The 144,179-nt window shown below is 40.3% G+C and overlaps 2 protein-coding genes across 8 annotated transcripts; one reads left to right on the top strand and one right to left on the bottom strand.

Annotated features, from left to right (window-relative positions):
- The first annotated feature begins 55,581 nt into the window (after window positions 1-55,581).
- Window positions 55,582-92,147, top strand: VRK2 (VRK serine/threonine kinase 2). Of its 6 annotated transcripts, none has more exons than XM_041474056.1 (15): window positions 55,582-55,789; window positions 55,929-56,069; window positions 64,841-64,896; window positions 65,393-65,462; window positions 65,803-65,890; window positions 66,027-66,135; window positions 67,333-67,425; window positions 73,978-74,110; window positions 83,355-83,475; window positions 85,274-85,332; window positions 86,507-86,694; window positions 89,622-89,795; window positions 90,088-90,294; window positions 91,003-91,094; window positions 91,646-91,774. In XM_041474056.1, the coding sequence occupies exons 2-14, from the start codon at window positions 55,934-55,936 to the stop codon at window positions 91,072-91,074; spliced, it is 1,506 nt and encodes a 501-aa protein (XP_041329990.1). In that variant the 5' UTR covers window positions 55,582-55,789; window positions 55,929-55,933; the 3' UTR covers window positions 91,075-91,094; window positions 91,646-91,774. The 6 variants fall into 6 exon arrangements, with proteins under 6 accessions (XP_041329990.1, XP_041329989.1, XP_041329988.1 ...); XM_041474055.1 differs by having other exon boundaries at window positions 91,000-91,094; XM_041474054.1 differs by lacking the exon at window positions 91,003-91,094 and having other exon boundaries at window positions 86,507-86,685; window positions 91,646-92,147.
- Window positions 91,946-112,880, bottom strand: FANCL (FA complementation group L). 2 transcript variants are annotated; one of them, XM_041474061.1, is made up of 15 exons: window positions 112,781-112,880; window positions 111,029-111,087; window positions 109,972-110,032; window positions 109,143-109,199; window positions 107,450-107,547; window positions 103,831-103,927; window positions 101,139-101,213; window positions 98,414-98,422; window positions 95,571-95,721; window positions 93,869-93,952; window positions 93,706-93,751; window positions 93,536-93,617; window positions 92,652-92,768; window positions 92,300-92,371; window positions 91,946-91,981 (listed from the first exon to the last, which is right to left on the bottom strand). In XM_041474061.1, exons 1-15 carry the CDS (start codon window positions 112,871-112,873, stop codon window positions 91,946-91,948), a joined length of 1,137 nt encoding a protein of 378 aa, XP_041329995.1. In that variant the 5' UTR covers window positions 112,874-112,880. The 2 variants fall into 2 exon arrangements, with proteins under 2 accessions (XP_041329995.1, XP_041329994.1); XM_041474060.1 differs by lacking the exon at window positions 98,414-98,422 and having other exon boundaries at window positions 101,145-101,213.
- Between the last annotated feature and the right edge of the window lie 31,299 nt (window positions 112,881-144,179).

Below are 144,179 nucleotides of genomic sequence, written 5' to 3'. Positions count from 1 at the left end.
ATCTGAGAGGCCAAAAAACATCTATTTGACTAAAGAGCTATAAGGCAGTCATAAAAATTATGGATCACAGAAATAAGCAATTAGTGTTATCTTCAATTGCTTTATTGGCAGTATTCACTCGTTAGAATAGAGGCAGCAGTAAAACAGATTGCAACATACTGTATAACAGCATATGGGATTTTACATTATAATGCTATTCTCTGCCAAGAAGTCATATTTTCATTTGAATGCATGGAACAGATTATCACAGGGTTTCCAGCATTAGAAGTGGATGACCCTCTCTCTCTGCCTCTCCTCCTCCCTTCCCCCCAGCCTCTTGGCTATTAGGCAGTTTTTTAGGTTACGACTACATCAAAATAAGGATAGCACCAGAGCAGTGATAAGGGAGCTCTGCCTTCTGAATATTGACTCGTGCTCTGAGCCCTGGCTCACGCAGGCTGGGCATGTCACAGAGCTATGGAGATAATAAACTCTGCCGTGGAGGCACTGGGTAGACGAGGAGTTGAGGCTTTGCCAGTCTTTTCCCCCAGCTGGCTTCAGCTCTAGAGGAAGCTGCCTGCCCGCCCATCTAATCACAGCTGAAGTGCCACAAAGGCAGCCACTAGCAAGAGGGCTGGAAGTAAAACAATAGGAATAATAAGAGGGGGAAAAACAGATTCTTTATACTGTATTTAACATTAGGGGTATTTTCTGCAGTTGTTTGTCTGTGTCCGGGGCTGCTCTTTGCAGAGCAGCACCAGCATTTCGGGGCAGGGAATCGATTCCCCCCGGGACTGACAGGCAAGGCCTGAGGTTCACCTGCACATCAGCAACCAGTGTGCAAATATTAATGCCTGGCCTGTTATGGAAATGCTGGGAGTATTCCATATCATGCTACAACTGTTCTGTTCAAATGAAAAGACACCTTCCTTTTACCAGAGTGCTACAGGAAGTGAAGGATGCCAAAAGTATAGAAACCCCAAAAAAGACAATTTGTTCTGGAGTTGTACTCCAAGCGGATTAAAAAAAATACTTGTTTCCAGATGTACTTCTTTTGAAATGTCTGTGTATTGTTGAGGGGAGGGAAAATGGGGAATAGAGGGGTTAAATCCTTAAACAAAATGCTCCGAAGGGAAAAAGCACTTGCCGCTCTAGGAACACAGGAACTAGAAAAGCTACAGACGTAGGTAGTAATTTACCAGAACAAAGAAATTGGATAGAATTAGGTTTCATGTGTTACTATTTATTCAGCTCTAATGAAAGCCAAATAATTTGATAAAGCCTCAGTTCCCATCTGTATCTCTGAATTTCTGCACATATCCAAGACAGTTTCTATGGAGTGCATTTCAGATTTCAGAATTTTCAGCTCAGTTTTGCAATTCAGAAGTTCAGCTTCATTACCAGAACAGCACTGTTAAACGATGATAAACACAATAATATGTTGAAATCCATACAACTCTTCAATATGCATAGGCACTTTCTGAGTACAGCTTCCTTAAAGGGCAAGAGCACAATTATAATGTCTTATATTACTCCTTAAAATATAATAAAAAGCCCCTGTCTCAGCTGGGATTAAAGGTGCATAAAAACAGTCTGTCATCATCTCAATGCCTGTGTTAGAGACTACAGTCAGAATCTTGATGTTATTTGCCACAAATACCAGCTTCAAATTTTTTTCCTCCAAAAGATCTGCAGAAATATTAGCAATTAAAAACTGGACTTTTAAGGATCCTGAAGTTTTCTGGTTAACTTGCTGGGAAAATGTGTGTCAATGCATGTTTGAAGCAAAAAATTTGGGGAAGATGAGGGGGTTTTCTAACCTGTTGAGAGAGGAGACTCCTCTCTCTGTGTTCTGGTTCAGCACCCCCACCTGTGTGCAATTGTATTCAAAGACTGAAATACCTGAAGAAAGCAAATTTTCATGGGGGACTCAAGTCACAAGTGGGACAAGACTGGCAAGAAACAGCCAGTGATCAGGTATTGCTACAGTGACCCTCCTTGACTTCCCAGCTGTCCCCATCTCTGGCAGGAAATTTTTTGTTATCCTCAGCTCCCTGCACTTGTCCCAAAAGCTGCCTGCTCTATCCAGGTGCTAACGTGTCAGCACTTCCACAAACCTTGTCCCACAAAGGATAGGATTTTCTAACACAGAAGGTTGGCTGGTTTTCCTCCCTTCTTTGGCAAGCTGAAGGCTTCCTGCAAAAAGCTGTCCCATACCTGCTCAGTGAGCCCAGCAGGATCTGATGGCTCTAAGCATCAACAGGTTTGAGTGGTTCACAGATTTAAGGAAAAAGGAGAGCAAATAATCTGGTGGCTGCTCCTCACTATGCAAATTAGTGAAGGTAGCACAAGCAAAAAGCACAGGATGCCCTGGAATGCCAAGTGTGTTCATTTGTAAAATCCATGAAAACATCTGCTTTTTGTACAACTGAACTCCGTATAATAGCAACCTTTCCCCCCCTTTCTCTGGATTTAGCAGCTGTTGCAGCCCAGCTCTTGAAAAAGAGGAGTACACATCACAAAGCAGTGTTGGAATCAAGCTGAGCTTTCTTGTCAGGGTTAGCTTCCAGGCTCAAGGGACTGTGTGTTTTGAAAATGTCACTGTGCTACTTTTCCACTGAAGGTGGACTTATCAAGTCAGGTGATAAAAGCTACAAAATGCAATCAGGGAAAAAAAATTCTTCTATCCTAGTTGTCGTGTCATAACCATTAGTGCTATTTAATTAAGCATTCTTGGAGGTAATGCAAGGGTGACTACAGTTTCCTAAGAGAAAAACAACAGATAGGCACTGCCACCCTCCTAAGCAAAGGAGAGGTGAAAGAACTGCCACAAAATAGCAGTCCCACCCCTGACTTTGGCAGGCTGTAATGGTTACAGTGTAAGGAGAAGTTGGAGCAATTTTGTACAGGATTCAGGGATTGAAATGTTCCTTCAGGACTGCACAGGAGCCTGCTCCAGGGATGGGGACTGATCTCACATTAACACACACATTAAGGGCATTGCAGCGAGCAAGGCTCATTTTTCCCATCCCTCTTTTGCCTCCCATCTGCTCCTTTCCAAAAAAAGTCCAAGGATCTCAGCTAACCAGAGGCTGCAGCACTACGGGTAGGGGAAGGGGGGGAAGGAGAGAAAAAGTTATTTTGTTTTGGCTCAGTTCTGTAATGAATTGCAGAAATTGATCTGTCATAGTGCAACAGATTGTAGCTTGATCTGCCAACAAATTGCAAGCAACAGTAGGTAATGACTAATTGCAAGTGGGGGTGGGGGGGCTGTTCAATGCTTTTTTGTTTGGGGGTTTTTGGTTTTGGGGTCTTTTTTATAAGGAAAGGTAGTATTTTCTGAAGGAATATAGGGACCCACAGACAGACAGGCAGTGTCCACACAAGGAACTTTACCTGGTTTGTAATCAAGATGCCTTTGCAGTTAAATCTGCCAAGCACTACATGGACCAAGAGATATTTACTTCTCTGAATGTGGCCAGGGTCTGTGTGCTCCAATTTAGGGCAACAAAATAAAAAAACCCCAATGTCTTCTGACACCAGTTTCCTCTGAGGTGTAACAGAGAAAGAGGAAGGAAAGCAGCTTTTTCTCTTATTTCTGACATTTTTGTTGTTGCCGTTTCTGATTTAGTTAGTAATTCAGAATTATTCTCAAAAACTGGATTTTAGAAAGTTCACCCATAATGTAGTCTGGGAGAAGACCATGAACATGAATGAATATTGGACCAAAACAGAAAATAAGCTAGAAGCAGGTAGGCAAGTAACACCAGGGGCAATGCATCAAAAATAAAGCGCTTCTAGCACATAGGAAAAAAAAGCCCAAACAGATCTGAAATGAAACTGATGGAAGTGAAAGAGTGCACTGCATTTTATTCATTGGCATCTTTTCCTCTGTCACTCACAGCTTCAACTCCTCTGCAGCTCCTTGGTCTTGTAGCCTGTGGCAGGGTCACAGAAGACCCTCAGAGTTGCAGGGTGTGCAGACAGGAGGAGACAGAAGCAGAGTCATCCCTGGAAAGGGCACACAGATGAGCAGTACGGTGTCACCTAAATGCCACACTTGTGTTCTTGAAAGGCAGCACATTTCAGAGGGGAAAACATACATCCACATCTTGATAGCTACAAGCTTGCTTAAACTGCTTACATTTATTGTAAAACTGTCTCAGCTTTTCAACTTGTGTGCCGCAGACAACTTAAAATCCAGATTTTCAGCACAAATCTGCAGCTTCCCATCGTCACCTATATCTTTTACATTTAAACACTACATGACAGCAGAGCCATTTGACAACAGTAATGCAGTGCAGCTCACACATCCAGAGCACGGTGTTGACAGGGGTATTGTGATGAGTGAACATTGGTCTAGACAAGAGCCAAACACCAGCTCTGCGAACAATGGAGCATCCCTGGCAAGGCACGGGCAGCAAGGAGGCAGCTTGCAGGAAAAGGAGAAATCTCACTTTGGGCTGGGTTGTGTAGGTCATGTAGGGTGAAACACATACAGCACAAAGCTGCTGTATAATATGGGGTAGGGCCAGCAGGGGTGATGGGTGATGCCTGAACACTGCTACCCCTTCAGCACAGGGAGGAATTTCCTTCCCTGTGAATATTTAGAAATACAAGCATAAAATCCTGTATTTGTGAGGATCTGTGTTAATGTGATTTGACCTCTCATTGTTCAGGTAAAGCAAACATGACAAGGTCAGGGTGTATTTCAGTTGCAGTTCTATTTCCATATGGGAAATATTTGTGAGGATTTTTTCCCATACTCGGCTCAGTCCTCTTCAGCACTAAATTCACATAGGAGGAAAGTGCTTACATTTCATTTCAGTAGAAACTAAGTTTGTGTATCTGTGTACTCAAATGTCTTTAAAGGCAATTGTATTCTACAAATCAGAGATACATTACTAACAACAAAGACATCCTGCCTTTTCTCTGGAAAAAAAAAAAAAAGCCAGAGAGCTGACAAGTAACTATTGACTAACCAAATACGAGGCTAAGAAAGACTCTCAGTAGTCATTTTCACAATATTCTGATTATTCATCTAGGAGGGAATTTAAGAGAAAAGCAAGCACTGAGCCCAACCAAAAGTGTTTCTTTGCAGCAAGGCAGCCTGGTAAATTTTTGCATTATTTACAAATGAAAAGTAAGTGGAGAACAGGAACCCAATTGACTAAACATGATATTTAAGTGCAATAGAGTGTGTCTGTTTTCTAGAGTGCCCTGGATATCTTAACTAATGTTTTGCTGATACTTACCTGTATTTTTATTTATTCAGCAGAATTGTTCCTAATTTACTTCAAGTGCATTTGCCAGACACACAGGAAAAGATACTTAATAAAGTGCATTAATAAAGTGAGGATCATTTAATGACCATGCTTGCCTTATAATGATCAGGTTGTTAAAAGCCCATGTAGGACATTGATCCTTTCTCTACAATCACCAGGAGACTGAAGGCAGCTGAGGAAGGGAAATGCTGGAAGCAGCAACAATCCCAGCCAAGTTACCAAACTCTGACAGGGCCAAAGACAGAAAGCAAAGCACACAAACTGCAAGAAGCATCCAGACCCCAAAGAGAAGTGGAGCTTCTTTGCACAGAAAAGAAGTAGCTGATAAATTGTCACTGGACAGTAACTTCAGAATTGTCATTGAATAATTCTTGTACTTACAGCTCCTGTCTCTGACAGTGATTGATAGTGACTGCAGCAAGGAAAGGGGTCCAGCCTCTCCTGACCCATTCTGTATCTAAACTGGGCAATGCAGAACCTCAGGGAAAAAAGTATCCCACCATTCCAGCTAGTAAATCCCTTATGTGCATGAAGAGCAACAGTAGCTCTTGCTTAAATCCTGGTTCAAGGACTGTAACCTACAATCAGAATATTAAAGGGAAATTTGTTTTGGGCTTTCCTGATGTAAATAATCTGGGCTTTATTTCATCCTGCAGCTCTGAGTTCCACATGTTAAAGGCATGCACCGTGTGCTGCACTTTGTCACTCACTAATGAATCACTCTTTGGCCTGTTGTTGTTCTATTTTGAGTTCCCTCTTTTCCTTTTGTTACAGACAAATGTAATGAGACGCAGCCAACTGGCCTGATCTGTGCCCTTCATTATTTTATTTTATATGCCTCTGCCACATTTCCTCCTGCTCTTCTTCTTTCCAAACTAAATAACAATCCTGCCCTTTTAAATGTAGCTTTATATGAAAGGCTCTCAGAGGGTGCTACTCATTTTCTTTGCCCTTCTCTGGACCATTTCTGTTTCTGTTATGTCTTTGAGATAAGGTGACCAAAAGTGAAAATTAATTTAAGATAAGGACATGCCATTGATTCATACATATATGGCATTAAAATATTTTCTTCTTTGTGATTTATCCTCTTTGACCACCCTCACATTGTTTCTTTTGGCATAACAACAGCCCCATCCTAAAGAGCCTCTTAATTGAGCTGACTTCGTTGACTTTTATGTGAGCACTGACTCAAAATGGAAAAGCACACCCAAGAACCCAAATTTCAGTGTGGGCCACTTCATTATATTTGCCAAGTACACAGTTGGGTTAGCTCTGGAATTCCTCACAATATTATGGAACACTGATTAGCCAAAGTAATTTAGCATCATGTAAGCTCCCACAGAAAGTAATTAGTGGGGTCTTGTATGGGAGGAGAGAAAGGCAAAGGATTCAAGGAAGGCCAGTTTAGGCCAGTTTATTCTTGTGTTTGGGTTCCTCCTTTTCAACAGGTGTTAAACTCGGAGCAGGATCCACCCTGAAGTGATTCTGATTATTTATGAGGTCTTTACACAGTACCCTGTAAAGGACCTTGAAAGACTAAACATGCTGAATGCACTAACAACTTTTTGTGCCCTGCTTTGCAAGCCCTCTAAAACAAACCTGAGCTGCCTGTTGCACTAATCCCAGTTCCTTCTGATCCTGGAAATACTGTTATGTTCTACATGGCCAAAACTGGGCTTATTCCCAGCCCTGACACATGAACACAGGCCAGCCCAGTGCTCAGCTTGAAGCCAATTGAACACACAAGTTTATCTTAAAATCTCTCCTAGGTTAAGACTATGATTCAGGGAAGCACTTAAATGTTTGCACTGTAAGTGCCTTTACTTAACATGTGTGTGACTTCACAGGCTTAACCATCCAAAAGGACTAAGTGAAGACTGTCTCCAGCAAAGACAATAAATTTACAGTGAGATACAAAAGGAGAGGTTTAAAATTCTGTTTTTAATGAAATTTTTCCAATCAGTCCTTAAGTATCAGCATTTAGATTAGCAATTCTGCATGTTCAGCTCATCAAAAACATCAAGACATCACTGTCTTGCTTTTTATTCCTTGTTGTTCCTCACGAGTAGCAACTGCACAATGAACTAAGGATAGAGGTTAACTTTTCTGTATTTTTTTCCTCTTTTAAAAATCTGTTGATAAATGCATCACTGAAAGACACTGAATCAGAGCCCAGAAACTGTGAAATTTAAGGATATGTGAAGCATGCACAGAAAGAACATATGCTTCCTCAATGTCCTCAAATCTGCTTCAGTCCTAATCCTGGATAGACCATCTCTGAGGGTGAGAGAGTAAAGGAAACCTCAATCCTTCTGTCAAACACAGGAGCACAAGTGCCCAGAGCAGCAGGGGTCTTGCTGCTCCCAAAGTTGGGCAGGAACCAAGAACATCAACACATTTCCCAGAAGCCACTGGGAAAGTCATTAGTCTTTTACTCACTGAATTACAACCAGGGGTAGGCAAATTCACTTAAAGAAAATAAAGCCCAAACCATCCAAAACTTTGTCAGATACAAACCAGACCTTTTTGAAGCTTTGAAAGTGGTCGTATACTTTTGTTATCATTTTTTCTGGTTTGTATATTCTTGAGCTTCCTGGCTCTAGATAAAAGCACCTGAAATGTCAAGATACCAACTGCTCTTGCAGTACTTTCAATCTGTTTTATAGATCCAAGTGCCTTAGATATTTAAAGTGCAGTTGAGTTTGCCTAATGCATAAAACCAGTATATAACTTTAAAAAAAGAAACAGTTAAAAAGTTGTAATTTATGTCTTTGCAGTGCACCAGCCAGGGGGATAACCACAAAGAAAGCTAAATTAATACAGAACAAACAACAGACAGAGTGGAAAATTTAGGATCTTTCACACTAGTCAGTAAACTAAACTTGCACAGAAGATGGAAAGAAACATTCAACATAGGGGCACTATGGCAATACCACTGACAATAGAGTTTTTTCATTTGTTCTGTTAAATTTAATGCTAATCAGTGTACCGAAAATGTGATACATTATTTCCTTGACCTGTCAAGAATTAAGAGGGAAAAAATGATGATTCTTAATTGTAGGGTAGAAAGAAGAAACCAAACAAAAAAAGCCAAAAAGTGGAAGTATCATTTGAGTGAAATGGGGATCCACTTCAGGCTTCAGTGGAGTCCAGAGATCCTGACCAGGAGGGGCTGTTTCAAGGCAGCTGTCTTTATTAAGCCAAGACTGACACATGTGCCCAGGCTGAAGAGCTCTGTGACAGGTAACACACCTGCCAAGGCTGTGATGACACAAAGCTGGGACATGTGCAGCTCTCAGTAAATGGGATTGAACACAGATCTTTAGAGATGAATGGCTGGAGCAAAGATGGCTTTGCTTGCCAGCTTCACCTCCGTGTCACCTAACCTGCAACAATTCCTTACAGGAAACACACTGTGGAGCACAATGGCTAGAGTGAAAAGAGCTATATGTACTAAAACTTCCTCACACTCTCTGGTTCCTGTCTTATTCAGACACTGACCTAGGCTGCCAGGCACCAAGGACTGAACTGCTCCTGTCTATTTTATTTGGGCAAAATCTTTTTAAATAACCAGTGAAAGATTACAAAATAATTACATCAGAGTTATCAGCATGTGCAGTAGCTACACACAAAAGGTGAGGTTCTTCCTTTTCATTTTAGTTTGAAATGTCAAGGAAGTTATTATTTGCATCTGGAAGAAATTATTTACTTTCTTTTTTTTTTCCCCCAGCTCACTTGCACAGCCTTGGGTTTTTTCTGAAGAGGAGACAGATGAACAGGATTGTCCTGGCACAAGTCCTAGTGGCGGTGTGTGACTACTACCAAGGTTCTAAGAAACAACAGGCTGAGTCCATCCTATCTCCCCTGAGGGTTTGTCATCCAAACAGGTCACCCCTGATGCTTTTCTCTGTGAGCTGCTGCCAAGCAGCAAAAGAGGTATAAATGCCAGCAGGGAAATACAGAGCTCTAACAGGTCCAGCCAGGGGAGCTGGACTCCACACCAAGGGACTGACCCACAGCTGGGAGATGTGCAACAGATCCTTCCACTGCATTTCATGCTTAGTATCTGCTTAAATGCCAGTTCAAAGGGAGGCTTCCTGTAAGGTGGCTCAGAAATGATTTAACACAACTGCTTGAACATTAGGATTAGAACAAACCTGCAGAAACGCAGCAGCAATTAGCGCAGCCCAAACCAATTAGCCATGTTATTTCTTTGTGGAGCTGCTGATGGCTCCTCAGCCAAAGAACGGTCTGTTCCCATCCCTCCCCTTCAAACATCACCTTGCAACGTGGCCAGCCCACCAGCTCATCAAAACCACTGCGACCTGATATGCTGCAGGTAAAGGCTTGGCTTTCTGCTGATTTATTAAAAGAAAAATCTTATATTGTACTGCTCACATGTAGTCTCTAGAGCGTGGTCACATGACCAGGATAATGACAATCTGTCTCTCTGCTAACATTTCTCTACTTTGGTTATTTGTTTGATAAAGTGAGGAGCTTCCCTTTTGTTGCCCTTCATCAGAGCTTAATGTCTTTACTTTGGGATCAATATACTTTATGAATAATTTTATTTCCTTCTATTTTTACGGTCTTTTCTCCTCATTATCATACTGAGTTTATTAGCTGGTGCTGTCAGTATCTTTACCCTGTCATATGTTCCTGAGGTACAGTAAATATCACTTGTGTTGTAATTAATATGCACACCCTCTGCAGTAATTAAAGCACAGACCCCTTCAACCAGCTGAGCTTCCTACACTAATTCCACCTTATCTTCATAATGAACTTATTGTAATCTGAAACTACCACTGAATATTGTTCAGTATGGATAGAAGAATGAAATCTAACGAGATGCAATAATATTTGTGAACATGTTAATATGAAAAAAAATGAATTTAATTAGCATTAAATCTAATTAAATTTCCCGCACAATCAAAATCCCCCCATTTATTCCACAAAAATGCTGGTGGTGCAACACTAGTGCCCCTTCAGAGATTTACACCAAGATGGAGACCAGAGACCTCATCCTCTCCCTATGAAATTCTCACAGCTATCCTGAGGGCTCCCTGCCCATGGACAATTTCAGAAAGGACTTAGAATTTGTATTCAGGAATGTGATTTGCAAGCAAGATGGGAAGGTAACGATGGAGAGACAATTCAAGCCCTCCAAAAAGGGACCCAGCCATGAAACAGTTTGGCAAATGTTTCCAACAAGGGAAAGGAAAGGAATGTTGAATATATCAGCATATATTCAGAGAGTGTAACAGGGAATGATTAAAGGGAGACTGGCTACAAGAAATTTAGTTCCTATTTTCTGAAAACATTTCCATATGGGAGACTAGCGCCTAAGGTGCAGGCTCACACAATAGGAAGGAAACTGGCAGCCTACACCGACTGAAAATTGGCTGAAGGGCAAGAAACAAACAGTGGAAGTAAATGGGATTATTTCAAGGTGGAAAGAGGTTACCAGTAGGGTACAGCCCAGCTTTCTAATTATTCACAGTAATGACTTGGATGATAGTATGGAAAGGATCATTTCCAAGATTCTAGTAACTGGGAAGCACAGCGGTAATAAATACCAATGTAATCCAATAGCCATTTCATTAATAGTTAATTTGAGAAGCAGAGAAGTTGCTTAGGGAAGTGTTTGCATGTATCATGAGGCAGGATTGGGACACACAACAGCACAAAAACTGCATGACCTTCCCCTGGAAATGGTCATTCTAGAAGAGGCTTAAGCACCAGCTGTTGAGCAGCTCCTTGTGCTCTATTGATTGATGTCAATCTGTCCAGTTCCAGAGCGTTAACTTCACTTCAAAATGTGCCCTTTTCTGTCATTCTTTTCCTGTAACCCCCTAAACATGCCTCATTTCCTACACCAAAAAAATTACGTGGTCAGATATTGATTTGTGACTCCCTGGCTGACATCTGAATAGTGAGAAAATGAATTGACTTAAAGACATGAGTGGGTAAATAAGTAAAGCAAGTAAAGGAAAGTAAAGGAAATAAGTAAAGAAAGCAAAAAACCCCACCCTGAAATTTCTGCTAAGCTGCACTGACACAAGCTAGTGACTAGGAGACCTTTATGATAATTTTCTTCCTTCAAACTATGGAAAGCTGTTCTAAAATAACACTGTCCCCAGATTCCCCAAAAGAGGAGGAAGGGTCATATTCCATAAGCCACTGTGGACAAGCCCTTGGTCCTGACAAAAAATGACATCATCATTATGATTTTTTCTGACTGATGAAAGAATTCATGTCTTGGTGATTTCACTCACCTCCCAGATCCTGTGAGGTACACACAGCCAGTCAAAGGAAGGGGAAAACCCCATAACTACAGTGCTTCCTCTGTTCAGAATTCACTGGGGATCCCTCACAACCAACCACACACACAAAATGACCTTGTTTGCCAGCACTGGGATCACGACAAAAGCAATTCATGCCAAAGTACAGAAGTTCCAACCAAGTCTCCCTGCCCTAGAAATGGAGGGATGCAAATGGGCATTTAAAGCCCCCCTTCCTGCCTTCCTCCTGCACTTCTCTTCTGAGAAGTGCACCAAAGACTGACTCTGCATGTTTTGCTCAAGTTGGTGAACTAAGAAATAAGCAAATCTGAGTATTTTTAATTTTCTCTCAAGATGTACTTGGGAACTGGTGACCTGGCTTTAACCTCTCACTAAAATGAAATATTTCAGCTATTACCACTCAAAGCTACTCAAAGAATTTTAAACTTGGCAGTTCAAAAGAGTGCCAAGATTTTAAGCTACAGTGTATCACATCATGCCAGGGAGGGAGCAAGAGAAGAGAAGCATATAGAAGGGGCAAGAAAAAAGAGTGTGCAAAACTAGGAGTGATAAGAAGCAGAAATAAAGATACAAGGGCAGAAAATATGACAGTTTTTTCTCCTATATCCCTTTCATGAACCCTGCAGTCCTTATCTTATTTCTGCTTTCTACATTTTTACAGGCTTTTTTTTCCTCTGGCTGCTTCTTTCTTTCTAGGCATGATCACAGTACTCCTCAGTTTAGAAGAGTAGACTCTTATCCTCACACTGCCTACCTGAGGACACCTTCTAGAAGTCTGCATCCCATAGACTTGGCAGAGGCAGGTTCAATGCTTTTCATGCAACAGAAGCACCAGTCCCTCCTGCTCTCAGCGCTGCAGGCACAGGGTGTAGAGGGGCCACTGCTCTGTCTCAGGAAGGAATTTCTTAGGCACTTATTAGTGATTCCACAGCCCTGTCCCTGCAGCAGGTCACAGTCAAAGTGCTGTTAGCACAGGTAAGGGTTCCCAGCACCAAAGGATCTGAGTGCCAGGGAGAAGCATGGGTGGGCTGCTCCCCAAAGACACAGCCACCCAGCACCCAAAAAAGGTCCTGTGACAGTGACCAGCTCAGTGATTGAGACAACTCCTGGAGAAACGCTCAGATGCCTCCAGAAGGGAAGCCAGCCAGTCAGGGACCAGGGTCAGCCAAGCACAGGCTCACCTGCAAGGCCTGAGCTTAAAGCAGCTCCTGAGCCCAGAGCAGGCAGCCCCACAGCTCGTTTCACGTGGCTCCTTTCACATCAGTCATGTCCAAGGTTACTCAGCTGTGCCGTGGCACAGCCAGCAGTGCTCAGCACAGGCAGCTAAACTTTGACAAGGTTCCTGACACTAGGAGGGAAAATGTTAGCTTAATCAAAAGGATTGCTGCAAATCTCACTTTAATGTCATCCTTAAATAGTCAAACACAATTTTTTGTCCTCCATTCAAGTATCTCATATAATCCAAAGTCACAGGCCAGTTCTGGCAATAGCAAATGGCAGAATGCCTGGCTGTGTGGTCCTTCTGCCCTCAATTTTCTTCTGTGTAATTCAGAAGGTTCTTCTTTTTTTTTTTTTTTCTGAGTTACCTTTCAAATTGTGATCAGCTTTTTGGAAGAAAGAATACTATGCTCACATAAATGTATTTGATCATGTAAGTACAGAACGCTTATTTACTTTAAATAAATTTTTTTCCATAAATTTATGTTCTGCAAACAACATTTACAGAGTGTGAGAAGTGCATATCCCAAAGCATGAGAGCAGCTAAAAAAGCAAATTATGAGAAAAGATCTGTCTCAAACTTCTTGTGACACTAAATAGTGAGGAGGGAGCATGAATGGCCTCTTTTGTCACATGCAGCTTCTAGACTGTTCAAAAGAGGTATTTAGGCCAATGCTGTCCCTGTGAAGTGGCAGAGAAGCTGGGCAGATATCAGCTAATGGGTATCTCCTGCCCATTGTGGGGAGAACCCTCAGCATGAGCCACTCCAGACATCTCCTTTTCTCTGCAATCTGGGCTGTGCAGGCCGTGGAGCTTTCAGCCTCCCAGAGCTTTGAGTGTTTGAGTTTGCAGAGTGGCACTGCTTGGCCACTCCCAGAATAAAGTCACCAGCTCGGCTGTAGGATTCCATACACTCCCTGCAGACCTGCGGGGGGATCCAGATTTTACAGGCTCCCTGCTTGTTCTCTGTGTAAATACAGCTTTTCCCCATCTGACTGTATTCACCACTGCCTGTTTTGGCACAGCCTGGTCACACAGAGACCAAAATTTAATGTCTTGACCACACAGCTTAAAAAGGCTGAGACAAACACCTCAGCAGGACCAACCACCTACCTTCTGGGCCAGACTTCCCATTGTTTTAATTCAGACAAAATCTCTAAAAATTAAAGTTCTGTCAGTTGATCCCAATTTATCACTAATCAGTTACAGTCCTTTGAGTTAAAGCAGTCAGATTCTACTCCTATTAGCAAGAAAAAACCCAACCAAAATGAAACCAATGTGAAATGCTTGCTGAATTGCACCAGACAGAGCCCAAGCTGTTAAATCTGGAGACAGTTCAGAGCTGTAAATACATTTATCTGTACCACCCATCCACTCCCAGTTCCAGCAACACAACTGGCCATTCCCAGGGCCAGCAGAGCTCAGCTGCGCCCTGTGCCACACGAGCAGCGTCCTCACAGCTCCCTGCACTGGAGGGACAACAATTCATCTCAGGCCAGACTAAGGACATGACACATTTTACTAATGGCCAGAATGAATTAATTCTTCTGAAGTCCAGAGGTGGATCAGGCAACGACATCAGGCCTTTGTGTGAGACTGGTTTACCTAATGAGCAGGAGAAAAGTCCAGCAGATTTGCTCAGAATCTGTCCAAGGGTGATTTGATCTGACAAGTTGGTCTTTTCTGACACTGAGGTTTTTCATTGTTTTGCACCTCATTTAGTCATCAGTAACAGCAGAAAAGGTGTGGAAAATGACTGTCAGTTTTCCTTCACATTTTACATCCACTCTGTGGAAGTGTGAATGACTGTACAAGGTAGACAGGACTGGGGAAGCAGAATGCCAAAGTCCAGAATGTCGACTTTTGCAAAGCAGGCTGCTAAGGAGACCGGTTCCTACCTGTGGTCTTGCTTTACTTCCAGGGGGAATCTGACTGGGATCTCCTGCACTAGGGATAACAAAGCTTTTGTTACAGCTTCCGTGGCCAAATGCTGCATTCAGGCACTGAGCAAGTCCCCTCTTGAAATCAATGGGAGTTTTGTTTCTTTGCTGGCCTGCAGAGTTGGTTCCTAGGCAGATATTTTAAAGAAAATCCACTGGATTAAACACAGGTAAATAGCATCATCCTTCTGAGCTGGAGGAGAGGCAGCCAGTCCCATTCCCACCAGGAAAATGCCCTCACTGTTCTTCTGCTTATCCTGGGGGTTTGAGGGCACAGACAAAGTGAACCCACCAATAAATGAAAATGAGTGGAGGTAAATGAAATTCAACTCAGCTAAGGAATAAAATGTTTACTGTCAGCTCCCCACCTCAGATCTCACATTCCACAAAGCAATAGCTACACCAATATAGTCGGGAAAACACCAAATAGTAAAAAAAAAAAAAAAAAAGAGAGAGAATATGTTGAAGATAACTGCTCCATGATCAAACAAAAGGGGAGGAAGTGCCACTACCTCCTTTTCTCCTTTTTAATTTGAGTTTCTGTAAGTGCTGCCACATTAATTATTCACTAGCTGAGCTATCTTTTTTTCACCTAGTTAACAGCAAGTCGCGGCAGATAATGGAGGTAGTTCCCACTTACAGTGGGGTTTTACAAAACCCCACGGGAGCTGTGGAAGGGTTCCAGGTTACCGGGCTGTGGCTGGAGCTCAGGTCGGAGCGGTCCCAGACACTCTGCAAGGGCGCCCCGGTGACAATCTTTCCTCCTGCCGCTAGTCTATGCTGTTGTATAAAGTTCGAGCAGGCTGGGGAAACTCGCTCCGTATGCTGGGATGATCACTTTTGTCTCATAGTCGTCTGAATTCAATTGCAGAACGGTTGGCTCTATTGTTCTGTTCTGTAAAGTATATTTAGCTTGCTTAATTAACCTATATTTCAGACAAGTCATGCAGGCATTCACCTAACTCTGTATATGCCTTTGTGATTAAACTTTAATGAAAGGGAGTCTAAAGTAAATTCCTCCATGCTGTGGTTCTGAAACAGACACATAAAAAAATCAAAATATAATACTTCTGTCAGATGAATTATTATTATTATTATTATTGTTGTTGTTGTTATTAGTCTGAATTTTATCTGCAAAAGACAAAAGAATGTGGATCAAAATGAACACAAGGCTGAAAGGAAAAGGTGTTTCTGATTATGCTTAATAAAGGCTACTTCAGCTGAAGATAGGTAGAGAGATGTAAAACTGTTCGATGTGAAATCTGGATGGGGTGCAGAGCACAAGGGCTGCTACACAGCTGTCAGAAGAAAGTTTATATTTTTCTGTGATATGTGTGAAAACCCACATCATTCTATATATGTGCATTTTCTCCTAAACAAATACACAGTAGTACTGTTCCTAAATAAGAAAAAAATCAATGCCAGGCAGACGAGCGCTCATAAGCAGCCTTACAATGGCAAAGCAATATGTGTCCATGAAGGAAGAAAAAGGGAATAGATAAAAAAATAGATTTCACTTTCAAGCCTCTAGTGGATTCTTAAAAACAACTGAAGGAAAAGATCATTTTATCCACTGTTGGGAGAAAAATGCTTTGCCCGGTGTCCTTTAAACTTTCAATTAGAGCAGCTTGAGGGTCACAAAATAGACATTTGTATGCTCCTCTGTTTTATATTAAAAGATATTTTTAAAAGATATTTATTACTAGAATGTGATGAAGGTTGGTCTGATGAAACACTGGCATTATTATGATCTTAGTACATATTAATGAACTTTTAAAATGCAAATCATTGACCCACTAGGTGGTCTCATGGTCTCATAAATAGCAATCTTTTGCATTCCAGCATCCAAATACCTAGTTAGGAGCTTTCCAGAATGCACATTATAGGTGATACAGACCATAACAAGTACTTTGGCAAGGGAAAAAAAGCCATTCCAGCCTATTGTGTCAATTAAAATGAAGGGATTTTTATGTTATGAACCATATGTTCAAAGAACATTACATGTAAAATTACATACAATCCTTCAGACTCTGAAGCACACAATAATCCTGGGACATCAGTGGAATGCTTCTGGTGAAATTTGATGCTGGTGGTTTTTCCACTTAACTTGTGTCAAACAATCATTTGGATGGCAGCCATTCCTTCCCCTGTGCTGTGATATCACCAAAACTCCAGAGCAGGATTAGGGTAGGATTAGATGGGAGAGCAGAGCAGGGGTGAGATCCTTCTGGAAGGGATGGTGGTGAGGGTGTGACCACTCCCTTTTAGCCATGGATGAACAACTCCATTGGTGCTTCAGAGATGGGGTTTAATGACAGGAAAGAGACCCAGGTGGGCACACACAGCCTGAGCCTGACACTGAGCAGAGATGCTCAGCCCTGGGGTAGCTGCTGCAGTGGGAGCAGCCACAGTTTTAAGGAAACATTTCAACACAATTTGTGTTGAACTACAGAAAATGTTTACTAGTTTGTAAAATTATTAATTTGGTTTTTACTGATCTACTTAGCAAACTAAGCCAATATATCAAAACTAATGTCTTCCCTCTCTAATTGTTATTAATAAAGATTGCTTATTTCCCCTTAACAAGAATTCATTTTCTCTCTTCAAATTAATAACAGTCTGAGGTAACTCAAGTACCACCGGGCCCGATTCCACGCTTATTTTCAGTCAAGTTAACCTGGAGTAGCTCCAGAGCTTTCATATAGCAAGAATTACAACTCAGAGGGGAGCAGAATCTATCCCTTCACCTGTAGGCTCTTTCTTGAAAATTCTTCTGGTCTAAACTCCAAATCAAATTCTCAATACTGAGGAAATTAAAACTATCAGCAGCACTATCTTAGCTTGTGCTTCTGAAGCCCATGCAGCTACATATGCTGATTTTCACCATGTGAGCATCTGACTTGGACATAGTCATTAGAAAATTATTCCATGCACTTAAATAGATGAAGAATTATCAAGAAAGGGCAGAAACAAAACAAGGCTACCCTGGGAACCCTGTCTAGATTTCAGTGGATCTCAGGATGTTCCTCCTAGAAGTTTGTGTGAATGTCCAGGATCCAGCCACAGGGCTGGCCTGGGATCACTGCAGCCCTGGTGGGGACTGGCACAGCACAGCCCGTGAGAGCACAGCAAGGGCAATTCACAACTTCTGGGGAAGGGGAAGCTGCCGTCAGCACCTCTGCCTGAAACCACAGCTTTCTGCAATCCTGGTGGGGACTGGCACAGCACAGCCTGTGAGAGCACAGCGAGGGCAATTCACAGCCTCTGAGGAAGGGGAAGCTCCTGAAACCACAGGTTTTACAGGCACAGAGCAGAGGAGATTGAAGGCTCCCTGCCTGGATCCTGCCTTCACTCCTGTCACCAGCACAGGGTGCCTGGCAGACTGGGCACTGCTGGTGGGGGCCCAGAGGAGTCCTGACTCCCACCAGTCTTTTCACAACTTTTTGTCCCAGTTTGATACAATTCTTTGGCTTCTGTCCATGCCTTTGAGTGGAAAAGAGCCTAAGATGAACTGCAAAGAAACAGGTTCTTGCCATTTTGTTTGGTTGTTTTTCCCTTTCCAAAGCTCTGGCTGTTGCTTTATAAATGCCCTTCTGACACACACTTGTGCTCAAGGAGGTCAAGGAACTTTTGCCTCTCAGAAATGATGTCCTCAGTTTATCCACAACCTCTGTACAGTGAAAGCAGCTGCAATCAAATACCCTCCTGTTACCCAGCATTTAGCACAGCCCTGACCTGACAGTGCCATCCTCTCTAGGGAGGAGAGGTAATTTAGACTCCCCGACAGCTTTCTTCTGCCCAAGTCTGTAGTTCTGGATGTTGCCTAATTATACGTGGGCTGTGCTTTGCTTTGTGCTTTTTTCCAAATTAAACCTCCCCTCATCATTTTAGCACAGCTTTTGTACTCCTGCTTTGGCATCCCAAAGCTGCATCTGTACAGCATCTTCACCCGAGCATCATAAAAAATGCTAAATGACTTATGTAGGTCTTCTCACTTAAGGTCATTTCAATTATGGCAACATCAACAGATGTATATGTTCATTAATAAAAGTGTGATATGTGTTTGTGTCCCTCTGAAAGTTCAGTCAGAAAATTATAGATTATACTGAGACACTCCAGGAATTGCTGCTCTGTAAGTCAAATGCTCTATTATTAAAAATGTCATCCCATATGAATTTCATAAATAGCAAAGCCAAGAACAGAGTAACCATTTTAAAAAGTCTAGAGGGGATTCCATAACAACATTTAAATGCATTACTACTCAAACAATTTGATTGGATTATAAAATATTTAAAACTGCAGCTGTACTTGTGGTGTTTAATGTTGACTATTTTGATTTCTGGAATATCTTACCTAAGAAGTACAAGTTTACAAAAGCAGTTATATAATTAGGCTATAAATGTATAAGAAAATCTATAACCCATGAAAATACAGAGTTTCAAGACTACTGTATATAGCTGGATTTTTCTACATACACAAATAGAAGAAAACTGAAAAAAGGACATTAAGCATTAAAGTTCATTTAAGACATGCCCCTGGAATTCAGCAGGAGATTATTTTGCCAGAGGTATCCCAATGACTAAAAATAAATACCACAAGAGAGGTAGGACAGTGTGTGCTAAATAGATATTATTGGCCAGATTCTCAGGTGGTGTAAACTGGCACTGATCCACTGTAGTTAATGATTACACTGACAAGTTTTGGCTTTAATTTCTTCCTGTGTCCTCTAACATTTTTTCCCCAGGATCTCTCTTACATATGTATTAGCTATGTTTGGGTTTATAATTAAATCTTCATTGACATTTTAAGCAGAAAGGACAATTTAAAAACCTATTTTTCAGGAGAATAGCTATGTATTAATCCACAAATATATACTGATGCCCATATGTTATAGATATCCTTTCATATGCTAACTGTACCCCTTCTGCCAAACTATCTGTTATCTGCGCTGCTTTACCTGGACCAGTGTCAAGACATAATTCATCCACCAAAGTCATGTTATTGGTCACTGAACTTGCACAAAAAACAGCCTCATTTCAGGAGCACAGTGACTATCCTGAGTCCCTTTAGTAATGGCTGCTCTTTTGGCTGGGACTTCCTGGGCTAGGCTGGGGTTAAAAGCCCAAAGCTTTGCAGCTCCAGCTCTGTGACCCATTCTGTAGGCAAGTGTTAAAACACACCCACATTCTTTGTGCCTGTACAGGACATAGTGTGGGCTACCTTGGTTTTGCCACAGCTGTCCAAGGAATGCTCTCATGTGGAAGCTGCCACAGGGACCTTGTTGCTGGTGTCCACTTGTCTCCTGCAGGACAGCCCAGCTCAGGAGCTCTGGCAGTGTCCAGCCCTGTCTGTCCTGGCAGCAGGGGACAGCAGACGGGGCCTTCTCCACGTGGCATTGCTGCAGAGGGATGGGCTGGAGATGCACACGTGCTCAGCGAGCATTTAAGCCTGTGCCACCCAAGGCTCATCCCAAAACACACTCCTCAGGTGTATGGCTTAAACAGCAGCACAGTTTTGGCCATAAGAGCACAGCTGTGACACAACACTTCAACTTGAAGAGGCGCAGGGACACCCTCCCACACTCTCATTCCTTTATGTGACTCTCATTTCTCAAGACATTTTGGTTTAGGTTATGTGGTCTGCATACACATACAAATTCCAAATGCCCTTCTGAAACTTCTCTAATTGTGCCCACCATTTAGGCTGGGCACAGAAACATTCACACGGCTCAGCAAGCCAAATGACCTTGCAGACCCTGTTTTCCTGAGGGAGAGTCACCTGTATTTATTTCTATTAAACAGAAATTAACTCGGACCTCCATATGTAACCTCATTTGGCATAGTTAATTCCAGATTCCAGAGTTACCATTAAAACAAAAAGCACTTCTTGCCCATTGAAATCAGCGGGAATTAGGCTTCAGTAAAGCACACAAGGCTATAACAAAGATAATCAAATGGCATAAGGACAATCCACTAATTGTTGAAATGAGGCGGAACATCTCCCTGGCTTCTCAACAGCTCGCCCTGGGCTGAGCCGTGTTTGGAGTTCAGGAAGTTTTTATCATTTTAAAGTATGTCAAGCCTGTGCACTTGAAGGCACAGCAGGGAGCAGAGGGAGGGCTTTGCCTGCCCTGAGGTTGGCAGTTCCACTCAAGGAAATGAAGATCACCCAGTTCCAGGCGAGCAAGGGAACGCTCCTCGTTCCAGATGAGGGCATGCAAATCCACCAGGCCTTCAAAACCAGGCCAGTGCCTAACTGGTGCACATTCTGCTTCCTCACATGGCCCCTGAAAAACCATCCAGTCTTTAAAAGGACCACAAACTTGAAGTTTCTGTAATTTCCTTGGTTTCTATGTGTTACAGAGGCCAAAGGCTGCTGAAGCAAATTAGGATCATGCTCTCGGTGTATCTTTAAAACTATTTTGTTCTCAGCCTGAAAGCAGAATTTGACATTCAGTAACCTCTGTAAGTCCAAAGAAATGCTATTGACTTCACAGCAACTACTATAAATTTACACTCAAGAGAAGTGACAGTGGAGCTGTGCCACAGTTTGGTCATTACTCTATGAATTCATATGGTCCAGAACAAGCCCAGAAATTATTTGTGGTGTTTGTATTTTAAATGCCTGGCTTCTTGGCACATGGTCATTTTCATGAGTGGTCCCTGCCCTTGATCATTTCAAATCATGTTTGAAGCATTTGGATCTTAAAGTTCTCACTGACTTCTAGGAATATGACCTTTCCTCTGTCTGATTCTGAAGTTAGAGCTGTGCCACTCAAGAGAGAAGTTCACAAAAAGGTGCACCGGAAATTTGTGCACGGAACTATGTACATAGGTGAAAACATCACAAAATTCAAGAAAATGTAATGCCAACAGAGCTCTTAACTTTTGGCTGCCTTTACTCCTCACCTATGTGTGGTCTTCTTGGAAAAATAACTAGTTATTTGAAAAATACATGAGCAAACATTTACTTTCAGGTGTAGCATGACAGAACCTGCAATACCTTTCTCCCTTACTACAACTTGTTAGGATGATCTGCCAGCCTGTGGTCACAGCATGGAATAAGGTCAGTGCCTTCCTGCATTTATTATAATATTTAGGATATAATGGACAGACATCTCTCAACATTATTTACTTAGAAGTCTACTATACTTTTGAAGATGATCCTGTAAATCTAAATTAGTCCAAAGACTATTTGAGAGACAAAAGGATCAGATGGAGAGAATCAGATATAAAAAGGGACCCAGCTTCACTCTTCACCACTAAAGAGGGGTTTAAGACTCAAATGTTAGAGTGGAGGGGCTCTATTTTACCTCAATGGAGTTATTCTTGATTTACACCAGCTTAGAATTAGTCCTCACAACTGGAATAATTTATTCTACCAGGCTGGTGATAGAGGCATTGATCCCAAACAAATAAAATGACCTTCTCCTTCAATTACTTTGGTCTTCACTAATTAAAATAATTTTGCTAATGAAAGCTGCAAAAATATTCACACAATCTCATGCAGCCAGTCTGACCTTCTGCTGATGCTTCTGATGATGGCAAATACTTTACTCACCAGAAAATGTAAAACATGTAGAGCCTCCTCTACAATGTAAGAAGACAGAAAATCTGAAAATAATTGTTCATTAAATACTTCAGTATTAGCAGCAGGTTCTGGGGACCTGTGCATGGTGACTTGAAGGCACCAACACATCCACAGACCTCACAGCTTCATTATTTCTTCTGACCTATGGATGCAGTCCATGGGTATGATTTGCAAAGCACACCTGCAGATCCTCTGCAAATAGAGGCTATTTTTGCTGACAAAGTGTTCCTAGGGATGAAACTACTGACTCAAACAGGCAGTCAGAATTTAGGCAGAATCTCTTTTGAAATCAGAATATTGAAATCAGAGTACTGAATGAAAACTGTTTTTTTGAGAGATGTATGGCTTAATCCTGGAAAATAATGCCAGTCACATGCTTGTTCACTTTATACTGATAAAATGTAGGAGTTTTCACATTCTTAAGAGTTACAAATGTTAAGATTTTTTTTTTTTAATCAGCACTAGCACAGATTGCAATGATGTTCTAAACAAAAGAAAGCATTTTGTTTGAGTGGACTTCACCATTCCATGCTGATGAGCAAGAGAAGCACAGAGATCATTACAGAATTCTCACACTGGTCATTTCAACATCTGTGTTCTACAGGTATCTCATTCCAAGTCCTAAGAAAATACTGTCATACTAAAGAAACTGTGTTAATCAAGCAGCTGCTTCCAATACATAGTTCCCATTATGACTTTTCAAATGTTCTGACTCACTGACATGCCACTTTTATTTGTGGCACAGCCTAAAGTCCACAGTTTTCCCTTAGGGTTCTTCTAAGACAAAGCCAACCACCTGCTGATTGAGCCATGCACATGGTAGTTCTTTCCAAAGTCAAAGGAAGGAACACACAAGGAAGGGGAATGGAGGTCAGGAAGTCTTTGCAACACAGAAAATGCCAATCCCCAAAACACTTTAGATGCTGGAAGCAACAATTAAAAGTCCTTCAAAAATAAAGTTGGAGTTAAAGAGAGGATCACGGAAGGGATCAGCACTGACTCCAAAATTATCAATTCCCCCCCTACAGTTTTGGTTATATTTCACATGAATCTGTACCTTCCAAAGATTTATCTGTATGTTTATCACTATCCAGAATGTAAAGTGTGTGCTAAATACCCTGTTCCACTTTAATAATTTCAACCTCTTATTTTGTGTGAATTCAGCAATCACAATATTGTATTTTAACAAACTTTTTCTCAGAACAGTTCAGATTGCCCTCAAACTTGGCACCACTTGCCTTGCAATCAGGAGCAAGGATCACAGCCTACAAAGTCCCAGGATTTATTACAGAATGCATAAAAATGCAGGCATAAAATTCTTGTGGTCAAGAGACATTGACACATGGTCTGGTTGGCAAGGTGGTGATCAGTGAAAGGTTGGACTTGGTGATCTCAGAAGTCTTTTCCAACCTAACTGATTCTATAATTTTTCTTTTCCGTTTACCAAAGTGAAGAAAAATGAAAAATATGTAAGACTGGGCAGATCAAGAGTACCAGTGTATTTAATATTTCCTAATTTTTTATTGACAAAGATTGTCACCATTTGATGCAGGCAGAGCAACAGTCAGAACCCTCCCAGGGGTGAGCATGCATATTTTCTCCCCAGCCCACACTAAGTAATGTCTGGCATATGCTTTGAAGCAGGATGGTTTATTTCCCTACAAAATTTTTTCCTCCTGTCTTTAAATATTTGCCATTAGAAATCTGGATAGTCTTGTTATATTTATATAAATGCCAGTCCTTAGACTTCACTGATATCTTCTGGCAATGAATTATTTATTCTACGAGTACACTGTATACTCGTTTTTAATGTACAACCCTTCAATTCCATTGCAAGTTCCTTTTGCTCATATTATAAACACTGCGTGGTTGAAAATCAGCAGGGAAGAATCCCAGAAACCCCAATCCTAATAGATGCAATATTAACTACACATCCCTGAACAAGTGTGTGGTTTCATACAGTGGTGTGTGTATTTTATCCCTATTTACTATTTGTACAGCTGCAGCTTGCAGAGAACCACACAACTGTGGATCAGGGTGACATTGTTCCAGGTACTCTGCAAAGAGATTGTCACCTTCCTAAGGGCCTTGGTGCAGTACAGGACAAGAGAAAGTACAGGAGGTTGGCCAGATGTGTTGTCATTTACAGTGCCCGTTCCAATGGCCTTATGCTGCCATTGCTGTGCAAATTTATGTTTTGAGTCTCACTTCTCTCCCTGCAGATGCTGAACTGCTTTAATTCAGTGAGGCAACAGGGCAGCTGTTATTTGGCTAAATTCCCTGTAAACTGGTGTGCAAGAAAGAGGAATGCAGTGAAGGCAGAGGAATGCAGGATGAGCTTCCAGCAAGGCTCCTCTGGTCCATCTCTCTTTCACAGGAGCCCACTGGGAGCACAAAGGCTGAGGGAGCACCCTCATTTTACAGGGGCAGGGCTCTCACCCACTCACAGTCAGGTGTTGGGGCTGAGAAGAAGAAAAGTGGTTTTGTTTGGGATACCCTTCCATGTTTTAAATAGCAAAGCACAGGAACTGCTACCTGCCTCCAACTGGCTCTGCATAACCCCACCATTTTCTGCCTTTCTGGCATTTACAAAGGATTGTGTGAGGCTACATCCTCCCTAAGCAAAGCCTTAATCAGTTTTCAGTCTGTCACTTTTTTCCTTCCTGGCAGCAGATATAAGGCCACACAGTCAAATAATGAACTTGTCTTTCATTTGGATATAGTTTATTAATGACAAAAACACTAATCCATTAATCAATTTAAAACAAGTTGGTAAATGAAAAAAATTCTCAGTCTCCTTTAGTAAGAGGATCACATGCATCTTAAAAGGGGGCCATTATCTCCATGGGTTTCTCAGCTGAAGTTAAAAATCTAAAAATGATTTTCATTCATTTCTCATTAATATGCAAAATTATTCAAATTAGATAGTAATTAACCATCTACTCAGTAGAAAACCTTTTCATGATAATTTATGATAAACTCAGTAGCAGCTTTGATTGAGATTGATTTTTGGTGTTGAGAAGCTATCGTGAATACAAAAAAGCACCTGAAAAAATATTTTTAAACACCTAACTTACAGCTCAGCTAATTATATGGGAACCATGTTCACAGATTATTTCAAAGGAAGGCCTATAGGCAAGATACTAATGCTGAATGAAACGGGCAAAACATCCTTTGGAGTTTGTCCTACATTTCATCTTAAAGCTCAGATTTCTTCACATCTCCCAGCCTAATTCATTTAGAATGTTAAATGTTTAGCGCTATTTAATTCAGCAAACGGCTACAGTGGAACCAGGGCTTTGCTTGATAAGGCTTACAGGATTGCTTTCAAGATAAAACTGGTTTGAAAATCAAAATGCATTCAAGACAAACTGTTGTTTTACAACACTGTGTTCCTGGGAATACCACAATGATTTGTAAACAGACTCCAGGTCTGGTTTTGCAGATGGTGACGGGAGGTCAGTGGGTTATGGAGAGAATATGGTTTTGTTCTCAGTAGCAAAGATGAGCTTCAGGACTGGGGACTTGGTAACTCTAAACACTGGGGACTGGTGTTCAGTAATGTGATTCTCCTGAGGTGGGAAAACCAGAGGGAAAGCAGCAGTGACCTTGTGCTGCTGAAGTGGTGTTCAGGGACAGAAAAAACCCCATTCAATACCTACTGCTCCTAGTGGGAATTGCTGCAAGCACCCATGCCAAAGAGGCAGGACTACAGAGGCAAGGAAAAACTGATATTCCTAAAGGCTTTTCCTCTGAACTTGAACACAGAACTAATGCAACCGACAACTGACAATCTCATAATTCACATTTGGGGGATTTTGTGTTATTCAAATAATTACCAACAGTAAGAGGAGAAATGGGAACCTTGATGCCAAACCTCTTGAACTCTGTCATCAGGGAGAAGGAGGAGGGGAAGGATCAGGTTTCAGTTATGAGCTCTGGGACTGTCCCTGAGGTTTAGCTCCAGCCCAGATCCAGAGCTGTCTGCTCTCCAGGGTGAAATCAAGGCCATGTGTAAGCTGCATCTCACCTCAGGAAAATCTTTCCAGTCCTTAAACCAAGACTCAGACTGAGTAAACAAGTAACTAGCAGCAATAATAAATATGTAACTAGCAGCAAAAGGAAAGCTTTGAGCAAATCTCCACTCCTTTAAGTACAATGGCATCAGCATCTACACACATTAGGTCTTGGCTGAGGTTTATTTACTGCCCCACCACAACGCCCAAAATCCTTTTCTCCGTCAGTGCACTCTATAAAGGTCCTGGTTCATCAATAATCCCCAAGTGGACTTCTCAGCCCTGCATTATTTTTCACACTGCACTGTATTTGCCGTCTCTTGACCTGGTACCTACACAAGCCAAAGCACACTGGATCTGACTGCATTGTTCCTCGTTATCCCTCCTGCCTGCAATTGCTTCCAGATGGTGCCGTGCTACAATGGCTCCATTCATTCCTCCCTGGAAGGTCCAGCGGGTGGCAATGGACAACCTTTCCCAAGAGCACTCCTTTCTGCAGGCATGGAAGGGACCACATTCATCCTGATCACATTCATCCACGGTCCTGACGGGAGAATGTTTTCAAAGGGTAATAAAAAACTCTGTCAAGAAGTTACTGATGACACCCAAGTTAGTATTTCCTCTTCCAGGGAAACGGTGAGAGTCAGCTCAGATATGGAACAATGGTTTTAGGATGGTGAAACCAAAATTCCTGCTAAAGTGACATGTCACAGATGGGCCTCAAAAAAAAAAAAAAAAAGCCATTCTGGGGAAGAAAATATCATCTCTCAGCTGACACATTTAACTACTGGATCAAAGTGAGGGGAGTAACACAGGGAAAGATGATAAATAAGAATTTCAGAGGGACTGATGCAGTTAACAGTGCTCTCTGAGACAGCAGAGAACAACAAATTTGTTCCAAATTTCCACATCCAATGCTTTTCAGTGATCTATTTTTTCTACATTTTGAGATTCGAATAAATTGAAGGTAGGCATATTTTTGACAAAAGAAGAAATAATAACAATTCTCTAAGCCCTTATAAATCTCTTATTTCTTTCCTTCCATTGTAGTATCTCAGTGGATTTCATAAGTATGAACTTCTCAAGTGCTGAAGTACCATTCAGCTTATTTTACTGGTGGAGAAATTGCAGCAAAGGACAGGTTTGGTTATGTGTCCAATAGGTCACACAGGAAGCCTTTGTCAGAAGTAGAAACAGTTACTTAACATTAACCTGGAGCCCTTGGCATTAGTCACTGAGTGTTTTTTGTGGTTAGGAGGGAAAAGATGCCAGCAGAGTTTAGCTGAGTGAGTCTGGAATTAAACAAGCCCTGATAAGCAGTGCTGATAGGCCATGGTGAACCACAGGAGCAGTAACACCACACTTCAATGGGATGTGCACTTTGTAATCTGACAGACAAAAGCTGAACGACATCCAGTGGATGGCAGTCAGCTCCTGAGGTCCAGCTGGAAACCAAGTGGGATCTCTCTGATCACTTTGCACCACTTGAACGAGACCAAAGCTACCCAAGCCAGCAAGGCAAAGCCATCAGGCCAAAAAGAATCCAGCTCAGAAAGGTTCTGCCTCCTCAGGAGTGCTGGAACAGCCCTTTTCCACAAAATGCTGCAGAGATCCTGGTGCTCAGTTTACCCAATCAAAGAGGACTCAAAATGAGCTGGGATTGTGCACGGCCCAGCTGTGAAATGGGGCAGCAGGGACACCCCAGTAGCTACACTGGGCAAAATCCCCTCAATGTCAGCCTATTTACTCCCTGTCAGTGAATGAAGCTGTAGCTTTGTCCTTGTGGGTTTCCAGTTTCACTTCTTTCTGCTGCTTGTGGAAATGTGAAACAGTTAACAACCTTGTTTCAATAATATGCAATTCTGAGGGAGGAAAAATTGGGACCTAAGGAACCTGGCTTTTTTTCCTACCCTTATTATAAAGTCATTTTTCAAATCACCTTTCTGACACATTTGTCCATATTGATTAGCTGCTTTTAGAATGACATTGTCTGACCTGTCTAAATCCATCAATTGCTCTCCTGCTGATGCTTCATTCCCAGGCTACTTTAGCTTCTAATGGTATGGTATGAATATTATTCATAAAGTCTTTTTGCTGAAAAGATCAATAATCACATACATCTTACGTTTGCATTCTGGGTGTTGTTCAAGAAGCCCTTTAACTGGCCACAGACTCCTCTATTTCCCTTTTATCACCACAGACTGTAAATGTTTCATTAGTAGCATTTAGAGAGTACATACTTGATACTATATCCCCAGGAGTTTCAAGTGAGTTATTAGGAACTTGTTCAGCATTAGGATTAATGCATATTCCCAGTAGTTTTCACTGCATTTCCATTCTGTGTGCCACAAACTCTGCAGTTAAGTATGTTTTGTCCACTTAGAAACTGTTTGGTAGGGAAGGCATGCCTTAATTGTTCCCAAGACATTGGGTAATGCTCTACTGATGGGCCTAAGGTTGAACTAATAGGCAAGTAAGATGCAGTTTAGCTTCAGCAGGTTTTAAAGTACTAATGAGGCACAATATAATGAAGTTAAGAACTTGTCAAGACAGGCAGTTCATATAAAAAGTAGAAATAACCTTTGCATTTTTTTTTCTTTAAAAAAATTCAAGATTACCCCAACACTGAGAGGATTTATTCCACTTAAATATTTTCTGGACTAATAGAATTTCTAGAAAAGGCTTTTTAAAACTAAATGCCCTGGTTGAGCAAGAAGCAAAATGTGTCTGCCTAAATATCAATAAGTCAAATATACTTGCAAAATACAGAGTTTTTTGTTTGAAGAGAGGGTGAGTTGGATATCTGTATTCCAAGCTGGTTTTTATGCAACTGCTTGCCTATATTTAGCAGCTTTGCCGGCTGGGAAATTTTAGAGCTTTAAAAGAACAAATACTGACTAGTCACCATTTTAACTTTATGACATTTTCCTGGAAGCCCTCTCAGAACAAAATCACAACATTCTAGGTATTTTAGTAACTACAGGATTGATTGGAACTTCATTGGATTTTAACTACTGCATGCCAGGCTGTTGTGCTCAGTGACATAAAATATTTCATTTTCATTTTCTGACATAAAAGTCTAAGTGTCCTGCTGCTGAGATGTATCAATCAAATCAGAGGTTCAAATAGAATATTATCTTTATGCTGGCATGAGAGGGAAAATGATGCTTTACTTCCCAGTCAATCGGTACCAAATGTCTTCACAGTCACTAACAGACTTCTGCACACACTTGTGCAGAGCCATTACTTCAGGGTTCATAAAGTGGAGCACAGCATTTCTGACAAAACTGTAGCTTTTCTTTTATTTTTAGAACATAAAAATCTTGCTTGCATCAAAAAGAAAAATCCAAACTCATTTTTCGAAGGTTCATTTTAAGACAGGCGTTGCAAACAATTAAAGCCCAAGTGTTTTGTGGGGAGAGATATTTCAGAGATGTTTGAAGAATGTTATAATCTGCCCAAGTCCATTTTTTTAAATGAAGACCAGTGGAGAGCTGCAACAATGGGTAGGCTACAGGATTTTTTATTTTGTTTAATGGCCATGAAGCACATGATTGTTGTGGAGAGGTGGAATGAAGTATTCCCTGCACTTGAAAAGCCCAAAGTATTTTAATGCAGAAGGATGAACAAAAATGTTTAATTAATAAGTATTTTGGCTTATATTACATTTACACCTTAAGTGTGATTTTTCCTTCTAGCTTAGCTCACTACTCAAGCTTAGGACAGGCTTTACAAATTTACTTTAAGACTGTACACCAAGTGTACATCCCCCAAACACCCCTTCTACTGGCTCACTGAACAGTGGCTCACAGACACTTTTCTTTCATGACACCTATCCAGCACCACGTTAAATTTCCTCAGTCAGCTGAAATATTAAAATGAAAGTTGCTGCTGCAATTAGAGAAAAAGAGGAGTTTGGGTTTGGTTGGGGCTTTTTCATGTCTTTCTGGTAGTAAAAGAATAAAAAGCTGACTTAAGTGCTTAAATGATAGAAAAAGAAAGTATGACCTGCAGGTAGAAACCAGATCTGGGAGAAAGAGAATGAAAAGAAAAGAACAACTCCAAAAGATGAAGTGCTCAGCCTCCAGGCTAGGCTGCTTGCTGCTTTCCCATGACGTGGTGTGGGAATGAGCACACACCAAAAGGCCTCTATCAGACAACCAACTCAGATTTGACTTTCTCACCTCTCAGTACCAGTATCCTTCAGTTCCTTGCTGCAGACAAGCAAATCCTCAATTTCGTAGGAATTCAGGATCTTCTTGAGTGACTCTCCCAATACAGGGGAGAAGGACCCAGGCTCAGCACTCTGCTCCTTAATAAAATCAGCCTGGTTTTATTTAACCAGTCCTGGAGCACAGTGGGGCACAGATAGCTTTTTGCACCTGGAAGCCACAGAGATCATTTCTGGCCATGCTTTTGATGCTTCTCCAGGCACAGCACCAGCCCTTCTCCATCCCTGCATACAGCCAGGCTGGGTAGCAAGCCTCAATTTTCACAAACCAGACATCTGAGACTGCTCTGCAGGAAGGCATCAGGGAGCAAAACCTACCCAGTGAAAATGTGCAAACTTTTGGTGGTATCAATTGCTTCTTATTGTTCCTCAATGAGTTGTCCTTTTCTAAGGCAGATGTGAATCAGAAACTTGAAGAGGCACAAATGAAGCTCCCCAGAACTGGACCCTCATTGTTGCTCTGAAGGATATTCCCCTCTGTACCACCAACACATGAAACTTTTCCCTCCCACACACAGAGATAATAATAACACTTCACTTTTGCTGACCCTTCACAAGATCATCTTCTTTGCAGCTTCTCCTACTCACAAGTCAGTTCAAAAGTGCTGCTGTCCTGTGCTTAACCCTGACCCAAAGGACAAAAATCACTGCACTGCAAGGAATGATGCAGCACTCGTGCTCACTTCCTCCTTATTCCTTACTTCTGCCCACCACATCATGGAGCTTATGAAATACCAAAGAAGAGAGGGAGAAATCCAAGTAAAGAAATTGTTCTCAAGCTTTGCTGCAATAGAATTTATGATGCCTCCTTAGCAAATAACTGAGTAAGGCTTCATTAAATGTTATTGTCGGGATTTTCACAGTAATATCCTTTTTCATCTGAGGTAGATAATATTGACAGTGTTGCCAAGTAATTACACCAACAGAGCAAATATATGGCATTGTGCCCTTACAATTCCTCTTCTGGCTGCCCAGCATGCAGCTCAGCAAGCAAGGCTACAGGCCACTGACAGAAGAAGAAATTGTTTTATTTCTTAATTGTGAAGCTCCTGGTTACAGAAATGCCACTCAGACTTGCTAAGCCTCCCAAATAAATAATTGATTATTTCATAGCTCAGTACAGTTACTGTACAAGCCCTAATGCAGAGAGGAACTGGCATTTGTTGGCACTTAGAGTGCGTTGGCAATCCAGGGGAAGCCAGACTAAATTTGTTCATGTGGTTCCCTCTTTCCCCAACCATTTGATCAGAGCACAGGCTCAGCGTAGTTGTGGGAACTGCCAGTTCAATCAAAACCCACCTGTAGAACACACCAGCACATCCTTTGTAAGATCATCTTGCTCTAGCACTGCCAGTAGATTCTTGGAAATCTCTGGAACTCGGTGAATGTCCCTTCAAATGGTGAACACCTTGTCTCACCTTGGAGGTCAACCAGTCACATATATAAATCCTAGTCCCCAGACTCTGTTCAATGTCACTTGGTCAAACCAATTTCCATTTTCAGATTGGAAGAACAAACAGTCTCCCTCAACATGAGACACATTTTTAAGATGCTCCATCTCAACCAACATGACAATTTACTCTGGTTAGAAAAGGTAGGGATTTTTTACTGTTTACTCTGGAAAAAAAAAAATTACAGTTATCTGCTCAGTGGATCAGCTACTTGGGTTATTTCTCCTACATGTGAAAACTGCCAAGTTGCCAGCATGGAAGTCTAAATCCCCTACAAGACACATTTGTATAGTAAAGGAACCAGCCAGTTATGTCTCCCCACTGTTGAACCACAGTGTTTCAAGCCTCCTTTGGAAGGACAAGCACAAAGAGCTAGGATATAAATCCCTGCAGTGCCATTCCATGCCTGGTCTGTGGCTCTCACTGCTAAGCAGACTGTCCATTAGTGTCAGCTGTAGCAGTGGATATTCACTAGAAACATTCTTAGCTGGGAATTGGATTGCAAACCCATCCTCTCATTTCACACTGCAAACCAAAACAGTCATCATGCAGTAATAACTTTTGGTCACTGCTAACCCAGACCCCATCAAAGCAGTGACCTTGAAATGAAAAGGTCTCATCTCACTCCCCTTCCTTCAATTTCTCCAGCAGAACAGCAACACCAAGAGTTCTTAGGACTGGAAGGAATCCAAATGTAATGAGTTTGTCATTGAACTTTGAGCTCTAAACTGGAAGCCAATGAGAATTATTCCTACCGTTCCTCTCAAGGAAGATAAAAAACAACCCAAAAAAATCAAACCCCCAAGGATTTAGTTTTCAGCAGCAGGTCAGGAGCTGAGCAATACCTATGAAACTCATCATCACTGACCTCAGGACATCTCTCACCACCAGCTGATAACATCCAACATTTCCTTATGGCAACCACCTTTGCTGCATTCTGATTTATACGTAGAACATTGAAGATTTTGGAATCAGTCCACTGTAACTGACCACCTAAATTACTGGGTCCTTATTTATTTGAATTATTAGTTCAAATTAATTGAAGAGGTTTGTTCCTGAGCCAATGCTGCTCTGTTAGCCCTGTACAACTTGAGTCAAGTGGTAAGGTTGTTTGGAATAGCAGAGATGAAATTTTGGTTTGGTGTTTTTTATGTCTTTAATTTTTACTTTAAAAAGTTATAAATATTGCATTAACTGGGTTATAATATAGATAGTGATCTCTTTAATTTCCACTCCTTATGGTCTGGTTTTTGGTTGGCTTTTTTGGTACAACACTTGCTGCCTTTTCACTTTCAGAAAATCAAGCCTGAGAATTTAAAGTGAGATCTGTATATAACTATATATACATATATGTATAGATGTGCTATAAAAATTACAGCACAAATATCTACATATGCTGTGGGTTTTAAACACATTAATCTAAGGCTCTGAAAATATCCAGTATGTGAGCATTCTACTTTTAGGTCCATGGTATTTAAAATGGCCAAGGCTGGTTTTTGCATTGCACATAAGGTTTTTTTCTGTTAAAAAATAATAACTATAAATCTGTTTTCTCATGCCCAAGTAGTCCTTGATGAGACATGTGAGGAAATGCACTGTGGATTGTCATGAACGGAGCAATAATCATAAAATTAGAAACAAAAGAATGAGACAGAACAAAGCTTTTTTTTTTTTTTTTTTTTTTAAAGATTCTAAATCACACACAAAACATTTGTTCTGCTCCAGCTCTTTGTGAACTAATTGGCTCTCCTGGAGGGACAGGTAATTGTACTTGACTACACAAGCTGTCCTGAAGCTCCCTTGGAAAGCTCCAGTAAGCTTCCAGTGTTAGCAGCCATCAAGGATTTCACAGGTCAGGCATCGGATCGATACAGCTAAAAGCAGCAGGGACTGTAATGTCGACAGCAGGTTTCAGAAAACGCTGCAAGTGCCAGTTTGTTCCCCTTCATGCAGAAGCTCAAGACAGCTTAATTAACCCTCGGAAAATACAATTTATCCAGAGGCTCTGCAGGTCTGTACTGGGCCTTATTGGTGAGCTGCTGGCAGAGATAGTGTAGCTGGCAGCTCTGAATTCCCATTTCCCCCTTCAATGCTGTTCAGTTAGGATGCAAACAAGCCATGATTTTGGGAGGAGGTGCTCGCCCTGTCCTGAGGAGCTGCTGCAGGAGGCCACGGGAGCGGTTGCTTTGTTAGAACTCGCTTGTGCTTGCAGCAGGAGCCCGGCCCAGCAGGAGCATTGATCACTCACGGCTTGGGCTGTGTGTGTGGCTGTGTGTGTGTGCAAGAAAAAGAGAGAGGGGGAAAGAGTCATCTCCCATAGGTCTAAATGCTTCTTTGCCCTCTTGTAAAGATGTTCCCTTGTTAGTTGTCTACTTTTACTGTCTTTTAATACCACATGGCCATGAAAAGTACAGACAAGGTAATTTTCCACATCCCAAAACACCTACATTTTAGAAGATAAAGAACTTGCCAGGGGTGACAGACCACTAAGAAGTTAGCCTGTCTGATGTGATATTCAGATTTGTGTCTCCAATGTCAAACCAACAGGCTGAAGGGTTTTCCTTCCACAGCTCTTTTCAAGTTAAGGAAGTCTTCTAAGACATGCACAGAACAACTATGAAAAAATACTCGAGTTTCTGAGGCTTGGCAGTTTTAACAAAGAAATCTGTCTGTGAATTCAGTTAAATTATTTATAATATAAACTACTTTAAAACATTAACTATACATCGATTTTTGTGGGTTTAAGGTCTATAATTTCAATTAAATAATGTAAATGTATCTTGTTCGGTTTATATTTACTTCCTTTAATGAATGTAAACCTGCTGCTTTTGTTCTGGAACGGTGAACTCTCACTGGAGAAAACAAGGTAGGAACCACTTTCTGTCTACTGGTTTGTTCCTGTTTCTGATGGTAAAATACTACCTGAATTGAGTAGGATGAGGGAGATAAAATCAAATTAGAAATTTGATTTTTTTACATGAGTGCACACAGATCATCACATAGACTCACTCAGAGACTTGTGGCATTAACTATGCAACTCTGAATCCATATTTTCATCTTCAATAACCATTAAAGACATCAGAATTTACAATAAAATACAAAAATGATGAACAACAAGCAACAAGGATTCTAAAAAAAGCCAAAGCAGCCCAGACTGTGTTCGTGATTGTTGTATTAACACCCTCACAAAAATGGCACACTAAAAGCACTTGATAGAATTATTTAATACATCTATGTCACAGTCCCCCTGTCCAAGAAACCAGATATTAATTTTTCAGGATATCTTGTGAGAAACACTCTGCCAGAGGTAGTGAAAGATGCTGCTTGAAGGTCTGCAAGCAAAGGGGAATGACAGATACTTGACACATTTCAACCTGGCATATTGCTACCTACTGGGGAGCCAGAAGGTTCTGAGGTGGGCCCACACTCATCCACATTCATAATAATGACAGGCAAGAAAAAATAAGCCAGTGCTGGAATGACAAAAGCAGGAGTGAGAAAGGGCTGGGCTGTGCCCAACAGAAGTGTACAAAAGCAGGAACCCATTGCAGAGGAAGAACTTGGGTTTATTCATTCAAAGGGTGGTTTCACATGAGCATCTTAAATACAGGCACATTGCACTCCCCTCAAGAAGAGGGGTTTGCAGAACAATTGGCAACAAAAAAAGACAGAAATGGGTGACAGAAAAGAAGTTTTATGGCTGCTTACACCAACTGTGAGTCTCTCTCCAGAACTGGAGAAAAAAAATCCATCCTGCTGTTTTCAAGTCCTTACTTGCAGTTTGGACTACAAGCAGCATGTGCTTGAAAAGACCACAGAATCCAGCTGGCTATCTCTGATTTGCGAGATCGAGCAGGATAAAAGAAGCATTGCTAAGCACCTTGCCCCAGTTCTCAGGAAGGCTTGAAACTGGACTGAAAAATGTGCAAGATTTTGGTAGATGGTACTAAGGGAAGGAAATAGGATTACTGCTAGAACACCAATTAAATAAGAGAATCTTTCTGACTTCAGAGCACTGCAGTCCATGGAAAGATGCTGAGGTACACAGATAAGAAAAAGAGAGCTGAATTCTTCTACCTCTGCCAGTATTCTCCTGCAGTTTCTGTTTTTCCTGTCACTGTATCTTTTTATTTTTATCTGCACTTAGACTTCTGTTTTCACTGGTTTAGGGTTGAGGTTCTTTTGCAATATTACCTCTGTAAGGGTCTGACCTGTACTGGAGCTCCTTGGTACCACCATAACACACAGCAGCATCTGACCAGCTTTGCAGTGTGGGAGAACAAAGCAATAAAAACAAACTGGTGGAAACATTTTCTTCAGGAAATGCAAATGATTTCTGGTAAAACACCATGAAGTGCATCTTAGCATTTTCTGACAGTTCCAGAATATAGGACTTAAAGATCCTTAAGGAGGGCTCTGCTCTGATATATTCTAAGCAGTGTTATTCATTAGGACCTGGAAGAGCAAAACCTAAATCTGACATAACTCAGGAATTCAATTTTAATAATATCAACAAAGAGCTTTTACATTCCCACAATACAATTTAAAACCAAAATCCTCCTGTTAATTATCAGGGAGTGCAGGCTCTCCAAGGTTGAGTACCTATTTCTGTTTAAAGGTCGGCACTTTAAGTGCTCTAAAATCCACATACTTGCTCAAATTGCCTTGAAATTTGGTGTGTCTCATGGGGAGCCAAGGGAAGGTTAGAGTCATATGCTGAGGGTCACATTTGCCTGGGTTTTTCAAGATATGCTTGAAAAAGCAGCTTTTTCTAAGTGATAAAATTTTGATAAACTGTTTGGGTTTTTTTTTTTTCTTTTGTATTCTTGCATATTCTTAGTGGATCAAACCACAGTTCTATACAACATTTAAATGTTTGTAACATTCAACATTTGTCACCCTGGACAGGGAAGTGTCCAACTTCCTGATCCTAAGAGTGTATAGAACATCAATATTCTGAAATCAATGGCTCCCACCTCACTGGCCAACTTCCAAGTGAGCTGGAGAGTACAAGAGGATGTCTGATACTAACCTACTCTGTGCCTGGTGGCAGTTTGCATTTGGTCCTCCAAAGGAGTTCTGAAACCAGCTGATCTGATATTATGAGTGATGGAAAAATTAAAGACATATTTTATCATGTGGGGTAAATACAATAAAAATTGGTTTTTTTAAAAGCAAGTTACACATATGAATTCTTGGCTTAATGAGACAGGAGAAAAGGCCTGGAAATAGTGACTGGGGAGACTGCAATGTTTTTAGGAAAGTTACAGAAAATAAGCTCACTCATTAGTTTTATATGACATATTTAAAATTCCTCTAGCCATCCCATAATAAAAAAAAGAGAAGCCCAAATGTTGGGCAATGTGGCATATTTGTGATTTCTCTGTTAGTAAGCAGGAATTTCTGATTACATAAAGCATCTGCTTGCTGATGGTGTTGTGAGGAAAATATGGTAGGAGCTGGTGACCATACGCTTTGTTATTCCCTGCAACAATTTGGTGAGGGGCTGTCTCAGCTCAGGGCATGAGGTGTCAGCCTTACCAGGAGACAGCAAATTTGAGCTTTAGTGATGCTTAAGCTCAGAAAGTCTTACATTATACATAAAAGGCAGGTTTTGTTCATGCTCCATGCACTGGCATCTGTTTGTTTTTACTGAGAGCTTTGGAATTGGCAGTTTGGAAGAGGCATTTACAGTCCAGTATCTTGGGCCTCTCCTTTTCCACTCTAACATGCCTTTTTGTGTGGGGGGGGGGGGGGGGGGGGGCAATGCTACCACAGAAAAAAGCAAAAAAAAACCTTTAAAGACCTTGTACAATCTATGTAGAATAGGATATCTATTTATGTTTTATTGTTATTAATCAGTAAAATGTTCTGAATAGTAATTGGCTCAATAATAAATGTGGTTTAAAAGATCTCAAACCTGTCAGTGTAGTCAGGGCAAATTAGAAGTTCAGGTGAAAAGAGTACTTGAAGAGAAAATTCTTATTGTGGTATTTTTGCTAGCACCAAAAATGGGTTGTTTGAGGTTGTGCTTGTACAAAATTTAGTCTAAGAAACTCCTGATAGGGGTATCATTTTATTGTATGATTTTTTCTGTCACTGTTTTAGAGAACAAACTTTGAAAATCATTCTATAACCTTTTGGATTTGAGCTAATTAGATTTTTTAGTACTTCACTCATTTATTTCCCTGATGTATCACATAAAAATCATGCAAAACACAAGCTTATCATGTCACAAATTTGTTCCTTTTACATTTTGCCTTTTTAAAGTTTAATGATTTAACTCCTCTCCCCCCTCATCACTATCACCCACGTGAGGTCAAATGATTTTGGAATGCCAAAAGGAAGATCACCAGAGCCATGAAAACTGACAGACATTGCTCTATCCCAGAATTAGGAGACACAGAGGAATGGCACAGAATTAGCACAAATTCAGGTCAGGAAAATTCACCCTACTGCTCCTTTTCCTCACAGAGAAAGAGAGTTTTGGTACTTTTGAAAGGAACAACTGCCCTTTGCAGCAGTTTAGGAGATCTGGCCTAAACATTCTGGGTGAACTAACTTGCTTTTCAAATTTCACCAAGGTACACCAAGATATTCTTGGGAAGTGGAATGGCACAACATAAAGTTGTCTTCAGGCTTCCCTTCACTGCAACAGGGTGGCTCAGACAGTCTCTGACAGATGGGTGAAGGAATAAAAAAATAATGATAACAGGATGATCAGCAGTTACCTGGAGAAGTCACCAACATATTTCTGTAGGGACAGAAGAGCTCACAAAACAAGAAGTCTCTGCTAACCACAGAAATGTGTTACTCTAGGTAACCACCCACAGGTGAAGTTAGTCCCAGTTTTCTTTTTAGAGGTGTTGTGGCTCCATTCTCTGACATTTTCAAGGCTGCCCCTGTGAAAGCCATCCTGGGAAACAAGCATATATAAGAGGGGTTTTTTGCCTTGCTAGAAAGAACATAAGCACCATATGGTTAGAAAGGGACAGGCTTCAGTTTCTTTGTCAGCATGAGGACTGTGCACACTCCAGAACAGAATAAAGCTTCTGAAAGCTGTGGGAGAAAATGGTTACTGTTAGCTATTAACTCTGTAATTTTCTACATGTGCTGGGCAAGGATCCTGTGAAATAGCAGGAGTCTCTCTGCGGTTACAGGGACTATAAAGCAACCCTCAACAACTGTTTAGAGAGGAACCTGTTTTAAATCTTGAAAGCCTGGAATCACTTTATTTAGTCAGCAGTGGGGCAAAAGATGATTTAGAAATAGCTTCCTGGTGTGTCTGGAAAAACATCTGTATTTCATCATATAATGGAACAAACATGGCGTAGTTCAAATACAGGAATGGGTTATATAGATGATGTGTTCATTATAGGTACAAATTAGGAAGCTCCTTTGGGAAGATCAGTCTGTTCTGAAGGTCACTGTCAGGTCAGATTTATTCTAAAGCAGCTTCTTTTTTACAGAACCTGGAACTAACACACTTCTTTAATAGACTCAGCTTTTGTTCAGCTGAGTTTTTATTTGTGTTTTGCTTTCTAAGTTCAGAAAAGCCCTAAATTTAGGCATATTGCTGCTGTCTTTACAATATGGAAAGCCTTCATGCTGCAGTGTTACACCTGGCGAGAGCCCACACGTGCCAGTGCTGTCACTCTGCTCCTGCTGCTGCTCTGAGGCTCCTAAGCCTGCACTGAATCCTGTATCCCTGCAGCTCTGCTCCAGCCACAGGGGACATTTGGGAGACAGGAGAAGCAGCACATCTGTCCCCAGCTGGATCTCACAGCACGACAAAGCAGCACCACAACTTACAGGAGAACTAATGCTCAGCATGAGATGGAACTGCAGAGCTTTCCTGCAATGAAGGGAGAGTGTGGAGTGGTCTAAAAAAGAATAACTAGGTGGGGTTCTTCCAAAAAGAAGGGAGTGCAATGAGAAGGGAAAAGCAAGGGAAGCAGAGGGTGAACATGCTGGCAGAAAGACACACATGGAAGGGAAGGTCCATACATTTCTGGCTGTCCATACACATCTGTTGGTCTTTGATACTGGTTTCCTGTGGGACCCTGGAAAAGCATGACTCCCTGTGCACATGGAAAGTGAAGACAGAGATACTTCTGCCCCACAAGGGACTGGCAGGAATTTCAGCTCCTTGGCAGGAAACACAGCTGCTTGTGTGGGCACAAACCCCAGTGTTTCTCTGCTAAAGGCAGGGAGTAAAAGTAATCCATGCAAAAGTTCAAACACTTGACTGTGGCAAGCCAGGCTGAAGAAAACTACACAAACTCCTATCTTTCCTTCTCTGAGCAGTTACCCAAAAGCTCAGGAGTCTTAAGAGTTTATTCTGTCTAGAAGGCAGAACTGGCAATGGAGCTGTGTTCCCCCTCAAAAAAATTCTGTTCATCTGCAAAGAGCCCAGGATGCTCCATGTCCATGAAAGTGGCAGGACTCAACAAGAAGCATTATTTTTTCTCAAATTCTCCAAGTCCACAAAATAGGCAGTAAGTTTTATGGCATGGTCACAGAAGGTCTTCAGACTAACAAATATAATAAGACATTTGAACATGGCAAGAAGCTGTGCATACCTCCAGCCCTCCCTTCTGACAGGATTAGAATTTACAAATTCTGATTTTCAAACCTGCTCTTGTGGGTGACTGCCTATTATGTGAATGTATAATAAAAAGGTCCTGTTGGCATAAATGCTTGGAAGTATCTTTGAAACCTTCCACAAGAATAAGTTGTGCAGGAAAGCTTCCTTTTGTTTAATAAACTAAGCTTTCATAATACTAGACTGAACAGACTCTTTAGATGTTACACAAACCTTAACAAAATTCAAATTATTCTAGCTATTCTGTTCTATATGTTACAATTTACTCAGTGGGTTTATTATAGAAAAATGACAAATCATTAATAATTGTAATCCTCACATAACAATTTAACAAGGGATAAAAAACAGAAAAGAAAGCAAAACAGTTGAAAGAATTTTCATTTGATTTTAACAAAATATTAAATTCTACATAAAAAGTTGGTTTTGTAGTGGGTTAGAATATTACATATCTGTCACAGAAAATACACTTCTATGAAATAAGATATAAAAATAGAATATGTAATTATATTTTAAACACTTTCATTGTTATCTAGAAATCATCTCATATGTCACTACTTTCTTGAGCTACCGACAACACTGATTATTTCAAAAACACAAAGCAAACACACTTTAAGACAGGCTTCTGGTTTGCTGCTTTTCTTGGAAATCAATGGTTTAATTTAAACAAAACAAAACAAAAACTCAACTACAACAACAAAGCCCCTCACATACAGATGTCCTGTGAAAAAACCCAAATTCTTACGAAAGGTTGTTATATACCTTGGATAGGCATCTGAGAAACAGATGCAAGATTCATGAAAAGCTAAATACTGATAAAGGTGAGTTTGTTTGGTTCCCTTTGCTACCTCACACTACCAAATATTCATTAATTATGTCATCAGAGTAATTGTCTCTGCCTCAATGAGGCAGAGACGAGCTGAGATGTGTTTGAATTACACTTAAACCCTGGGAGTAACTTCACTACTGTGATCACACCACAAAAAGCACATACTTGTACTCTCCTTTTAACTGCTTCCCCTTGCAAAAGTCCTTTACCAGGATTTTCCCCTCCTTTTTCTGATAATCCATAATCTTCAGCCTGCTGCAGACAAAAGACTTGCACCTCTGTAGTTTGATGCCTAAACTACAAAGCTTTTGCTTCTTTTGCAAAGCTGCAAAACCTTCAAATGACTTCATATATGAGCATCGTGTGTCACTTGGGACAGTCCATCCCATACCAGTCCATAGCACATTGTAACACAGGAGTTGTTTTTTAAAAATCAAAAACTCCAAACTTGAAAGCCTGTTGTGTGCTTTAACAGAAGAATAAAACTCTGAAGAGCAGCAGAAGAATAATGCACTTGGACTTTTCAATGCTTTGCCTACATTTCTGTTTCATCTGCTTGTGTTCCTTGACTCATTCAAATATCAGCAAGAAAATGACACTGATAAACACAGCCCTTTCTTTAAGCATTTATGGGTTTTACTGTGCATTTTGAAAAACGTTTTTGATATTTTCATTTTACAACCAATTAATGAAAGCCCACTCTGAGCTATAAAGAGGAAATAATGCCACATTCTGAAAGATATTTTGCATGCATTCTGCATTTATTACAGTGTTTCCACTTTAAAGCTGGAAAGAGTAACTGCAAATCAGATTTCATTTATCCATTGCACCTTAAAAACACATCTTGGGGAGCCCTCAGGAAAATAAATATCCTCCCAAGACACCAAAAACAAAGTTCCTTGAAGGTACAGAAGTCTTCAGCATTCCTGCCCAAAAGGATACAAGCAGGTAGGGTCTTTCCTGATTCTCTTTTACTTCTCTCTTTACAATGTCTTTAAACCTGTGATGTAAAATATCTGTTACCCTTTTTCCACTTACTATACTTGCATGTCCTTTGCCTTCTGCTCCCTGGATTTCACTGCAGGAATCAGGAGGTGGATGGCTGCCACCAGAACCTCCTCCAGAGGCTCAGCCTGTGTCTTTATCCCCGTGATTATTGCTTGCAATAGACTCATTAAGCTGTTTTGTCCCCAACTACAGAGTTCAGTTGAAAGGTGGCTTTTATGCTTTCTCTGTTTAGAAATAACCTCTTGTCTAATCCATAAAACTCCTCCTTCCTTTAAAAGTTCCTTTTTTAAAAAAGCTATTATTATGCCAGTAATTCTTCTTTTTCCATCAGGAAAAAGATCTCTCCTTGCTATCACAACAAAACTTTAAAAATCAAGTTACCCTTGAACTTTCCCAAATGGCCTTGTACAAAACATCCTGGGCTGGCTGATGAAAAGAACATAAATCTTTTAACACTCAGACACTTGAGTTCTGCCTTTCCCAACTGAAATGATAATGACTTTCCCACCACCCTGCCTCGGAGTGCTGCATTACAGCGCCACACAGCCGCTGTGTCACCGAGGGCAGCGTGGCTCCAGAAGGACACAGCTCAGCTGTGGCAGCCAATTCCTTGGAGAGCTGCAGTGCAGACCCTGGTGGAGCTCATCAGCAATCCCAGGCACAGCTCCATTAAGGCTCTCTGCACTGACAGCAGCTGCTTGCTAAAGGAGATGAGCAAAGCCATGGGAGCAGGAGGGTTTCCACAGGGCAAGGCAACTTCTCTGCTATGGGCTGACACCAAGTTTTTGCTCAGTGCTGCCAGGAGCCTCCAGAGAGGCTGCTCTCAAAAGAGATCAAAGGTGATCTGGGCAGTTACCAAGCACTCACTCTCATTTAATCAGGAAGCATGCACAGGAACACTGATAAAATTAAAGCCTTGCATTAGACAAATACAAAAGCATGACAGTATTGGGGTGTGCTCAGACAGTGTGTTTGGAACTGCCTTACTCTTCCTTTTGCCAAAAAATTAAGCCTGTAATAGTACAGAATAACTGGGGACAATAAATACCTCACAAGAACTAGAAATGAACTTCACTCCCTTGTGCATTTAGCTATTAAAAAAGAGATTTAAAAGCCACAGTGAAACTCCACTATAGAGTCAAGGAACAAAGCACATGAGAGCTAGAGAATGACAAGATCATTGATAGCTTGAGGGAAACCTTGAGAACTTAGAAAGAAAGTGAAAATTAAGCAATTCCAATTCATCCTATTGTAGGGAACAAGTACATTCTGCAGGGCAGCAATACAGACTGAACTGATTTCTTTTTGGATTACAAAATTATGTTAAATGACAGAGCACAACTGCTGTGAACCCAAAAACAATGCATATTTCTGATTAACAATACAGTGTGTACAGTTGAAAAGTCTAGAAATTCCAGAGAGATGTGAAGGTGGTGACAGCCAGTGTGATCATCCATTCTAATAATCACAAGCTATAAAACCCTCTAATGTCCACACCCAACCTCCTTAATGGGGCCAAATTTGTGGCCTGTCAAAACTTGGTAGGATGGAAGAGCTGACAGGAATTGACTTGAAACAAAGATTACTTTTATAGTTGGGAAGAAAGACATTCATTTCACAAGACCCCTGCAAATCTTCCATATTTCATATTTAACAGTCAGCACACAAAGCAAACCAAAATGGTTTCAAGACATTTTAAAGTCACCCCAGTTTTGGAATGCTGAGGTAAAGATTTGCTTCCTAGGACTTGAAATTCATCTGGAATGGCCTTTTTTTGGCTGTGGTGCTCCTTATCCATATGTTCCTAGCATACTGCCCAGTACACATAGCCCTTCTCTGATGTTAGTACTCTGCAGGTTCCTCTGCTGTGAGGGTAACATTTACCTTGGCTGCATTATTGCTCCTTTACTTGCCTTGGGAATGCATTTACAAAGAGCTTCTTTATAGATTTTCTGCCACCTATTAGAATAGGGAATGTAAGTCCATTTTCTTTATGCATATTGTCCCTCTCATTTGGATTCAGGTGCCCTTCACTCTGAAAGAGTAGGGTCAGCTCTTTAACACAGAGAAAGTGCAAGACTGTACTTTTCAATCCAGATTGGATGAGATCTAGGCTGCACCAGGGGAGGTGGATATTGGAGAAAATTTCATCACTGAAAGGATTTTCAAGCACTGCCCTGGTAGTGGTGGATTCACTAACCCTGGAGGGATTTGACAGACCCTGTAAATGTGGATGTCAGGGATGTGGTTTAGCAGTGAACTTGGCAGTGCCTTGGGAATGGTCAGACTTGATGATCTTAAGGGTCTTTTCCAACCTCAATGATTCTGTGTGAACAAGGGGATGGACTAGGATAGATTATTAGAGCTTAATGACCCCTTGATTAATTTCTTGTTGACATTTACTCAGAGGAAGCAGCAGAACAGAGAAGAGAGCCATAATCAAGGGGAAGGATGTCTCTGGAGACTGTCTGGGGTTTGGTGTGCATAAACAAAGTTAGTCCAAGCTTTCAATGGTTACGCTAAACAGCTGCTTCATTATTTATGTAAAAAGTAGTAGCATATGATGACTGGGATTCTTGGAAGGAAAACTTTTTTCTTTTCCTAAAGACATGCCTCTGGATTCCTGCAAGTGATATTTATATCCTTAAGGGATTTCCTCAAATGCCTTCCCATGGCAATCTACTTTCCATAAAGGCTCGATCTGATGAACCACTCAATTACAGTAGGTCATTGTAGTGATGTAATGACAATGTCAGGCACAGACACTTACACGAGGCAGTTTCATCTCAGACAAGTAGAAAAATTATAGTCATCTCAGCTGAATTTCTAGTTATTTCAGTCACTGTGCTTAATTTTGGAGTCTCTTTTATCCTCTTGGTGAAATTTTCTAGGTGGAGCTTGACACAGTAGCAAACAGTGTAGTCAGCACGAGGGTCTGTGCACCACTGGTAATGCTGCTGGAAAGTTCCCTGCACCACTGAAGAATTCCAAGACAGTCTAAACAACATCTGCTTCCCAAATTTGTCTGTTCCCAATGCCAGCAGCAAGCCTCTTCCTACACAATCCACTGTGGGTACCTCCCCCAGGCTACTCTGTGACCCTGGCTGCAAGGTGAACAACACAAAGCCTTGAACATCTGCTCTCTATCTCAACCCTGCCCAGGAGAGAGTTGTGTAATCCACACACTCGTGATGATACCTCTTGTGATTTACATTGTCTGTATAAACTACAATGAGCTCTCCTTTGCTCCTTTGCTGCCAACTCTCTCCATTCTCATCTAATCTCCTCATCTTTGGGAATGTTGCTGCCATTTGGACTCTCTTCTGAGTATCTGACTACTCAAGTCCCCTTTGACCTCACACATCAAACATTTCTGCTTCATTCCTGCACTTCAAAATGTATGGGAGACCTCAAAGAAATGTCCAGATCTGCCAGAATTATGGACAGAGAGCCACAGAATGGCCATCACAGCTCCGTACTGACCCTCAAACACGTGGCAGTGTCTAAGGAAACATTCAGCCCCACTTTCTCCTACTCAGCAATTCCATGACAAGGTGGCCTCAGTTAATAACAGCTTTGCTTTTCCATGGGAGCAAAATTTATAAGCACAAAAAAAAGACTGTCAGACAAACATCCCCTCAACACCTACTGCCTCTGGCACTAAATTTTGTATTCATTCATTAGCACGTGCAGATGAATCATGAATCCAGAATGTAGAGATTGTCTATAAGGTGATGCACAAAAAAAGTAACAGAAAGTTCGTTTCTACTACCATGAAACATCCCTGCCTAATGATCATAAACTACATTCTAAATAGCTGACACTTCCACCTCCATGTTTCTGCCATGTTTGCTCTAGGAAAGATCCAGCCCTAACAAAGACCTGTGGATGCCACCATAACATACATCTGTTATTAGTGCAGATGAAAGCAATCAGGAAAAATGTAAATTGTTATAAAACTGCCAGACATTCAATAACAAACTGTTGCAGCATTCAAATCACAGGAAAGCTCTGGCCTTGAGCAGTCTGATTGAGCTTTGAAGACTAATAAAGCTTCAGAACTGGTCCTGCTTTTTGTACTGGTGTTGGAACAGATGACCTCAAGAGATTTTTCTTGGCCTAACTTACACAGTTTTATGAAATTGTAGTTAACAAAGTGAAATATAAATAGTCTTGAACTTTTACACAGTATTAATTTACTCCTTTGAACTGTTACTTGTATATATGATACAATTAATTCCATGACCAATGTAAAAGCCTTCATTAGATGTGCTGTATCACAAAAATTTATGTATCATCTAAGGAATCAAATCCCCAGTAAAGAAACTAATATAGTACACAACACCCTAATGCACAGAGAAATCAGATATTTCATCCAAAATCTTTATAACCACAGTCTTTTTATCATCATGTGCAACTCACAGGCTCTCCTGTCTGGAGATGATGGTTTAATAGTAATCCTTGGATCTGGACCTGTTCTTGCTTCTCCTTGCTTCCTTCTGAACTAGGGATGCATCTCCACCAGTATTTGGGCTATACCTTCAAAACAAAGCTCCTGATTGTCTCCCCTTATCATGCTTTGGTTTGTGGTACAAACAAGTTGTGGAGCAGTAGAAGTAACTCCATTTGGAGTGAATGAAGCCACGTGAATTTTGGAGTGAATATATCTAGAAAGGCATTTCCTGGTGAGTTCTAGAACACTGATGCTGTACAACTGAGCTGTCTTTTTCAACTCTGCACATCAAACTGAAAAATAATCCTAATAATACCTAAAGGGTGAGTAAATCTGATCCATATATTACTGAGGATGGGAAGAGAAGCTGAATGTCATGTCCCACCCAGCTAACAGCAGAGCACTGGCACAGCAGCTGACAGAAAGCCCAACTCTCTTCTCCCCTCCCTCCTTAGGCATCAAGATGGAACTGGAATGTCAGTAAATGAGAACTATTGCAAGCTCCTGCTCAGGGGGCCACAAGTTCTCTGAGTGGCCCAGCATGGAAGGAACAGTTTATGGCTTTCTTACAACCTCTGACATCCTATTTGCAACTTTGAGAGATTACTGCTGTAACTTGTCCTAATGCCCACTCCCTGGCTTGCTCAGGAATTCACAGTTTCACTGCTAGGTCTATATAATACCTTAAATATTGGCAATCCAGTCTCCATCCAGCAGTTAAAGCAAGTCTGGAATGTACTGTAGTAAACCAAACAGCTGCACCCTACACAGAACAGTCCAGGCCTCCAAATGAAGCACTGAAATGAATCTCTCCAGTGCATCTTTATTGCACAGGGAGATGGCTCCAGGAAGACTCTATACACAGAAGCATTGTATTTTTGATGGAAGGATCGTACTCAGCTTTTAGAAAAGCAGTGCTAACTGGTTTTCCTGTGCTCCACCACTTGTAAGCACCATGGACCCAGCTGTCCCTCCCACACAGCTTTATGTATCATTCCATATATTATTTATTCTTGGAAGACATAGAGCCACACAGAAGTCAGAACTTGTTTGCATTTCAGTTATGGAATAAGCTATTGATTCTATTGCATCAAAGGTATTTCTGTTTGTTCAGCAGTCCTATGATCCACACACAATAAAAATAAAATTTAAAAAATAAAAAATGAAGTTCCAATTAAAATAGAGTTGAGATAGTTCCCCCCAAACATATCAGAGTTCTATATTGATTTCATGGCCTGTTATTTTTAAAGTGACTGCTTTTAAAACTTTTGCACACTGCTGCCTTAGCATTACAAAAGCACTGCCAAGTGTAGAAGTATGGAATTAGTGTACTTATGTTAAAGAAAATTAAGGCAGAACGCCCATATTCTTAACTTTGTTTCTTTAACAGACACTCATTCTTCATTTTTTCCTTTCAAATGTAAGAAAGCTTGAAAGACTTAAACCAGGTTTCATTTAATAAGAGAAAATAAGAAGTCTGCCACACAGAAAATTACTAAATTATGCTCAGTTTAGGGGTTCCACTCTTCTCTTTTGCCTCAGGCTTTTGGGACATTAAGGCCATGATATAAATCCTGGTCAGTGCTTTTTTCTAAGTAGCAGAAACGAGAGTTTATTAGCATCACAGTGGTTGCCTCAATAATGACAAAACAGTTGCTCATTACTGCTCATTAGATTCATATTAGATTCATTTGCAATAGCAATGCATCTTCTATTCATACTCGATTGCAAAACAACAGATATGATTTGACACCTGCTGTAGTACAGAATTCATTAGAAAGTAATAATACAAATAGGATTTCAATGGGTGGACTTAGTCTTATGTCTCTGATGGGTCTAAAATTTGTCATTTAATGTACAATTTATATAGGATAAATATCACAGCAGGCAGTCAGCTTCTCCAAATCATGTGCTCCAATAAAATACCACACACAGAAGCAGAGAAGCAAAGAGCAGACAGACACACAAACAAGCAAATTAACAGCACCATATGCAGGAACAGACATTAACTGTTTCTTTTGATATCCCCAATAGATAAGTGTAGTTACTAATTTCTAGAGTCACAGAGAAGTGCAGAAAGCTGCATTTTCATCAAAAGATTAAGTCAACAAGTAAACAAGTTCAATTTTCCCTTGAAAACTTCTGGGACAAACAGCCCAGGACAGACAGTCCTGAAACACTTGTTAAGTGCCATTGTCTTAATTTACTTGCATAGTGCAAAACCATTATTGTGTCTCTATGCTTTGGAAGCACCAAACTAATAACAGTGTTTCAATGAGATGAAATCTCTTCTTTTTCCTGGAAAATCCTAGGAGGAAAAGACAAAATTATCTCCGAACTCATCAGTTCTTGCCTCCTTTTTTTCCTGTGCAAGGGATGAAAGTATATGGAAGTAATAGGTCTTCATATCATAAAGCAGAGAGAGGTTGATTGCACAATGTAGCCCTGCATATCATGAAATAATTCACATTATAATAAATTCAGCCTCATTATTACCTTTCCTGGTATTTCTGAAGGCACAAAACAAATATCCTGTTTCTGTACTCTGCCCAGCTCTTAATTCAACTATCAAGTTAATTAATTCCCTACTATTTACAGCTTATGCAAAGTAGTGTGTTCCTATTCCTCAGTACACTTAACATCTGAAAAAAAACCATAATTTTGCTTACTCTGCCTCTGGCAAGAAACTTCTTCACAATTTCCTATCTGTTTCTTACCAGAACTCCTTCCCAGCAGATGGGTTCCTCTTCCACTCAATCCAGTCATAATCTAGCTCTGCTCTCCACAGAAAAACTGGGTATGGCCATTGCCCTCTGCATTGTTTCAGATAACTTTCATGATTTAACACTCAAGGACTGTAAAGATGACTGCTCAATGGAAGACTACCAAACAGGTACTTTGAATTTCATAATAAAACACCTGATCTGATACAACCTAGAATCAGACCTAACTTTCCTACACTTCTAAAATCACATTACCAGCCATGGTCCTCCTGTGCTTCTCTTCTTTTTCCTCCAAATCAGCAGTTCCCAAAGGCACAGACTTATATTTTGTATCCTAAAATTCTGTTTTATTTCTCTAACACCAATATCCCAGTACCTCACAACTTCATATTCTTCAGCAAATTGTTTAAGGACACTTCTCTTTCAGTTTTGTTGCTCATGAAATTGGTAATACTGAATTAAACAGGGTACTGTTTTCTCAGGACCTACAGAAAATGTACAGTACTATTTAAAGGTTATTTCAATGTGTAACCTCCTATCCCTGCTCCTTATAATGCGGAATTTAGAGAAAATTCACATACAATTACTCTGTGAGGAGTATTAAGAACTAACAGACTTGTCTTGGTTCAGCCAACCATTAGAACAGCAGTTCCAAGCCTGGATTTTCAAGAGTCACTATAAACACAAAAGAGAAGGAGGGAAAAATAAATAAAAGTCACACACATAGGGCAAAACCTCACTTGAATAACTGCTTTTAAAAATCAGCTGTTAAGAAAATTACTAGCCTGATTGTTGAAATCAGAGCCACAAACCATCAAATGATCACATTCCTCTTCCCAGCACAGTGATTCAGCACAAGGAACTGACTGCAAGGCAGTGGGAAGGGGAGCACGGTCAGGTTCAGACAGGGCCTTGCCTTCCCAGACATCCTGGAAACACATCCCATCCCTATTTTGTCAGATCTACTATACACTCTGTTTGCCACTTCATCACCGGGTTTAGTTTTTTAATTGAAAAAAACCCAAAACACACCTCAAACCAAGAGACCAAAACACAACAATATATAGAAAGGAGTCTCAACAATCAGGAAAGTCAATGGCTCCCTGATTTCTCCTGGGAAAGAAGGCATTGGCACCCTGCCTCTTTTTTTTCTGGTTGGGATTTGAGAAATAACAATGCAAATATATTAATATTGCATGGTCAGGGCTACTTTCTATTAATACATCATTAATATAACAACCTTTGCACTACATTTAAAGATCATGAAGATCAATATTTATTCTGAGGTCAGGAAAAAAAATCAATCTTGCAGTAAAATGAGTCATATTTAATATATCCTATCAGCATAATTAAGTTTATACATAAAAAGTAGCATTGATATGTGAATAATGAATGCCATGACAGATGAGTTTCCCTTCTTGAACAACTTCATGTGGGTAATCTCAGAAATGGAAAGATTTCCATGGATAAAATGAAACAAATATGAAATAATTCCTGTAAGGCCAGGCAGTGGCCGAACCAGGATTAGGATCCCAGGAATTACTCCCATGAGAGGAATCTTCCTGATTCCCTTCTCTGCTCTGAGCACTAGACAGTCTGCTCTCCCTGCAAACACAACCCATTCCCACAACACCAATAAACTTACATTACCTCTTCACACATTTCTGAAAGAAAATAAAAATGGATAAGAAAACACTTTTTCTTCAGTGCTCAGCAATAATTGCTTTCTAAAGGCACGAGCAACAAAACCTCTGACATCCAAGAGGGGAGGAACATGCCCAGGCTCTGACCACCTTTGCAGTTATAGTGACAGGAACAGGGAGTAACATCTCATCCCAACAGCCATGAAAATGATGAGAGAGCAGCATTTTAAAATTAAAATAATTCCTCAGTGAGAAGAATCCTGACCCTGACTGGGCACATTCTGTAGCTCATTCAAGAGGCAAGCATTCCTTCTTACCTCTTCCAGGGCTTTTGGATGTTTTTGTTGCCAGGAAGTTTGCCTTCCTTGTATTGATTTCCTGTTCTGGTGAGTTCAGGGTCTAGAACTGGCTGCACAATTCCATGGGATGGGAAGCAAGGTGAGTGTCAAAGGAAGGCAAGTTCCAGAGGCTAAAGTGGTCCCTCTGGAAGTGTGGGAGTCATTCATTCAGGCTACTTTATACTAAAGCAAATGCCACTTATTGCCACTTCTCAAATAATCTGTTTATTTCAAATGCAAGTTCCCAGATCTCCAATCTTTTGCATTTTCTTTAAAGAGAGGACTAATTTCTTACCTGCCTTTTTCAAGTCTCTGCTTCTTTCTTCTGATCTGCTTAACACGTAAACACCTCTAATAGTTTGAACTTACCGTGAGATGCAAAATACAAGACCTGTCTACAAGAAAAGCCTTAATCAGTCATGAGTTTGGTAAATGATGCCTCCATGCCATCCATATTGAGTGTCCATTACTCCTGGACATAGCACATTAACTGACTCATTAGCTATTTCAAACCATATGGACTTGGGTTTGGGTGGGTTGCTCTGATAATATCCTGAGGTGAGCTTCCTAATTATTGTAATTACGCGATCTCAATCACGGGGCCAGCCACACAAAAGAGAGTCAGGAGGCTCAGAAATGGGTGTCAGTGCACCCAGGCAATGACTGAGCTGAGCAACACGGCCCCTGGATGTTAGAGCTCCCTGGATACTGCAAGAAGTAATTACTCCCAAAGTTCTGAGGAACTGGCAGGGAGCAGCAACAATGGAGGGAGCCCGGCAGGAGCACGGGATCTGCACAGATGCAGGGACACAAATAGATCTCCCAGCACAAACTGGGAAGCAGTCTGAAACTTGATGCCTTGTTGTCAATGCTCTTAATATCGAGATGTTACATCTCTGGAGTAAATTTAGCCATGATATTTTAAGCATCAGTGAGATCTGGAGCAAAGCAGGGGAATTGAATGTAGGAGCGCTAAAATGTCAGTGTTAAATACCACAAAAGCATCACAATGCAATGGTGAGAGAAGCTACAAGTGCTCACCTACTGTAGAAAATTTAAGGGGCTTTGTGCATGTGACACTGCAAGATTTCATATAATTGACTGCAATCTTTTATATTCAAGCTTAGGTTTGAGCAAGGAGAAGAAAAAAATGAAAATAAATGGAAGATGGACCAAATGTTTAATGTACAGTGTTTTAAGACAGAGACAGAAACAAATACAGCTTCAGGACAGGTTTGCTGTCCTATTAAACACCTAAAGAAAGCACTGACTCTCTGAGAATCTCACCACACTCTTCAAATGCAGCCCATGATAAACCAGCACAGCTGATTGTTACTCTCCAAACCTATGCTAGAAAGACTTTGATACTGGTAGGATTTGTGCATTTTTACTCTTATTATCACATTCACATTTCTCCTACTAGGATTTTTGAATTTAGCAGTAGTGGAGACTTTGATACTGGTAGGATTTGTGCATTTTTACTCTTATTATCACACATTTCTCCTACTATGATTTTTGAACTTAGCAGTAGTGATAGCTATATCACCTTGAAAGGAAATTGCCTCCATCATAATTAGGCTTTCCTGAAAAACCCAAATCCCCACATCTGTAGTTATTATGGCCATTCATCCCCTTTATCACCTCCCCAAACTGCTAATTGGTAGTAACTGTGAAGAGGGCACTGAGCTTCATTTGCCCTGCCTAAATGGAGAACGGTTTTTTGGGAGGGTTGCTAATTGGTTGATTATAAGCAGGGGAAAAGAAAAAAGCCCCACCTCCAGCTCAATCCAACAGGAAAAGAGGATTTCTTAGTCCCACCCACAAAACACATGCATGTGCTACTAGCAGGGCCAAGGCTCTAGAATCAAGCTCTAATCTGCTTGGAGTTATTCCCACTAAAGCCTTTGGTCTTAATTATTTTTTAAAAGTATGTATGTGTCAATTTTGTGTTTTAAAGTCTCTGAAACCAAACAATCAGAACTTTGCTGGTAACACACACCTTTCTGTGGGCCTGCTAGTTATGGCTTTTTATTAATAAAGATCTGGATTTAACATATAAACTCATTCTTCAGGAACAGCCTGGTATGTGCAGGAACTTTTCTTTTAGTATTTCCTTTTTAAATATGAGTTATATGACTAGTTTCTATTACATTCCTGAGTGGTTGTCTTTGAGGATTTTAACTTTTAATGACTGATAAGAGCTTGAAAATCTTTAACTTTGCATCTATCCTCTCATTAAAAAAAAGGAAAACCAAAACCAACAACCCAGCAAACAAAACAACCAAAAACCCCCTCAGGTATTTCTCACAACTTGTCGGATAAATACCTTAAACCCTCTTATACCACATATTAACATTAAATTGCACAAGTTGTGATAGAGCTCTGAGTTATTAAAGATGGTTCACTATTCCTCAGAACTCCATGATTATTCATACTTAACCTGTTTGGGTTGTTTTGGGTTTTTTTTCCCCTCTGCCTCATCTGACTTTGTTTCACTTTCTTATTCTAGTGAAACTTTGTGGGCAGGGAAAGAGCCTGGAAGCAGGAAGCCCTTTGATAATGCTTTCATTTCAGTTTAATCACATGGATACCTCTTTGCAACAGCTGAACAAAAAAGTTTTCTCCTTAAACAGAGGTTTATCCTCTGATTCCCAGGCAACTATTTCAAGGCAATTTTCATCTGGAAAGATCCTTTACCCAGGTAACACATAACACTGATATTGGTGATGGTTTCTTTGATGCTGAACTGGGCAGCTGTAGTTGCTTTTTTAAATAAGCCAAACAACCCAAACACCACCCTCCTACAGTCTGTTTTGGCAACTGTTGCAAAGGGGAAAAACGCTACAAAACGCTTTATGGAAATTTTGAATTTGTCTCTTTTATGGCTGAGCTTTCTGCTGGTGATTCTTCAGCCGGTCTTCTCAATAATGATAAAACCACAGAGCCTGCAAGACTGATGAAGCCAAAAGAGTTGCTACATGAAGGCTTAATTTACTGATGGGCTTTGCAGTCGTAATGTGTGTTACTACTTTTAAGTTTACTTGCAAATTATGTGGTTGCTGATGTTTTGCTCCTTTTAAAAAAGACACAAGGCCTTTAAAAAAAAATAGGTTTAAACTTTTTATACCCTCTTTTCTGGAGAAGGACTTGTAGTTGTGGTCTGGTGGTTCCCCCTCAGGTCTGCCTAGGTTGTGTGTACTTGGGTGAACAGACCCTATCGATAAAGCAAACTTGCACAAAATGGTGGCTGTGATCAAAACTATGCCCTGGGATCTCGGGGAATAAAAACTCACCTCAGAGTGTCCTTTACTGCCAATTTACATGGGGCTGGGGCTGAGGGTCTCCTGGGTCAGCAGCATCTCTCCTCTGTCCCTGCCTGGAACCAGCCTGAGGTGGCCATTACCTCTTCCACTGCGCTGTTCTGGGGTGAGTACCTGTGCTTCTGGGTGGAAATGGTTACTCTTGACCTCTGCCAGGAAGATCCTGAGGGAAAACCGAAATGGCCTGAGGGAAGCGTGGCACCACGACAGTTCTGTGACTTCGCTGCACCTCCTCAAAGTGCATGGAGAACAGTTTTGGGGCTTTTATTTTACTTCAAATCCTGTCAGCTGAGATTTTCTTTTTTTACCTCAGGCAGGAGACCGTCTGATCTCCTACATCTCTACGCACGAAATAATTTTTTTTAAAGTTCCTCCCTCGCGAAGCGCAGCCTCAGAAGCGGGAGAGCGGGAACGCCTGGGGCTGACGGCAGCGGACGCCACCTCCCTCACGATCTCCCTGCTCCATCTCCCTCCTCCTCCGTTCCCCTTAACGTCCCTGCTCCTCCGTCTGCCTTCTCCCGGAGCGAGGAGCCGGAACAGCCGGGACACACCGACTTCTCGGGCGCCTTCTCCCCGCTCCGCGTCCCCGAGCGGAGGCGGCGGGGCTGGTGGGAGGCGGGAATGGCGCGCGCCCCGCCCCGCCGCGCGGAGGGCCGTGAGGGGGCGGCTGCGGGAGTCCCCCGTCCCGGCCGGGGCTGCCCCGGCCCTGCCCCGATCCCCGCCCCGGGTTTCCCCGCCCCGGGTTTCTCGGTGGGAAGACGGCATCCCGCTACCCGTTCCTCCTCCTGCTGCTGCTGCGGAAGTGCCCGGCTGGGAAGTTTGCGGCCGGCGGCGGGGGGAGGCCGAGGGGGCTCTGTGGAGGTGGGTGAAGGGGAGCGGGCTGAGGGACATCGCCCCCTGTCCCTGCTCCGTGCTGGTGGGCAAAGCACATCGAGGGATATTGAGCCTTCTGGCAGCAATTTTTCAACAGGCTTTCTCTTTCGTTTTCCCCTCCCTCAAGGTACGATGCCGCCCAAAGGTCCCGGCAAAGGCAAGCTGCCAGTCCCGCTCCCTAAAGACATGATCCTGAAAGACACCGAAGGAAAAACCTGGAGGCTGGGCAGTCAGATCGGCCAGGGAGGATTTGGCCTGATCTATTTAGGTAAACTACTGCTGATAATTAAGAGGGTGACTTGCAAATTGCTTTGTAACTTCCTGAACTGGAAAAGGCAGTAACTTTAAAAAGTGTGGGTTACATGCTGGTGGTGATCCTTCTTCAAGTGTGGTTTTCTGAGCTGTTCCTGCTCCGTTCCTGCTCATAATGCACAGTGTTCTCCATGGCCTGTCCAGCTTATTTTACTGGATACTAATGCGCTTTTTTATGGATCTTGAGTGGGGCAACCAAGGTGCCACTGTGTCAAAGCACTTCCAGGTGATGTTTTTCAAAGTAAAAGTAATTTTCCTCAGCCAGGGTTTTGGCCTTGTGCCAACCTCATGCTCTGTAGCATTCTTTCAGTTTCTGGTTATTGGAAGTGTTATTTGCTGGCCAACAGTAAATTAGCTTTGACCCCGAAAGTGAAACAGTAACAATACTTAGCTGGGTGCTGCCTCTGAATTCATCTTTTCAGCAGAGGGGGAAGTGGTGTTCTGTATTTGCTCTGGCCTAAGTAAGTTTCAGTGATTCCTTCAGAAGCCACTGCACTTCAGTCAGTTTGTGCTCTGCTCTGTGAGGAGTGAATAGTTGTGAAAGGCAGTTTGTAAAGCATTCTGCGTCACTGCAGAGGGTGTAATGTATGTTACTGTTGCTGGTCTCTGTGAAAGGGCAAATCCTGTGTCCCAGGCAATATTATGAGCTTGGGTGGTTTGGTTTTTCTTTTCTTTTCATGGCAGCATATAGAAACTACTTCACAGTGTCTATTTGGACACTATTAAGTTGAGCTTGTATGAAGCAGTGAAGAATCACCTAGAAGCAGTTTACTGCATTGTCCCTGAAGCCTAGCATGGTCTTTTTGAGTTACAGTAATGTGAATTCTATTTGGAATATTAAGGCTTAAAACTTAGTAAGCAAGTCACTCCTATACACAATCCAGCTTCCTTTTATGTAGAAATCAGCTACATACAGTAGCAAGGTTCCCGTAATGAAGTTTCCGGTTTGGTTTCCTCTGGAATTTCTGTTCCTCAGAAATTCACACTGTTCCTCACTGCAGACAGAGCCAGTGGGAATGATAGGGATTTCAGATCAGATACAGTGGGAATGACAGGGATAACAGATCAGATACAGAGATGTCAAAGGGTAGGGCTCTTAGAGTATTTTTCTTTTTCCTTTTGGTATATCTTATTACATTTTATGACCACCTTTGAAGCATTAGCTGGTTACATTTGAGAGGTGCTGTGAGTTGGGCACATGAGCGATGTTACCGTGAGAAAATGGACCTTAGCATGGGCTAAGAAGTACAGGTGTTTCTGGATATTTCCATTCTGAGTTGAAGGACAGGAGGGTGGGAACCTGCAGAAGTCTCCCACAGACAGAAGGCTTTGAGGGAGCTGGGGATGCAGTGCAGAAAGCAATTTGTAGTGGGTGTAGCTCTCCATGTGTAGGACCAGTCATGCTGTGTTCCTGAATCACTCAGAATGTGACTGTCATTTCCTGCTGCAGCCAAATCACACTGGACCTTGAGGGTGGCTTAGCACATGGGATTCAGACAGTTCCAGGGAGATTTGAGTTTTCTGCCTGATCACAGAACCCACCAAGGTGATTTTTTATATTGAAGTGTTTGTTGCAGTTTGGCTCCCACTGAACTGAGGTGGAGAGCAGTCAGTGGATTAGAATGAGAATCAGGGACTCTTGGTATTACTATTCTCTGGTTTTTTGTGAGTGACAGCATGGCTGAGGAAATGCAGCTGCCACTTTTGTAATGGCATTTGTGTTCATTTAATCCCTTCTTTCAGGAGGAACAGTGAATGCTAACTGCACTGAAGGCTCAGTTCCCCTTGTAGCTCATCAGTTAAAGACAAAACGGACATTTATCTCTAAGTATTGACACTGAAGCTTTCTTTTCTTTGTCCACCTCTTGATCTCTGATGTGTTTATATTAAAGTATACCATTCAGCAGCTTTCTGGGGCCTTGATGCTACAAAATTCAGCTGTCTTTGAGAACCAGGAGGAGTGAAGTGGATGGCAGATTTTTGTGATCAAGACACAGGTGCTTGGAGACACCCCCTATTCTCTGTGCTGTTCAGACCTGTTTTTAGAACACCTAGAGCAAGGTGTGAGAGGACCACTAACTTTCAGAGAAGGAGCTGTAGAGAGGTGGGAGACAGGAGGTTCGATTGCCTGCCAGGTATGAAGAGCACAGCCCTTTTCTGAAAGTAAAGGTTAACTTTGCCAGCTATATCTTTTAATAAGTATTTTTACAGTAGCAGTGTAAAGATTTTGATGTGGTTGTTACAGCTTAATTTCCCATTAAGGGTATTCCATACTCCATTAATCTATAACAACGTTCTTGAGAAATTTTACAGTATCTCTGCAAAATCTATTTACTAGGGGTGCATTTTGTGGAAGAAGGTTCTGTTCACTAAGTCAAAGCTGCTGAAAGCCACTTACTGACTCTGACTCCTAGGATGCAAATGTAGGGCTTCAGAACTTCTAATTGTGTGCATGAAAGTTACCATGATCTTCAGGTTCTGCCCTGCCTCACAAATGCTTTCCCTTGTTTTCTGATTATTCTTACTCTTTCCACTCTGTTCCAAATTTTTGTGTTGTTGGTGGTGCTGATTCGCTCTCAGGTAGAGCTGTTACCCCTTTGATGAGGGGAGCAGAATGAAGAGCACCTGTGGAAGGCTGTGACATTGGTGGTCTCACAACTGGTTTGTAGCCCTGTGGAGAGCAGTGGAAAATTAACCAGAAGCTGAGGAGCCTTACATTCTCTCATTTATCTCTCTGATCACAGCCAGTAATTAACACCAATCTTTATATAAATCATTCTCTAGTCCTGCTGCAAGCACTCTATTAATGTACAATTTGGACTGAAAATTTAAATGCAGAAAGGTCACACAATGTTTTGTTAAGATTCCTCTGTCACGTGCAGCCTGCTGCATCCAGTGCTATCTACTTGCAGGCTTCTTTCTCATGGAAAGGAGTGGTTCTGAAAAACAGAATATTTTTTAAAATTTATGTACAACTGTTTGTTAGATGGTGTCTTTTATGATAAAACTTACTGCATTGTAAATGTGTTTTAATTTTATGAAGCTTGGGAAAATAAGGTCATCATTGAATTGTACCCTGCTTGGAGATCAATATAGCCAGTGCACTTTCCTTTCCTTTTGAGGTTTTTTTCTCACATTTTCAAGGAAAAGAGAATTTCTTCCTGAGCAGTAAGCAGTGATTAAATGTGTGAATATTGTCTTTTAATACTAGCAGTACAGTGAGCCCTGCTACTGGTGGGGGTAAGGAGATCTGTTAGGGCCTGTTCTTTTAAGCTTGGGTCATAGTGCTGGTACTCTGGGAATCAGGCTGAGGTGTGAAAGAGAGTTTGTTTCTGTTTCAGACTAACTTCCATGGATAATTTGTATAGTTGTGAGCAGGGATGTACCTCTGTCAAGGGAGAGAAGCATCGATGGAAGCACACTTGGTCCTATTGTTCATTCCTTGGTTTGCTTGGGCAGCTGCTTTAGCAATTGCTTCTGGAGAAACCAAGTACTTCAGCAGTTGCTTAAATTAAAATAATGCAGCAAATTAATTAAAAATGCAGTAAAATGATACCAAAAGATAAATTCAGCATGGTTTTTATTAGCTCAATGGAAGGATGGATCATAATAGCAAAGCCCTGTAATTTTAAAAGCACTAGCAGGTAACTCGGGTTAGGGATGGATTTTTCTCAATTTCAACATGTTAAAATACCTGCAGGTGTGAACCTTAGTGTGAAAATAAATGTGTTAGAAGACAAACACCACTTCAGGAAGGGTCTTTTTGTCTAGTCACTAATATTAAACTGTACAAATAGAGATACTGCAAGCACCCTGTTTGTAGACAAACTAAATCATAAACTTAGCATGATTTTGCTACTCAGAGGCTACTTAGGGCTGACTGACCTGCACCATCTCTCAAAGAGAAAATATTCCTTACCTTTACTAGTTCTTGCTGGTGAGTGCTTCCTCTGGAATCTTCCCCCTTTCTTTCTTTTTGGGTCCCCTGTAAGCTGAGAGTCCTAACTTGGAATGTGTAACTCATTTTCGCACGATAGTCGAAAGCCTGTTACAAAGCCTGCAGAGGTCATTGCTCTTACACTGCAGTGTTCTGCCACATCATGTGTTGGGATTCTTCTTCCATATGCTGAGTAATGCTGGGAGGTCAGGAGAGCAGTTTTGATTGAATTTATTTATTATTTACTTTCAGCGGGGGATGGAGGAGGAGCTTTGGAGGACAGCTAAGGTACCTGTTGTCTCACAGAGGGCACTGCTTCAGTTGTCTTTGGCACCTGTACCCTACTGAAACTGGCATTGTATCTTCTGAGTGGGCACCATGTCAGACCAGCAGATGGGCTGCAGCAGAATCTTGCCAGAAAACAGTTTGTGCATCAAGTTTTAAATATTAGGGGCCTGGGCTCCCATCTGAGAGTGCTGTAAGAGCAGGCCATGCAAAGCTTTTCTGCCTGGGGTTAAAGGATGTGTCATCCCTATTCCAGCTTGAAGTAATTAACTTTGAAAGTCAAACAATTGGCTTCCATTAATGTGGCATACAAAAACTCTGGTGAGTCAAGATTAAGGTTGCACAGAAACACAAGTAAGAAATGTTGTGAAATTTCTTTACCAGTACTGAATGCTCTTAACTTGGAGGCACTTGGAGTTACCTGTAAAACAGTAGAGCAGTTGAACACTATTTTGTCCCAAAATCAGTTTAGTTTGGTCTTGCAGAAGATGGGTCTTGTGGAGGGTTATGTATCTGTAATCTGTATAAAACCCCTCTACATTCCTAAAACCACCTGTAATAAGAATATAGAATAAAACCTGGTCAGACATGCTGCTCAGCAGAGTCTGTCCAGGAAATTATGCTGCATCTATAAAGTAACAGAGAGGCAGGTCTTCCTTAGGCTGCAATGAAAGTGGGGTGTAAACTCCCTTCAAACATGGAATGTTTCAGTTTTTGGGAAATGTTGTATATTGCAGTGTCAGGGCGGGGGAGGCAGTGTGTTTTGTTTGCCTTTAAATGCTTGCCTTAGCACCTTCCCTATGTAGGAGGTAGATGAAGTTGTGTTTAGTAGCAAATGCTGCTTTTTATTTACTTGTGCTTGTTTTGTTTTTAGTAATTCTATTGCTGCAGCTTGGGTCCTTTTTTATTGTTAGATGCTCTGAGCAGCACCCCTTCCCTGCTTTTACCCATTGAACTTAACAGCTCTTGGCTTGACTTGAACAGGGTCAGAACTTCTCCAGCTTTTTTATAGGTAGCCTGTAACTTCAAAAATGTGACATTTTTGAGATTAGTTTTGATTGCTGCAAAAACTAAGCTGATATATCACTCCTCAGGATTAGCTAATGAGTGGGACAAAGCAAAAATAAAATAGTAGCAACTAAAGAACTTCTGAAAATACTTTTATTTGTGTTTCCCAAACAAATATATCCTCAAAATATCCAGCAGTGGCAAAGACACCAGCTGTGGACAGGAGCAGGGCTGTTTCTCCAAACTGCCAAATCAGTGCTGTTTTCTTTTCCACTGTGTAAACTTTGTCAACAAAAGTGGTTCTGTGAGAGCCGTTGAAAATATTTCACCATATTCCAAATGTGACTGCCACAAATTAACTGCTAAAACTACAACAAGCACGTTTGAACTGGCAGAGGGAATTGGCACGTTCCTCTGTGTCAGGCTGCAATTGTGCTGTGTGGTTGTAGGAAATGGCAGTTCAGCCACAAACACCCTTTTGTTACCATAGCTTGTTAACATTAGAGAGTGCCATTAATTAAGGATGTGGCACTCAGCAACAAAAGGGATGAAATTCATGGTTAAAGTGGATGATAAGGCCATAACTGCTGTGGAATCCTGGACATGGGTTAATTCCAGGTGAGATTTTTGTGCAGGCACAGCAGTTGGAAATCATGGCTAGGATGTGAATCTTGCTGCACTGCTTTATTTCAGAGGGCATTTTAAAGCTGTGCGCCCCACACTGGTGTGGTAGCTGTGACTGTGGATTGAAGGGGAGGAAGGGAGGGCAGAGCTGTGCCCTTTGCCCTTTACAAATGTTTTGTGAGACTCCTCTTGGCATGAGGTGAAAACAGCCACAGCCTCCTTCACAACTACATCCTGCACCAGTGCTCCCAGTTATGCAGACAATGGTTTGGGTTGTGTGCCTGCATCAACACCCCCGTCCCCAAAAGTCAGGGGTTGTGCATCTCTAGTTGACAAAAGCAGCATAAGCTGGGAACTTGTGCACTTGTTATGCTATTTTAAGGGCTTTCTTGCAAACATAATCTCACCATATAGTGCTCCTGGTACCCTCTGTGAGTACTTATCTGCCATCAGAGACCTCCTGCCTATCAGCACTGCTCTCCTGCAGAGTCTCTGCTCACTGTCCTGCAGTCTAGCATTTAACTGATTGTAATATTATAAATAGCCATGTGCTACCACACAGAACGAGGCTAGCACATGGCTAATTACGAGTATACAGTAATTAACTATGAGCTAAACTCGCAGGAGAGTATGTGGTGGTGGTCTATGAGGTATGTAATCAGACTGTTTGTTAAACCTTGGGAGCCTTTCCAGTCTGTTAAATAACTATACATAGTAATGAGACAATTTTTAAAAAACCATTTATGCTTATTTATGGACAAAAAAATAGTCTGTCTTTTTTCTGAGCTGCGAATGGAGTATTGCTGGTTGGCATCTGAATGGGTAAAGTGGTGTAGCAAAAGGTGCACATGCAACTTCTGCTCATCTGTGTGGATGAGACTGATTGTCCCAGCATTACCTGTGTAAGAAGCTTAGTGTTATTCGTGGGGACTGTTGTGCCTTGTTCCATGTATGTGCAGTAAAAATAATACCTTTTCTCCTTTTGTACACTTGAATGGAACTCATTATGTGGGGCACCTGTTTCAGTATCGTGTTGAGCTTTGACTTTTCTAACCCTTTTCACTTTGTAATCATTGCTGGTTGTGTTTGGGTTTATTTTCCTTCAGGATGTGTGACTTTCAGTGTGACTCCAAAAGCATCCAAGCCAGCACAGTGTAAGAACCACGGGGGTGAAGCCCTTTTGCTGGGCTACCGCCTGTTAATTGCTCCTCTTCATTACCCTGACAGCTGTTACTCTGCTCCAGATTACCATGAATGAGGCCTCTCTTTATAAAATGTCAAGAAGTCTACAGGGAAGTTAGATCAGCCTCTTTCAAATACATTTAAATTTGATACTTGCTACACCTATCAAACCTCTGTTAAGTAACTTGGTATTGAACTACATTTTCTTATCAAGAGGTTCTTTTCTGATCTGTGCCAGAGAAAGGAGCACATCAAATTCTGTTTGGGTAATGTGATGTTGTTGAATGCAGTGAAAGCATATGGGATGTGCTTCTTTTACAAATGTCTTCTATTAATACATATTCTATATATGGCAGAGAAAAATGAAAGATATAAATGCCTGTGCCTTAATTCCCACTTCAGTACAAAAATATGGTAGGAACAAAGTGTACCAAAACTTCTCTTCTAGTAGATTTAATGTGTGTTCTCGATGTCACTGTTACTTGTGTAAGTCTGTGGATAGTTCACACCTTCCAGATCTACTGTTTTAATATTTTAATTTTATTTTAGTGTGTTATTAGCACAGCAGCATTCACATGGGGAAGTGTCAGTGGGGAGCCTGTGGGTAGGTGAGGTGTGTACCCTGCCAGATTCAACCAAGATGCTGAATAGAATTGAAGGAAGATGGCAGCTGAAGGAGACTGTTCATTGTAGAAGTATTTTTATGCCCTGACCATCAAAAAAAGTAAGCTTGGATGGTTTGATTAGATCCAAGTTTACTTGATTTTTATTATGCGGATAAAAGGGGTCTATTTTTGTGTGTGCTCGTGGTTGAAGTGTTTCACACCTGGACTGTTGTTGGTATTTGATCATTATCAGAAGTTTGAAAGGGACACTTATTTCCTAGGAATTGTATTCTTTTTACCTTTTTTCAGTGATGATTCTAAAAGATGATTTAGTCTCATTAAATTTTAATCCCAGTGTAGCTCTGTGTAGCTTCAGTAGTATCAGAGAGAGCTGATAGTTCTCTCAGGGTCAGAAGAAAATAGGATTGCATTGTCTGTGCACAGAGGTTCTGTCTCCTGGGCTGTAATTGGCACATGTGGTCAATTATTGTTTTGAAATCTCTACTTGCACTGAGAGGCACAATCCCTCAGCTCCCCTTTAGGCAGGTGGTGGCTGTGCTATCCCCAACTTAGGCCAGTGTCTAAATAATGCCAGAATAGAAATCAAGGTTCTAGGGCCAAATTAATTTGTGATAGAGGAAAGCAGACAATCCTGTCTAGAGGCATAATGTAGGTCAGAACTTCTAAGTGGTGTCTTTGTCACGACAGCAGATTGACAGCAACCAAATACAGTGGTTTTCCAATTGGCTGGAATGACTTAAACAGGGTCTGTCCTAATGGAATGGCTCATTGTGGTGCCAACGTGCACTGAGGACATCCTGCTTACTCCTTAATTAACATCCAGGGTAGACTTCTGAAAGCAGGGCTTCAAATTGCTTCTCTACTTGTTGATTAAAACTTCTCTCTGTGTGTTGGTTTTGTTTTATATTTCTTGGAACTTGGCAAAGCTCTGACCTTTAAAAGGAGGAATTCAGACTATCTTTTGGTGTGTATTTTTGGTTGCCTGACTCAGTGTTAGCACAGTCTTTATTTGCAATTACATTTTGTTGCATACAGCTTGATCTCCATCTCTTTGTTCCTTTACAGCATCCCCTCAAACTCAGGTTCCTGTAGAAGATGATGCAGTGCATGTCATTAAAGTGGTAACGTGTAGATCTCATTTTAAATTATTAACTTGCATGCAGTTCTTTCTCTTAATTATATATCCTTAGTTTCAGCATTGGGTTTTTATTGCATGCTTGTTGCTTTTGGTGCTTTGGGTTTTTTATATCCTTTCCCTGCTTGGGGATATATTTGGCATTTCCATGACACACAGTATTTCCTTGACTTGATTTTTTTCCTTCATTACAACCCCTCAACAGTTTAGTAAGGAAAATTAGACTATGATCTCAAACACACCTGATCTCCAATATTTCTGAAAATAGTGTCTTAAATAATATCTGAAAGAATCTGTGTTGGTTATGAAAATGCATTGCCAAACAACTTTTCTTTTTAGCTACTTAAATTAAATTTCAGGTGACATGGAATCTGGGAGATAAAAAGGGTTTCGTTCTCTTGTTATTTCTTATATGCTTTTCTTAAGAAACTGTTGTCTTCCTGATACCTTTTATCATACCAGCTTTATTTGTTTCTCAACAGGAATATCTTGAAAATGGCCCCTTGTTTTCTGAGCTGAAGTTTTACCAGAGGGCTGCAAAACAAGAGCATAGTAAGTAATGTCTCAGCTCTGACTCTGGGTTTAACTACTTTTGTTAAGAACTGTTGCTTTAGAGCTCAAAAGCCAGCTCAATTCATATACCCTGAACCAGTGCCAGTTGGTGCTGTGGTAGTTCTGGATTGCTGTAGGTTTTGTTGTTTGGGTGTTGGCCTTGTCCTTTCTGGTCAGAAGGGAGAACAGAAGCCAACCAGCCAGAACAGGGCCACATTTATTACATGCACACCAAGGAAGGCACTCCAGGGACAGGCCAGCCCTAGGACAGAGAAAACACCCCAAACCTGGTGTTCTCAGCTGCCTCTAACCCAATGTTATGTTCTTTTTATTATTACAGTAAGAAAATGGATGAATCTCAAAAAAATTAGGTGTTTAGGAATTCCAGTGTTTTGGGGATCAGGCCTGGCTGAGTACAATGGAAAAAGGTAATGAGATAAATGGTTATTAAGCCTCAGTTTGACTGATGACCCATTTTCAAAAATGGAGATTTAGTCCTTTCAATCTGACACGAACTTGCAGTCATGTCTTAAAGGATTCCTCCCTTTTTGTATTTCTTCACAGCTACAGGTTCATGGTCATGGAGAGACTGGGGCAAGACCTTCAAAGGATCTTTGAAGATTGTGGAAGCAGGTTTAAGAAGGAGATTGTTCTGCAGCTTGGGGCACGGATGGTATGCACAGACAGAGAGGAAATTGCTGTGTCTCAAATTTGCTGAGTTCAACTAGAGAATCATCTTGCTAATACAGCTCCTTTAGGTGGCTGCTGAGTTTAGAATTAAATGTGTAAATGCTATGTATTTTCTTATTTCTCTGGGGTTTTTTAAGAAAAGAAAGTGTTCAGTGGAAAATCAGGACTCCCCTACAGACTGAAATTTGGTCAAAGCAATTTTTTTTCTAATAGGTTAAAACACAGACCAACCACTTCAACCTGTGTGTCTAGACTGAGATGTGTAAGCCTATTCTCATGTTTCAACATGTATTGATTTTTTTTCAGTGTCTGAAGGGTATTGTATTAGACATCCATATTTGTCAAAGTTCACAATTGCATGCCTGAATGCCAAATTTTCAGTGTGTTTGCTGAACACACCAATCATACAGGCCAGGATTTGGCCAGTCTGCAAATACCAGTTTTGTTCTCAAATGGTGTCACTGGCACATTCCAACAGAAAGTTACATATGTGCTGCTTTGTAACGTGATTTGTTACTGTGAAATACTGCTATTGCTGAGCAGAGGTGGATAGAAAATGGAGTAGAGGCAATGGTCTTAAGTTAGAGAAGAGAAACTCTTAGACTGGATGCATTCAAAGCATCCCTTTAACCTAAATAATAATATTTTTTATAAAAATGGAAGGGCTTTCATAGTCACATGACTGAAAAACTTCTAACACTGTTTGTGTTCTCCAAAAGTCAGGACTGGCTTGTCCTTTGTATGAGTTGCCAAGTGCAAATGTGGTTTTAATAATAATTAGAGCTATTGTGCCTCAGTAAGGAGCTGGAGGTGTTGATGCAGGGGGGCTGTGACATCAGGTGCTGGTCTTGTAATCACTGGCAGGATCAAATGTATGCCAGACCTTTAGAAATGATGGAATAGGATCTTTCTAAGAGCTTGGTGTTCTCAGCATCTCCTCTGGTGTTTGTAAAGTACTGGTTTCATTCCTGCTCTGTGATTTAGAAGCTGGTACTCAGGTAGTTTCACATGGATATCTCAAGCACAGGATGACTTGTTTATGCTTTGCCATCATTAGTCCAAGCCAAATTTGGCAGCTCAGTTTGTGTAGCCCTTGGTTCCCCTGTCTAAGTGAGAAATATTTGGGGGCAGAGTGGAGAAGATGATGATGTTCTCTCCTCTGTTCTAAACTCTTTCCTAGTTGGATACTTTGGAGTACATACATGAAAATGAGTATGTCCATGGGGACATTAAAGCAGCAAATCTTCTTCTGGGCTACAGCAATCCACACGAGGTGAGCATGTTTACTTATCTACACTTCTACTCTACTGTGTTTTTAACCATTGAAAAGTTTTAAGTTTTGCAAATGTTTTGCTGGCACAATTCACATATTGAAAGGAGTTTATGCATGAACATTCACACCCCCTCACAAGAGGGGCTCTGTAGAGCTTGAGGGCTGAGAAAGAAGCAGGACAAAGCTGTGCTTTGTTCCCTCTGTGTTCTGCTGACTGGGATACTGCTATGGATGAGTAAGCTAATGAAGAGGATAAATGATGGGACCTAATTGCTGCTCTAGGTTATACCAGTTGAAGGATTGGACGTGGCCCATTGTACTTTCATTCTGGGAAGTTCTAGATTTCTAATATTGCTATGAATTGTTTCCATGCCCTAACTCTCCTGTCCTGCTCCTTGTAATGGATAGAACAGGTAAGTAGGATTAAAGTTGCTGTTCTCTAGCACTCTGAAGCCAGCCTTGAAGTGGAAGGCTTTGGGTGAAATGTTTTAAAACAAATCTTTTGGTCCTGTCTTATTCCACGTGCTCTTATGATGTCTTTTTTTCCTTCAGGTAATAAAACCTTAAGTATGCTTTTTTAATTGGAAAAAAATAATTTAGGAAAAAAGGACATGTCCAACTTCACTTAAATATAATTAGCTGTAAACAATTCTTCTTTCAATTTTGGTTTCTCTGCTGTCATGATAAAGAACCAAATCTTGCAAAGCAGCTCACTGCCATCGGAGGTGAACCATTGGAGTATATCTGCTCTTTTTAAAAGCTTCAAGTTAAATGGCTGAGTCAAATTTAACTTGTCAGCTTTCTGAAAGACATCATTTAAAACACAGCATGGCTGTTTAAGACAACCCTGGGTTTATACAGTGGGAGCAGCCAGTGCATAATCACAGTTTATGGTGTTCTGCTGAATCCAGAGGAGGAGGCTCTTTAGAGCCAAATTGATCTGCAACCATTAGCATAACTCAAATGACTTTTCTTTTGTCTTGGCTATTGTATATTTTTATGACAGCAAGAAATGCTGCTGTTTTTCAAATTGCAATCACTTTGGAAGTGTCCACTTACAGTAATCATAAAATGTTAAAACTTGGAGCTGACTTGGAATTGGGCAGATTGCTGGGTGATTTTCTGATTTGTTTCATGTGTTATTTGTATAAAGATTGTGCTGTACTTGTAGTTTGCTTTAATGATAGTAAATTCATTGACAGGTTAAAAATAAGGTACTTGTGAGTTGCTGGACAGAGGTTTTAGCATTTTTTTTCTAGGGTTTATTAAGGAAAAGAAATCAGTAGATGCTCCAGTTTGAGTAGCTCCTAACTCAACATGTACAAAGTGTATGTCACTGCTGGCAGGCTTGCTGTAGAATTTTGTTTCACCAAAATTTCTCTTCCACTGAAATTATTCTATAAAACATTTAAAAAAGTTCCCATTGTAATTCAGAAGTGCTAATGGGGAGAATTTCTAATATTTGCTTGCATTTCTATGGTATGAATTAAACTTTCATTCCTGTATGTGTGAAGTGTTTGTGCCACCTTTCTCTCTCTGCCAACACAGTGAATAACTCGATTGGTCTTGGTAGTTTTTTTTGGTTTTTTTTTATTTTTTGAAAGGTGAAATGATCAACCAAATCTCATAAATAGGGAGTGAGAGCATCTAGCCTGTGGCAAACTCAAACTCAGGAATACATGCCCAGGGGCTTCTGTAGCTCCAGTGGAAGTTGGCATAATAAAACTGCCTGACCTAACAATTTCTGTTATGAGGTTTTTCAAAAATTTAATGCCAGTGGGTTCTTTCTCTTTAGAGTCTAGGATTTTAAGAGAAATTATATTGTATGTGTTCTAGAATTAGAGAAACTTGTTTTTAAAATAAACCAAAAACTCATACCTTAAAAACAATATTTATCTCTATTCAAAATATAATTCCATATTCTGTTTTGGTAAAGAGAGATAAATTTCTGTTAAAAAAAAAAAAACAGGTGTACCTTTATACTCAACTTTATCTTTTTTTGTAACTGCAGAAAGTCAGTGACAAATTTGCATCTAAGAACACACATCAGCAGTCACTAAATGACAGAAAAAAATGCAGTTTTCCTGTGTTAGACTTCCTGCTGCTGGTCTCTCTCTTCTGTAAATTAACCTGGTGAATTTACACCATAGCCAATAAATAAGAGTCCCCTTTCTCAAAGGGCATGTGAAATCCATACTGCTGTCCCCTACTTTCTGTGGCACGGCAGAGAAACAAATAAAGCAAAGGTGCTGTCACTGTGTGACCTCCAAATGATGGTTGGAAATGGGGAGAGGCTCCCAATCGAGTGACCTCAAAGAGCTGCAGATGTGCTCAGCAGGAGGCAGCGAGGCCATTCCCTGAGTTACAGGTCACAGGATCAATTCTGCAGTCAATGGTTCTGAGCACGGGCCTGCACAGGGACTGCCAAAGCAGCAGTGATGGACTGAGGGGAGTGCACAGCCCATGAATCTCACAGAGGCCTCAAAGGAAACTTGAAGTCATCAGACCTATAAATTACAGGTGAAGCTCAGTCTCAGGGCTGTGGAGAGTTAATTTGTTGCATGGTCCTAACTGTTTGTATGATAAAGCAGAACAAGCAGCGTGGATAGAGACTCCAAAAGAAATTTAAATTCATTCATCTCATTTAAATAGTGATACTATTAAGAGGGGCAAGTGGTCACCAGACAAGAGCTTAAAGCCTGCATTTGAAATAAATGAGGTTTGGGAGAGCATCTCTTGCAATCACCTTGTAGCATTTTTTCCCCATGGATTTTATGGGCAGACGTGTTGCAGATTCAAGTCTGTTTGGGTTTAAAAGCTGTGCATTTTAATTGCATGTGCACCTCAGTCCTGATTATAAGTGTTTCTCAGACCAAGACAGTTGGTCTAAGAAACACATTATAGAACTCTGACTTGATTATCAGAGATAGAAGAGTACAAAAATTGTTTCAGAAGATACAGAAATCATGCATTGATCTTTTGGGAAGAAGTTGCATGAAAGCAATTCTGACTTCAAGCTGTTTTTCATTGTGAGGTGAATCATTGTGATTCCTGCTTTTTAGCCCATTGGGACAGACTTGCTAAAGTGCAGGTGAATTGAGAAAAATTCAGATCTTCTCTGTTCTCCTTCAGGGCAGAGATGCCCTGTGCCCCTTCCCTCTCTGTGCTGGTAACCAAAATGGACCTCAGTCTGCCTTTACCCTTTTTGTAGTTCAGTGCCCAACTGAACCTGACAGCACTCTGGCCATTAGCAACCAATCTGCCTCTTATTAGTAGGTATCTACTTAATTATTTACAGGCATGACGTAAACCTAGGAATGGAAGCACACAGAGAAAATCACTGTACTTCATCCTTCCAGCAATAAATCTCCTGCTCTGTCCTTCAAGATAAAAGAAATACCATGAGAATCCAAAGGGCCAGGCTAATAACTTACCCAGCTCAGTGCAGTTAAATATAATCACGGGTCCAAGTTGTAAGGATTGTGTATGTTTAGCAGATATTTAGCACTTCAGAGACCTGTGCACTGTGAGGGAGTCATGCACAGAAGGGGCAGAGAATGGCTGAAAGTGGCTGGCTGCTTGTGCTCACAAATAATTATTTGTGCCTGTGATAGCTCACTTGACCAAGATGGGCACATTTACGTGTGCATGAAATTAAAGGTGAAGACTTTAGAAATCTGGCTCATGGTTTGTAACAAAAATCTATTAATAACAGACCATGCAGAGCCTGGTGCAAACTGGGCTATGTAGAGAAAAGAAACCTGAACAAAAGCAAGGGTTAAAATAAGTGAGTGGGGAGGAGTGTACAGTGTACCACAGCTAAACCCAGCTGTTCTGGGCTTATGGCCCTGTTACACCTTCATCATCCACATTACCTTTTCTTATTCCAGTGTCCTGTTTGCCTTGATTGCTTTGCTCTGTTTTGTTCTCTTTTTTTGTTCTTATTTGGGTTTTTTCCCAAAAAAAGCATGCAGATAAAAAATATTTATAGTATTGAAACACATACTAAAGCTGCCTTAATTTTTTTTCAGTATTCTTTAATATTCATCTGCTTTTCCCCTTCCCTATACACTTAAAAAATCCACAACAACTATAAACTCTAAATGAGCTACCTCTACCTCATGTTCTGAGCAAATTTGGAAGGGCATGCAGTATTACATTATCAAAAAGTGACAACTAGCTATAAAGAACTATATATCTTTTTAATGATGAAAGGGTTATAATGAGAATTGATGAAATGAAATTAATGGTAATTTAAAATAACACAGTCATTCTGATAATGGTTGTGGCAAGGTTGTAACAGTGCCTTGCTGGTTTTGTACAAGCTGAAGGGGATTGATTTTTGTTGGTGGCCAAGAGGCTTTGCCTTGAGAGGCTGCCATGTTTATGGAAAAAATCTGATGTGAAAATTATGGAAGTGATAAATGGCCCACCTAGAAACAAGCTGAATTGGTACACTCATGGCCAACTTTTGAGGAGAACTGCTGTGATCAGATGTCAGGATCACCCTGCATGTGAGTGGCTTTAAGAAGCAGTTGCTTCTTTATTTCCACATCTTTCCATCTTCAGTCAGTGCAGGATAACTTGAAGTTCCTTCTCACTTCTAGGGGGTTTTCAGTATAAAAACTGCTCTGCTGATATGGTTACTGAAGGTATTTTATGCAAATCCAGTGGTTAAAAATGTACTGCATTACAGAGCTGCCTTAAAAATAAAAAAGTACAAAGTTACTGTGATAGGATAAGATGGGGGGCAGTTTAAGTTTGAATAGCAAATATTTGTGGCTGCTAGTTGGTATACTTTGAAAGATCACTAAGGCTGGGCTGTCACAGGGGAGTCTATCACATAAACAGGTAAGCCCAGCCCAAACCAGAGAGCTGCCAGACATGCTGTGGGTGTATTTTCTTTCCTAACAGTTGAAATCTTACTTTAATGTAAGTCAGAGCCTTAATTTTTAAAGGTATTTTATCTTCCTGTCTATGTCAGAAACCTGTAGTCAAGCAGAATCCGAAGCACACTGCTGAGTCTGGGAAGAAAGCAGATCCTAGGCTCCTCTCTCCTTCCCAGCCCACAAAGGATGCAGAACACTCACAGAACTTGGTATTTAGGGTAGTTTGAGTGAGTTCTCTGACTGTGGGCTCAGTTAGGGCAACACCAGAGCATCAGGAATACACCAGAGAACGGATGCAGGAGAAAATCAAATCAGTCAGCCCAACCAAACTGATGCCCTGTCCCAGATTTTGTAGCCATCCATGCCTCTGCTCTTTAATCTTGTATCCCAGTTTGGCTGAGCTGTCAGGTGAGAAACATCATCAATAATCTTAAAAGCCACCTCCCTGCAGGAAGTGAGCACTGCAGCCCAGCTTACACGCTCCAGATGAGCTCAGATCCTGCAGCAGAAACAGTAAAACCAAGAGACCAGCAATCCCAGGATTTGAAGCTGCCTGGAGCACAAACAGGAATCAGTAGTTCAACAGAATGTGCTGCAAAGTAATGCATTAAGTTTTCTTGAGGCTTTTTTGTTTGTTTGTTTTTACCTTTACCGAGCAGGACTGATGTAATTGAATAGCAAGTGAGTGCCAGGAAAGTTTGTTTTGGACTTCTTTAGGATAAACTGTTTTATAGCTAAAGAGGAAACTAAACTAACGTTCAAATGAGATGTGTTTCTTTTTCATATAATAGGATTTAGTAGAAGTGATCTGTATGCCTTCAGATGATTTTCAGCTTTTGCCCCAAAAATCTGTGGATGGAATGGTGATTGTGGCACTATTGCAGTATACACAATTTGGGCCCAATTTTTTTTCTCTTACATTGATTTAACTCCATGTATTTGCTTCAGAGTAACTGAGAGACCACAGTTTGGTTCTGTGTCTTTTTAAAGTGCATTCTAAATCCAGGAGTGGTTTACTGGGATGGCTTTCTGGGTTGGAGAGGGCTGGTTTGCTTTGCTTTGTTTTAGCCTAGACTTTCAATAGTTTCTGTAGGAAGTTGGTGACAGTGGCATTCCAAGGGGTTGGATTACAAGTGGGTCAGTGCCCAGCAGCCCTGTGGCCACAGGCCCTGGGGCACTGGAGCCCCATGTCCAGTCCAGCTGGAGGGAGCTGCTGCCTCTTCCTCTGGCTTTGAAGCTGCACAGTAGAGTTGAATTTGAAGAGTCTCAGCTGCTGGAAAATCCAAGTGGGGAAGTGAGTGTGCCTGCTTAGGTCTGGGGAGGAAGGGGTCCCATAAGCAACGTGAGGCTGCATAAAAGGCGTATTGCAGTTTATGATGTCTGGATGCCCACCTGGAGAGCAGAGAGCTCAGGAACAAAATGAAATGACTGAAATCCTGCTCGACTCTGAAATAAGATAAGAGTATAGTAGTGGAAGGATTTAAATGGGGAGGGCAGCTGTTATAGCCCCCAGTTGTACATATTTTATCCTGAGGCACCATTTGGTTTAATAAAATTTAGATCTAAGGCTGTCCTTAACCTATCAGTTTCTTAAGACTTAATTATAAAGGTTATACTTTCAAAGGACAAAAGCATTATTCATTTGTCTGTTCATGTCTTCCAGGTTTATCTTGCAGATTATGGACTTTGCTACAGATATTGTCCCAATGGGAACCACAAACAGTATCAGGAAAATCCTAGGAAGGGCCATAATGGGACAATAGAGTTTACCAGCATAGATGCCCACAAGGGAGTAGGTAGGTTTCTTTTTTTTTATTTCAGATGAGTGATTATAGAATGAGTAATCAGGCTGTGAGTGCTGCTGTACACAGGAGAAGCAGTGTTGGGGATTGCTCAGCCCCTCGTGTGGTGACCTCCTCGTGTGCCTGGGAATGCTTCCCCAGGGCTGGGGGAAGGGCAGCAGGAGGAGCCCTGAGAGGCTCTGCACACACAGCACTGGAGCAGCCCAGGACAACCCTGAGAAGTGCTCAGCATCAAACTTCATTGGTTTATGTTGGGAGGACTGGTCTGTGCTTGCTGTACCCTGCAGAGGCAGGATTTGCTAATGCTGCATTGTCAAGGAAAAGGGTTTGGAGTCTGCACTGTCCTTTAGGGAGAACTGTGTCTGAGTGTCACCATCTGTGTTATGGGAGGGTATTTCAAGATGACATTCCTTCTGCAAGGAGAAAAACCTTTTCTGAAGCCATAAAGTGTTAACTTTTTGAAATCTTTTTCCAGTAGCCTTTCATATATCTTACTTATTTAAACTCACTTTGATGGTATTGGAAACACATTTGCAGGTAAATTACATACATAGTCCTTTTATTGGATATTGATTGTACTGCCTTGCATTCCAAGGCAGACTTAATTCAACAATTCCCTAATTAGTTAAAGTCATAACCTATGTCTTGTATTCATTTACCATTAATTAAACCTTAGCTGTTTATTACGCTGCAGTCCAAATCCAATAGCAGACCCATAGAGCCATGGAGAAGGGACTGGGAGGTCAATATTGAAAATATATGGTGTAAAGTCCCACTGATGGCTGCATTGTTCACAATCAATATGGTCAATGCAACACAACTTTCTTAGTTGCTATGTCAGCAAGACAAAAAGTCAATTCTAATGTTATGCTAGTGAAAAAAATGGTGATTATTGAAAAACTTTGACTCTTGCTACAAGAGAGTGTTTTTGTTAACTTTTCTTTCCCCTTTCCCCTCCTTCACCCCCAAGATCATCTCAAGCAGGAGGGATGGTTTGCTGCTGCCAGCTCGGTGAGCATCAGTGTCACCAGTGATAACTGCAGGAATTTGTGCTTGTTAATAGCTGCTGAACTGTTACCTTAAACTAATACTTTCTAACGAGTTTTAGTTGGCACAAACAACTGTATATTATTGCTTTTTCTATTAAAAGGACCATTGACCATGTAATGTAGAGGGTCTTGATAATTTGCTGGAGCTGTTAAAACCTGCAGTCGTTTAACTCTGGTCATTAGGAAAAATGAAATAAGACTGGCAAGTATTTCCTGCTAAGACAACTGCACCATTTCACCTGCTAGAAAATATTTTGAGGTGAGGAGAGCATCAGTTTTGGACTCTTCTGGCCTTCCCAAGCATGCAGGCTGTTTTCTGGAGACCTGACTGTGCCTGCTTTGCCTGGTAGTGTGAGTGGTGTGGCTGTGCACCGGTATTTGATTTGGATGCTCTTTGAAGGGTAGGTGGAAGCTGGAATATTTGGGATTTGGCTGTTGGATAGTTATAGCAGCCAGTTTGGTAGTGTTTGTGGATGGGTATGTGGTTACAGGACAGATAATTCCTTCTATTTGAAAGTGCAGGGAAATTTTACAGACTTGTGTGACAAAAGGTGTGCAGAGGAAGCGTGAGGTAAGTTTTGCAATCTGTGTCTTAGATAACCTCCTCAAAGAGCTAAAGTTGTGATGGAATTGGTTAAAACCAGAGGACTCCACAAAACAAAATGTTCAGAAAGATAGTTTGAGGGAGCTTACCCCCCCCCACCCCTTACACTTGAAAAGTGTTTCCTTGATAGCTGCAAAGAGAAAATCCACAGAATTTTCTGGTGCTCCTGCTGGAAGAGACTGCAGAACGTGATGTGGGATCTGGTGTGTTGCAGAGCATCCAAACTCTTCACATGGAATGCCAGCTCTGACCTTGTGGTGGTGTCCTGCTTTTGTCTGGGACAGAGTTAATTTTCATGCCAGCAGCTGGTGCAGTGCTGTGGTTGGATTTAGGATGAGAATGACACTGATAGCACAGGGATGTTTTAGTTGTTGTGAGCAGTGCTTACCTTGAGTCAAGGACTGATGAGTTCCCCATGCTCTGGCAGTGAGGAGCTGTGAGGGAGCATGGCCAGGACAGCTGAGCTGGCCAGGGGGATGTTCCATACCCTGGGATAGCAGGGGCAGGGATAAACTGGGGGGTTGGCTGGGAGGGGCTGATTGCTGCTCAGGTGGTGCTGAGCAGCTCTGTTGTACATCCCTTCTTTGTCAGGGCATTTATTCCTTTCTTTACCTTCCTTTTCATTACTATTATTTTTAAAATTTTAGTTCAAGTATTAAATTGTTGTTATCCCAGCCCATGGGTTTTAACTTTTTTCCCTGATTCCTCCTTCCTCTCCCTCCAGGAAGGGGTAGGGGGTGAATGTCTGTGTGGTACTTTAATTGGTGGCTAGGGTTAAACCATGACAAACAGCCTGAATCCATTAAGATCAAACTGCCAGAGTTTCCCCACTTGCAGCAGAGCTCTCAACATCCCAGGGAAAATCTGCATCTGCAACGACTTCTGTTGGAGATTGCACGGGTTCAGCTGGCAGAACACAGCAATGGGTTTCCCTGCTCTCTTGGTGTGAGGCTGAGAGGCACAGAGATGGCTTAGGATGCCGAAAGGCTTCCAGCAGCTGGGCCAAAGGGCTTCTTTGCTCAACAATCTCCTGGATTCCCTACTCATGGTGCAGTCTCAGCACAGTCTCCTTTACAAAGTGAGGTGTGGTGTTCTGAGAAGTCTTTAAAGACTGTTTGCAAATGGAAGGTGCAGAGACAGCCTTCATTTTGGTGTCACCCAGATTTTCAGAGTGGAGTGCTTTGTTATTCCAATGCTCCAGGAATATAATTCTAATTTTTAAAATGTTATTTTATATAAATGAGATCCTTTCTAGAGGACGCTTCCTGCATGTGTGTAGCAACATAAGTATCTCAGCCCCTCTGAACAGCGTCAGTGGCTGTGCTGAGCCAGACAAATGAGAACATTTTGACTTGTTCATGAAGCAGCTACTGAATACATGCAGTGGTTTGAGGGACATGCTGAAGCTTTAACAAAATTAGGAATTTGTACCTTTCAAAAGTGCCTCTTGGCAATGCTTGGAGCTGATACCCTCCTTGCACAGAGCCAGTCAAATGCATTCCCTTCCCAGTAATTTAAGTCAATGCTGGAGTTTCCGTGGGTGAATGGAGAGTTTAGCCCAGCTGTGTGCTGGGTTATTCCCCAGGATCTCTGTGGAGCTCACCAGGTGCAAAGTGTGCAGTCCACTGAGATCCAGAAAGGTTCCTACCAGTGGCCACTGCAGGGAAACACTTCGTGTTGGTGGGATTGGTCTGTGTTCTGACAGCCTCTGGAAAGGCCAAGTGGGATGGATGTGCTGTTCCCATGGCAGCTGCATCCTTGAGCTATGTTTGGACTTCTCCTGGAACCAAGTAGGGCCCAGCCTGGTCTCTGCCACAGGATCCAACCTACACCATCAGCATTCCTGGATTTGTGGCAGGATCCCATCCTGACCAGCGTGTGGGTATTTGAAACTGAAACTCTTTTTACTCTGATGCAGATTTCTCAGGGCACAACTGTGTTGTTGGTTTTAGTGTCTCATTGGAGCGTACTCACTGTATTCATTTTTAAAGACCAGCCTGTATAAACAGTATTGCATTTTGGTTTGTTGATTGATAATTAAGGAGAATTATATCTGTACTCAGTGTACATTTAAAAAGTTGTTACATAGTTAGTGTTAAAAAGTAATATTTGGATCAATGCCTCCTATGGATTTTTGTAGATTTTCTCCTCACTGAGGCATGCAGTCAATACCTAATTTCTCTGGAGATTTACTGCACTTAACATATTGAGGTTCTTTTAAATACTCCAGTCCTGTGCATTGAATGTGTAAGCCCAGTTTTAATTTGCTATCATTGATGAACATAAGAGTATGAAGTACCTATGCTGAATTCCCTCCAGCATATATTTGCGTTTGTCATCGATTCCAAGCTGAGTCCTCTCCCTTCTCCCAGCATTTCACAGGAACTCTGAGCGGTGTTGCCATCTCTTGCATCAGTAGAGACCCCACTGAAGTCTGTGCAGGACTGATCTCTACATCTGCAGTAGTAAAAGCTGCTGCCCACAGGAGTGGGGGACTTTGGACAGGCTTCTCTGTGCCCCTCACATGGAGTTATGTGCTCCTTGATCTCCATCAGAGCCCTGGGACACTGGGCTTGTCCAGGGCAGTGCCAGCCTTGGGCTGATGGCAGGGGAAGCCCTGCAGCCCTTGTGCTGGTTTTGAGCTCAGCCAGAGCTGTTCAGTGGTATTAAAAACACAGCTCAGTGCTTGGCCGTTTTTCCTGTTCTGCTGACTAAAATATGTGCAGGGTTCATTTTGTGAGGAAGGATGTGCAGGAATATAAACACCTATGCCTGGAAACACATTCTTTGGGAGCCTGCTTCCAGAGAACAGAGCTCTGAGTGGCTCTGGATCAAGAGGTTGATTTGGCATCTGTCCATGCATAGTTAGGATTCAGAGGGAGCCTGCAGGATTTTTTTTTCTTTTTTTTCTCGGTCAAATGAATTATTGATCTGCTGCAGTTTGATATGTGTTTCCCAAAGACTGTGTACAGGACAAACTGTAAATCCTAAATAATAAAAGGAAAATATAACCAGTCTGGCGAAAAATGGGTGGAACTTTGCAGTGGGAAATAAATAAAAAGATGGTTGAGTTCCTGAGAGTTGGATTAGAAATGTGCCCAGCAGAGGAGGGAGCAGAAAGTGGTTGTAAGAGAAAAAAGAGTCACTAGCAAGGAAAATATTGGATGGGCTTCTACAGCCACCTCTGGAAGCTGCCAGGAATGTTCAGAAGCAGCAAAAATAAGATGAGAAGCATTTACAGCTCTGTCACATCTTAGGACTGTGCCTGGGAATGGGCTGTTTAATTTTGGCTGTTGTTCTCTACACCAGGAATTCAGAAAGGTAGTGAATCTCAGCTGCTTGCCCACCCCTACTTGTCAGGCCCTTACCTTTGTGATTCTTTTTTTCTGCCACACAGATGTGAAAGAAGAGTTAAACTTCCTGTCCCCACTCTCCTGCCACATGTTGTCCTTACTGCAAGCCTGGAACCTTTTGCTTCCGACCAGGTACCGGCATCTCCTGCCACCACCACTGCATCTCCCACCCAGATCTCGTGGTGACCTTCCCTTGCACCTGCCAGCCTTCCCACTACATGAACTTCTCCCCATCAGAGCAGAACCCCAACCCTCTTTCTTTCAGCACATCCCATTCTACCAGTCCTGATGATTCCCTCCTGGCAGCTCTGCTGTGTTCCATGCCCATTCATCCCATCGAGTGTGTACCTGTAGGATTCCAGTTTGGGAGAGAGAGCGTGGCTGGCCCAGGAAGTGTCCCTGTCTGCCATGTCACAGGCTGGGTTCTCTGCAAGAGCTCTACTCCAGCTGTGATGGTGCCATGGATTTTCCTTTCCAGCAATCCGTGGTGGTGGTTATTGTCAGGGAGTACTTGAGCAATGTGCCAAGCAGGGCCGGGCATGAGAAGAGCAGAGATGGTTCCTGGCTGGCTTTTGCCCTGTCTGAGGCTGGATGACTCTGTGGAATGGCCTCCAAGCACTAAATGTATCATTAATTTATTTCTCTAAACCCTTCTGTGGAGCCACCCACTATTCCATTGGTCATCATCCTGCTGCAGGGAGCTCCTCAGACTGACCAGGACCTGGGGGAAGGAATACTTCCTCATCTGCTTTTTGGGTTTTTTTTGTCTTTTCATTTCTCCTACCCCTAATAGAGGCACTGATTTTTGTCAAGTCTTGTATTTGTCTGGTTTTTAATCATCTCAGCCTTGAGTTAAGTTATATCACTTTGTGAAGATACATTTTTATCATAATTGTATTTCACCATGATCATGTTAACTGTCCTTTCCTTTATGGGCTTTTGCATTGTTGGCTGTGGTGTGAGTTCTCTTTGCTTGTGAGTTACCATAAATTGGTGTTCTGTAATGCCAGTGAGAATTGGAGGTGCCACTGCACATCCATGCAATATGAGCAACCAGGATGATCCTGTTTATGAAAGGCTTCTATTCCAAAAAATCACTAACAGTGAAATTATCATGTAACAGTGCTTATTAAAAATAAGAGAGTATTTCATCTGTCACTTGTTAGCTCTTTACAGAAGAGAAAATCAGCTAAACAGAGGCCATAGAGAAATCTCCCATTTCTACTTCTGTTTCAGAGGAGTTTCTGGGAGCAGTGGAGTTTTGAGAGCATATTGTGGCTGTTGTGATATCCCTGATCTATTTGGAAATAAGAATCTGAATATAAATTAGAGTGGAGATAGCTGCCAAATTCAGTGTACAGTGATACATCATCTATTTTCTTCTCAGGTGAATTGCTTCAGTTATTCTGAGTTATTGGAGCCTGTGCCTGTATGTTGAGTATGTTTGTGGTATATTTAAAACTCTGATTTCATTGATGTGGTTGTGAGTTCATCAGCTTCAGGGGAGTTATTCCTGATTTATCTTGGCATGACTGAGAACAGAATCAGGCCTTAAATCTCCAAATTAAGAAATTAAACTTTAAAGACATTGTAAAATAAAGTACCACTGATATCTTTCTGTTAAATGTTACTTCATATGAGACGAAAATAATAGTAAAAAAATCCTGTGAGTAGAAAAGCAGAAATCAAACATCTATTAAAAAAGAAAAAAAAAAAAAACAGCAAGTTTTTAGCAGAGAAGTAAGAATTTGATTTAAATAAGTATTGGTTGGAGTGTATACTCTTGTAACTGTGACAAGTTATCAAGCAGAATTGTTTTACTTTCACCTGGCTGTCATATTTAAAGTGAAGGCAGATTGATTTCTCTCCGTTGATGCTTATCAAGAATTCCTGTAATCTTCAGTTGTGTGAGCAGATTTATTTTTGCAAGTAAACATATCATTGAAATTTATCTATTAGTGCTCGATTTGACATGAAAATCTAATAATTCCATTGTCCATAGATAATACTAACTCGTTAAAGATTAATCAATTACTTTTTAACAAGGATCTAAATGATTTAAAAGGTTGAGGGATTTCACTTATATGGAGCAGAGGAAAATAAGCAAGTACAGCTAAAGAATCAAATGCTGACATTTTCAAGTGGTTCTACAAAAACCCCAAGTAAATGTCTGGATTTAGCAGCACTTGTGGTGGCCAGGGAGATGAAGGGGTAGGGGACTCACTGTCTCCTGTGGAACTTTTCCTGTTGCTGCTGGGCAGAGGTGCTTTAGCTCCTTTTTGTTGTCCCTGTGCCTGCTGTGGCTTTGGGCAGGTGTCAGCCAAGGCTTTTGCTTTGTCATGGCTTTGTCCCAGGAGCTGCAGGTGAGAGGGAATGTCATTAGTCATGGCCAAACTGTGAAGAAACTTTAATCTCTGGGACTGTTTTGTCAGAAAATGACTTTTCTTGGGGTAACACCTGAAATCTGATTGCTTTGCTGTTATTTATAGATGCACATCAATGAATCCCCCTCTTGGAAAAAAGCTGTCCGTTGGAATTCTGACAATTTTCCTCAAAAGGCCGTTTTCTGTAGCCTCTCACACACAAACAGGTGCCAGAAAGACATTGTGAAAATTAGAGGATCAGCAGTCAAAAACGCTGGCTTATATGGATCCAATCTGGAATTGCCATAATGGAAAAAAGAGTTGTGAACATGTGTGTGTGAATGGAACTGTTCCACAGTTACTGGGAGATTTATGGCCAGAGAAATCACTACAGAACAGCAAGTGGTAGAGATTGTGTTTTTATTTTAATATGGGAGCCAAGTCTTGCATTAGGACGTTGCTGAATCCAGGGCAGGAAATAAACGACGCCCAAGGGACAGCGCAGCGGTGTTGGATCCAGGGCCTTTAATAATCCCAAGCCTAAGAGCAGTTAAGATAGGGAATGTATAAAAACTAATCTGCTGCTTTTACAGTAATGTGTGTACAGCAACGAGGGACAGTTATGATGTGTTGGCACCGTGGCTTTTAGCAGATGACTTCTTAAATTAAAAGATAAGTTCACCGAGTGACTTTCTGGAATTTATTTAATGAAGGCCCATAAAATATGATATCTGTTTACAGCTGGATTAACAGCACAGTGCTCAGCTACTGGTCTTTACACTGGATAAAAAGTGCCAAACAAGTCTGAACTCTCCTTTCCTTCTTGGAAAGCACAAATTCATTTTGGAAAAGCATAAATTTAACTTCTACATCTGTCTGTCTTTAATCATGACAAGCAGTTTCTGGTTTTGTAGATTCCATGTGGTTTTGACATGCAAACTGAGGCTGCAAGTCAAAGAAATCCTGCAGTGCTCCTGCTTGTTCAGTTTTAGCAAGTTTGGTTTCCTCTGGGAACAGCAAGCACTAGCAATTCTGTTGATATTGCACTTTTCCCGTCCCTCTTTCTCTAGGAAAAGCCAATCTATAGAGTTAACTTCAGTTTTTCTGTGTAGATGATGCTCAGGGATGGGATTAATTTTTGATTTAATTTTGTCTCCTGTATTTGTGTCTGCCTGGGGTGTGCAGAGAGTAAGTTGTTCCTGAAATAACTTCCTTTTTGGAAGCAGCAGTGGGAAGTTCACCCAGGACTTTGCTAAACAGCGAGTGCATTTTGGGCTGTGCCGAGCTCCGCAGGCGCTGCTGGAGCCGGGAGCAGGCTCAGGCGAGTCAGTGCACACTAGATGGCACTTTTGTCCCAGCATCCGAGTTCAAACGGCTCCACGGGAGAACAGGAAAGGCCATCAGTGTTTAGTCTGCTCTCACAGAGTCCCTGCATGACCAATGTGGACCCCATGGACTTCCTGGAACATGTGTTAGCAATTTAGCAGCAGACATTTATTTCTTTGTTTTACTGCTTGGCTCTTTGAGAAAGTGTTGGTACTCAGTTATGGGCTGTCTGGATCATGTCAGAGGCCATGGGGATCAAGTCCATGTGACAGGCCAGACTGAGGAAGGATGGAGTTGGAGGAGGTGAGGAAGCTGACCCTCACTTGAGCAGGAACAAGTCACTGCCTGTCTGTGGCCTGTGGCCAAATGCCGGGGCGGTTCAGGTCTAATACAGCTGAACAAACAAAACACTTTGCCCATTTGGCTTCTTCATATTTCATCAGCACCAGTTCAATCAAAGTCTTTTCTATTTCCTAAGAAGAGGTTCCTATTCTTAATTGTATTTTTTTTTCTCTTCCCCCCTCCCCTTTTCCCACATTTTAGCCCCATCCAGACGAGGTGACCTTGAAATCCTTGGCTACTGCATGCTGCACTGGCTGTGTGGGAAGCTGCCCTGGGAGCAGAACCTCAAGGACCCTGTAGCTGTCCAGAGGGCGAAAACAAAGTAAGGACAAACCCCACCCCACATGGACACACCAGCCTGGAGCCCTGCAGCATCCTCACTGCTTCCCAGCTCTGGGAAACACAGCTTTCCATGCTGTAGAACAGCACCTTAGGAGAAAGCTAAAACAATTTTCCTTAATTAAGAGAGATGTTGGAAGCAGTTAAAACGGGAACTTTATGTGCATGTCTACCCTTCTTTGCATGTTTATGTCTGTGCTGCTGTGAGGAGAGGATGGATTCCAGTGCACAGCACACAGGCATTTTGTCTGCTGTGTATTTTTCCAATGCTCTTTTTTTTCCCAAGAAATCATTTGTAAATTAGCACGGGCCTTGGTGCACATACAGAAGGTTGTTGTGTGGTTCCATTAAACTTCACGGGCACTTTGTGGAGACCGTAGTACAAACATCTCTTGGAGATTTTTCCACATGTGCACTCAATTTATTTAACTTTCATTATGATACTGTTTTTCAAATGTTTTTCTGTAGGTTTTTAATGTTACATAAGCCTACTGCCATTACAAACAATTAAATACCAAAACACTAAAGAGCTTGGTGAAAATCTTTCCTTTTTCCCAGCACGACTTGGAGCTCACTGGAGCAACAACAGTGCATCAGTGTTTTCTTCCTCTGCTCTCCCAGCCGGGACTGGAGGCAGTTAACTGCACGTGGTACCTGCAGCAGGCTCCACAGCACAGGAGTTACCCAGAGCTGTAACATGACAATAGCAGGAGGCAGCAAACTTTTAAGTAGGGCAGGTGACAGCAGAGGTACCTGCTGGGGCTGGCTGATCCCCGAAATCATCGCGCGGCAGCGGCTCCCGGCACAGGGAAGGGTGGCTGCAGCCCGCGCAGGGGCTGAGCCGGCTGGGGATGTTGACACTCTCTTCTGTGTTTAATATTTCTTCTTTTGAAGTTCTGATCATTACACAGCCCCCCTGCAAGGTAACACTTATACAATTCAATGGGAAATCAATTTAATCAATCAAGCTGTTCCACTGATTCTTCCCTTTCCGTTAACCCTTGGTTGGCTCATGTTTCCAGGATGCTGGGCAAATGGAGGCTTCAAGGAAATGCCCAGAAAATTCCACAGATTCCACTTATCAGAAATATCTTCTTACTCTAATGAATTGCATTCCTGGAACTAGGTATCTTGCCCAAGTTATCCCTCTTATCTGTCTTAATTTTCAGGTTTCTCTGGGTGCTGGACTTCCCAGGATGGGGGCTGGTGTTCCTGTTTTTAGGAATTGATGCCAAGCTTCTTTGCTGTTCCTGTTTCTGGATGGACAGGAATTCCAGCTGTGGCCCTACTGTTTATGAAGTGTGTGGGACTTTGGGTGATGTGACCTCCCTGTCCCATTGTGGTCCTGCTGTGCCTGGGTGTAACTTTGGCAGGCGTGTGCTCCATGGCAGAGGGGACCCGATGCTAAATGATAGGAAGGCAGAGCAGAACTGCTGCTTAAATTCCAGAATAGAAATGGGAATCATCAATCTGAAATTAGAACGAGCCATTTGGCTCAAAGGGCTTTTGTTTTTCCTTCTAAAAAGCTTAAAATATGTGCAGAGAAAAATTTAAAGTGCAGTTTTAGGTGTCAACTGGTCTTGGTGAAACCAGCAGTGTGCAAAGAGTTAAAAATGGAGCTGGTGAGGGGAGATCTGGGTTCAAAAGCAGTCCTGTGAATCATTAGCTATCCTGGAGGTCCACTCCCTTTGGAGCTGAGACTTGCTGTCTTCCTAAATCCCAAATGAGGAATCACCTGCTCCAAAAGTGCATTAAACTGTTGCACTCTGGTGTTGTTTCAGACTTATGGATGAGCTCCCAGATTCAGTGCTGAGGTGGGATTCTCCTGGAAGCAGCTGCAGTAAGTGTACTTGCACCTGTACCCTCTGGCTCTTCAGCCTCTTCCTAAACACAGTTCAGTGTCTGACTCTGGGGGGGAGCAGAAGAGAGGGAAAGTAACACAAATTGAACAAAGTCTTTGAAAAAAAAAAAAAAGAATCTTGCTCAGTCTGTGCTGTATCCCATGGAGTGACATAAGGGATCTTGGCCATATGTATTCCAAGGTGTTGGGAAGCAGTGACTATCTTGGAAACAGAAGTAGCTGTTAGTATGGAAATAGTAAGCAACTGTCTACCAAAGGTTTATTGCTCAGTCCTCAGAGTTTGAAAAAGCAAATGGCTGCATAGTTTGTCTTGTCTTGTTTCTTCCTTCCCTGAAATACAAAAGTAACCCAGGGAAAACACCAAAAGGTCAGTATCTATTTTTGATTTATTCCCTTATTTTCCTAGCACTTTTGTATTGGAATTACTGGAATGCAATGTGTATTAGGTGAAATTTATTCATGATGTGTATACATATTTAATAAATCTTTCCTGCTGGGATTTGACCAGATGCTAATATCTGGTGTAGCACTCCAGTTTTAGGATACACTTGGGTCTTCAACTGAAAGAAAAGTTTGAACCCCCCATATGTTTTTCCTGCTAGCATTATTTCTGCCCATTCGGTGGTTTCCCTGTTTTTTGAACCACTTGATGGAAAAATGTTGCTGCTGTTGGACTGTTTTGGGATGCAATCAGAAAAACAATAGTAGGGTTTGAAGAAAAAAAAAAAAAAGTTGTATTTTTCCAAAACATTTCCAGTATAGTATTTATGCATAGATTTATAGATTAAAACAATACTGTTCAGAGTCATTAATATTTAAGGGGATATTGTGATCTATCAAAGACTTTCCTCTTTTACACAGAACTATCAATACCTGTTGGTAAAATGTTTTAATTTTTATCCTTGGATAGCTGTCAATGCTGTGGGAATTAGTGCATGAACATAACAAGATGGAGCATTTCAAGCCTGGCTTGTTTATCCAAGTCTGTCTTTTCCTTTTCTCCTCCCAGAAAGACAAGACATTGTCAGTTCTGTGTTTTGAGTGTGCCTTCAGCTGAAATTGTGTTGTCTCATTTGGCATCCGTGTTGGAATGAGATCCTTTCTGAACTTCTGGGGTTGCACTCTGAAATTCACACTCAAATCTGCTCTACAGGTGAAATAGCCAAGTTTCTGGCCTCTGTTTCTGGCTTAGCTTATGCTGAGAAGCCCAAGTATCAAGTGCTGAAGAAGATCCTGCTGGATGGCCTGGAGTCGAGTGGGATGTGCTACGACGGCCCTCTGGAATTTTCCACGGCAGCAGCAGCGTGTGCACGGAATCACCTTGCTGCTAAGGTGTCCAGAGTGAGTGAGACAGCTCTGGGAGCATTCCTGACAGCTCCTGCCTCTTCCCTTCCCTCTTGGAGAGGAAGAAATGGTTAAAGCTCTCAAAATGAGACTGACACAGCAGTTCTTCTGCCTTAAATACACCATGTTTGTTAATTCCTGTTTCCCCTGGCTTTGCTAAAAAGTGGAATGTCAACCCTCAAGGAGGAAGAACTGCCATGAGTCCTTTTGACCCACAGGCTCTCACTTCAAAGCAGTAGGTCTGCGGAGAATGATTTACTTTCAGGATAATGGGGAAGTCAAGGACTTTGTTCACTAACATCTTGAAGACAGGCCTGAATGCCAGGTTTTTCCTTCGTCCCAGATTAAAAGCAAAGTTACCTTTATTAGTGACAGCATTTAATTCATTTTCTTGCTTTCAGGCTGTTCTTTGTCATTTGCCTTTATCCTCCTGCCGCCCCAGTGTGGAGGAGATGTTCCTGTGGCTTTAGCTGTGCTGTTGGTGTGCGTTGGCACAGGGTTTTCCAAGTGACACAGCTCTCCTGTGCTGTTTTCCTGCAGTGCTCTGAGTTAATAAAGCCCAGCTTCCCTAAGCAGAGAGGGAGGTAATTAGCAGTTTTGCTGGGAAATGTCAGTGCCGTTGTTCCTGTGGAAGTGCCCGCATGCAGCAGCCCCGTGCGGGGCTCTGGGGCGTGTGCAATAAGGCAGGGTCAGGGTCCCATCCATTTTTAATATTCCTGGTGAACTTTGGACCATCACAAGTGTACGTGAGCCAAGAATGCAGGATGCAAACTAATGTGACTGATAGGCTGCGAGATGAATGGTGATTCAAGTATCAGTGCACAGATGGTTCTGATTTGCTGAGTTTTGTAGCTGCTGCAACTGAAGACATAAAATATCCTTCTAGTCATAAATTAGCTCTTTGGAAGCAAAACCTTGGCACCAGAGCTTTACAACCTTCAATTAGTAGGGAAAGAAGTATTTGAATGACTGTGGTATTGACATCTGTAGGCCTGCATAGTAATCATTCTTAATAGAAGAGAATATCTGTTTGAGGGGGTTTTGCATGGCTAATTAACCACCAGTGAGAATATGTAATTTTTTCATGATCTCCTGATTGTCACCTTTCTCTCATGATACAATTAGATTTTATTGTAGCAAGTGCCTCACGAACCAATTGTCAGCACTATTTACGTATTGTGGAAGGCAGAACAAAAGTTCATGTTTAATGAAAAGGTACCGGGTTTTGATCTTGGTAATTACAGATACTTAGTTTAGCACTTTTATTGACTTTTCTGGTTTTACCCCTTTTCTTTTTTTTATTTTAACAAAACCAAAAGCTGTTTTGGTGACTGGACTTGTGTGGCTGTGATGGTGACCACTGTGCCCTCACTCATTTGAGAAGCTCTTTTAAGTTTGCACTCTTTTGTGAACTGACTCGGAGCATCAGGTAGCTGTGAACTGATCTCCAGCTGATCCTGCTGGATCTCTGTTTCACAGGAGTCTTTGATTTCTTAGAGTCAGACACTAAATAGTAAATCTGTTTCCTTCTTAAGCCTGGTCAAAAGCTCGACAGTCTGTGGCATAAAAGATGATCCCAACCTTGCAGGCTGCAGGAGCTGCTGCTGCACTGGATATTTGCAGGTCACACCCCCCTGGAAAATCCCTGGCTGAGGAGTGAATGGTTATCACCATTCCTGTGCTGCAGGATTCAGTGGGATTGGGTGTGATAGCCAGGAACAGGATTGGGGGAATGCCTGGGTGTTACTAAATCTTGGCACCTGTCAGCACTTTCTCAGGGAAATCTGTAATGCTGTGTCTCACTTCTTGGAACAGTGAGAACACTGGGATCACCTGTGTATGACTGCAGCCTGTTCCTTCAGCCAGTTCTGCTGCTGACATGAGCCGGTTTCCTCTAAGCACTCATTGCAAAACAGCTGCAGAAAGGCAATTTTAGGGTTATCCAAAGGATTTAAGGACTACTTAAATACAAATAGAGAGGGCAGGTAACTGAACTCTCTTGAAATTTATTGCTATTTTTAGAAAATGCAATGTTTTAGTAGCCTGGTGCACTTGTGCTGCAGCCCTGACAGTGCTGGGTGACAGGCAGGCTCTTCCCAAAGCATTTCTTTGTGGCATTGCCTGGAGTGATCCTAGGCCTGATTCTTTTCATCTCAGTGTTCCCTTTCCCCCTCTCCTCCCATTAAAGAGACAACCTTGGAACAGTGGGAGCCACTGCAAACAAGCCACTGTCTCCTCACTTGTTGCTTGTGAGCAGGATCTGACTCCAGCTGATCTGTCTGATTCCTCCTGTACCACTTTGGTACACAGGAAATGAGATTTGGGGTTAATTCCCTTCTGAAGAGCTGTGAACACCTGTAACAGAGGCTCCTTGATGATGTGAAGAGCATTGCATGGATTTTAGGATATTGCTCCCTGTATAGAATCTGAATCTAATCTTGAGGTGGCATAAGAAGTGTAGCTGTAGCTATAGCCTGATTCTTGGTTCCAATTGCACACCAAAGATAGGTGATAAAATATTATTTGCATTAATTCCCGTATTTGTTTACCACATTTTTTTGCTCTGGATAAATATTTTCAGCTTTTCCCCCTACAGTGAAAGTGCTGATGTTGGGGCTAAATGAAAGTGGTGTGAAAGTGGGTGGAAAGCCAGGTCACTGCTTGTCTGATCTTGTAGAAATCAGACTAAAAAACAATTGCATTAATACCAACCTGTAATTTCATTATTATTAAATATAGTCATTTTTAGATGTAAACCCCCTTATTTTCACTTCTGGACCTTTAAGTGAAAACTTGGTTTTGCTTTAAGTCCCGTTTGGAAAGTGATGCAGTTGTTTAAGGTGTGTATATATGGTGAAGATCATTCTTTTTCTGTGAGATCTGGGCTTTTTTTCACTGTACAAAGTGCTTACTGTGCACCCCAGGTTCGCCTCCCAAAGCCTCCATCAAAACCAGCTCAGCAGAAGGGAAAAAAGCCACAAGGTGAAGAACCTGCCTATCAAAACAAAGTGTGTGTGGGGGTGGCAGGCACACAGCTCCTGGAAGAAGGAAAGCCAAGTACACGGAGCAGGAGGCGTCCCCAGGCAGAGCTGCAGCAGGTGAGGATTTGGGTGTGGCAGCAGCACCCAGCTCTCCCTGTTCATTAGCTCCATGTCCATCTCGTGGGGTGGGTGAGGAGGAACAGGGCTGGAAGAGAGCCAAGGGCTCTGTCACAAACTCTAGAAGTTGGCAGATGCTTGTTGGCTTCCAGTATCCCGAAGAGGAACCCGAGTCTCTGGTAGCCCAGGGCATAAGTGCCAGGAGGGCAGTGCCTGACCTGCCCCAAACCTGGCACCTCCAAGTGCTGGATCAGGACCTGGGCTAACTCTGACCTTACTGAATTCCTTTCAGCACACAGAGTTACTGTCTGTACCTCAGTGGGCTCCCTTGCCCAGGCCTTCCCTAAAATCAGTGCAGCAGAAGGAAGAAGTGGGGCACGAGGACCACTCCAGCTGCCTGAGCAGGCCCCACACCAGGGGAACACGCCGGCAGTTCCACATGGAAGAGAAGCCACTTAAATTGTACACTACCTGTCAGGAGCCTGGGCACCCAAAAAAGGTGAGGGGTTTGTGTTACCATACAACAGTCACAGTGCCTTGAGAAGGAAAGATCAGCTTTTCTAAAAACAAGAGTTCCAAAAACCCCTTGAAGGCTCAACTACATGTACACAAACTGTTTGCCATGAATGCTAAAGGTTTGTGTAATTGCCTGTATGCACTATTGGCCAGCTACCACTGCAGTTTGTGTAGCTGCAGAGCAAAGCCCTGCACGTGGATGCAAATTGTTATTCCCCAACTCTTCTATCCCCCTTTGTGGACCCTGCTGTTTGCTTGGTAGAAACTTCGTTCAGTAGTTTCCTTCTCTGTGTAGTGGAAAACTTCATAGCTCTCATTACTTAAGTCCTTAAATTGTGAGATTTACATCAGAGGATTTTAGCAGTTAACAAACTCACCTTGAATATTATTGTTAATTTAGTGCATAAAAGGGCTGAATGAATAGTTTCAGTCTTACTCTTCAACCATACAGGAAAAAAAAAAGAAAAAAATGAATCAGTTTTAGCACAAATGATACAGCACCACGTCCATCTCAGTGATCACTCTGTGCTCCTGTTCTCTGGAGCTCTGGTGATTTTAGTGAGTGGATTCCACCTGGTTTTCTTTCATATAAACAGATAATTTGGTTAAATGAGGACAGTTTCTAATGAGCACAAAAATGCAACTTTAAAGGTAGCTTTATGATTAATCCAAAATTCTTTGCTTCAAGCAGTCTGATCATCACTGCCTGGAGACTCCGGTACAAGCTGGGAGAGGGAAGCAGCAAAAGCACAGCTGTACCTGAGAGCACCAGGCAGGACAGTGGTGAGCAGAACCATTCTGGGAGATGTTTTGGCTGCTTGCAGGGGACATGGAGTCTGACAAGTCAAACACAACTTTGGAATAGGAAAACATTCCAGTGTTACTTCCTAGTCCTCAAATGTAAAGTTTTTTGCAGAAAAGAGACCAGTCACTGGGCTGGTGGTTAGATGATATTTGTGTTTGGATTTAGTTTTTCTAATGGAAAAGCTGCTATTCCAATAGGATTAAAGGTGCTGTTTCTATGTACAACCATTCTGTGGCACTCACTGAATATTCTGTGTAATAGGGGGGACTTCAAATGGGTGTCAGATAACATTTAAGCCATTCAAATGAGAAAGTGGAGACAGAAAAAAGGCAGGATTCTCTTAGCTTCATTTTGCAGAATTCCTCTCAAGTAATTCAGGAGCTTGGTAATGGAAAGCTCTGTAGGAAACCAAAGCTGTCCGTGGCACAGTTGAAAAGAGAGTCAAGTCTTGGCTAAGTGAGAAGTGGGATTGTGGTGTTTGGGAATCCCTTAAAGAGTTGGAGGCTGGCCAATTTTTTTTCCCCTGCAGGAAGACACTGCAAGAGAGCTGCCACCATTTGACCCCTACAGAATACTCTCAGAATTCCAAAAGAAACACAATCACCTTGTAACTCCAGCTCCTGCAGCAGCATCCCAGGCTGGTGCTGACACCACTCGTCCCTCTCTCTCTGCTGTGTTTAGGCTGGCATTTGCTGATCAAACCTACCCCTACACTGCAGCTGTTCTGGTGCTTCTGCTGCTCATTGCCCTGTCCTTGTATCTCCTTTGATGTTGTTGTTCCTGTGTCTTCAGTGGGAGTCCAGTGGTGCTCCCACCATGCAGCTTTTTCCTAGAGTTTCTTCATTGAAGATTTCAGTGTCAGCGGCTTGAAAAAGAAGTTTTTAAATAATCCTGTCAGTACATGCCTTGTACAGGCAAGTTCTCATCTGCATTCAATAGTTATGGATTCTCTGAACTATTTGTGTTGGCTTCTGTTATAAATGTTGGGATTCTTTTTGTTGCTTGTAACTGAACCTTTTGTTACGGCATTAAAAAGTATCATTAAATACAATGGAGTGTGGTCTTTAATTACTCTGGCATTAGTGTGGGACTGTCTTTATACTGTGTCAGAAAACCTTCAGTTAAACACTGACACATTTGCCTCTTCCACTCTAGTTCACTCCTACTCCTTGGATTTCCTTACCTTATTACAGTAGGGACATTCACCAAAGATGACATTGAAACTCTGTCTGCTGGTAGGAAGGCCTTGTAGCCACTGCAACACAAGAAGCGGGTTAAAAGTCACATTGGTTTCATCTCCAATTTAAGAAACATCTATTAATTACCAGAGTTCAGCTGATGAACATCTGACAGGGTGCATGCAAAGTCAGCCTGTGGTTCCCTTTCCAAGAGAGCTCACATAGGAATTGGGGGTGACAGGACAAGTGACTGCCACAATGTGCCTTATGGGCTCTTGCTTAATGCAGAATAAGTGGCCAGTGCTGGTTGTCCAGAACGTGCCAGCTCGTGGCAGATTGTGCCAGTGCTCACTGTACCTCATAGAGACAGGCCTGGTGGAAGGGCTGCCCACAGCGAGGATCGTCACACACGTGGTCGGGCGTGCTGCCGTCCAGCCGATAGGCGTAGCAGATCCCACAGTCCTTGGCAAAGTCCTGGAACACAACAGCACAGCTGAAAGGCAGGGCTGGGCTGCTCACACACAAACACCTTCACCTGTGGTTTTGCTTTTGCAGTTTTTGTTGGCTGGAATGACTACTTTTTGCATTTAAGACATACATGTTTATATCACAATGGCTAGGAGTGACACTGGGTTCTAGGTGTGCAAGACTTGACTGGGTTGTATTTCATCCCTTACTGAATTACATCTCATTCAACAAGCATTTTCATACTTTTGGGCACTTTTTGTTTATTAACCACTATCACTTCTCATTATGATTTAACATTAGACACAGATCAGTTCTTAATTTAGAAGCTTCCTGAGTGAAAGCAAAGCTCGTAATCCAATGTTAAAGCATTGTCAAAAATTAGTTCCCAGTTTGTTTGAAATGCGCCAGTATTTGGATGGCCTCTTGTCCCCTCTCCAGCTCCACCTAATTAGAACTGAAGTCATCAACATCCATAACAGAATGTTTGGATTTTCCTCATCTCATTAGCCACTCTGGAACGTCCTCTTTTCCTTTTAATAGTGGAGCCTGTTATGAATGCCCTCACTGCTATGAAGGCCACAGGGAAGTGTGCACCTCTAATCAAAGGTTAACAAGCTCTGACAACTGTTGCTTGAAGTTCAGAAGTCCTTGTGACAATGAATTAATCCAATTACCTCTCCAAAGTCCCTGATTGTCCTTGGCTCTTACACAGTGACCATTTAAATGTGACTTATTCAGCAATAACGACTGATCGTTAACCAAAACCAACTTACGCTTTTTTCCAACACAGCACGAGATGGAAAATCAATTCCCAGGAGCTCTCTCAAGTTCTGGAACAAACTGATTTCTGGATCCCTGTGGGTGGGAGAGGGGAGAAAAAAATCCACAAGAGGAACGGCAAACACTATTTGGGTTTCCAGCCTGCTTTACCGGGGACACTCACCACAAGTGCATGTTGTTGTTGAGTTTAGTTCTCAGAGGGTTCACTTCTGCAAACAACAGACAGGAACATTGGCATCACCCCAGTGAGCCTCCCAGGCTCCAGGGAGGGATTGGGATCAGAGATCTGAGTTCAGAGGAGAAACCAGTGGAATTTGCTGCCTTACCGTGATCTGCTCCAAGGAAATAACACTCCGGAAGCATGTTTGGATGGCGAGGATCTACCTCTATGTTCACTGAGACATTGTTCCCTGCAAGGAGAAAGCAAGGCCATGGGGAAGCTTTGCAAGGATTTGAAAAAGGAACCATTTTCAAAGGTAGTTTTAAATTGGTTAACTAAGGCTGGGTTTCATTAGGATAAATAATAACAAAGTTAGGAGGCATCGAAATGATTGTACAAAATGTCAGTGTATATCAAATATTTACATTTCCACAAACTGTAATTAAAAATAGCAACTGATTAATAAAACCTGTCAGGTTTGTGTTTCTTTTAGACTTGGCTTAACCTTTACACGTATTCAGAAAGAAACATAATCAACCCAAGCTAGATGACAACAGCCATCCAGAATCTTGGTGAAACTTTAAAGGTAGAGACATAAAACTTACCAATTCATCTCCATATTTTATAGTCAAAAAGAGAAGTCCAAACCCAATATTAAGCAGCAGAAGTCAGTCCCCTCCCCAGCAAATTCCAGGACTGAGACAACAACGCTGTATTTTTGAAACAGCAAATATTTGGCTTTACAATACCCCCCACCATCCCTGGAAGGGCTCTGTTCCTCAGAGGGAAGCAGCTCAGTGGTGCTCTGGATCCCGCTCCAAAACATCACAGCAGAGCCTCTTCTGAACAAACTCAGGTAAAACCCAACCTGTTCTGTAATTAAAGCTGTGTTAAGCTTTCCATCCTGGAAGAGGTGGGAATGAATGAAATCAAAGTTCAGAGGCAGCTGAAGGTTCTCTGTGCCTGACAACAAAGGGCTCAAAGCCCCATCCCTCCTCTGCTCAGCTGCTCCAAGGCACTTTTTGAGGCTTTTCTTCCCTTTTCTTGGGCTGTGACAAAGGGCAGCAGGACCAGGACAAAGCCCCCTGACTGCACACAAAGTGGTGTCTGACCCACATCATTCCAAGCACTTGCTGAACTTTTCCTGTCCTTCCCTCCACTCCCATGACGCAGCTTCCCTCCTGCTCCTTCCTCCCTCCCTCTACAGCTGTCAGGGACAACGTGGGTCCTCTGTATTCTCACATTTCTACAATTTGCTATTGGTGATGTGGATTTTATATAATTATAAAATTCCTCATCCTATGTATATTAAGACCTTAAAATGCCAGATATCAGCATAAACTGAGGTACATTTTCAGGTGTTGACAGGGAAACCTCGTTTCTTCTCTTTTATTTCTGTCCTTTCCCCTTGCCTCCTTTAATCCCTTTTTCCCCTTGGGTTGCACTCTAATATTCCTTCCACTCCAGGATAGGATGAATCCAAAGTTTAAAACTCTGGAATTTGTGATTGAGGTAAGGGCTTCATCTAAGCTGCTTTTTTATAAATACTGATTTTTCTAGGGTTACCATGTAAGTGTACAGCTGTTGACAGTTCCATGTTCATAATTCACAAATACACAAGGTTTTCCTGCAAAAATTTTAATTTATCTGACACCAGAAAGTTGTAATCAATTTCCCAAACAGGATCAGCATTCTGTTATGGAAAGTTATCTTTTTAATATGCAAAAGAGGAGTTCTGTCTTTGGTTTTAAGTGCCGCTCTTCATTTCCCAAACCCAAAGAAGCACCATCTGATGAGACAAGCAAAACAAAACAGCTGCCTGAGTTTTACTTCTCAAATCCACTGTATCCCTTTAAATCTTTTCCTACCTATTGCAATTCTTCTGGTTGTAGCACTCCGTGTGGGATTTTCTGGCTCAAGCACCCATGTCTTCCCATCGATTTCATCAAGGGCATCCCAGAATTCCTTCAGCGACTCCAATGCTGCCAGGAACTGATTGTAAATGTCTATTAAGGAGTTCTAAGAAACAAGAAATTCAAACAGATTTCATTGAGTTTCCACCAGCAGCCTGAAAGTATATTTAAAAACCAATTTATTCATTTAAGGAGAGTTGAAATCCATGTGTGTGTCCCAGTGTATCGTGATAACATAAAACATGGAATATCACCTAACAACCTCATCATTGTCTCAGAATTGAGCAGTATGAAAACAGGTGCTTAAGATCAGCTTTCAAACCCTGTAAATAAGGCATGAAAAGGAGAAACCATCTAATAAGCAGAGGATTACAGGTGGGGGATTTCAATATTTGAGAGTGGATTACACGGAATCAGAAATATCTTTCATTAGACAGGACAATATACAGGCCAGCAATGCAAAAGAAATCTTTTGAAATTATCAGTGGGCAAAAAGAAGTCACCATTTCCGCAGGAAAAGACTTCTGCAAGAGGAGAAAACACTTGGTGGTCAAGGGAACCCTTTGCAGGTGCAGATGCCCGTTGAGGGACAGATTTCAGATATCTTGAGGTTCAAAAGAAAAAGCAAATTAAACATTCTGTTCTCAGACAGGTATTTTTCTATGAATTAAACAAAATACAGAAGGAATGGTTTCCTTTAATCTATAGTGATTATATTCTCCCTTTCTCACCTGGACAAAGAGCAGCAAGTTATCTGAGTGTTCTCAGATGAAGAAATAGAATTTTTCTACATAATAACTTTTTATATTTTGTGCATGTGTATTTTAGAAAGAAACGGCGTAGCTTAGAAATAAAATGCTACATTTTTTCCTGCTGTTGTTAAATTATATTAAAGTAGGAAAGCACCTAAGCAGAGAAGTGTGAATTCTGCCAATCTCAAAATGTAACGCTTATTATCTTTAAAAGCATTTTGTTACTTTTATAATACCTGAAGTGATATAATAGTGTCAGTCACTTAACCACATCTTAGAGTATAGTATCTTCATCTTAAGTACTATTATTTCCAGTATTTTAATAATTTTCACACAGTCCTGAAATGTGATCTTTTGTGCTCTGATGACACTTAAATTAATAGCATAATTTTCTGGTACTTGCAACAGTTGTTTCCATTTTGATTTTTTACATTTTTCTATATCACATACAGATAAATCCTCTAATAATCATTTTTATCTTTATCTTCCGGGAATTCAAAGGGTTTCACTAGAAAAAAGAAACATCAAGGGATTATAACCCACAGATAAGTTTTAAAATCCAATTAATTTTAATACTAATTGTAATTTTTCAATGATGTTCCTTAAAAAGGTAGTTAAATCTTTTTTTTTTTTCCTACACTGTTCATTTGATCTTATTTGCATGCTTCACTGAAGTTACCAGCTGTCTCCTGTTCTATACGTAAATGCATCTATAGCTATTTAAATACATCACCTGCTTGTCATGCAAACCATGAAAACTCCAAGATTCCTTTTTATTTGATTAACCAACTAATTTTTGGTCGCTGCCCAGCACTTTTAGAGCAGGCTGAGATCACACTTTTCTTTGGTCTAAATTACACCAAGACCATTGTTAATAATGTCAAACAGCACAACTCTGTTTCATGGTCCCCCTTGTACAAATGAATTAGAATTTGTGTGAAATATGTCAAAATTCCTTGGAAAACAAGACATTCCTCATTCAGACTGTCAGTGCCGCTCACCCTCGCTGTAAGAGCACTCACAAAGCCAAACTGGTTCCTCCATCCTCCATAAACACACTGGCTTTGATGGGTCCCAGGAAATGTGACCCCAATGTCACCTCTGTTATCTGATCCATGGATCCCACATCCATTGACACCACTGACTTTGTCCAGGGAAAATCAGATACTCTGGACCTCTCCCTGTCTCCAAGGGGAACATGCCTTGTCTTTTACCAGGAAAGTATCATGTGATTTCTCAACCTTTTTATTTCCATTTCTATCCTCTGCACTCTCATCTCCCCTCATCACCAGGACCTCCTCATGCCAATTCCTTTCTTCCTTAATTCAAACACTCTCCCAAGCCCACCCTTATTGCCCATACACCATTCCCTCCAATCAAAGGAATAAGAAAGAATGGGGGGAAAAAAATCTCCCTCTACTCTTGGTTCTTATTTCTAGAGCCACAGAGGCTGGGGAGAATAAAGACAAAATATCAAGTCTGAGCCTGCCAAAAAGCCAATGAAGCCTTTCAGGAACTTCTAAGAAGTGCTGCAATCTATATGGCTGTTCTGCCAAATTTCAAGCATCTGCTCCAAATCCTGGATGAACTAAATAGTAATCACATGGTAGTAAAAAAAGTTCCAATTAAGGTAAATACAGAACAATTAATAGCAAATTATTTTTCAAAACCAGATAAAAATGCAATCTTTATTCTGAGATTTTTTGGGTAAAATTCTTCCTAACACAAAATTTGCTTATCCAAAATTAAAACAACTGCAAAGCCCCCTAATAAGAAAGGTGAATTAGCCTAAAATATAGGTACCATTACCTCCTTGCCCTTCATAAATTTTTATTCATAAATAAAATACAATTTAATAAAGCAAACAGTCATTAAATGGAAAAGGGGTCACCTAAAGAATTTAAGATTCCTTAGATTTGTTTGGAAACAGTTTCTCATCAACAGCAGTTTAATAATTTCCCCTCTCCTTAACAGAAATCAAGCCAAGACACAAGCCTGAAATCTTTATAAAGTGTCTTGTCAACCATCTCCATTTTCTGCATTTACAGCTGGTGCCTGTGAAGTTCCTTTGCCAAGAAAAAGCACAATTACGATGCTTTTTAGTGTGTTTTCCTCTAAATAACCCAGGAATAATCTCATTCCCACCACTCCACCTTCTGCACCTTGCATTCCTGTTTCCTTGCTGGCTGCTGCACGACCTCATTAGTCATTAATTTCCACTCCTGTGACCTTCATGTAGCCAGCCAGGTGGGCAGTGGTCAGTCAGGAAACCTCACCCTGACGTGAGACACCCTGATTCTGCAGAGCTGCACTTCCAGCATGTGCTAAAACTGGAGACAGCACATTTATCTGGTTCTTTAGAAAAAGGCTATAACAGAAATAAGTAGATGTTCTTGCACTTGTCATTGAGAAGCACTCTGCATTTATTTGGCACTTAGAGCAGGAGCAGCAGCAGCAGCATTGCCCTTGGTGCTGATTTCTTACTACTCTAAAACGTCTCCTCTGAGCCAGAATCCACTGGCTGTTGCTGCTCATGCTGTGAGACACCTGCACTGGCTACTGGGCTTGTCATGACGCACAAAACCCCACCATCTTCAGCTTGACATTGTGCAAGTTATAATTATTCATCCAAATGAATATGTCAGAGCAGCAGCAGCAGACCTCTCATCAGAGCAAAAGAAAAATACATCAAAACATTATCAACCCAGCAGGAAGACAGGGACCATAAGGAAAATTACCCATTTTTAATATGGATGCCATAAAGCCATGTCTATTATTATACGGAAGGAAAAAAAAAAAAGAGAAGAAAAAAAACCCAACAACCCCTCAAGTTTAAAATCCATGAGCCTGAAATAGGCAGCAGCACACACAGGGGGTGGGAAAGAAAAATCAATTACCTGCAATCTATTTATGTTTTCTTTCACAGGAGTTTATATTCTAACGGTGCCATTGCACCAATTTAGGTAAGCCTTGTCAATTTATACTTTAAAGGCATAATATTAAAAGTTTAAGACCAATTGGTACCAAAACACCACGTTATTTCACTAGAGAAGAGGTGTAGCCTGTTCTTTTTCCCTTTTAGGAACCAAAATTTTCATGCACTTGAGTACCTGCTGAATTCTGCTGCCAGTGGTGTTGCAGCATTATCTAAGCTTAACCCATATTTTATCACGGTGTGAGGGCTGCTCGCCACAGTGATTCCCACACATTTGGAAAATAAACACAATTTACACAATTACCAAAGCCATTTGTCCCCACAAGTGTTGGGTTCATGTCACTCCCACACAAAAGGTCAATTTGCAAAAGCTGCTGTGCAGCTTAAAGCATTTCTCTCTGCTGTTATTTGGTTCAGCATTAGAGCAGGCTCTCTGCAGCTGGAATTAGTGTCTCATGATTTCAGAACAGGCTCTTCACTTACACACAACACCTTTTGCTCATGTTTTCAAATAGTCCCCAGGTAATTCTAACTGGAAAAAGATTTTAAGCATCAGAGTGTTGTATTTTTAACAGAGGACTTTTCCTTGGCTGGAGTGCCAGTGCATATCAGTATATCCACCCCCATTTTTCACTTGTCAAAGGCTGCTCCATGTCAGGTTTTTCCAGAACATTTTATTAAAACACGAGTCCATCTTTAAAATTACTAATAGTAAACACAGAGAGGCAGTCACTGTCAGGCATGTTTGAAATGTTGTTCATTTGAGGCAACATAAATTGCAAGGCTGTAAAATTAATAAAACACTGTTGAAAATATGTATTAAGTTTGAGGTTAAAAACAGCACTTGAAATCCTGGCCGGAGTGTAGAGACTCCAGTAAAATTCAAGGGAACAACATTTATTTAAACTGTTCCAAACCATATCAGAGAATCAAAATCTAAAATTACATAAATAAATACATTTTCCATTTGCAGTGGTTGATTCTTGCAGTTATTTCCTCTCAATATTAGTGAGTCTGAGGTGACAAACAGAACCTTGAGCTCTGCAGAAAAATTATATGCCCAGCTTAAACTCATCCTGCTGCAACCTCCCAGCCATGCTCCCTATGTAAGTTGTTATTTATTGCTAGGTAGAAACCCTTGTGAGAATTAAAATTATCAGGTGAAATTATTTATGAAAAAACTGTTTTCCCAATTTAAATGAAATATCAATTATTTTCTACATATAATTAAAATTAACTTGCATCTGAGTGGACACATTTAAATTCATTTAATAAAGCACACATGCACTATTAGGAAGAAAGGTACATGAAATAATGTGAAAGACCCACAAAAGACACTGTGGTTTTTCATAGCAGCAATATCAGTTAAACTAAGAAATTACAATTTCATTAAATACTTTCCTATATTGATTATAACTGGAAAAGTTATAAAACTCTATAAGATAACAAACTGGAGAAAACTCTATAGGATAATCGACTCTTTTTCTCAATGTCTGTCAACTTCAGAGGGTGTTTCTTTTCTAGAAGGCAAATTTTTCTACATTTCACTTCCTTTTCACTTTCCCACCATAATTCCTAGACAATTTTCTGTCATATGAACACCTAAAAAAACCCCAACCAGTACATACAACATGCAAGATATATCTCATGGCAAGGAAGATATTTAAGGTACTGTGATAAGGAATATGGAATTCAGTGCTATTACATTTTCATGAGGATGTACAGAAATAAAATGCACACAGGGAGAAAAGCTGGAATTAAAAACCAAAGCCAACCCCTTGTTACCACCCCTCCATTGCATATGTATTTTTATTTTAAAAAGCTGCCTAGTCCAGCAGTTACCTGTGGCATCCAGGAAACAGCAAATGGAACAGGAAAATCCACAAGGCAATCTGGTGGTTCTGTGGGATACTGAGGGAGGGAAAGAAAATACAGTTTAGGTTTTTTTTCCTTAGTGATTTAAAGTCAGACTGATACTCAGCTGCCAAATTTGATAACAAAATATGAGCACTTCAAGCATCTTGAGAATTTGGCTCTGAGAGGAAGCAGTATGTAAAGCATTTTCAGGAATAGTTATGAATGTTAATTATCATTTAAAGAAGAAAGCTACATGTAAATGTTTTATATGTCAGTATTTAGAAAATCACAATTTTCTGTGTTCAGTGGTCACAAAGCAACATTAAAGAAACCTTAAGAAACAAAGCATGAAATATTTTTTTAAATTTCCCCTCAATTATACATACCAGAAAGCAAAGTTTAAAAATCAAACAACCCTTCCATGAGTCAAGAACTAATTTTTGTTTAAGCTGAACTATTTGTTCTGAATGGCAACATTTTGTTTTTTGAAACTGAAAGTAATGTAGAGTACTTAACTATTTAAAAGGAGATGAGTGAACACAGACACAAAATTAAAAAAAAACCTCAATCCAAATTAAGGGATAACAATAAGAAAAATTTGTAAAAGGCTACATAAAAAAAACCAAAAAACCAAACTATAAAAGGTTTGATAACTCCATGACATCCTAGCTTATTACAGATATAATCAAATGTGTGTGTCAGAAATCATTCTATTTTTCTTAGGCCAATTTAAGCAATTATTAAATACAATATTTATGTTGGTTTTCTGAGTATGCAGCTAACTTTATCTAGAGAAAGCATTTTCATAGCCCTTGCCAGATCATTCAGATAATTACCAAAGTGTCTTAATTACTACACATCAGGCAAATCCTTTCAGTGACCTATTTGAAGCCTTGAGGTCTGAAATGCTCCTGCACTGATCTTAATCAAAGAAACAGCATAACAGAAATAAACATACTTTTATTAAAGCATGTTATCAAAAGAAATGCCTTCCCAAAAAACACTTCAGCCAAGTCTTCTCAAATGTAGTGTCTGTGTGTATGAAGGCAAATCAAATCCCCAGGTCACCAAAACAGTATTTCACACACAAATTTTGTCTAGCAAGTTTAAATGCCAGATATGGTTTAAAAAGGACAAGCAATTGATCCTTCATCATCAAAAACACTTGAAAGCAACATGAAAAAAAAAAAGAAAAGAGGATGATTACTTATTAAAACAGACAAGTCTGATAATCTAATCTTTTTGCTATACACATCTTTAGTTGTTAGATGGTGCTTTTTCTGCTATGAGGAGTATTCAGCTATTTTATTACTATAAAAAAACCCCACGAGTTTGTACAAGGACAGAAAATGGGAATCTCCATTCCCACAGGACAGTGCTAAGTTAAGGCTGAACAGAACCAGCCAATGCACCAGTGCCAGTTTGACCAAGGCAGCTGCTTGGGAAAAAAAAAAGAATATTGCACTGTATTTTTTTCTGCATTTTTATATTTTCAAACAGTTCAAATACTTCTGTTGTCCCAAGAGCAAGAAAGCATTAGGGCAACAGGTTGCACCAAATTTCTAGTGCCACACAAAGCATATTTATCCCTTATAAACAACACAACCTGGTTCCTGTCCTTGCACAATAAATAGGCCATAATTGTACTTCCAGATGAATTTTTTTCCATCAGTGTATTTAATAATGGACTGACTAGCAAATTAATTAGGCACTCATTACTCTCTGTGTGTAGGACAGTTTTACTCCTTCTAAAAATTCACTGGAGCAACACTCATTCCCAAACAGTATTTTTCCCCTCCTTTTCCCTTTCAAAGGTAAAACTTGTTCATGCCATGTAAGACTAAAAAACTTTTTAAAAACCCTCCTGGTTTGTAAAGGAATACAGGATGCCTGTGAAGGTGGGATTTCATCCTACAATACCATGTCCCTTCCGCATGCTTTCAAGATTATAACTTGAGATGATGGACCACAGATAGTCCCAAACAACATCATCCTGAGACTTTTAGATCCCTTTCTCCCCTGGACTGATTTTCTGAAGACAACAGTTATTGCCAGGCAATTGCCACCACACAGCCTGGATATTCACAGTCTCTGGTGAGAGATTTATGCCTTGAAATGAGACATTCTATGAAGAAACGTTGTAATTTGAGTTCAGTGATAAGTACCAGGAAGAATTAAATTTTTTCTGTTTCTGCAAATGCCATGGGTTTGATTTGCAAGTACTGTCAAAATGAGACATTTATTTAGACTAAAAAGAAATAATTTTTCTGACTTCAGTTTTTCATAAATCTTTACATCTCTGACTTTAACAGCAAGACTTGTTAATAACCAACCCAACATCCTCTAATTCTTGTTCTGTGCACAGTCTCTGGATGGAGTGATAATGAAGGAAAGTCTCCCAGATGGCTTTGTCTGTAATCCAGTAAAATGAGTACAATATCAGAGTGTTTTTCATGTGATGCACAGATGCATCTTACAGATAACCATAATCCAATATTAATTTTAAATGTAGTTAGTCTGAAAACTCAAGGGAAAAAAAAAATTAACTGACCTATTACCTTGCAGAACAGACACACCGGCAAACAAACCAACCCTCTAAAATCCTAATGAATTAAGAAAAATCGATATATTTCAAGGAAGCCTCAAGATATTTTGTCCCACATCAATTTACCTTTGCATTCAACTTGAGAGTGATGAGATGCTGTCGACCACAAGAGTCTTCAGCTTTTAACTTGACTGTGGTCAGCCCAGTGTCCACATAGGCCACTCTGGAAGAGAGAAGAAAACTCTCAGAGCCCTGCGGTTTGAAAGGCCTGCAATACTCTGATTAGTCTGTTACAAATATTAATCAGAAGGAGTCCTATATGCCAAGCATTTCTGCTGCTGCAGATTTACTGCTGTTAATACACCAGCCTAGTGCTTAATGCAGTCATATATCTCTGGGTTATTTACAACGTGTGTCAGGGCTCACGCTGTGGTCAGTGAGCACCGTGTTGCAGTTTTCCATCACAGGAACCTTTGACACACACAGCATGTTCCTGTCAGCCTCTACTTATGTACACATTAAACTTCCTGTCAAATCTTTGATCCATTTCTGCAGTTTCTTACTCTATGAGACTTTTATGCTCTTGATTTGCTTTTCTCTTCAATGAAGTTCTCTTTTATTATCAATGCTATTATTGTGGGAAATTCAGTGCATATTGGTTCATATTCCAAAATTGATTTTCTGGAGAAAATAGTAGCTGAACAGGTACAAGATGAGTTATTTATGATGATTTGCCTTCATTTCATGACAGTTTTACCCTGTATTCATGCACCCTAGCAAGCAGAAAGTACATACTAAATGTGAAAAAGTTTTAAAAGTTCTGACTCTTTGCTTAAGATGTCACTGGTTTGTGTCTCCCACCACAATGAAGATGGACACAATTGTAAAATATATTGTTCTCTACAGGTAGATTCTGCTTAGTAGTGTCAACAATTGCCAAAAAGGTTCAAGCATCCCCATATATTTACCAGTAAACTGGGCATGTGGATATTTTGGCATTTTTACTATGTCATTCCTGTGTAAAGATAAAAAGCAGTCCAAGATAATTGCACAACTTATCACCCAGACTGATGGAAAGGCCTAACAGAGTTCAGAGAGAGCATCTGCTTACTGGCCTAAGCAACATTTATTTTTTTTTAAACCACTACATACTAGAAGAAGTCACATGGTTCTCTCAAGTGAAGCTGGCAACAGAGTTGTAGAGGCTTGTGGAAGAAAAAGTAGATGTATACTAAAGGGTTGCACATCCCTAGGAAGGAAGTGAAAAGAAGAAAATTGTCTACATAAATGAAATAGCCTCAATAGGAGGGAACTGAAAAATACTCATGGAGAAAGCAGCAGTAGTAGTAAAAAGGGAGAGAGAGATTATTTCATGTTTAATGCTGATTAATGCAATATTAAGGAGACCTGCAGATTTCTGGGAGTATTTCTCCACAACAGCTGAGAGAAACTCAAGTCTTGATAAAAGTGTAATTCAACTGGAGCCAGTTAAACTTTATATACTTCAAAGAATTAGAGGATTCTTCCTCTAACTGGGGAAAAAGAAGTCATTACTCCTGCTTTGTTCCAACTTTACCTCAAAAGTGTATCAGAGTTCTACAAAGATGAGAAACTACCTCTATAGCACCCCTCCATCTGCTGCTTCCTGGGCTGGGGAATTCCTAAAGCAGCAGCTAAGGCCCAGCATGGATACTGCAGTGAAAAATGCAGCAGGGTCCACACCAAAGCACAGCTGGTGCCTGCAGCATGTGCTGCAAAGAGCCACAGCAAAGGAAAACAAAAAATTAAAGGTATGTTACCAAGGTGTCTGGGATTTTACGTGTTCTGACAATCATCTTGTTTGGAACCACTTCAATCTTGATTTATAAGAAAAGTATGGATTCTTTTAGTTAAAAGTCACACTTTTTACATAAACACAAAGAATTGTGTACAAAGGTGATACTTCACTTCTACAGACTTTTATTCCTCTGTAGGCTCTGTCATTTTATCACAGAAAAAAAGAAAAAAAAAGAAAAAAAAGGAATAAAAGGAATCAGCATAAAGATGGAAAGCTTCAGGTAAATCTCTGAAGTCCAGCATGACATCCAAATGACTGAGAGCACAGGACCAGGCAGGATTCCCTGGAAATGGAGAAGGCAGAGGAGAAAATACTTTGTATTAAATAAATGGGAAAGTATCAAGCCTAAGAGCTTTGAGATTTGAGACAACATGGACTTAAGAGATACTGGCAACCCTTTTGAATCCCCATGAGGGTTATAAGAGTCCTACAGGTGTTCTATAGTTGATAATTTGCCTTCCCAGGACACTGTCACTGACACAACCAGCTTGATTAAGGGAAAGTATTAGAAGAGCCTTTCCTATAACTTTACTTCTGCAGTAGTATCTCTCTTTCCCCCACTCAAATCTTTCAAATTTTCAGCTGGATTTGGGTGCAGACAGATTCCAGCATGACCCAAAGCTTGCTAGGAATGAGTAAATCTGGGGTACACAACAAGCAAGGGTTTTTTCCTAAGAAAAATCCTTAAAGCTCAAGGTGTGAGCAGTGATTGCACCTCATCAAACACAGGCAGTTCTGCTGAAAGACCTTTCCAGGATGTTCTTAACTGCCATGCAAATAAAGCATCACCTACAACTCAAAATCAGCCTCAGTTAAAAGGCTTTCTTGGAGAGTCACTTCAGTGTTAAAAGCACTCTGAAATCAAAGGTGTGACTTGCTAATGGACTACACATTGCCTGTCCAGGTTATTCTCCTTCCAAGTCAGAATAAACCTGATGTGATTCCCTATGTGCAGCATAGTCCTTTGATCAATGAACAACTTCCCCAACCCTTCTTCAAGATTTTGGGTGTTGTTTTTAGTGTTGTTTTGGTTTTTTTGGTTGGTGTTTTGGTTTTTTATCCATTTTGGCAGAACAAGCATAATTGAAAATTTACTTCCCACGTGATTAAGAAATTTTACCTAATATTCTCAGGCTTGAGTGAGAAATTTGAGTATGGCACAATTACATATTAACAATGGCAACCACTGACAAAAACTTCAGCTGATTTCTCAAGGGTGTTTCAAATCTTTAAATAAAAGTGGGTCTTGAAATTGCCATTTAGTGTTAATCACATGTTGTTTATCTATATAGAAATCAGGTGGGAAAACTCAAAACTCTTCTTACACCTAAATCTTCTTTATTCCGTTTAGCACAAGGTACACCTGTTAAAGTTTTGGGTTGAGAGTCTTTCACATTCTCCCCTCCACTTATGAATTTTTTTTGGTAGATTTACCTTTCTGTGGAACAAATAATAAATTCCTCTAAGAAGATCCTTGTGCTAAAAGAGCAGGTTCTTTAAAAATTACTACGCTAATTCTAAAAAAAGTATGAAATGTTTTTATGAAAGCATAAAGGTAAATGATGATCAACCATAATCTATAGGGTTAGTCACAACCAGCTATAAAGAATAGGGAAAAAGAAAACTATAAAGATGAACATTAAATATGTTTAATATACCAGTAGTTTATAGGTCAAAGAAGAAATGATTTCTTAGTAGTGTATCACCTTTCAGCTCAGTTTGAGACAGAAAATATCCCTGCAGTTGATACAGGTTTGTTGGGTGTTTTTAATTTAAAAACAAAGCAAAATCAGTTTCTGAATAGGGTAAATGAACAGAACAAGTACATTTGATATGTTCAGCTCACAAATACAAAAGAAGAACAGATATTCTAAAGATGATGTTTGTTAAGAGCTAAAATAATCATACCTATTCCAGCCCAGTATTTCTAGATCTCTGACAAGACAGGAGTAGTATTCTGGAGGCCGTGGGATGTGCAGGTCTTGTGTGTTCTTTAAAGCAATTTCCTGTTTAAAAGAACATTAAAAACATCATTAAGAGCAATTTCAATATTTTTGCATCTATTTAGCCATGTGATTTTTGCAATTCATTTGGAAATATTAAGCTTATGTAAAATTAACTGTACACTGCATTTGTTTTGTTATAGCCTCCAGCTAAAGCAGACAAAGAAGCTGTTTGGTAAATTACTTCAGATACTGGTAATGAAAACATCTGCAATTTAAAAAAAATACCACAGATGTTGACAACGGAGTCTTCAGATGCAAATATCAAATGTGCTTCTTTTTCAGCTAATAAATTTGAAGTCAAGCATCTTGACTGAAAGAACATTTCAAAGGAAGGTTCTATTAAGCCCACAGCTGTCTCCTGGGCTCCACTGCCACAAAAGACAACACATCTATGATATTTCTTGTATTTTACATACATATATATATACACATATAAACTTTACATAGGAATCAAAAAACAAAATCAGTTTCTCAGTTTTAACATCACAGGATCTCTTGGAGTAAGTTTCAGTACAGACACTCATCAAGAATGTAGTAAGGTTTCAAAAAGAACTTTTCATAAAAAAGTTAATGTTACTGTGAAAAATAAGCCCTAACCATGTGTTTCAGTTGTGTTGTGCTACTTGTCCTTTGAAAATGCATTTGAGTTAAAATTATGCTTACAAAACACATACATTGATGACATTTAGAATAAAAATATTAATAATTTAAAATAAAATATATTTAAATGAAAATATAATTTATAAGACAAATTTAACAATCATTCCTGCCCAGGTATCCTACACCATTGTCAGTGTTTTCATTCTCTGCAGTAACTGAGAATCACTATTTTGCTATTTTGAATGAATTACACTTTCAGTGCATTCTCATTTCCTGAGTGCTTGTGTACATAGGCAAATAGATTGGAATATCTATTGTAAAGCCTTCCAAAACAGACATTCTTATTCAGGCCTATTCCAAGCATAGCAGAGCAGCAGTGTAATGCCAGGAGGAATTTCTGCTGTGGTTTTGAAGAATACTTCCTGTGTTTTATTCCTAAAGTAAAGCAGGTTGGATGAAGTATTCATCAGCAAGAATGTTCATAGAATAATGTTTTACTAATAGATGTTTATTAAAGGGTTTGCTACTCTTCAACCCCAGACCTGAAAAACTTTTAAAAGAAGAATAAACAGCAGCCTCTGAAATATTAGAGGGGGGGAAAAAGCCTTCTGCATTTATTTGTCAAATTGTTAATCAGGTGAAAGCACCTTCAGCAATCCACTGACTGTATAGCCCATTGTATAATTAGAAGCCTGCTTTACCATCCAGACAATAACAGGAATTCCAAGAAAATCACTGTAAAGAGGATGGCTCTACACTGAGATCCCTTGCTGGGATTTTAAATTTTCTATAGCACTCTAACTTCCAAAGAATACAGTCACTTAAAATCCTAAAGGATATTTATATTACATGAACAGCATATATACAAAATCACCTCTTCCAAAAATAAAAAAAAAGAGCTATGTATCTATGGGACAGTAATCTGTAAAACACTGAAAGTGAAACCCAAAGCTCTAAGAGCACCCCATGTCCCACACACATTTTCTGCCACTCACCAAAACAGTTTTCAGCTCCACCATAAAGCTGACAAGATCTGGGCAGCTGTGCAGCCTCTGGAGGAAAGAGAGGATTAGTTAATTTTCTGCAACTTCTGGTGGTTCAGCCCAACTGTTTTGCTGGTATTGTCAAACCAAACATAAAAAATGACCAAGTGTATACCGCATGTTTAAATTCTCCAATTACAGAAGAGAAGTTCCAGGAAACTTTACTGAGAATGAAACACCCCCTGGCATCACTCATTTATGTATTTATTGAAACCACGTCCATGAGATACAGTGTCTCAAGCAGCACCTGTGGCAAAGGCTCCTTCTTGGAAACAAAGTATTCTTTAGGACTCAGAGGCTGCTGTATCCTCACTCCAAAGCTTCCTTTGGGTACTGAGAAGTAATTTAGATCCCAAGAATGAACTGAGTATAATATTAATAATTAATGTGAATTCTCTCCTTTGCATTATGAACAATTTGTAAAAAAGTAAATACATTTTGAAAAAAGACAAAATCTGTTCTAACTGAGAGAGTAAAGAAAATTCCAGAAATATGTCATCAGTCATTTCTTAAAAATTGTTCTAGCCTGATCTCACAAAAAAAAAAAAAAAGAATAAAAGTTGAATAAAAATAAATATTTACTAAATTCCATCCATTTCTCATTGCATTTACTTGTAAATCTTCAGGCATTTAAAAACAAATCTTGGCTCTACAATGAAAGGAAGGTTCTTTAACCCTTTTATAACAGGCGTATGAGCACAAGATGTCACAGAATCATTATAAACAAAGATTTAAGATGTTTAATGATTATATTTAAATAAGTGGTTTTAAACTTGTATACCTGCTTTAAAATGTGCCGATAGCCATGCAGGATCTTCTTCAGACGCCAGCTGCACTCTATCCTACACAAACAGAGTTTTGTACACATTTCAAACTCACAGTACATGATTTTTCAGAGAGCAGAAAGCCTTCTACACACAACAGCTTTTCTTGGAAGAAAACAAAGGAAGGAAACAATATTTCAAAACTGCTTTGAGTTTTGTGCTCCCAGTTACTTAAAACTTCCAAATGTCACTATGCCAAAGCCCATTAAAAATTAAGCATCAACCTGCAAAAGCCTGCTCTGTGCCGAAAACAACAACATCATTCTTGTGAGTGTAACTTCATAAAATACACTAATATTTAAAAGGGATAACCTGAAAATGTCAAAGTTACCTGTAATGCAGTTTTAATTACCCAGCCCAGGATGTAATAAAGCTATGGAATGCCACATCTGCTCCCAGTTTGGAGCGGGCTGGCCTAGGCAGAACTGTGGAATACGAAGTTAAAGGCTCATCCATGTATTTGTGGATTAGCCTCTTTCACCCCACTTCCCACAGACTGCTGGGATAAACGCAGAAATAAGAACAGAGCTTTTAAAGAAAATTGGGTCATACCAATTAATACATAGAAACAGCAAACAGAAAATGAAGTTAAAAAACTCTGTTAACCATCATTGCTTAAATTACTTACATAATTGCTTAAATTTACAACTTTGCACTGAATTTGCTGTTTCCCAAATGGTGACATATAAATGATCTATAAATACAAATTATATAAAAAATATAATTTTTCCCAAGTACATTGCTTCATATATGTAAATACAACCAATTAATTACAACATGTTTCAAAGTTAATTAACAACAAAATATTTTGATATAGGCAATGCTTATTGTCAGCATTTATTAACACTGATGCTGTGCAATTTTGTTGCAAGGTTAAGCTGAAACCAGTGAGAATTAATTAATAACAGTGATATTGGAAAAAAAGAATAATTCATTTTAATATCCATTATTGCTTTTATCAAAATTAACTTTGTTACATCACACTTAGAAATTGCTACCATAAAAATCTCTTACCTGGCATTTTTCAATTGCAAATCCACTGGTAGCAGTATCCTGATGTGGAAGTTTCTACCCTTGAAAAGAAATATTTAGTTAATAGGAAGGTCAGAAAAGAAAAATATTAGACATTTGTGGAATGATTCCCCATCAGATCAGCTACTAAGAAAGAAACTTTGTCTTTTCTCTCTTTCAGGAATATTATTCAGAATCTCTTTCCTTAGGGATAAAAAGCAGTATGAGTGACAGGAACAAATAATATTGATTTTAATTCTAAAGCTGAAGTACTCTTAACCTTTAATTCACAATATTCAGTAAAAACTCTTCAGTACATCACATTTCATAAAGCAAACATAACACCTTTCAGGAGAAAAATAAACCTTATCCAAATCTGGACAAGACAAAAACATATAATTTAATCCAAATCATGCTACTGTACATGAAAGTTTGTCTTCAACTCCTGTAAAAGACAAAACAGATGCTTATCATAAAAGTAACTACACTAAAAAGAACCTTGGGCACTGATCCACAGCACATTCCAGCAGAGTTTTACAAACTGTAAACAAAAGCAACCCCAAGTATATAATTTTTTTTTTCCTGTTAGTACAATCCACATGGGGCAGCTTCTAAATCCTTCGACTTGTATTTTCAGTCCTTATTGATGTTCTCCTACTACTTTCTTATGGGATGATCAAAATAAAGCTGAAATAAAGAAAGTTGGTGAAGCCTCGAAGCAAAGGGGGCAGATAACTGATCTTAAAACTTTTATTCCAGACCCTACCCCAGCTGAGGGCACCTTGAAGTTGGGAGTACTGGGTCATGGACATACTGGAGTTAATCCAGGAAGGAGTTCTGAAGGTGACCAAGAGCTCAAGCCAAGAGAGCCTGAGGGAGCTTGGACTATTTAGCCTGGAGAAAAGAGGGATCATGGAAGACTAAAGGTACAGCCATATCTGAGTGACACACAGTGACAGGAATACAGGAAACATCACCTAAATTGAATGAAAAAAACCTTTAAATAGTTAAGGGGGGATCAGAAACTGGAACAAGCCATCTAAGAGGTTGCACACTCTTGGTCGAGATAGTCAAAACCCAACTGCAAATGGTCTAAAGCAACTACTTAAGGCAGAGGACCTCCAGAGGTTCCTTTCAATATCAATATCAACTACACTTTCGACAATGCCAGCGGACACAGCCCATGTCTTTTGCCATCTGCTTAGAGGAGTAAAGCCTCATGCTATTTCTAAACTAAAATACACCCGTTCAGAGCTCTGTGTATGCGATATTTTAAGGAGCCCCAGGTGCTGTCAGTGAAGGCAAAGCCGGGCTGGGAGCGCGCCCCTCCCGCTCCTCAGGCGCTGCTCTGCCCCTGCTCCCGAAGGGCAGCCGCTTACAGCCGAAGCCTCAAAAGTAAATGAAAGGAAAACACCCACCATCAGTCATTTATGCCAACTTTTACCACAGGCCGTGAACGCACACTCAGCCTTGCCCCAAAACCACTTTTGTCAGCACAGCTAACCCAGCCCAGAAGGCAGCAGGAAGCCATTCCCTGAGCAAACCCGCGGGACGGCGGCGGGATCCCTCAGGGCAGGGAAACGGCATTCCCCAGTTCACATTCCCGGTGGCTCAGGCAGGCACTCCGGCAGGGCGGGACGCGCTTCCCCCTCAGAGCCTGGCGCGGCACGGCGGGAAGCGGTCTCCCTCCCCGGACCCGGCAGGGCGGGAAGCTCTCCCCCTCCGCCTAGGAGTAAGGCGCCCGGGCCGCGGTACCTGGGCAGTGACAAAGCCCTCGTAGGCGGTGCCGCGGCGGTCCTGCGGCAGCAGCAGCGGGCATTGCCGGAGCAGAGCCCGCGCCCCCGCCATGTTCCCGCCCGCCGCCGCCGCCGCCGTTCGAACGCGAGGCCCCGCCCCCGCCGGCGGGCGGCGCACGCGCCTGAGGGGAAGGAAGGGAGGGGCGGGCTCGTGAGGGGCGGCGCGCGCGCACCTGAGGAGAGGCGCGTGCCGCTGAGGGGAGGGCACCCGAGGAGAGGGGACGAGCGTGTCACTGAGGGGAGAAGCGCACCTGAGAGGAGAGGAGCGCACCTGAGAGGAGGATTGCGTCGCTGAGGGGAGCACAGCTGAGGAGGGGGGAGCGTACCTGAGGGGGGAGGTGCGTGTCACTGAGGGGAGCGCACCCGGAGAGAGGAGCGCACCTGAGGTGAGGGTTGTGTCCCTGAGGGGAATACGCTCACCTGAGGGGGAGCATACCTGAAGTGAGGGTTGTGTCGCTGAAGGGAGTACACCTGAGGAGCGGGAATCTCACCTGAGGGGGAGCACACCTGAGGAGCGGGATTCTCACCTGAGGGGGGAGCACACCTGAGGTGAGGGTTTTGTCGCTGAGAGGAGCACACCTGAGGAGCGGGAATCTCACCTGAGGGGGAGCACACCTGAGGTGAGGGTTGTGCCGCTAAAGGGAGCACACCTGAGGAGGGAGAAGCGCACCTGAGTGGAGGAACGCACTCGAGGGGTGAGGTTCGTGCCACTGAGGGGAGCGCACCTGTGGAGAGGCGAACACTGAGGGGAGAAGCGCACCGCGCTGAGGGATGAGCGCCCTCAGGGAAGTCGCGTCCCGAAGGCGGGAAACCCTGAGGGGCAGCCCGCGCCTTCCAGAGCTCCTGAAGGGCAGATTCCACAGAATCCCGAGGGGCAGCTTCCAAAATCCCAGGGAGCAGCCCTGTCTTCTCCCACAGAGAGGAGGGGCTCCTGCTACTTTGAGGAACGTCTTTTCCAGAGTGCTGAAGGAGCACGGCTTCCCTAGAGCAGAGCCGGGGTTTCCTCGCTATTTAGCACATCCTGGGGGGACTGGATTAAGTAAGGACTAGCTGTTAAGTAAGGATTAATATTAAGTAAGGGTCACAGTAGTCAGCTGACTGTGTCATGGAGATTTTTGTGCCACCCAGAGCAAGGGGTTACTCGATTTATACATTCTTTTCTAGGGGTCAACGTTTCCTACCATAACACTTTTAGGGTCATAATAGCTCTTCTGCCTTCTCACACAGGTGCTGGGATAAAAACCTTCCTCTCTTTTCTGGGTGGGTTGCTGCCAGGACCTGGCAGCCACAGTGTGTGGGAAAGCCTGAGGAGAGAAACTTAAAACTTTGGGGTATTTTGCATGTGTTTTGGAAGGCATTGAAACTTTGCACATCACTGAGGCTGAGCGTCATGCAAGATTCAATTTCCACCCAAATAGGCATGTTTAAGAAAGAAAACACTGCTTTTGCCTAATTAAATCTATTTGAACAAGAAAATATGGTTTTATTAAGAGATAGGTGACTTACCGCTTTAGTTTTATGAAGAGATACGTGACTAAGAGGTGTATGGCACAAGCAACTGTACCTGTGTGGGACGGGAGGTGGATTGAAAGACAAATGAAGAAAACCACACAAATGTTTACACCTGCAGCTAAATCCCATTCCCTTAGTTTGGGAGACCCACTCACAGGGATTGCATGGAAATAGAAGAGTCAAAAGCAGTGAAGCCCTTTGCTGCTTTATGTTGTTGTAAAGGTTGTTGGAAATATAACATAGAATGCACTAGGAGGTAACAGATAGGTGAAAGAGTCCCAAGATTTGACATGTAAACTCATCATAGGAAGATTTTCAGGAATATGTGCTACTAAATATATATTCTCACCACTGTTTAACTTTTTTTTATACCTTGGAAGTGTCACTGGTGATTTCCAGTGACACTTCCAGCAAACTATCAGTGTATTTGAGAAAGAAAGATTCAGTTCTGTGCAAGAATGTTGCTTTACTCACCCTTTTCTGCTCCAGAAAACCTTGGATAATGCAAGATTGTTACCAAGGCAAGAAACATTTTCTAAACATATGCACAATCAGGTTTTAAATACCATGGTGCTCAGCCCTTCTGTAGTTTGCTCCCCTGAAGCTGTTCCTGTGCATTTCACTACCCAGCATGGCTCACCACGAGCAGTTAATCCAGTGTTTCATAGCAATTTGTATCCCTCGTGTTATCTATTAATTTAATTTTGACCAAAACATTTCTGCTCTTGAGCTGTTTTCTCTCAGTATGCGTTGTACTAGAAATTACCTTATTTAATTGTGAAGTAGCTCTGTACTTTACCAGGCCCACTGATCATTTCTTAATTGCATCAAGTGCAAAATTGAAGGCAGGGGGTTTTTTCTTCTTTTTATGGCCATGCTTATCTGAGTCTCTGGCATTAAAAAAATGTCAAGTCCCTTTAGCCAAGTGCATTTATGGAGTAATGTATCTAAATAAAAATACCATAAGATCAGAAGCATAAAATATTCTACTACTGGAGTCCAGAAAACATTAATCATTATCTTACACTGTATATACTGCATACTTTGAAACTTTGTAAAAAAATGCAATTACTTGAAGCATCATGTTACTTTGAGCTGGAACACAGACCAGCATTTTTAAAGCAGAAAAACAAGATCAGTGAGAAGTTGGACAGCTCTGCTCCTCAAGGGAAAGGAGCACGGATCTGATCCTTCAGCCACAGGCCACATATACCAATTTAATTACAATTATTGTTTGCCCGAAGAATCATAATGGAGTATGTTATTAATTACTTGTCCATTCAAATATCATATTCAGCCAGTTAAGCCATCAATAAAATCATGGCTCCAGTGGCAAAACAAGCAGCGTACAGAGCAAACACTTGAAAGGACCAATTTCTGGGCTAAATTTTGTTAGTTAAGTCATCCCACAAACAGGCAGAAGGAAAGTACATTCATCAGTCAGAATGCACATGGAACCACACTGAAATAATGTGGATTTTTTAAGAGCTGATTTTTTTATTTATTTAAGGGTGTTATGAAAGGCAAGAAAATAACAGTGCATTGTTCTCCAGCATTAGTGTCTCCAACAAAAAACAATCCATTTAAACCCATGCAAAATGGCTAATACTGTTATTGCTGTCCTTTTTCATAACTCAGTGTCATTTTATTCATCTCGCCCCTAAGAAATGACCTTTTCTGTGCACATCACCACCTTTTCCCGCAAATCCCCTGAGTGACAGAATCTCATCCTAATCCCATTTCCATTTAGATGTTACAGGAAAGCATTGTAGACCTTGGAGGCAATAAGTAATCATAATGGAAAGATAATAATATGTTTATGAAATCTGGATTTTAGAATAGTAAATTGAAAAATTACAATAGTATTTCAAGCCACCGAAGGTCAATGTTACTAAGAGAAAAAAGCCATTGATCAAGTGTTCTCAAACTTTTCTAGTTTAGATTATTTTGATACAAAGCATCTCTATTTCAGAGAGCAGCACCTCTCTCCTGAGGTGATTCCTCACCTACCTAGCAGTCACACAATATGGTGTTATAAACAGGATTTAATATATTTTCCTACAAACAACTCCTTTTCTAGTGTGGCTTTATCTTTTAAGCAGACCTAAAAAACAGAGAACAACTTCCCAGGCCTTGTCAAAATGCACTACAGACCCCAGTTTAAAAATTCCAGCCCTTATTAATTCTTAAAGATAAAACAATATGTCAGAACTCATAACTAAATATACCAAAATAGTACTTTGAGTATTGTGTAGTTGTAGGTTTTTTAAATAAAGGTATATTTGCTTCCTTGTGTCTAAAAGCTACAAAGTTGTACATATAGAAAACCACTGAAACTTAACTGAAGTACTAGACAAAGAAAACCAAACAAAAACCCAGAACAACACTCCAGCCTTTTCTTCAGTAGTGAAGGAGTTCTCCTCCCTTCAATTTTCCACTGTTTTAAACACACCTCAGACTCACCAACAGCCATTTTTGGGACTCGCTGAAGTTTTCTGTGAATAAAGCAGCAAACCATGGTTGTTACCTGGAAAGGGTTTCATTGCGCTGCTGCTCCCCCTGAAAGGCTCCCTGCTGCTGTCAAGGACCATTGTGCTCTCCCCTTCCCCTGTTCTCGGCATTCCTGGCCCTGCAGCCTCTTCTCCCTTATGCCAGCTCAGGTTCCCAATCAATGCCCTTGTACAATGGGCCAGTTTGGTCACTGACCAAGAGCTAATGTGGTTTTTTTAATTCTTTTTTAACTGGCCTGATTTGCTGAAGCTGTGACAGAGGCTCTAGAGATGACATGAAGAAAGCATCGGAGGGCACATCCACAAGCCAAACCACCCTTTTTGGAAGCAAGATGTTAGATCAGACAGTGGAAGAGCAAACAGGTGAGAACTACCAGGCTTCCCCTTCTACCACCATCCTCCTAGGCCACGAGCTCTTACTGGCACAGTTTCCACAGACACTTCTTCCTTTGCTTATCCCTGGAGTGACAGGACAAGGGAGAATGTCTTCAAAGTGAGACAGAGGAGGTTTAGATTAGGTGTTAGTAAGAAATTATTCCCTGTGGTGGTAATGAGACACAGGCATAGGCTGTCCAGAAAACTGTGGCTGCCCCACCCCTGGAATTGTCCAAGACCAGGTTGGACAAGGCTTGGAATAACCTGAGATACTGGAAGGTGTGCCTACTCATGGCAGGTTTTGGAACTAGATGGTATTTAAGGTCCCTTCCAACCCAAACCATTCTGTGATCCTATGTGCATAGAGTTGTCTTATACTCTACTTTTATTTCTGGCTATTTAAAAACATTTTTCATCATTAACAGCTCACAAACTCAGGGACTCTGGACACCTCCCTCATAACACTTCAGTACAAAGCAGTACAGTTGTTCACAGAAGTGTCTAAGCAGCAAACACCTCTGTTCTGATGAGTTTGAATGCAATTATTCTTCTATATTTAAAGAACTTTACTATCATATCCCAACCAAGAGCAGTGATTGATCTATTAACAGTATAAAATGATTAAGTAAGCATTGGCTATTTTAAAAATGTCTTGGGACTAGAGGGCTCTCAAAGCACACGTTCATCTTTGTATATAGAGGCAAAGTCTTGGCACTCTTTTTGGCAGATGACCCAGCAAAATGACTGATGTATGAACATTAATGCATTCACATAAATTAACTCTGCACATAAAAAAACACAGAGCCTTTAAGCCCAATTACATCTTCCCCAATTGTACAAATACTCCCTTTGCAGTCAGTGGCAGCTCAGGAAGATGAGGCCAATCCATATGCTATATTGATTCTAAAGGCACAAGAGTATGCAGTTAATCCCCTTCAAACCTTGCAGAGCACAAGCTCTTGGAGATCTTCCAGGCAGCCAGATGAAAGTTGCCTTTCTGAAGCAGGGGCTGTGTGTTGTTAGAGATTCCAAAACATGCTGGGCCAAAATCTGGCCTTGCTTTAACCAGTGTAAAATGTGACTCTTTCATATCTGTATATGCGCACTGATATAAAACCAATCATCATCTTGCAAAAAGTGTATAATACTAACATGCTTTCCTCTTAATGGCCAAGAAAAGCAAAGCAAAGATCAACAAATGAAAATGTTTTCTTCCAGCCAGCAGTGTTATAACATCTAAAACATGTCAGACAGTTTATGATAGTTTTTAGGGTCTGTTGTACTCCTAATAGGTTTTTTGTGAAGATAATTCAGATACCAGAGTGATGACTGATGTGTAAATCTTCCCAGGTAAGTCAAAAAAGGTAGGTTAAAAATTGCAAACCCACACATGAATCTCCTGTAGAGATATGGCTTGAAGCATCCAGAAGAGTCATTGCAGATGAGAAACACCTTCCTGTAAAGCTAAAGGTCGAGCACTTTTAGATGCATTTACACTGCATTTCTCTCCAATAGCAGCTACCAAGTCTGAGTATCTTGAACTTCTGGTGTTTCACCTGGGTGTTTGCACTGCCTTTTTGTGGGATTTTCTAACTACAATACACAAAATACAAACCCATCTCTCCAGCATAGCTCAGAATCCAGGCTGACACCCAGAATCCAGTGCAGAATCCTCAGATTTTACAGTGTAGCTGGATCATGCAAGGTTGCATGAGGTTGAAATGATCCAGTTTACAAAATAAATGTATCTCTATGGTGTTGAAGTACATTGTTATGGCTAAGTTACAACCCTAGTGCCCATTTTAAGTCAATGTTGTCTAGCAAAATAAAACGAATTCCTATTATCCAAAATGAGGGAAGTCATTAAGACAGAACTGTATCACCAAGCAGCAGTTTCAAGGTTTCTTCAGCACGCTTAAGAAAACTTGCATAATAAAACCAAATTTTGAAGTGAAACTAAATAGAAATATGTTCTTTTAAAAATATCACAGTGAAATAAGCATGAAAACCAAAAAGGACCTAACAAGCCACAGAAAAAAACCCAGACATTATCCACAAATATCAGTTGATAAATTGGGGCAAATCCATTATTTGTCTTAGAAACAAAGGAGACAAAATTTTAAATTTAGACAGAACAATAAGTATTACGTGACCAGTGGCTTAAAAACTCATTGTAGATGCACCTTATGAAGAAAGTTCCTATTTGTTTAGATCAGTTTGTGAGCCAGAAGATGCAACTCCAGGGATTTTGCAATAAGCAAGAAGTTTACATTATAGCACTTTATTCCATTTAACTTTATAACAGTTTTAAGTAAATGCCTAAGAGGAGCACAGACCATAAGAGTAGAGAATACTGTGCAGAAATTAGAAAGAAAAGAGGAAAATACATAATGTATGATGTAAAAAGAAACAGATAACAAAAATTAAAAGGATTTTACTAGAGGAAAACAATTTCATTTTATTGTAAAGCTCTAAATGAATAAAATAAAGTCTTTGAATGTGAAGATGATTAAAAAGACAAAATCATTAGCTAAAGATATTTACAAGTTTAGACTTTCATTTTGATTGTAATTTTAATTAGCTGGACACTAGGGGGGATGAAAATGAAAGCCTACATCATCTACTTACTCTTTAAATTGCATTCCACCTTAATTTTCTGCTCTTCAGTTCTTAATTTTCTCTATTTTTGTTCTAACTAATCCGGTTATCAGAATAAAGTGATTTTCTCTCAGCCAGGTTTAACATTCAGTATTTGAGTCTGTGAACCAAAAGTTCATCCCACTGCTTCAATTTTTATTCTTTCAATAGCAGTAACTCTCCAGGAAACTTTTCCAGTCTTTTGTCTGTACAGCAGGGTGCTTTATGTACACACGACAGTTATGCAGCTAATAACAAAGGATTCTATTTTAAAAATAATTATGTTCCATTTACACAGTTTCCCATGAAATTTGCTCATAAAATGCAGGATGCACCAAAAGATTAAATGCCATTTTCCTGTTCATTAAAATCATTTTTCTAAATGTAACCAGTTACTTGCCTTTTTGTTGTGAAGGAACCACATGTCCAAGCAGCAGTCAGTTTATTCTTAAACAAAAGAACTAATTCCCTTGGCTGTCTCTGCAGTGCGCAGTTAACTCCCAGATTTGTGCCCTTGTCTCAGACCATGGACAGACAGACAGACACCCCATTCGTGAAAAGCTGCACTGAAGGAGATCACATTGCCTTTTCCAGAAAAGCTCTGGAAGCACACATCCAGAGCTGAGGTGGCTGCTGCAGGTGCATAAGCAAGGCAGTCTATCACTGTGTGAGCATCCTCACTATCAAGCCTTATCTGGTTGAAGGATTCCTCAGCTCCTGCCTTGTCCTGAAGAGGCTCTGTTATCAAGTCATGTGGGATTCTTCTGCAAGTTGACTCGTAAGACACCTACCTAGTTGTGTAAAGGGGCCATCAACACGCTGGGGATTTCACCTGCACTGACCATGGAAGGTGTTCTGAAAAAGGGAGCAAAAGCTGTATTTCAGCCCTTAACCTTGCCAGGTTAGCTGGTTTGGGCTAAAAGTAGCTACCCTGCAATTTATGTGTTCTCTGAAAGGTCAGCAGGAGAGTTTATATTATCTCAGTATGTCCTTGTTCCTTTCTGAATAATTCCTTTTAGGAGAAATTCAGTCCTAAGAGATGTTTTATATACCATTCTTATATTAGCTGGGTGAAACCCAGGAAGGATAGTTTGATCTTTACAAGATAAAATTATCTTTTTGTTTCAAGCAATTGATTCACAGGCCTTCTTGCCATGTTCTCTTCTAAAGATCCTGAGTGAGGATTCACTCAGGGACTTTTTGTAAGAGAGTTTCCACTGAGAGTATAAACAATCTTCAGCAAAGCCTACAAATAGCTCTCTGTACCTGGGAGTTCTTATTTTAGTGTCATTTTAGTTCAGATCAGCATTGTGCTTTTGAAGTGAATCTCTGATTGTCCTCATGTTCTGTGCTTTGATTCACATCATGATGTGGTATTGAACCACATGAGCCAAATTCCTTTTGGATTAAACTCAAGTGGAAAATGGAAAATGCTGAAATGCATCTAATGTACTCCAGCTGTAAATGTCCAGTCAATCCAGCTAGAGCTTAAAAAAAATAAAAATTAAAAAGTGCCATAGATATCACACCCTCATCACCACAGATTTTACTTTAAATTCACATTTCCTCCTGCTCTGCTAATGTAGATGGAAGTTTAAGAATAATCTACTTCAAATTCAACACTTTTCTATTTGCAGTTTTACTTCTCTCTCTTTTATGAAAGTTGATGTTCATCATCTAGTCACTCTCTCCCAACTAATTCTAATAGGTTCAGAACTCTGTCAAGACACAGTTGTCTGTTCCCTGGGCGGAACAGCCAATTGCAAATGTTTTATTTAAAACCAAAGGTCCAATTACAGGACCAATTTATGATCTCGGTCGAGCCAGTATAAATCTGATCTAGTTCATTGACTTTAACCTGACTGCAGTAACTTTATTCCAGATTTGCTCATGTGTAATGAAATTGAGTTCAGACAATGGCTCTGATCATTACTTTTTAAAGAATTAACTAGTAATATAAGTTACAATACAGAGTCCTTCCACCTTTGGAACAAGGCTTCATAATTATCACTTGTGGGTCAAAAGCATATATCCAGTCCAACACAGCTTTAAGGACCAAAGTGTTTTAAAGATTTTGCTTAAGAAAGCACAAGGTGGGCATGGCAGGACATAAGGATTTCAGCAGCACCACCTGCGGCCCCACCTGAAAAAAAGGAAAGAATTTCCCCCCCCGCCCCCCCCCCCGCCCCGTTCATTCCCTTATAGAAACATAGTAGTTTTCTACTGCATCATTAAATATCTAGTAGACACCTGTATACAGTTTGGGTTGGGTTTCTTTAAACACAGAGGAAAAAAATACACTCATTTCTTGGCCACTCTGCAGCATGTGGTTAAAAAACTGGAGCAGGCACATATGGCTTCCATAATGCACACTACTCCAGTGTCATTTTCCAAATCAGAACTCAAAGTATGTCTTCAAGTTTTAGGTGTAGACACTCCTTCAGATATTTAGCACTTACATCTTCTTTTCTCTGTTTTTTCAAGTTATTTAATTTTCTGGAATTTCCTTAACAATCACAGACAACATAAAGATTTTTATTCAGTTCAGGGTTTTGATTTTAGGGCATTCTTGTCTGATTGTTTTTTTTTTTTTTTAACTTTATGCAGTGGAGTAGTTTAAATTTCTTTATTTCCTAGGGGAAAAAAAGGGCAAAAAACTTTAAAGACAAGACAAACTCTGTCAAAGGAAGAATATGGCACTGATACTCTTCTGGGCTTTCTTAATCAGTCTAGTACCCTGGTTTCTGTGACAGCTACTTGTGAATTGAGACTAAAAGAATAAATATTCCCCTTTTTAGACTCACTGGCTTTGACTAAGAGGGAGCAGAGATGGAAACTGCTGACTACAAGAGCTGTGGATAAAGCACAGGGATTGAACACAGGGTTAAACCAGGATTCAGTTGCTCACTCTCAAATGACACTCCATACAATATGCTAGATATATAATATTAAATATATACTATAAATACACATGTTAGTGCTAAAAGTGAAATATTTGACAATGACAAAAGAGTCCTACCTGCGAATCAGAATCTATGCCATAACCTGGCATAGCTCTATAAACTTATGAGCTTATGCTGGCCCTGGGCTTAAGTCTGTCTTTGAGTGCTTGAAATTAGTTTCAGGTGCAGTAATCACAGAAAGAAAACATGTGCAGGGACATAACTTTTTAAAGAAACAACAAAACTGAAACAGGTTTGGAGATTATCCATCAAATTACATTTTTAAGAGTGGCTATTAAAATGTTGATGAAAGAATATAAGATGATGAGTCAGGGACACTAAAAGACCAAACACATGGTTCTACAAGATATTACACTGAGTAGTAAGAATTTCACTTTATAACCCAATGTGATTAAACAGCATACTGCTGAAAATGCAGATGTTATACTACTACAGTAAAAAAATAAAAGAGGTTTTTTAAAGATTTTTCTAATTAAATCATGAAAGATCACAAAGAAAATAGGGAGGAACTTTGCTAAGAGTACAGTCATATAGAAGGACTAGGATTTAGGGGTGGTCTTTGAAGTTTTCTTTTTCAAACTCCATGGCCTTGAAACTATTGAAAGCTTGAAAGTTTTTTCTGATGAAATTGTGCAATGTTAGAGTTATGTTGTACTACTCAATAATATGTGTGAGCTGTTTGTAAGGAAGGATTATTTTTAAGGAAAATTGTTTTCATATTGACCTTGGATTCATATTTCTAAGGCAGCTAAAATAAAGGCAACATTCCCAGCAGTGAAAATTCCTGCCAGGAATGTAACATTCAAATCTCAGTTAACATATTTAAAAATGGCAGTGATAGTGATAGAGAGAAAAAGCACAATAATTCACCGATTTTTCAAAACAGAGGTGTTAATATGCAATAAATTTTCAGCAAGGACAGCAGGATTTATCAAAACATCATTTGTATATGAGATTTTTTTATTTTAAGTAATCCTGATTTCTTAAGCATTATACACGAGAGTTTCCTAACTAAAAGAAGTTTGACTATTCTGTAACATTTTTTAGGGTTACAAGCACATGTCAGTAAGTATTCGTATAGTCCATAACACAGCTGAGATTGCAAACGATGCTTAATCTTAAAATATTCCAGTACCTGCAGAATTGTGTCTTCTGTATTGCAAAGATTTTCCTTCTGCTGTTCAGCCTGCTGCCATTATGTGCCATTATGTATTGTCTGAAGGAAATGTTGAACCATAAGAAGTCATGGATGAATATGTTCAAGTATTCCATGCACACACTTGTACAGGGTCAAGTCTAGCTTTCTATCACTGTTTTCTTCTGTATAACCAAATTCCTCCAGGCTGAACAAAAAGTGCACTTCTGTTGAGTCTAATCTTCTTTCCCCTACAGAAATTCAACATTCTGATTTGGGAGCTGAACTTCCTCACTGCTCAGCAGGTGAGTAGTAATTAATTGATTTGATGCTGTCCATACCCTTCGTTGTCTACAAGAAGATACTCCTAAAGATCAGATGAGGATGGAATTGTGAAAAATGTTAATTCTTGCAAACCTCTTCTGAAAAGAGCTGAAGAAATAAATTCTTTATAGAGTTAGACTTGCCAAGCTCCTTGGCTGATAGCCCAAACTGAAAGCTCCCTTGTGTTTGGGAGTCTAAATGTGATCCCTTCACCTCCTGTTCTAGGGAACCACTTTAGGTTGTTTGCTTTATTCCTGTCTTTCTTATCTGTAAAGCTCTTGTAAGTTTGTTTGTTGTTTCAGCACAGTGACCATACTATTAACCCAGGCAGAAGTGTCTGAATTAACTCCAAATGATTGAGCCATCTGGAGAAGTTCAGTTTCTGTTAAACTGAGAGTTAATTGGGTTTTATGTGGCAGAGTTGCTTCAGGAAGCTCTTTGAATCCTATAGCAATATGATGTAGATTTAATGCACCCCTATGCATTAAAGCCTCCATCAGACTCAATAACTGTGGTTTGTACATCCATTTTGGTAGATAAATTTATTCAATCATATGCATTTGCAGTGGGCTGTTATATCTAAGTGTACTTCCTTTTCCACTGCTTGTAACTTTAGCCAATGGCATCTCCTCCAAGAAAGAACACTTTGGCTTCATCCCCATAACATTTTAATTGCTCACTAATGAATCATGTTTAGTATTTGAGCATTGGGTGGCTGTTAGTTTCTCTGCATATATTTACCACTGTGGCATTTCACACAATTTGCAAAACTATTGCTTCTTCTAATACCATAAACTATTTCTGAATCCCTTTCTTCTGATCCTTTAGAGATTGCAAGTGTTATGGAGTCTTTCCCCATAGCTTTTGATTCTGGAATATTTTTTCAAATGTTTAGTCTTGAATTTTGTCTTATTTGAGAGAAACTGATTTTTTTTTTTCACTAACTTGCATTTCAGTTATTTTCCATAGTTTGCTATTTGATTTTAGAATTTTTTTTGGTTATCAGTGTTATCAATTCACTGCTTTTGTAATATGCAAACTACTTGATACAATAATCTTGTAAAATTTATAGGAAGATATTCACTCTGCAAACAATTACATGGAACCCAAAATGTAGCAGATTTTTAAAAAATATTTTATGAGAATATTTTATACTTATCTAGATTATATTTATTTAAAATTTTATTGTAATAGTGTTTTCCTAGTTGTTTTAAGAGAAAAATATTGACAATTTTTCTTACATACTTTCTCTGGATTTTTTTTATAAAGAAGGAATGACATTTTAATGGAAAAATAGACAAATCAGAAAAGGATATTGTCTTCCTTACAATACTTATAAGGCTTCATTAAAAAACAAACCCTGAATGAAAATGTTTTAGGCCTGCCTTCTGAATGTTTCTTGAGTAGGATATTCACATCTTAAACATTTTGCATTGTCACATGTATGTTTAAAATATCCTTTAGTGGTCTTTCCATGCTACTACTTTAAAAAGGAAATATTACTGCTCCAATAAATTTGCAGGGGGAAGATAAATGTTTATTTGACTTTTGTTTTTCCTAACTGCCCAACAATTTTCAGCAATTTCTGGCCATAGGGAAATATGCAATAGATTTTAAAATCTCTGCGTTTATGACATGCAAAAGTGTACATGATTTCTCTTTCTTTTCTCTTATTATTTTACAGTTCTCCTCCCAGGAAAATTTGGGAGTGCTTCAACTGCTCTCAGGGTTGCAAGATTCCTTCAGCACAAGGAACAAAGGTAAGTTCATATTCTCTACTTTTGTCAAGATCCCATTTACTTATGACACTTTATGATTAGGACAAGTGGATTTTCAATTAGAAAAAGCTCTGCCCAAAACCAGTTTCCTGCTCCCATTCAAAAGCAGAGATCAAGGTCATGACAGCCCATGCTCCTCTCACATCTCAGCATATTCTGGCTTGCATGGATGCTCAACAAAATTCTAGAGCTGATACAGATAAAGAAGACATTTCTTACCTTTTTGAGACAACCCAAAACAGAAACCCCAAACATTTAAACAGAAGTTAATTGGGGAAATTACATGTGCTCAACATACATCATCCTTAAACACCTGATATTTTAAATCTGTGGCAAATTTCAAGAACATTTTTACTGTCCTCCCTACATTACCTCACTTGGATCATTTGTCTTTCAAAGGACTAGTAAACCTTAATTTGCTTTAGCAGCTTTGAATGGATTTTTATTGTTTCTTACCACAGCCTTTCAACTCTAGTAATTTGAAGACTAAATATGAACTGCAAAACTCAATCAATCCTGTAGTATTCTTTTAATATCAATTTCTATATAATTAGCCCCCAACCTGTGTTCAATTAGTGACAATTATTCTCATGCACTTTGAGGGACAACACTAATTTCACAGTTAGAAGCATTTAAAAGGAAGGTGATTTGAACACTATATAAAAAAGTCCCTGTCTCAAGAGCTACAGAGCATTGTTGCAGACTTTGTGAGATAAAAAGGATTCCACTGGTACAATATCAGAACTCAGATTTTACAGCCCCACACACGTGTGTGTGATTCTGTCTGGCAGGCAGTTTGTGTCAGTATTCTTTAAATACTAACTAGGCTCATAATAACTTTGGCTGTGTTCTTTTAAAACCAATAAAATTATGGAAAAATCCATGAAAACTGATGCACCAGATAAAGACTAATGATTAAAGTGATGTAATTGGGATTTCTCACATCCAGATTTTTTTTTCTCAGGTTGTCTTACAGATATTTGAAGCATCCCTTACAAGGATAACACTATAAAATTCCTTTCCCTCACATTATAAAATCATGTTTTATGACCTTCAGCCCATTTTGTGTCCCTATCCTATAACACAGGTTGAAGGGATTGGTGATGTCATGGTGGTTCTGTGGTAATGATGTACAGCTCCTGGTCCAGTGAGGTCACTGGAACTATCAGTCACTTTGTAGAGACACATTATTTTTGTTATATTCATTTTGTTGTTGGGCTCTGATGGACCTTGTGACAACTGGAAATTGTGTTTATATATGTGCACACTTAAAAGGTTATCAGTAGAGCCCAGAGCATTGACTGGGTACTCTTATTATAGAGCAGTAAATATCCAAATAAAGAAATAAATCAAATGACACATTTCTCAAATGAGAATTACAAAATGGAGCTAACAAATATTGATAGGCAGCAGTCTTCAGAAGATCTTCTAAATTATCTCATAAGTGCTATGAAGTTTAAGCAGAGGAGACAAGGAAACAGAAGAGTTATTGTCAAAACAGCACACAGACACTTAACAACAAAAATAACAACCTTTTGTTGGTAAATGACAGCCAATCTTGGCTCTAGTGTATATCTCAATGATCCAAAGGAAAGTTATATGATAAATAAAATTGTGTGCATTGTAAATTCGAAACACACTCAATAGCTGAAGAATAAAGACCAGTAACTAAATTCATGCAAAAGACAGATAAAAGGCTTTTATGGTTTAAAAGTAAATTTTGGGTAGAATCCTGCAAACACCAAGAAATGTGTTGGTTTGTTTTTAAGATTCCATTCTTTACAGAAGTCTCTAATTTCAAGTGAAATGCTGATTTAAACCTTTAGATTTGTGATTTTAAGGTGAATCAAAACCAGCCCACAGTACTAAAGTACTTGCAGGTTTTTCCAGTATTTTTGTTGGGTTGGTTCAATTTTGTTCCAAAAAGCTGAGCAATAACTTCCTTCACCTTGATGGCCTAGGAATGCCATCATAAGTCACCAGGAAAAGGTCAAAATTTTATACAACCCTAAGAGTCAACTACAGATCATGCCAGTGACTACTTGCGTAAACATGAGGGACAAGATGAGAATGTAACAATAAAAGAAAACTCGAAATCATGCTCAGACAGCAGCACTGGAAAAAAACAAGACCTAACTTGGGGGAAAAAGGTGACCAAAATGCAATGGAGTCCCTGAAGGACACGAGTAAATGATGACTCACATGCTGAGTAGCACCTGTCTTTGGGGACAAAGGGGAACTGTGCATGTGTGAACCCACTGGTTCACACCAGTGAATTATAGCCCAGTGAAGGGTATAATTTATTTTTCTGCTGACTTGGGAGGCTTTGGGTAATGATCCCACAGGTGACAGGAGCAGCCTCAGAAGCTTTTTTGGTCTAAGGAAAGGTAAGTTTTCTCCAGGATTCCACCACTTGCACAGGTGCAGGTCAAGAAAAGGTAAGATTTCTCCAGGATTCCACCAGATTTCTCCAGGATTTCTACAGATACAGCACAAGGAAAGGTAAGATTTCTATAGGATTCTTGCATTTGTACATGTAAAGGATTGAAAATCTCAGTGCAGGTAATGACACTGAATAGTCCACAACTTCACAGCAATAGTTATCCTCTCTAAACTGAATAATGGCTATGAGAATTAGAGGCAAAAACTATTAATAAAAAACATTAGAATGTTTCTGGTAAGAGCTTGTACAGTGTATCAAGTAAGGAAGAGGAATTTTAAAATTGGGTTGCACTAATCTAGCTAATTGCAATGATGTTTTTAGCATTGTATATCTAAATAATTATGTGAATAATGTAATTTAAAACATTTTAAAAAATATTTAATGTATTTGCACTTGCACAAGGGATCACTAAGGATATTTTGTGCCGGGTCGTGTAGCCTCGACAGATATTTTAAAATTGAAAAACTGAAACAGCAAAAGATACAGGTTTCCAAAATTGAGCAAAAGACAAAAGGTCTGGTTAAAACAATGAGGCACAGAATCTTACAGGGAAGACTGAATTGTATTATAAGTTCACCTGCTTTTGTTTACCTATTGCAGTGATCCTGGTATGTACCAAACAATATGTACAGCAATATCCAGGCACAATATAGTGAGTTAATAATGGAGCTTCAGTCTTAACTGTGAATTCCCTTGCATTACTTGGTATATTGCTGATACAGATAGGGTTTTGTGGCTTAATTCGTGGCAGCACATAGGGTGTCAGCTGGAAATCCATTTTGTCGTTGTAGAACAATATACAGAATATAATAAAGCCATTCCCACCTTCCCATTCTTTCCTTACAGTGGGAAGCAAACATTTAGAAACCCATAGCAAACAAACACCTGCTAAGCATAAATCACGAGCACAAACACAGTGCTGGACAAGTTCAGAGAGATACGATGGGAGAAAAATCCATGGAAAATCTTAATAGTCATTAGGAAAATCTAACATTTGTTTCACAAACTGACAGGTGGCTACTGAATCGACTTCAGAACAACCATAAAGAGAGAGCTGGTTATTATGCCAGTAAAACTTAAACAGCAGAGCTTTTTAATAAGCTGCACTCTGTTAGGAGTACACTGAGGGAGCCCAAGCAGGAAAAAGCAATAATCACATCTAGCAATAACAAGAGGATCAACTAATATCCATCATAATTTCTCCCTGTTTTGCTTCTCCCTATTAGTATGACATATAGTAGAAGTAGAAGCAGCCTAACAAGATACTGAGCAGAACAGGTGCAGAAACTAAAGCGTCTTCCATTTAGAGAGTCAGCATTTTTCTTTGAAAAAACCTCTGTGCGCTGTGCAGGTTGAAGCCTGAGTTGCCCATTGCTTATACCCATTGTGTGATGTGTGCACTATTTTATCTCTTCCTGCAGAGTTTGGTTGTGACATACATAACACATGTGCCCATAAAGTTACCCAGAAAGGCACTGAAAAGGTTCAATATATGTCATGGCAAGCATATTTCTTTGTTAATTCCATAAAGACAGTCTGGAGGAGCCAAGTCTCCTACAATTTTTGTGTCCGCAGTGGGGAGAATCCAGCACATTGCATGCTATCATTATCACAGAATTATGGTGCACTATGTAATACTTTCACTCTTGCCAGAGAATGATAGTGGAAATGGCATTGCCCCATTACTAATGCTTAATGTATGACCAATCAGAAGCTGAAAATCATATGACCAGTGGCAGCTTATGCCATCCCATCAGTTCGTAAATTGGATGCAGTTTGTCAGATGGACACAATATCCCTCCACTGTAGGTGGTCTCTGTTTCATTAGGTTTCAGATTGATGGTAGTGAACAATAATCCAAAAGTGTGCAATAGGTACATCAACCTCATTTTTCATTAACAGTGCTTCCCAGACGTATTGGGAGCAGGTACAAAACATAGATTTTGTTTGGCTTACTTTGATCCGTGCAGAGACTATTGGGTATCTGACTTCTCTGTCGGAGGCTTATGGTTTCGGTTAGCAGAACCTGGTACAGCAACTGGATGAGGTGTTTTTGATATAATCTATTCATTTAGGTGTGATGCAGAAATAGTGGGTGGCAAAGCTGCTAATTTTTTTTTTTTTTATGAAGTAATGAGTAACCAACAATTTATTTACATACAAGGCACTGCAGTTACTAGGGGACCTTTCTAAATTATGGGGTAGATACAAGAGTGGTAGTGATTTTTTTTCTTTATTTCCCAAGAGATTAACAGAAATGTTGGTGCATTTTTGCAGCTTCTAAAAGAAATTAAAAGACTGAAAGCCTTTTCCAGGGTCACTGAAATGACAAACAAACCAACAATGGCTGTAACTTACACAGTTTGGCTTATAGGGATGTGTTTTACTTCACAGTGAAACAAAGTAGAATGCAATGTTGTTCAAATAGTGAGTAGTTGAAAAGCCATTTCTAAAGCAGAGACTTTGAATCCCTGCAAATGATATAATATTTATAAAGCTGGCAGAAAACTGATATTAGACTCTGCAGCAGATGAGTAAGAACTGCTATCATCAGGACTGATCAGGTACCACATGCTTTCACTATCTTCAATACAGTTTTCTTCCTAATTTGTATATTAACAAAGTGCATGTACATTAATAGCAAGTTAAACGTACTTATTTAAAAACAAAACCAAAGCTCTAAGTAATATATCATGCAGGAAAAATCATGTTTTAATGTTCAGATAAATGGATTTTATTATGCAGAAGCACATATGCTGTTAATCATGTAACATCAAGCTATACATGTAGTCAAGATAGGCAATATGGTTTACTCTTTGGATGTACTTCTTATCTCAGTGTATGAGAAGTTTCCATCCACAATATTTCATTGTCTCTTTCTAAGAAATGTACCTCTAGGCCCTGAAGATTTAAAGAATCCTCATCATTTGCACAGCACGAACACGAGCTCTATTCTGTGTGGGGCTGAGGGGGGGAATTCTGTGTGTGCATGTATTTGGCATGAATTTCTATGGAATATATGGACGCAGGCTCTCACATCACGCCACTTTTCCAACAGCATCTCTTATCATTGTTTAAGAATATCTTTTCACTTTCATGCTTTTCTCTAGTTATTTAACATAACTGGGCAACTTTTCTTCTGAAGTTCTAAAACATGTGTCCATTGCCCTGGTTCGCCAGCCTTGAGCAAATCTCTTTAATAGATCACTTTCAAGATGATGATACATTGATATTCAGCTTTAATTAGTGTCATGAAAGAGAAAAAGCCCTTCAAATGTCAATGGCTTGCAAAAGTTGTTGGAGCATCTTCTTAAAGCAAATCTGAAGGCCTGGCCCTCAATATTTTTTTTCTTTCTTTCACATGATCCCATTACAGGAGTTTTTTTGTAAACTGGTGTTATAAACGATTATTTTTAGTTAAGAGAAGCACCAGGAAAGATTAAAAAATGGATATAAAGACATTCTGGTTCTTGATCTTCTTTCTTCTCATCTCAACCTTTAGAAAGTCTTGCTGGAAGAACACAAGGAACAGCGGGAAGGTTTCTAACAGATCTTTGAGACCTCCTTGCAGTCAGATCCCAGGGGAGCTAGAACAGTATACCTCTGTGGTTCAAAAACTCTTTGGGCCAGAAAAAGGGGCCTTTATCTGCTGACATTTCAAACATATTCAATCAAATATTGATCTAGAAAATCAGCCACTTTTTCTCTAGCAAAGAAATTAAATTAGTGCTACCTACTGAAGATCTACAAATGGTTCTCCTGAAGATAATGATAGTACCCTAGGCTGTTCCTAGGATCAAAAGTTTTTATGGACACCAAACTGATTTAATATTTTCTGTAATGCATGGAGAAAAAAGGGTGAAAGATCTGCGTGCCAATAGTAATGTGCTGGAGATTATCTCATGTGGCGAGTCCTTGCATCAAGGAGCCAGGTAGGTTTTTCAAATCCATCTCATCTTTGGAATAAAAGAAACAGAATGTAGCCCATTTCACCTTAGACAAAGATTTTCATCATCAGAAATATCAGACACCTCTTAAAGTTGGTGCTGGTAGCACATGCTCCTCTAAGTGATAAACATTTCCTGTTCAAGATGTCCCTTCTGTTGCTTTGGAAGAGGAGAGAAGTCTCTTCTTCAAACTCTAAACACTAATAGACCACAAAACATGTCTAATGTGAAACAATGGGAGAAACATTTCTTCAAATATATTTCAAGTCCCATTGTTGAAACAATGTCATAATTTGTATTATGAAAAAAGGTAGGCTATACAAAAGAGCACAAGGGTTTAATGATTTAATTAGTACTTCATTCTATGAATTTACTGGTAAAAATAATGAGGCATTAGTTCCTATTAAAGCATTTCTCACATTCTCACCCACAAAATCATGTCTTGGGGATTTAACTACAATGAGACAAAGAACTGAATTGTTACAGGTCAGATCAGTCAACAGTGGATTTATCACTTCTCTCACTTCTTCATGGAGTGCAACCAGTTGATGATGTTTTGAAATTCTGACAGTTTACATTTATCACTGGACATATATGACTGGACTAAATCTTTGCACAAAGAAGAGGCACTCAGTATATATTTTATAAATGTATCAAAGCATCTCAGAGATTTCGAAAGACTATCTTCAAATGGAGTTAGTTCAGTGGTTTGGAAATTGAAAGCTTCACCAAAGATTCAACCAGTCTCATCTGTTGTTTGGTTTGTCTGGTTATGGATTCTGTTTGACTTGTTAATTAATTCCTGCATTTAGACTGTCTATTAGATAATTTCAAATAATGATAATTAGATATTCCATATGCATTCACACAGAATTGTTCAGGTTGGAAGGGACCTCTTGAACCATCTAGTCCAAAGCCCTGGCTTCAGCAGAATCAGCAAGAGCTGCTTGCCCAGGGCTGCCCCCATCAAGTTCATCTCCACAATGGGCCTCTAAAGCCTCTCTGGGCAGTCTGTTCTAGTGTTTCACCATCCTCACAGGAAAAGGGTTTTTTTTTGTTCACACTTTCTTTTACACTTTCTAATTTGTCCCCGTTATCTTTTGTGCTGTCAGTGGCACTACCAAGAGAAGTCTGGCTCCTTAATTCTTCACTCCCTCTCCTCAGATATTGATGCACATTGAAATTCCCCCATTTATCTTCTCCTGGCTGCAGCCCCAGCTCTCTCAGCCTCTCCTCATATGAACAGATGATTTTAAATCATCTGTTTAAATCAGATCTCAATTAAAAAAAAAAAAAAAATCAGTGCATATATCTCGAAACCATTGGACAATGCAATACACATTTTCAAGGAATTTAGAACCAAAAAAACTGTGTGTGCCACCCTTTCATAAGAATTTTTCTGTCAGTACTTTGTATGCAGCAGATAATCCATCAATGAGGTAGAAAATCCTTGTAAAAGGACTCCTTTGTGTAAAAATATTTCCATTCTTCATATTGAGCTCAAAGAGCTCTACGTCTAAATTAACCTGATCTGGTAAATAAAAATTGTCTTTCTGTCTTTCCATGTATGTCAAGGCATCCTTGTACCCATTTAACTATTAGAGCTCATTGAATATTTCATAAAAATACAGATAAAGGTAAACTGTCTATTCATTTAAGTCTAACCTTTCAAACCTTCAGGAAACTTGAGGCTATTAAGCAGTCAGAAAGCTGGAAACAAAACCAGAAATTTCATGTCCAACAAACTTCCTGTATTAAACTTCCTGTATCAAAAAATATTTCACTTAATTTTTGTTATGGATCATTCCAACTAGGAGCTATAAAAAAGAGGAAGGAATGGATTCTCAGTTTTCACCATAGTAGAATTTGACATCAAGTCCGTGATATTCTGCAGCAGGAGTGGTATCATTTAATATATTTTTTTAATGAACTGGAAAAAGGGATGAGCATTGAGGTGATAAAATTTGCAGGTGACACAAAATTATTCAGGTTAATCAAATCTGGAGAGGGTAATAAGAAACTTCAGAAGAAAATAAACAAGTTAGGTGAATGATCAATCTGATGGCAGATTAAGTTCCGTGTTGATATATACAAATTAATGTAATTTACAAGGTTGGGGTTTTTAAAATCTATTTTTACACCTTAGCAAGTTCTAAATTAATTGTATCAAAGGAAAAGGACCTAGAGAGCATTGTCAAGAGTGCAATAAACTCCTCTATTTGGCATGCAGCTATAGTAGAAAATTTTGGTACAGGAAGGAAGAATAATCTTTAATGTCATTAAATTGGTTGTCCTCTGCATGTCAAGTACCATGTGCAATCCTGGTCACCAGCTGCAAACAGAAGGTTTGCAGAAATAGAAGCAGCTCAGTTATCACTGGCAAGAATGCAAAGGATAAGGAGGAAAGATTGGAACAACTGGCATCACCAGTTTCACAGAAGCATGGTAGAAATTATAAAAAGCCACGAAATAATACCTTGATAAGGATTGTTAGGATCTTGTCATATGACAAGAACACTCAAGGAAATTAAAAGCAGAAGACATACTCCTCAAACAATGTAGAGCTTGTTGCTCTACAACAAATAGGAAGCTAGTTTGGCAAAAGTAAAAAAGGGATTGGACATTTATATGAACTCAGAGATCTTAAACTCTGGAGATAAATTTTTCAGTTTGCTTTTTTTGCTTTGCAAAGACAGTTCTGCAGGAATTGCTGTTACCTAGTACATTGAGACTCTTTAATCATAATTTTCCTCAAAGTGTTTCCTCAGGATGATAATTCCTGATTAAGGAATTCATGATTAAGAACATCTGCAGTAAGATAGAGAAGACTAAACTGAGAGTGAGTGATAGAGAGGAGAAGAACTGTTAGGTAAATAGACCCTAAATAGGTAATGGACTTTTAGGATGGGTCAGCTGTGCTTTAATTGTGAGCTAAATATAACTGAATTCACAGCCTGTAAGGAGTGACACAGATGGCTAAAGAGCCGTCCTTGAGGTAATTCAGCACCACACCAGCCCTTCTGAAGAATGTTCAGAGCATTTCTTTAAGGAGAATTTTCACTGCTCTGTTTAAGGTTGATTGCTATTGAAATGGAATCCACAGGAGCAATTAAGAGTCAGCAGTGCTGCACTGTAACCAGGGAAGAAGCCCTATACAGAAGAAACCACTATACAGAGTGGTGAACATGAGGTTTAATAAATAGAAATTCCAAGGGATTTTCACAGGTTTAGTGGAGTGGTGACATATGTTATCATCTTGCTCACCATAGACTGGGATATGATTTTACACTGTCATGTCACATCGGCCCATGATAACCAGAAGTCATTTATTTCCCAGCAAAATAGTAACTGGATATGACAACCTGTGCTGCCTCATGGTGAGGTTATGGTAGTATTTACTGATAATGTGAAGTATAACTTGTGCCATCCATTATATTTTTTCAGTAGAAATTCAGAGCATTTCTAATGTAAAAAGAACATCCCAGCTTTTTTTAGTGTCTTTTCTTTTTACTTGGTACTAGAATAAGAACTTCCATCACTTGCATATAGCTTAAACTAAAATTTATATAGCAGTTCTCAAATTTAGAATTAATATATCTTCAAAGTCCAATAAATAATTAGACCATGCTGTTATTATAAAATTCCTCATTGTTTAGCTCAATTTTTTGCAGAAGTAGGGTATTTGTCTGTCTGTCTGTGTTTCTGCCTATCTATTTGGTCTCTTCTGCTTTTATTTTTTTAGATAGGATATACTGGTTATATTTTAATGCTGCAGAATCTAAAATGAGACCTCCATTAAACTAAGAATGCATAGTTACCATTCTGTTTTTATTTTCCCCAGAAAGCATAAATAATTAAACTTGACTTCAAATAAAAAGATGAAGTTAGCCTTCCTACTCTATCACAAACATTTTTCCTTTATGGTTTGTCTGGAAGGACGGTAATCCTGTACTCTTGCTAGAAATTATCACATAAGAGTTCTCTTCATTTTAGTCCTTTTGCAAGGTGGATGCAGTGGATGTATACACCACAATTTAAAAGGCTTTTCATCAGGCTTCATTCTTGATTTCTATTGTAAATTCCACAAGCTACAGTAGTTTAATGCAGAAGCGTAGATGTCCATAAAAAGCTGGAGGGAATGGTGTAAGTTATAATGCTGTTATAAAACTGTCCATGATATTAACACACACTGTATATTAAATACACAAAACTGTTACAATAACTTGAAGGTTGAGACAAACTCATGAAAACAAATAAATTCTTTAGGACAGTAGGCAAAAGGTTGTTCTTTGCAAAAAGATTTAAATACAGTTGTAGAGCAGTCCAAATTAAACCCCTCAAATAAAAAGCTTTTTCCACTACTCATAAGTCTATGCACAAAAATCCATCCACAAAATAGATTTTCCAGGGAGATTGCTCCCCTCCATGCAAATTTAGGCACCTGATGAGTACTGGGGGGAAGGCAATCTCCCTGTATATGAGCCGAGTGAAAGGACCCCTCACTGAGCAGTTCAGAGCAGAAGCCTGATTCAGGTGCTCTCTGACACTCTCAAGAGGAGCCTGACTTTCCACATGGATTTTACAGGAAGCTTTGGGATACTAACTGCCTCACCAGGACAATGTTCTCAGCTATTAGCAAATATCAGGAGGATCCTGTTGTCTGCCACATTTATACCACTGGCCCTCCCAGTCTGGTAAATCAAGTGAAAACAAAACTTGGAAAATTAATGTAAAAATTAAGACACAAATTCATGCTCATACTCTGCTCATAGTTACATTATTGTAAATCCAGAATAATTCCTTTGTTTAAAAAATAATTACCCTATGTCACAGGAGGTGAGGGAAGTAGGATCTTCTGTGACCATAATTAAGAATTCTGCATGGAGCAGCTCAAGACAACAAGACTGGTTATACCATAAACTAGATGGGGTTTGAAACCCTTGCAAATGTTTTAGTTTCTTTAAGCAAAAACAACCTTGTTATTGAGTGTTTGTTAGGTACCATGAAGAACCAAAGAAGGGAAGAAATACAGTTGGCTCTGTCTTGGTTGGTTAGTTTTTTATAGATTACACCACTGTAAGCAATGTAAGCACTTCTCTTCTGTGCTCTGCAGCTCTGGTCAGTGCCATCAGGGAAAATGAGCTGATTTGCTGTGCTGAGCTGGTTGGTAATCTTAGAGCAGATCCCAGTGCATCACTAAAGGATGTGCAAAACCTCACTGTTTTAACATTGATTTCTCAGGCACACATTACAGGTCTTTAATGTGCAGTGCTGAGACAGACTTAGTTCAGGGTAGGACAGAGCACTCAAATTTAATTTACTGAATTATGAATTTTTTTCTCCTCAATTTATAGCCTTACCACCTGAGTGTAAGACTATTTTACATGGTAGGGTCTCTCATTTTTTGGCCTAGCATAGTGCCTGGCTTTTAAAATGCCTCCTAAAACCACTCCACGTTTATCTTTTCATGGGTTTTTTGTCTCTTGAAACATGAACAGAGGGAAAGTACAGATGTGCTTAGGCACAATTGCATTGAATTAAAGGTGGCTGCCATTTTAGGTAGTCCCAAGGTCATGAATAGCAAAATATGAAAATTTCAGCTTTTTACTGTTGGTCAAAACCTTAATATGTTCCATGACCCTACACTAGATTCAACATATAAAATGAGAGCAGCTTAATAAATCTCTCACTGTAACAAGTATTACACATTATGAGAAGGAAAACTTAGATCAAGCTTCTCCTTTGAAGTTTTAATGGACACTCCAATTTGATGATAGCAACTCACCTATGCTTGTAATAGGTTTGCAAAGCCTGGAGCAGCTCCAGTCATCTTGGGCTGTAGCTCTGGATGACAATGAACTCAGGCAACTGCAAGATTCCAAGGGCTTATTCAAATAGTCCAGCTCTGGCCTTACTAGGCATGGCAGGCAAACTTTTAAATACTTTTCTCCCTATGAAAGAGTATTTCCAGTTTGAGCTGCTCATAAGAATTTTGTCCTGTAATAAAACTGCAAAACCTTCCAGTCTGAAAAGGATTGATCAGTTTATGCCCCTTTGTTCCACCCTTGTGCAAGCCAGAAGAAGGGGAAGGGGGAAGAAGAAAAAAAAGAGAGAGAACACAGCAGGGAAAAGGGAAAGGAAAACTGGGTCTTGGAGCTGTGTGCTTCTCAGTGCTCTGTATTACTACATCAGGTCATACCCGAGAAGTCCACCATACTGGATGTTTTCTTCTGTGGAGAAAATTCTATATGAAATCAGGGGGTTTTGTTTAAAACAAAACTTAAATGGGAGTTTGCTATTATGACCCAAATCTTGCTAAGATTTATGCAAATATTTACCTCCCTGCATTGCAACTCTCTTGATTTTGGTGGAACTACCAACCACGTGTACAGACAATAATTTGTGTAAGTCTGTCTGATCATGAGCATCTGAAGGCTCAGAATTGAATTTGTTCTCTCTTTGCATAGGAAGGATGAAGCCAAAGTAATTCTGTTTGTCTGGCACCGTGTGTTGTAACCACAGCGTTATGTACCCTGTAGACATGAGTCTCAAGTGATTAAAAGTGCTTTAAAAGGCAGGGAAAAGTCATTCAATGTCTGTAAGATTAAAAGAGGAGAAGGCAGCACTGTACATTTTCAAAAATCAATTATGTAATAAGGATGTAGTTTACCACAAGAAAACATAAGACAATCATTTTAGCAAGGCTGTTTTTCCTGTTAAAACATGGGAATCTGCCCCTGTCCAGGCACAGATCTCCCTCTCTTATCCTGTGAGTCAAAGACAACTTTGATTTCCTCAATGAGCCTTCCTGGGTGAATGTGACACCACATTATCTTGGCTTATATTTTTCATTCCCAGTTTAACAGTTATAAACACCTTTCAACATCAAATAAGAGCAGCAAGGTAATCCAGATAAAAGAAATTCTTCAACCCTAACAGCCTGACTCAGATTTATATGCCTGTTTCAAATTTCTGTTCCTCATTCCAAGACTTGCAACATTTCACAAGTACCATATAATGTGCTACTTGATTGGCCTTTCCAAGGATACAATGTGCTACAACACATTGTTCAGGAGTTTTATAGGTAGGCATCCCCACCACTTCTGGTATTCATTGAAAAAATATATCATGGGCTTCTCTTTCTGTGCTCTACAATCTTGACGTTTCTTAATATAAGGTTGTCTTCCAAGATGTCAAACTGGTTTTGAATTATTTTATGGTGTTCTCAGTTAAAACACTGTCATGTAAATCAATCACATCCTCAGTTCTCTGTCAGGGAACTGCAATCTTAAAGTACAGCCTTCAAATGGAATCAGTACTGCTACCAGATTTCACTGTAGGAGAGCAACCATCAGTCTGGGATTTACTTGTTACTGTCCCAGGTAAAACCTTTGCCAATAAATTACTGCGAAGGATATGAACATTCCAAGTGAGGTTTCACTTGTTTAACCTTGATCCCAGCTTTGCCACTTATCACTGTTAACCAAGCAAATATCACTATTAGTGTCCTGAGCGGCTTTCAACCCCCACTGTGAGGTGTCTTGTAGATTTTCTCCCAGCTGAGCTGTTTTCCCAGCAGATTATGGAGCTGAACCATATCCAAGCTGACTCTAGACACAGAGTAATGTGGTTTAAAGCACCATTACTGATTATTTTCTTAATGCTACAAAGTTCTTTAAGGATTTTATAGAGACCCATGCTTTATAAATTATTTCCGATGTCCCAGAGCTTTAAAGTTTACAGCTGGTAGTTAGACCATAATTCCTTAAACATCTTTTGAAACATCACTCATAAGTGTTTCCACATATTGAAACATACCTACAACAACTTAGTTTTGAAATAATTTCTATCAATCTTGTAACATTAGTTAAATATTTATAAATGCACCTTTAAGTGTCACCAATTTATTCTCAGAAGTCAGTAACTGGTCATAAATTACTGGTGAACAATAATGGTGCATTAGAGTAATCCACAATTTTGGAGACTTCAAAGCTTCAATGCAGTTGTTTCTCCTTCCACAGGCATTATATATGTAATTTTGCTACTTTTCCCTCTTTCAGATTCATAATGTATTTCCTGTTGTCTCTTTCAATGCCCTCAAATCCTGAGGGGGGCAATCTTGTAATTACATGCATTAACTCTATTATATTGTGAACTTGTATGATTCTGCACCCACAGAATGAGGAGCTGCTGTGTTCTTAAATGCCAGCTACTCTTTAACTGTAAAGGCACCTACTATTTTATTGGAACTATTCTTGCTTTATTACTGTAAACAACTTTGATCATAATGATGCCATTTGAAAGAGCTGATCAAGCTGAGAAAAATGACACCACAGTCATAAAGTCACACTAAATTTTGCTATTAACATTTTATAGTGCATATAAGGAAGGCGTTCCAAGTTGCAACTACAGACAAAAGAGAAAATTAATTTTACATAGAAATGTAGATTTAAGCATTAGCAATATACTGGTACAATCATTTGCACCATATTCTTAAGCACAACAGATGACCCTCTCTGTAGATAAGGGAGCCTGCTGGCTGTCACATCTTTGTTGAATCTGTGCTTGCTCTGTGGCAAACATGAGAATATATTACAGCCCTTATCCCTGCAACAAAGATAGGATGATTGAGTTAGGAGGAAAATACAGAAATGTCATATAGAACAATTTGAAAAGTTATCAGGAAGAAAACTCGGTTCACATGAGAACTTTTGATAGAAAAGAAAGCCTTAGCTGAAGGCTAAAACAGTTTTTCCAGCAAAACTGATCACCTGACCCCTAGGATAAATTTGCTTTCTGACATATATGCAAAGCATGGAGTTTGGACACAACTGCTGAAGTACTATTCTGTGGCCACAATTGAAAAATAAAATAGACTGGCATCTGTACTGGGAAATTTTGTTAAAAATAGTTTAAAAATAGTTTAGTTTGGGCTTAAAGGTAAAACAAAGGGATTTTGGTACAACATATGTTGTGAATTCACCAAGGAACTGCAAGTGACAGATCCAAACAGTGAAGTAACTGCTAACTGCGCTGTAATACAGAACAAACTGTAACACAGTGAAAATAAATGGCAGTTTGTAGGAAAGATAGGCAACTGTTTAAATGTCAGTTAATGAAGTTTGATGTGCAGGGCTGGAAGCTGCCTTTCATTAGGGTAATTTTCTTTTCTTTTTCTTTTCTCCAAACACATCCCTAAGCAGCAGTAAGAGGGAAGTCCTTGCATGAGGGTATCTTGATGTTGCTTCACTACAATAAATGGCAGGGGAAAGCAATGTCACAGGAGCACTCCTTATTCTTTATGGTTTCCATCTGTAGGAACAGCCTTTTTTACATCTTTTCAGCTGCCCAAAGCTATGACAGTGATTGCAGTTTCCTGCAATGGGAGCTCTTGTTGGCCTTGTCTTACTGCAGCAGTCTGAACTGGAGTTACGGGGGCAAATATCCAGCAGTAGGAAAATGAAGCAGAGGAGATCCAGTTCCAGCAACTCTTGGATCTCTCTTTGAAGGGCAAAAAGGGCTGGAAAGGAAAGAGGATGAACTTCCAAAGATCAGCAGGCAATTTGAAAGGAGTCCAGGTTCACAAAGCAGCTTTGGTGGACATCATGGTCTGGAGACAGAACCGTGGAAGTGGAATAAAATCATCTCACTTCAACCTCTGACATGGGCCACTTGCCTTACTGGTTTCTGAATATTATAAATGTATTTTGTATACTTATTTATATGAACTGTGAGCTTTCAAGTCAAAGGGCTACTTAGGTCTGTGTGCTTTTCTAGGTGCACTGCCTTCACTTGGCCAAGCCCAAGATTCAGCAGAAAATCAGTGCGTTTAACATTTAAAAATATCAAAATTTAGCACTATCCTTTTATGGACATTTTACTTTTTCCTAATAATGTAGAAAGTTCCACTGTAGAAGTGGAATGTAGAAAGTCCACTGTTTTGAGAATACATTTTTGGTTTTTGTAAAGCGTGCTAAAGGGAAAAGAGGTATTTTAAACAAATACCTGGTGAACTATTAAACTTCCTAAGTTACAAAATCTCTCAACCCCAGCTGTTGAAACTCTCTGACCTAAACCTATTAAGTAAGTCTGCTGAAGAGAGTGTCTACCAGTGCTATACATTAAAAATAACTTATGTAAAAGAGTACAAGGTATCTTTGCTAGAAGTAAGACTGCTGTCCACTAATATTCATCCAGCAGCACTGATCCTCTGCTATTTTGTAACTTTTTTTAAATGTAATTTTCTAGAATTATGCAATTATCAGTAATTTGCTGATTTGGTTGCTGCATTTTGGAGACCTGTATTTTCCTACTGTTAAATGCAAATGTTGGTATCTCTGGCTTTGGGATCCTCCTCTCCCTGATAGCCTAAGATTTCTCTATGCACTTAAGCAAGTGAAATAGCTGACAAACAAAACTGTGAAGAATTTAATTTATGTGAAAGAAGAATTCTGTGTTTGAAGATTGACTAATGGCACACCGAAGAGAACATAGATAAGAAGGAAAAGAAACAGCAATTTTTGAAATATCAGATATCTTACATGGAGAATAAGAAAAATAACGCATGGGGGCTGAAAAGAGAGGAAAAGAAATATTTTTTTCTTAATTGGGATCTAGGGGACCTGAAGTTGTAAAGCAGGAAGCTTTGCACCGTTCCTCTGACATGCAAGTTTGATAAATGGCAGCTTGGTTAGTCCACATCTCAAATGTCTCCATTCTATATAAACAGAAAGTTACACATAAATGTGTAACAAAACTGAGTGTGTCTAAACTGAATCAAACCAAACCAAACCAAACCAAACCAAAACAAACCAAACGAAATCCAGATCTAAGCAGGTCTCTCTAAAGCCATGGTAAGAAATGTGCTGATGCATGTGGAGAGACACCTGATTTCTTACTGACACTTTTATTTCTGTAACAGGTTTTTGTTTATTCTTCAGGGCAGAAAGGCTGCATTTTCTCTTGCCTTGAGCTAAATTCTCTAAAACTGCTAGGCAGGAAATATAATATCCAATATCCTACTATTTCTCACTTCATTATACTAATATAGTTTCACATACAATGAGGCAGAAATAATGAAGAAAATATGCTGTAGCAATGAGTCTTTATGTGACTACTTTTTTAATAGAGTCTTACACAGTGCATTTTCAGGTCCCATAGATGAGATTTTCTTTCTATACCTATTCTAATACATTTAGCGGTACTTTTTAGGGAAGAATCTAAAACCCAGCACTACAATGGCCCTGATCCTCAGCTGTCACAGGAGAGCATTCTCAACTGCAGGAATGGTGATCAGGGGGTGGAACGTCTTCCAAGAAAAATTTTTGCTAATGCCACAGAATCAGTAGCTTGGGCTGGTGAAACTGCGCATTAAAGAAGGGCCTGAACTTCTCTAAGGACTCATCTGAAGGACAAAGTTTTAAAAACACTGTTCTGAAACTACACTGTAATGACCTTCACCTACTTCACATCCTTGCTGTAAAGGTGATTTCAATACCAGAATCATTTGTGCCCCGTGACAGGCACAGACTTGAGGCTTTCACAGCAGAAGTCCCTTTGAGGGCTGTATTGACTTCAGCAATTGCAACAAAGGCTCTTCAACAGTGTCACAAAGCCTTTTTCAAGCAAAAAAAATATGAAATATTTTCTTGTTCTATATTGCCTGTATTTCTCTGATACTTTGCTCCTGTGAATACCTGAAGCCCTCCAATAGTCCACAGCTTGTTAGGAGCAA

Source organism: Pyrgilauda ruficollis, unplaced genomic scaffold (genome assembly GCF_017590135.1).
Source record: "Pyrgilauda ruficollis isolate IOZ18807 unplaced genomic scaffold, ASM1759013v1 scaffold31, whole genome shotgun sequence".
In the NCBI taxonomy this organism is placed as follows: domain Eukaryota; kingdom Metazoa; phylum Chordata; class Aves; order Passeriformes; family Passeridae; genus Pyrgilauda; species Pyrgilauda ruficollis.
Note: the sequence above shows the minus strand (reverse complement) of the source record. Positions and strands in the feature narration are given on the sequence as shown.

Bases quoted from the DNA above. Each gene is read 5' to 3' on its own strand.
- VRK2 (XM_041474053.1), top strand. From the start codon at position 55,934: ATGCCGCCCAAAGGTCCCGGCAAAGGCAAGCTGCCAGTCCCGCTCCCT. The intron at 66,136-67,332 runs GTATGCACAGAC...ACTCTTTCCTAG, and splicing joins TGCAGCTTGGGGCACGGATG to TTGGATACTTTGGAGTACAT. The intron at 86,695-89,621 runs GTGAGTGAGACA...TGTGCACCCCAG, and splicing joins TTGCTGCTAAGGTGTCCAGA to GTTCGCCTCCCAAAGCCTCC.
- FANCL (XM_041474061.1), bottom strand. From the start codon at position 112,873: ATGGCGGGGGCGCGGGCTCTGCTCCGGCAATGCCCGCTGCTGCTGCCG. The intron at 109,200-109,971 runs GTATACAAGTTT...TCTTTCCTCCAG, and splicing joins ATCGGCACATTTTAAAGCAG to AGGCTGCACAGCTGCCCAGA. The intron at 103,928-107,449 runs GTATGATTATTT...TCTCTCTTCCAG, and splicing joins GAAATACTGGGCTGGAATAG to AGTGGCCTATGTGGACACTG.